Source organism: Schistocerca serialis, chromosome 4, assembly GCF_023864345.2.
Source record: "Schistocerca serialis cubense isolate TAMUIC-IGC-003099 chromosome 4, iqSchSeri2.2, whole genome shotgun sequence".
NCBI lineage: Eukaryota > Metazoa > Arthropoda > Insecta > Orthoptera > Acrididae > Schistocerca > Schistocerca serialis.
In genome coordinates, this window is record NC_064641.1 from 620,259,276 (window position 1) to 620,382,270 (window position 122,995).

General features: G+C 39.5%; 1 protein-coding gene across 1 annotated transcript; it reads right to left on the bottom strand.

Moving 5' to 3' along the window:
• Positions 1-4,397: 4,397 nt before the first annotated feature.
• Positions 4,398-110,147, bottom strand: LOC126475427 (alanine--glyoxylate aminotransferase-like). The gene is made up of 7 exons (XM_050103274.1): positions 109,909-110,147; positions 78,769-78,961; positions 46,337-46,502; positions 27,081-27,236; positions 18,184-18,285; positions 14,641-14,889; positions 4,398-4,911 (listed from the first exon to the last, which is right to left on the bottom strand). Exons 1-7 carry the CDS (start codon positions 110,062-110,064, stop codon positions 4,761-4,763), a joined length of 1,173 nt encoding a protein of 390 aa, XP_049959231.1. The 5' UTR covers positions 110,065-110,147; the 3' UTR covers positions 4,398-4,760.
• Between the last annotated feature and the right edge of the window lie 12,848 nt (positions 110,148-122,995).

Here is a 122,995-nt window from a genome sequence, read left to right on the forward strand (position 1 = left end):
CACGTTTTTGAGACCATAAGGCATGTAACAAAATTCATAGAAGCCAAAGGGTGCGATCAGTGCTGTCTTTGGTATGTCACTTTGTTCCATGGGTATTTGTAAATATGCCTTGAGCAGTCCAAGACACTGAAGATGCATGCTCCACTTAGCACTTGCGCAAAGTCTTGTATATGAGGTACAGGATAATTGTCGTAGACAATACCTGCCCACAGAAATTCCAACCCTATGGCCCTAGCAAGGCATAGTTTATGTGGCAGTAGTCAGCGTGTTTTATGAGGCACTGGTGGCTCATCTTTTGCGACAATTTTGTGTGTCATTCCATTCGTGGTAGTGTTCCATTGGGCTGATGAACTCACTCGGGGGCCATCACAAATGGGAATCAGTAGCACACAAGAGTCACTAACCTGATGTGCAGTTGGAGCTGTCCACATTGGTGACATCAAAGTTCCATGTAGTGTGTCACCAGTGGCAGGGGGCGGTGGCATTGACAGACGATAGTATGGTGCAGTGCGGATCGGCACTGGAAGTGCAAACATCGTCAACTGCAGAGTGCTCAGATGGAAGCTGGGCAATGGAAGCTGTGAGGCTGTCCATCAGTGAAGAGCACTTGATGAGAGCCCTGTTGAAATCATCAGGAATTCGAGGGGGAGGAGGAGTTGATGAGGTGACTGAACACACAATATGAGTAGACGAGGCATGATGCAATAGTGCAGCCGACTGGAGATCTGGAGACAGTTCGAGGAGAAAAAGCAAGTCAGTGCCTAATATCAGGTCTTCTACATCAACCCCATAGATGGACCAAGTGAAAGGTTTGCCAGGTAAGAGTTCAATAGGTAACTCGGCGAAACCAGCAATATGAAGTGATGATTTATTTGCTGCTTGAAGAAACAGTTTGGCTGGTGTCATGTCCATTACAGTAAATGAGTGAGGTATGATGCTAATGTCTGCTCTGGTGTCAATGAGAAAATACTGGTGTGAACCTGAATCCAAGGTGTGCAGATGACCTTGTGAGGTGGAGGATCTGACAGAATGCAATGTCTGTGGGCACCCTTCCATATACCTTCGAGCCGTGGTAAGTACTGCAGCCCATGTGAGGCATTTGGGAATACGCAGGGCAGGCAACAGTTGTGAGCAGCATCCCCATAAGTTGAGTGGAACCAGTATTACATTAGTTAGTAGTACTCGTCCCACCAGCCGAATCACCAGGCAAAGGGAAGGCGGGGAGGGCAGGCACTAGCCTGATTGGGGTGGGGAGAGGCTGGTGCTGAACCGCTCATGATTTCCGGTCTTGGCAACTATGTGGCTGCTGTTCCATGTGCTGTCTGTGACACACATGTGCTCGGCCTCTACCGTCCAATGGCGGAATTATAGTCACAGTGTTACCAACCTTGGCAGTATTAGGCGCTGTGATACGCGAAGAGAAGTGGTGGTGCTGGATAATGGCATATGCCTGGTCTGCCAGCCATGGTTTATCTTTGAGCAAAGCTCCAGTAAGGGGAAGCAAATGTAATTGTAGTTCTTGCAGCTGCTTCACACTGCCCAGAGTGCTAAGTTCAGCAAGATCTCGGTAGTGATCTGCGCATGCAAGTGTCATCACAGCTGGGATGGGGTTCTGTCATCTACATCTACATCTGCATCTACATGGACACTCGGCAAATCACATTTAAGTGTGTGGCAGAGAGTTAATCGAACCACCTTCACAATTCTCTATTATTACAATCTCATATATTGCGCGGAAAGAACGAACACCTATGTCTTTCCGTACGAGCTCTGATTTCCCTTATTTTATTGTGGTTATCATTTCTCCCTATGTAAGTTGCTATCAACAAAATATTTTCGCATTTGGAGGAGAAAGTTGGTGATTGGAATTTCATGAGAAGATTCTATCGCAATGAAAAATGCCTTTCTTTTAATGATGTTCTGTCCAGATCCTGTATCATTTCAGTGACACACTCTCCCATATTTCACGATACTACAAAATGTGCTGCCCTTCTTTTAACTTTTTTGATGTACTCCATCAATCCTATCTGTTAAGGATCCCACACTGTGCAGCAGTAATCTAAAAGAGGATGGAGTAGCATAGTGTAGGCAGTCTACTTAGTAGATCTGTTACATTTTCTGAGTGAGTGTCCTGACAATAAAACATAGTCTTTGGTTAGCCTTCCCCACAACATTTTCTATGCATTCCTTCCAATTTAAGTTGTTTGTAATTGTAATTCCTAGGTATTTAGTTGAATTTACGGCCTTCATATTTGACTGATTTATCGTGTAACCAAAGTTTAACGGATTCCTTTTTGCACTCATGTGGATGACCTCATATTTCTCATTATTTTGGGACAACTGCCAAATTTCGCCCCATTCAGATATCTTTTCTGAATCGTTTTGCAGTTTGTTTTGATCTTCTGGTGACTTTATTAGTCGATAAATGACAGCATAATCTGCAAAAAACCTAAGACAGTTGCTCAGATTGTCTCTCAAATCGTTTATATACATAAGGAACAGCAAAGGGCCTGTAACACTACCTTGGGGAATGCCAGAAATCACTTCTGTTTTACTTGATGACTTTCCGTCAGTTACTATAAGCTGTGACCTCTCAGACAGTGATCTAAAATCTCATCATAACTAATGGTGTAAATAGTATTGGCTGGCAGATGAGAAAGGTGTTTAATGATTAGTGCTCTTGGGTAGGTTCAGCAACAAGTCACTGATAAGATCAGCATGGTCATGCAGGTGTTTCACTGAACACACAAAATGAGTGCCATCTTCCGCAATGCACTGTATGTCCAACATGTTGTCCACCAAGGTGAACCACATCACTGGGTTGTCCTGTTGTAATGGTGGCAGCTTCAGAAAATTACCTGGGGCCAGTGCCTACAGGGGTGCAGGAAAGGCACGAATCATGCGGGGGTTCTGCACAGTGTTCACTGACACAAACTGTCGTTCGGTGTCAGGCGATGTGGTGTGTTGAACATCTGGTAGCTGTGCAGTTGAGACATGGTGTCCAGTCCTTGTAGGAAGGAAATCTGTATGGTCACACCACGAGCATTGCATGGCAGGCACGGAAGGACCAATGGCTGCTGTAGACGAAATCTTGAGCAGAGGTGTGAAATCGTGATTGAGTGCCAAGTGACAGGGCAGAACCGTGGCAGGTGTGTCGCTTGAGGCATGCGTGGAGTGGCCCAGCATAGTTGATGAGAGCATCCCTTTGACCACTTTAAACATTAGATCGCTCTGAGAAAAGGGCAGCCATGCGTGTGGACCCTGAAACCGGACAGCTGTGTGGTCCATGTTGGAGAGCAGTAGAAACTTGGGTGAGGGGAATCCGGAACCTAGTGCTGGAGAAACATCCTGTCAAGCCCAGAATACTGTAGAAGATGTGTGCAACTATATGTACAAGACCCAGTGTGGTGTGGTGGTGTGCTGGCAGAGGCTAGGGTCATCTGGCTTGTCGAAACAAACACTGGAGACACGAACATTCCTGGTGTATTAGTAGCACATGTGGTAAAGCATTGTTCTTCACATTTGAAGGTTACTTATAAATAAATAAAAAACTTTTTTAAAAATTTTAAATTCAGTGCATTAATGTGATCTTAGTAAATGGGTGGGTACATTAGCTTAATTGTTTTAGATATAAATATTTGTCATGTATTATTGTTTTTCTGACATGTCCTACAACCTGGAGGACCTCTGTACTATGGATCAATTGGAATGAAAGTAAATCTAATCTAATCTAATCGAATGTAATCTAATAATGTGCACTGCTGGAAAAACTGGAGTTGTGACATTATCTATTGGCATGAAACCGGTGATATACAGTGAGCGAATGCAATGTATTTTCACAACTCGGGGTCGCCAATGGGGGTTTTCTAGCTATAGTGACTGACTGCACACAAAAATCTCCAACTGATTAGGATCAGGCACTTCTATTATGGCTCATATAATTATGTGAGACACAGGAAAAACATTACAGACTATAACAAATCAAACATCTACACCAGAGTCAAAAACACACAACAACCAAAGAACACTGAGTCCCAAGACAATTTACTTACTTTGCACATGGCAGTCAGCAGTTACTAGTGGTCTGTGGTCACCACAGCCACCATGCAGACATGCACACAAACAAATATTGTATACATAGCCTGATTCATTTCACTTTTTCATATAAATTATACAAATGATCTATAGAACATATAACTAACTAACTTCTGAAACATGTCTCACTCATCTGGCTTGCACAAGTTCTCCAGTCCTACTTTTAAGACAGATAGTATCATTACCAGCCCTTTGTAATTGATGTACCCAGTTCTTCTGAAGTTAGATCATGTCTCGTATGCCACTCTCCAATAATATCATAATTGGGCAATAGAGGATTTTTGCAATTCCAAAGAGATAACTATTTCTCGTATACAGATTTATTTGAATAATTTTTTCCTGTTGTTTTTTACATTTTGGTAATGTAGTGTTACATTGTTGATCTATTTTAACATCGTATCAAAATAAGCGAAGAATAAAGCAGAAAATTAATCCATGACATTATGAAGGAAACCAAATAATTCAAGTGTTTTGGGTAATGTTTCTCCTTTGGTAACAAACAGACTTTTTTTACACATTCTTTGGCATAATCAGCAGGAGAAAAATTTAGTGAACTTTTTTGTGGTTTTGAAAATAATTTATGTAAATAGTCACGTTTTTGCACAGATATTATTTGAAACTGGCTTTGGAAGTTCTTGTGACTAAGAATGCTTCTGTTGCTTGGATCATTCACTTATTTTACAATGTTGTATTGCATCCTTGAGGACTCCCAGAGTGAAATCAGCAGTGTATGGGTTTGCATTGCTTCCCATAAGACCAATTCTGTGTACCTGTTTTGCTGTTTTGCCAAATCCTCCAGGCAGATCCATTTTGTAACTGTAACATAACATAAGAGTGATGTAAGGCTTTTATGTACCTGAAAACAATGACAGTAATAACTAAATTAATGTAAAGCACACACACACACACACACACACACACACACACACACACACACACACACAAAATGAAGGTCTTCAATGTGAGACTGTAGAAAGGTGTGAATTCCAGGTTCAGATACAAGTATATATATGAGATATGTGATATAATACAAATTGGTTTTTGTCTCCTTGTTTGGTTACTATAACAAAATGTTCTTCATTACTTTATAAGAAATATTGTATTGAGCAGGGAAAAGCCAAGCTTGAATCTAGCCTCTTGAAATAGTCTGAACCCTTGATGTATGATAGAGCATGTGACCCATCTTCTCCTACTATAGAAGAGACATCCCAATGTTAATGACTGTGTGATGTAAGTGAGAAATTCATGAAAGCAGTAAGTAAATAAATAAATAGCTTTTACACAATTTAGACCATATGCAGTTTAGCTTCCTTCTCCTGCCTATCAATTGTTTTATGTCCTGGCAAGCAGGTCTTAAAAAAGGATGATACAACAGGTATATTTACAAAGATAGACAGATGCAGTGATCAAATCAGTGTCTCTTTTATACAATAAGTTCCCTTGGACTGGGAAGTTAGAGTGAAAACCAGTACTTCATCACATCAAGAAACCTCTTAACTGCGAAGGTGCAAAAACTATTAAATAGCCTACACTGTCGAAACAAGGCAGCATTTAGTTACCTAGCTATAAGCTAAGTGAGGTTGACCATAATATTTGAAAGTGCCTGGGTCTGTGAGCTTAATTCGGTTAAAACTGTCCTTATGAGGAATGTGAGGTAGTTTCTAAACTGCTTCATTGGTTCACTGACATCAAGTTGGATAATGTTGTGGAAGCTGCACAATATTTCAATGACACAGCTACTCGTCATCTTCAGGTGCAGCACCTGAAGATGACGAGCATCTGTCTTGTCAAAATATTGTGCAACTTCCTCAACATTATCCGATGCAGCACCCATGAACCAATAAAGCAGTTACTACATCGGGAAAGTCTTAAACAGCACAGTTTCTAAACTCCTCTGTAGCAGAATTGCTAAATATCCTTGTTGCCTTAGTAGGTAAAGGCAACAATGTAGCAAATTCCAGGCAAGGAAGGTAAGAAAGTTTTCACAGTATCAGCTTGTAGCATGAACATGGAATATAATTAATGAAGGAGAAAATGACAGTACAATGACCATTTAACAAGATGCACTGCTCCCAAACCCCCTACAGCTTTCCCATGATTACTTGTACTGAAAATTAACTTGTATGTGTATAGCTTTTATTTTTGTGCAGCCTAGGTAGTGATACAGATTGACTTGACCAATCTGTTTCTGCTCAGCTGTGTTCTCCTTCCCAATCCATCCCCTTAACAAATGTGCATGATAGAACATATGTTGAGTAACTGCAAACTCAACTTCGGTCTATAAATGAAAGCAAAATTGCTCATATAACAGCTGAACAGCTGTACTAGCATACATTCTGTAGAGTTTTTCATATGGAATTTCAAGTTTGTGACATCATCAGAAAGGAGAGAGAGATGTTTGAGAATACAATGCTGTATGAGACAAATATGCTCATTGACACAGTATTGCCCTGAGAGAGCAGGGCCTAAATGAAATTGTCCTCATGGATTTGGAAGAAGTATTAAATCTGAAACATACCAAACTTGTTATAAACATGTAAATGTATATACACTGAATTGCATTAGATAATTCTTAGGCTGTTGTAGTCATGCATCATCAATTAGGAAGCAGTTGACAACTTTTCTGACACATTACTACACTTCTGTTGTGCAGAAATGTTATTTTATATATCATTTTGAATTATTAACAAACATATATAGCATTTGGTTCCACCAGGAGATTTGTCATAGAAGTAGTTGGAGTTGTGTACCAACAAATCCCTTAGTAGCCTCTTCAACTGAACTTAATTAGTAGATAAACTTTTTACAGCTGCTGGCAAGTTAAATGTTTCTCAATAATTGACACCTTTCTGAACCAAACTGACTTCAGATCTTTAGGTAGATTGTCCTTATTTCTAGTACTGATTACGGATACTGAGTTGTTTGTTTGAAAAAGAGACATGTATCATAAATTTCATTTAGGAATATATACATTGCCTGACAAAAAAAGGAAGCACCCAGAAAGGGAAGAGGAAACAAAATTAAACTTCATAGGCTGAAGTGTATTATAAAATTGAGCCAAATGTGCGAAGAACTTGGCGGTATGAGCCTGTTTAATGTATGATGCTGCACCCCCTCTGGCCTGGACGCATGCACTGAAGGTTGTCATAAGGCTGTTGTACCCTCTCCTGACACAAGCTGGGCTATAAGTGTTGTAACTGTTCTCGTAGTCCTTTATGTGCTGGGTACTGGCACTGGGCCAAAGCTGACTTCTGAGCTGGCCGCACACGTTCTATTGGAAACAGTTCTGGGGATTTTGCTGGCCATGGGAGTACCTCAACATAATGCTGAAAATTCACCCACACATGTGCCATATGAGGATGGGCATTGTCCTGTTGAAAAGTGGCATTACAATACTGTTCCATGAGGGGTTACACATGAAGATGTAGCATGTCCATGGTGTTCCATTTTTCTGTCAGAGTTCCTCCAGTCATTACCAGCCATGATTTAAAGTGACACCCAATGGCTTCCACACCATAATACCAGGATGAACTCTGCTGTGCCTCTCCAAAACATTGGAAGAATGGGGCCTCTTGCCAGGTCACCACCATACTCACCGACAGTGGTCAACCAGGGTGGTGCACAACTGCAATTCAATGCTGAACACAGTACAACATCATTTGTCAGCAGATCATGCTTCTCGATCATGGCATGGCTCCAAATGCAGCCATTTGTATTGCAGTGTTAGTGGCAGCTAAGCATGAGATGGTAACTGCCTAGTCTGGTTGCTGCCAGTCTCCGACCAATGGTGTGGGATGACACAGAATGTTGTAGAGAGTCCATTACTTGTTCACTCATGTCATCTACATCTACATGGAAGGTGCAGATGTGAAGGGGCTATGATGTGCTTAGTGCACAATACCATAATTCTTTCTTATGGTAGAATAGAACTTGATGATGAGTACACTTGCCCTTGCATTCCTATTCCAGCAATGAGCCAGGGTCATATCTCACTGCCATACAAACCCGAATATTGCACAGTTCAATCGGCCATCAAATGTATACCAGTGCCCTTTCAAACTGTCAGGTATTGATAATGCCAATTCTTACAAGTGTGTGGCATCTCCATGCCCTGCACAGTGACCACTCAATGTCTGACACTGTTAATGTTCCTTATGTGCCCTACCACCCATGATAACAAAACTACCCACGAACAAGACTAATGCAGTCTGGTGGCCACTTTACTCGTCGCAGAGAATTGCATCTCTAATCATTTATAAACCTGCCAGTTGTGTGTGTATGAAGATACACTGACATCTGATTATGTCTTCTGGATGCTTCCCTTTGTTTGTCTGGCAGTGCATATTGGGAAGCAGTAGTTAGTATCCCCAATTTCTTGAACGGGTCTCTGCAGGATGTTCTTGTGTTCACACCACAAATAATTTATATTACATGCTTTTGAACTCAGAAAATCTTAGCTTGCCTTGATTAGTTGGTGGTCAGAACTCAAGGTTTCTGTGTTTCCCAGATCCATAAAACTACTATAGTACAAGTGAGGCATTTCAGGGCATGAATTTGGGTTACTTTAACAGCAATAGCTTTATGTTGTCTGTAACTGAATAGGTAAAAACTACATATTGGTCTAGATCTATACTCCTCACAACACCTTTTGGTGTTGGTGCAGGGTATTCTATGTATCACTAGCATTTTCACCTCTTCCTGTTCCAATAGTGAGTAGGCTGTAGGTAAAATTGTCGTTAGTAAGTCTTTGTGTAAGGTCAAATCTCTCTAATTCTACCTTAACCGTCTTTATGTGGTATGTATGTGGGAGGAAGCAATATATTGGTTGATTCTTCAAGGAGTTTATGCCCTCATAATTTGAACTGTAAACCACACTGTGGTGCACAGTGCCTCTTTTATGGTGTCTGCCTCTAGAGTTGACTCTGCCTCTCCATGATGCTTTCATGTTTGTTAAATATGCCTATAAAAAGGCACAGCTCATCTTTGCATTTTCTCTATTTCCTTTGCCAGTCATATATGGCATGAATTTGAGACTGATGAACAACTTCCAACTGATGGTTAAACAAGGGTTTTGTAAGCTACTTCTATACTTGATTTTTTAATTAAAGAAATGGTTGTAGCACTGTCATAAGTTGCAATATGAAGTCTCTAGCACGTCAGTTGTGAAGTGGTTTACAACTTTATCTTTAATGAAAGAAATGATTGGAATACAGTTGAAATTTGCATTAGGAAGTCTCCTATGTAACTTATGATGGTATTACAACCATTTCTTTCATTAAAGATGAAATTTTGGACCTGTGGCAGGCTTGAGATTGGTAAATATATGTCTGCTTTATTCCTGTGTAGACAAATTATGTTATACCTCATCCTACAAATTTATCATGTGAGGATATCTCTTGTAGTACAAGCGTTTTTTAATTGTGATGTTCTGTACCTGTTTTAGATAAATGAGAATTGATCATTTGCAAAATAATTTGTGTGATACACGTGCAGGCATAAGCTGTTGTCAGCACACTGGTTGGCAAATATGAAGCACAAAGATCGATTAGTAGGCACTGGATCAAGTACACTTATCATTAGAGAGACCAGAGACACACCTACAAGCAACATTCCACCAATGTCCTCTCAATAGCATGTATTTAGGCCACTGCCGCTGACTGGAGGGTCTCACTCAATCATCCAGTTTAGTGTCTGTCAGTTTACTCGCAGAGCGAGTTTAGTTTGTCACCGGCTATGACAGTAGATAGTGAGCAGATTAGTGACTAACGTGGAACTAGTTTACCTCAACCAGAATTGTTGTTTACTAGCAGTGAGAAGCTAAAATTTGTAATAGCAAGACTACCAATATTGACATTACATCAGTCTGTAAGAGGATTATTACTGATGAGCTTGTACCACAAAAAATGGACTGTATTCAACTTAAGTAAATGTTTCCAGCTCATGTAAATAAAGAACCATATCAATCCACGTGTGCGTTTGTGTTGTAGAAAGAGGATACCGGCCACCCATAACAACATTCCCTCCCTTGCTTCCTTGCAGTACAAGTCCCTACAATACACATCTAGTGACTGAATGAACTTGTTTTGTAACAGAACAATATTTCCAGCTCTGTTGTGAAACTGACTGTCCTATACTATTTAGTAGTATGAAAAATTTGCAGTCAGCATGATGTAGAGTTTCAGGTTAGAACCTCTGCATATACTCCACAAGTCACTGTACAATGCATGGTGGATGGTACATTCTACCAATATTATCAGTTTCCTATTTTATTCAGTTCACATATTGAGTAAGGGAAAAATGACACCCAAATTTCTCTTATCTTATTATTTTAGTTCGTATGCAAGACATACATACATACATTGGTGGCAGAATAATGTTTGCACAGGCTATTTTGGATGCAAGTTCTGTTAATGTGCCCAACAGTTTTTGCTACAGCTACATCAGTTTTCTTCCAAGGATTTCTATTTAGGTTCACCAAGCATTCCTGTTACATTTACCTTAGTAGAAAGAAGTGGCTTTCATAGCAGTTTCAGAAACTACTGGATAATTTTTACATGTTGATGTGAATGTTTGTAAAGTAAAGTAAGTGACCACATTGTTAGTTTCTTATCTCCAGTAAGCAATGATAACATCAGAGGTAAATTATTCTTCTAATTGTGAATTGTGTTTTATTCATCTCATGATGTACATTTGCAATCCATTTGGTTTGCGTACAGGAGACATGTCAAAAATTTGTAATTCTGTTACAATAATTCTTACATTAATAAATAATAGCACTACAATAAATAACAACACTATAAGCATATTTCTTGGAATGTGTAACACATTGTATCCAGCTAAAATTTTCAGTTTGTCCTGCATGAATTTATCCACTGAGTAATAACACTCCAATGTCAGTACCTCATATAGCTTTCTTTTAAGTGAAACTAAATTCATCTGCATCAACTTTTTTCCCTTTTAATTTATTACAAAGTTTCATTCCCATGTATTGGGGTCCTTGCGCATACAGTCTGAGGTGGTGGGTGGGGAACATAAAATTATCTGTGTTTCTAGTATCATGTGAATGGACAAAATGGTTTCCCTCAAATAATTCATGTCAGTTGTACAAAAATATAATAATCTAATGTATTTATAAGGATGGCAGAGTTAATATTTTAAGTTTTCTAAATAATGGTCGACATGGTTCTTTGTGATTTGCAGTGCACATATTTCGAGTTACTTTTTTATGTATTTTTAGTATCTTCACTATGTTTGTCAAGTTACTCTGAAAAACAATACTGTACCCAATAATGTATTCGAAGTAGCTTCTATATGCTACTTTTTGTGTGTCCATGTCTGTTGCAGTTGGCAACGCTGCTCAGTTTGTGTGCCTGCCAGTTCAAATTTTTATCTACATTTAAACCTAAGAATTTGAGTGAGTCAACTTCTTCTATGTTTTGGTTGTTGTGTACAATCTTAATCTGCTCACATTTTGACTGTTCGGTTTTGAACTACATCACGTGAGTTGTAAATATGTTTAGATTCAACCCATTTAGCTGAAACCAAGTTTCTAAGGTACTGAGGGTACTGATCACAGATCTGGGAATTTTTTATGAGTCCTGATCTTCAACTAAGACTGAAGTATCATCTGTGAGCAGAACTAATGGGGAGCTGACGTTTAATGGCAAGTCATTAACATAGAAGAGAAATAGGACTGGGCCTGATATGGAGCCTTGCAGAACTCCCTGAGGGGGTGGTTTTTTTTTTTTGCCCCCCCCCCCCCCCCAGTCAGAGAAATAATATGCACCATTTGAAGAGATGCTAACTCTTTGCTTTCTATTGGATAAGTAGGATTTAAGCCATTGTAGGGCACTGCTGCTAAAGCCATACTTTTAAAGTTTGTAAACAAGCAATGCATGGTTTACAGAGTCAGAGGTCACAGAAAATTCCTGCCACCTTATTTCTCTTGTCTAATGATGTACTTATTTTCTCAGTGAAACTGTTTACTGCATGTATGGTGTTTTTCCACTGCTGAAAACCAAATTGATTGTGTAGAATAACAGAATATTTTGCAATGAAGTTTTGGATTTGTGCAACAGCAATTTTTTCAAATATTTTAGATAGGACTGGGAGAATCGAGATAAGACGATAATTTCCCATGATCTCTCTTGATCCCTGCTTGAAGAGTGGTTTGACTTCAGCATATTTCAGGATCTCTGGGAAACAGCCCTCTTAAAAACATTGATTTATAATTTGAGCTAGTGGGTTTGCAATTCTGTTGTGTACAACTTTAATAACTTTGGTGGGTATTCCATCCCAACCTGCCTATTTTTTGTTTCTTGATGCTAGAGAAGCATTTTCTACATCCTCCACAGAAACTTTTAAGTTTTGTAAAGTTTTCAGAGTTTTTACTTAGGCCAAAGGGATTTACTTTTTTGTGATAATATTCTACATCTACATTAGACTTTGCTACATTTATACAGAATCCATTAAAGTACTCTGATATCTGAGTTGTATTTACAATAATATTTCCTTCAATGTCAATTTTTGAACCTAACTCTGATTTAATGACTGACCACACAGCCTTTGTATTATTTTTATGATTTAAAATTAGTCTGTCATTTGCCAGTTTTTTGCTGCCCCGACATCTCTTATAAATATGGTTTTATAGAGTCTAACATATTTAATGAAATCAGTATGTTTATTATATTTTAGTTCTCTGTGCAGTTGCCTTTTCCTTACAATGGAAATTTTTATGCACTGGGTAATCTACTTTACTTTATTTGTTATTTTATTGCTGTAAAGTATAGGTGGAAATGTTTCATTAAAGGCACCAGGAAAACCATGTAGGAATTTCTTAAAGTTCTCATCACTTGAGTTACAATGATCAAAAGGCCATGTTGTCTCTTTTAGCTTCTCACTAAATGTTAGCAAGTTTTCTTTCCTAAAGTTCCAGCTTGTATGGGTTCTAATATGTGAAATGTTCCTGTCTGTCTGTGGCAGCACGATGAACAATGCACAATGATCTGAAATACCTAGATCTAGACAAAATTTATACACATCTTCATATACATAATTAATTAGAACATTGTCAATATATGTTGCTGATTGCCCATTGTCTCTGGTAGATTAAAAAAAATTAAATTTGAAACCATATTTCTTTACTAAGTCAGTGAATCTTGAAGCATGGCTATTATCACATGTGATATCAATATTAAAATCATCAGCTATTACAATTTTTTTCTTTTTTTCTCTACAAGGGTCTTCTACCATAATATGAAGCTTAGATAAGAATAGTTCTGCTGTTAACGTCCCTGGAATTCTGTATATTGAGATTATTATAACATTTGCTAGTGATTCTACTATTTCTACACAACAGCTCTCAAACACACATTCTTCATTTAAATAATTAAAACAGTTTCTGGTCTCATAGTTTATATCACTATGTAGAAGTGTACATGAGCCTCCACGTGACGTGTTTCTCCTGCAAAAGCTACTTGTTAATCTGAAGTTCCCTATTTTGTTTAGAATTTTAATTGTGTCCTCAGTAAACCAGTGCTCATTTAAACAAATAACTCTAATATTTGCACATTCTGTCAGAATGATTTCCAATTAATCTATTTTGGAGCTTTTATTGATTGAAGCATCAGGGTTTAAACCATTTATCTTCCAGTGGATAACATACCTACTTTGACTATTAGTTATGGGCTTTAGCACATTTCTTGCCACATAATGGTTAGGTTTTATCTTTCTTAATGCTACGTAAGTTTTTCACACCCATCACTACATATCAGTTTCCCTTATTTTTTATGACCTGTCAAGTATCTAGGAACATCTTACTGAATATTTTTGAGCCCAACCTATTCAGATGTAGACCATCTTTGGCAAGACACTTTGCCCTTAGAAATTTGTTGGGGTCAATGAAAATGACTCCTAGTTTATTGCAATGTTCCTTAGTATTGCCGTTTATTCTCTGCACATAGCTGTCACTCACCAATCTCCTGTACACAATGCCACTTATTATTACTCTGAAATACGAGTAGAGTCTTCTGGCCATGTGAGCTATAGAAATGTGAACAATGGACTGTTTGCTAATACATTCAGGGCATCAGGACAGAAATGAGGGAGGTCATAAATTCCACTGATGTCAATTTTACATTTGACAATCCTTCATACAGATGTGTAATACAAAGCCATTTCATTGTTCACATTTCAAATGAAATATCAAATGCTTCCTGCTAGTGAATCACTTAAAAAATCTGAGGTAAGAGGGAAACCATCTTCCCTTGTTCGATATTCAGTAAAGCAAGTTTTCTTGTGAATAATCATAAATTCCTTAGGCCTAGTTCCTCAGGAAGTATGTATTATTTAAATAAATTCCAGAGAAAATTATTAGCTATCATTATTATACTGGAATCCTATCATGAAGGAAAATTCCTATAAATGTAATCAAGTATGTGGCTACTGGAAAACATTTGAATATTTTACGTGCCACCTTCAACAGTAAAAATCATGATTACTTTTCACTTTCTGACAATAATTCTGGAACTGAAAATGAATACTTACACATCCATTGCATAATGTCGTAGTTTCCTCCAATCAATTCCTGGCTTTGTACGGACTGTTGTCACACAGTTAAGAGGGGTTTCTCCCTCATGTGGAAACAATTCAAGACCAAGCTTATGAACACCTACACGAACTCTCTCAGCAGTTTCATGATGCCTCTTCCATCGGTTTTCCAGCCCTTCTTCTACAATTTCAGCTAGAGCTTCACGCAGTGCAAAAAGAAGATTCATAGACAAAGTATAGTGATACCTGAAACAAAAACAAGAGTAAATATTTACCAAGTATGCACAGCAAAAGAGTGTACTAAATTAAATTTCAGAAAGGAACATGCAAAATATCAGGTTTCCAAGTACTTAATCTGCCTGAGATCAAATGTCTTATTTCATATTATATGTACCTCTCTTAACAGTCCCAGATCATCAAAATATCTATCTCTCTTAAATCTTTAACTAAAAGCTGATACAGCCCCTGATAATCATATATTCTGATACACATCAAATTATAAACATGCACGCAAAGAAAAGCAGTTCTGACATTGCATTTGTTTATACTGTAACGTTAGAAGCAAATACTTAAAATACAATGTATATTGCCACAAAGTGTATTAATATTGTCATTATAAACTGACTTATATAAATCAAGAAAGACTTACAAAAATACAACTCAGATGACTTCACTTTGTGTAGAATGTGATAAAAATTGGATAAAATATGGCAAAAATAAAACATGGTTTCGAAAAGAGACTTTATTTTAAAATGAAAAATTAATGTATTAGTTTTAAATAGCTCAAGTAATGTGATTACTCTGTAGTGAGGTTTGCTGTTAATGATGGTGACTATGGCCTCCATACAGGTGAATGCCCTTTTTCTAACTGATCTGTTCTTGTAACAACAAGAGAGACTGGCAGAGAACAGCCTCCTGAAAGTATCAAAGAGGTGGTAGGCTGTGTTTCACCTCAGCAGAATAAGCAGGCTGCTTTGTGTCCTGAATTTTTGCAGTTAAAGATGTTCACTGGTGAGAGAAGTACATTTTATTTATGTAGCTTTTCTTTATAAGATTCAATCATCACTAATTACACTAGTGTAAGCATCTGTGCACACATTAAGAATGTCACCTCTACAGATTTATGAAACATTCCCCAAGGAGAAGGCATAGTGATCTATGGTTGCACATCACACACAGATACATGGATATTTCTTTGAGTCTGTACTTCTTAATAAATCAATTCATATCTGCTGTCACTTTGCAAGTTAAACTATGATGCCACCATTCATATTGAGCACAGTACACATTTTGTCTGTCACTGTAAATAGTCCCTCCTATGTTGAGTAATTTGGGTTACACATGTGGCTGGTTATTTTATTTTTCACCACTTCTATGAAACCATCTTTACCCTCAACTTGTTAATATCTCTCTTCTTGTGGTTGTGCAAAGGAAAGTAAGTGGGGGGAAAGGTGTATTTGTACTCCTTTTATTGTAGTATCTTAGCCGCATAATCACTTTAAAATTGCTGTGGTATTTTCCTCAACATAGTTACTATGGTAAACTCACAAGTTTTGAACATAAATTATGGGAAATACCAAGCAGAACTTACTGTGCAGGGTATGTTTTATGGGAACAGAATTTTTGGCAGGCAGCAGCTCATTATTTAACAAGCAGGATTTTTTATATTTGATGGAAGGCTTTACATCTGTAAGGCCATGGACTAAAGCTATTATAGGCAAAGTAACTTTCTCCATTTACAATGTATTATTAGAAACTGGAGAAAGTGCCCACAATTTAGATTTTAAGTAATTATTTTCATGTTGTGGAACAAGTCCTATAATCATTTATTCTAATAGAAAGAGAGAGAGAGAGAGAGAGAGAGAGAGAGAGAGAGAGCAGGGGGAATTTGTCACTTGTGCTGAAAACTTTACATGGAAAATAAGGATTTCATCAACAGTTCTCATAGTTCTAACACTATTGTATTAAACTGTCATTCTGAAATAACTGTCAACAGGGTGTTATGTAGTGTACAGACATGAAATACACTCCTGGAAATGGAAAAAAGAACACATTGACACCGGTGTGTCAGACCCACCATACTTGCTCCGGACACTGTGAGAGGGCTGTACAAGCAATGATCACACGCACGGCACAGCGGACACACCAGGAACCGCGGTGTTGGCCGTCGAATGGCGCTAGCTGTGCAGCATTTGTGCACCGCCGGTGTCAGTGTCAGCCAGTTTGCCGTGACATACGGAGCTCCATCGCAGTCTTTAACACTGGTAGCATGCCGCGACAGCGTGGACGTGAACCGAATGTGCAGTTGCCGGACTTTGAGTGAGGGTGTATAGTGGGCATGCGGGAGGCCGGGTGGACGTACCGCCGAATTGCTCAACACGTGGGGTGTGAGGTCTCCACAGTACATCGATGTTGTCGCCAGTGGTCGGCGGAAGGTGCACGTGCCCGTCGACCAGGGACCGGACCGCAGCGACGCACGGATGCACGCCAAGACCGTAGGATCCTACGCAGTGCCGTAGGGGACCGCACCGCCACTTCCCAGCAAATTAGGGACACTGTTGCTCCTGGGGTATCGGCGAGGACCATTCGCAACCGTCTCCATGAAGCTGGGCTACGGTCCCGCACACCGTTAGGCCGTCTTCTGCTCACGCCCCAACATCGTGCAGCCCGCCTCCAGTGGTGTCGCGACAGGCGTGAATGAAGGGACGAATGGAGACGTGTCGTCTTCAGCGATGAGAGTCGCTTCTGCCTTGGTGCCAATGATGGTCGTATGCGTGTTTGGCGCCGTGCAGGTGAGCGCCACAATCAGGACTGCATACGACCAAGGCACACAGGACCAACACCCGGCATCATGTTGTGGGGAGCGATCTCCTACACTGGCCGTACACCACTGGTGATCGTCGAGGGGACACTGAATAGTGCACGGTACATCCAAACCGTCATCGAACCCATCGTTCTACCATTCCTAGACCGGCAAGGGAACTTGCTGTTCCAACAGGACAATGCACGTCCGCATGTATCCCGTGCCACCCAACGTGCTCTAGAAGGTGTAAGTCAACTACCCTGGCCAGCAAGATCTCCGGATCTGTCCCCCATTGAGCATGTTTGGGACTGGATGAAGCGTCGTCTCACGCGGTCTGCACGTCCAGCACGAATGCTGGTCCAACTGAGGCGCCAGGTGGAAATGGCATGGCAAGCCGTTCCACAGGACTACATCCAGCATCTCTACGATCGTCTCCATGGGAGAATAGCAGCCTGCATTGCTGCGAAAGGTGGATATACACTGTACTAGTGCCGACATTGTGCATGCTCTGTTGCCTGTGTCTATGTGCCTGTGGTTCTGTCAGTGTGATCATGTGATGTATCTGACCCCAGGAATGTGTCAATAAAGTTTCCCCTTCCTGGGACAATGAATTCACGGTGTTCTTATTTCAATTTCCAGGAGTGTAATTGCATTTCATTATTCAAAACATTCATGACTGAAATCTTAATGAGTTGGAATAAGATGGAACTAATTTTTTTTTAAATTAAAGCACATACCCTCTGGGAACTTCAGGTCCCAAGCTCTTCCAGTTCTTAGCAAACTCCAAAGCATCCATATAGAAACTCTGGACTTTGGTCTTACGATTCATCATCTTCTTTCTGAAATAGAAAAAAACATATTCCTTTATGAGTACTCATATAGATCGCCACAGTTAGGTTTGTTTGAGTTATTGTTACAGTACACATTTAAGCTATTAATGCTGTAGGAAAGCTCTGTTAGAATGTAAATACTCTTGGATTAAAGGAGACCATTCACAAAAAGCAGAAATGTTGAGTCCAAAGTGCTGGTTGGCCGAACAATTCCAGTGCTGTGTTTCAGCAGGTGGATTAAATTGTGGTGGGTGTTTTGTCAGTTGGGCTTGGTAGAGGGAGAGAGAGGTGGGAGGCAGGGAGGGATTGGGTTTGGGTGGCTAATAGCTTGGAGGGAGGCAGCCAATTTGCTAGCTATGAACCAGGGAGGGAGGGGTGGCAGGTACACAGGCATGTGATGCACAGTTCCCAGAACTAGTGGGGAGTGCTACATGCTAAAGATGAAATAGAAAATATGTTTTGGGAGGGAGTGAGAGGTTGGAATAACTGGAAACCATTTGGTGGAGGGTGTGAGGACAGTGGTTTGATGGAAACTGAGGCCAGGATGATTATGGGAGTGGAGGATGTGTTGTAAGGATAACTCTCATCTGCATAGTTTATGGAAGTGGGTTGTGGAGAGAAGGGACCGTATGGCCGAGGTTGTGAAGCAGTCATTGAAATTGAACATGTTGTGCTCTTGTGCTCAGCTGCATGTTGTGCCACTGGGTGGTCAACTTTGTTCTTGACAACAGTTTGGCTGTGGCCATTCATCCTGGTGGAAAGCTGGTTGCCAGTCGCACTGACAAAAAGGCTGTGGAGTGTGTGCAGCAGAGCTGGTATATGACATAGCTGCTTTCACAGCAGGCCAGGTCTCTGATGGGGTAGGATAAGGCTGTGACAGGACTGGATCTTGAGGTGTTGGCTAGGTAGATTGGGCAAGTCTTGCACCTTGGTCTACCACAGGGATGTGATCACTGTGGCAAGGGTCCCCCTCATCACCCAGTATCGATATGGACTATAACAGCTGAACCATATCCTTTGTTAGGGCATTGATTATCTCTCATTGTACCTTGAAATGAGGAAAATCCTATCTAAGATCCTTTCCACCTCCCCAAAGTGGTGTTCCATCACCTACCCAACCTACACAACACCCTAGTCCATTTCTATGCTGCTCCCACAACCAACCCCTTGCCACAGGAATCATATCCCTGTGGTTCACCAAGGTGCAAGACCTGCCAAATCCTCCCACTTAACTCCTCCTTCTCTTGTCCTGTCACAGGCTTATCATGCCCCATTAGAGGCCAGGTCATCTGTGAAAGCAGCCATACCATTAGAGACCAGATTATATGCATTTGCAGGTCGCATATGTATCAGCATATTTGGTTCCTTTTCAGTGTTATCGTATATTTTAACTAAAAACTAATAATGATGCATATTTTCTCTCTATGTTTAGAATATTTTAAAAATCTAGCTCAATCTCATTTTGATGTCTCACAGAGTGACTGCGACCTACAACTGCATGCGATTGCCAACTGAGAGGCTACTGGCTAACGATCTCATTACTGAACAGGAACAGGCAGGCAGAGTCAATGCATCTGGTACCTGTGCCTATGCGTCTGGTGCTTGTGCCTCCAGTTGATCCCCTCCCCTGTCATACTGCACACCTTGGCCACAATTCAAGTAAATTACACAAGTTGTTAGTCACATGTACATTGCTTCAGTTTAGTTTTCTTCTTATTTATATGAAGTTTAACATATTTACGTGTAGTGTGTAATGTGTTGTGCACCATCCTGCCTGAAAAAAGAAATGTCATTTTGTGGCTAGCTGACCATCCTGGAACATTAACATATGACGAAAATGTTTGATATTGTTGAGTTAGTGAGAAAAATGTTTTGCTTAAAAAAAGTTTCAAGTAGACCAGCTTGCCAAGACAAGTCTTCATGTCACAGGAATGCAGAAGAAAGGTCCATGACAACAACTTCTGACAGTAGCAAGTAGCAGTAGCAGGAATTTAACCTCCAAAGGTAACAAAAAAAATTGCTTTAATGTGGATCTGTGTGAAGCATTCATTGCAGGCAATATTCCTCTTCACAAACGTACAGACCATATCCTCAAAGGTTTCATGCATGAATATTGCTTAAATCAAAGCATACCAGATGAATCAACATTGCATAAATATTACATACCGGCAATTTGACTACAGGTTCTGGAAGAAATATACAATGAACTCAAGGCAACATTATTTGCATTTCAATTGACAAAACTACTGACGCTTGTGGCCGTTACATTGCAAATTTAATTGTTTATGCATTAAAACAACAGCCTTCCTCCTGCTATTTAGTGGCCTCCAAAGAACTTAAAAAGGCAAATCACCAGATTTGTGAATGTGGGCATTAGAAAAATATTTCCAGAATCTTCTCCAGATGAAAGTGTATTTGTGTTTCTCTCAGATGCTGCTCCCTATATGATCAAAGCGGGAAAAGCCTTCAAAGTATTTTATCCTAATTAGATTCATGTGATGTGTTTTGCCCCTGCAGTAAATCACCTTGCTGAAGAAGCACAATGCACATTTCAGAATGCAAAAAAAAAAAAACTGGTTTTATTTTAAGGCACCTTCTCACATCAAGACCTACAATGGAAAACCACGAAATGTGCCTTTACCTCCTGAACCAGTGGTAACTCATTGGGGTTCATCGATTGAAGCTGAGTTGTTTTACAATGAACATTTCAATGGCATCAAAGGAATAGTAAAAGACTTTGATAGTGCAGAAGCTTTGGTAATATGCCAGTTTGAGGAAGCATTTAATGATTCCAATGTAAAAAAACATAGCTGTGATTATCACTCATTTTTCCCATATACATGTGAGCATTAAAAGGCTTGAAACTCAAGGTTTGGTGCTGAATGAATCTGTTCAGTTAATGAACAAAATATGTCTAGTGAACTCCTCACTGCCAGAGGTATTCCAAGGAAAAAAAAATTTTTTTAAAAAAAGAAAAAAAATTGACAACATTTTGAACAACCCCAGCTTGGAGCTCTTGTCCCAAATGGATAGTTTTATTAATGAGATGTGTGAACTTCTACCAGAAAAGTATGATCCTTTTCTGCTTGAAAAAATATTTTGAGTGATCGAAGACACAGTCTTACTACCGAACACTTAGAGCAGTACCTGACTGTTATTTTACAATAGTAGCAAAATGTAAAATAATTTGTAAATGATATTCAGTTGGTAATATTCATTAAACATTAACATTGTTCAAAAAATTCCTGATTGTATGTTGCTTTTGAAATAAAATATTATGGCGTTCTCATGCATGCCCCTCTGCATGTGATATGTCTCAGAGCTGGACCTGTGTACCGGTATATTGATTGTTTCACAGCCACTAACTTGCATCACATTCACTTGTTACTGAAAACAATAGCAAAGAAAGAACAGTATTTGAAACGCATTGTGCATATTCATTTTGCAATTTTTTAAAAACTGAACTCAAAAAGGACTGTGCCTAACCCCTATCACGAAGTATACAGGTATACAACTATATCTGAAACACAGCGTGCATCTTCTTTTTGCAATCTTTTAAAAACTATTCACAAAAAGGATCTTGCCTAACCTCTGCCACAAATTATACAGATAATATAGATCATGAGATCAGCATTCTAAATGTCCCATTTTTTTTTTTTTTTTTTTGTTTGGCCACTGTTCTTCCACAAAATCGATATGCACAGGTCCAGCATTGAGAGATATCACATGCAGTAACTACTGTGCTTTTTATTACTTTTTCCTGATTGTATTGACAGTTTTTATGGATATTTTAAGCATTTTTCACACATATTTGCATGCATATTTTGAGCTTTTTATCTTGCATGTAATCTGGTCTGTACATAACATATACTAAATATACTGTGGACATTGCACAGCCTTTTATGTTGGTATGACTACCAACCAGCTGCCCACCAGGATGAATGGACACCACCAAACTGTAACCATGAACAAAGTCGACCACTTGGTGGCACAGGATGCAGCTGAGCACAGCATGTTCAGTTTCAAAGGCTGCTTCCAATTCCAGGCTATCTGGAACCTTCCCTTCATCACCAGCTTCTTTGAACTGTGCAGATGGGAGTTATCCTTACAATACAACTTCTCCTTCCATAATCATCTTGGCCTCAATCTCCAGTAACTCACTGTCCCCACACCTTCTACACACCAGTTTTCCATTCCACCATCCTGTCACCCCCTCTTAATTCATGTTGCATGTCATCTTCTGTGCAGCCTGCTCCCACCACCTCCGATAACCATGCATCAAATGCCTAGTCCATATACCTGCCACCCTTCCCTCTTGCATTCCTAGCCGGCAAACTGGCTGCCTCCCTCCAAGCTGTTAGCCACCCACCCCCAATCCCTCTCCATGCCTCCCACCTTTCTCACCCTCTAACCACCCCACCCTACAGTACCCTCACCACAACCCAATGTGCTTGCTGCATACACTACTGGCATTAGATTAGTAAATGCGAGTCACCAGATAATGTGAAATATAGTAGTTACGCTGTCATCAGTGCTATGCATTCTCTATAGAAGGAATTATCAATAAATTCTCAATGAGACTAACAAGTCACCACTATACAGATTACACATAAAATGGACCATCCTTTGTTTGAATACATAACACAATGTAATTCTTGGGACTTTGACACTTCTATACTTTTGCTGACTGAAGCTCTTGAGAACTCTTTTGTGCTCGACATACCACATGTTGTCACAATCTAACACCTGCCTTCTTCATGCATTCATCCAAATTTTAGTATGATTGATTCATACATTTTGTTCAGCAACCTCGTAATGAATGAAAATGCTCAGGCATGTAGAACAAGCTGCTTTATGTATAACTGCAGACTTACAGCTAAGATGAATTTGTCTCTCTTACATACTTTTTGATAAAGATACTTTCAAGTTTATTTCTTCCTTCATACTTTTTCTCTCTTTCCTTTCCTCTGTAAGACATATATCAGTGCTTTCAATTAACAATTAAGTTGTCACTTCACAAAAATGGAGCTGTCTGTCTGCTCATGTGTGTAATATTGTCCCCATTTCTGACCAATTAAAACAACATTTTTTTCTGGTGTATATGTCCCTTCATCACTTGATGCTCATCCATGAAAATAGTAGCAACCCATTATTTCCTGAATTACTTTATTAAATAATCTTCTCCTTTTTCCTGGCCTTATCCCATGTCTTCTCACGGTCAGCCTGTTAATCTCACTTTGGCAATATTAATCTTAGAGGGTGGCCTGTCACCACCTGTGAAACATGTAAAAGAGGGCAGCTGTGGGTACCAGCCTGGTATTGATCTAGTTGGATCTGGGAAACTGACTAAAAACCACATATAGGCTGGCTGGCACACCAATCCTCACTATTAACTTGCCAGGTGGATTTGATGTGGGGCTAGTGTGCTTCCTGAATTCAGGAAGCAGTGTGTTAATACCCACAACTATTCATGCTGATCTACTTAACTAAATAATAATAATAATACTAATAATAATAATAATGATGATGATAAGTGGTCCTGTGTCTACAATTAGATCTATACTACACAAACCACCTTAAGGTACAAGGCAAAGAATACCCTTGATGCTGCTATGATAAACCTCCTTTCCTATAACGTTTGTGAATAGTTCATGGTAAGAGGTGGCGGTAACACTCCATATGAATTTGAGTTCCTCTGATTGTCCCATCATAGTCATTTTTGTGAAATGTATTTGGGAAGAAAGAATATGTTGCCTGGATATTTTCCAAATTTTAACAGCACAGCTCTCTATGATTGACAATGCTTGTCTAGTGACATCTGGATGATCATTTCTGTGATGCTCTAGTGCTTTCTAAGAAAATGTATAGAGAAACATAATACTCTTCATTGGATCATCTCTAATTTTTCTATTGATGTTACATGTTAAAATCTCAGACTAATGAACACTACTCAAGGGTCAGTTGGATAAGGATTTTTCTAAGCTATCTCTTTTGTAGGCATATTGTTTCCTTTGGATTTTTCCAGTGAATCTCAGTCTGAAGTCAGCTTTTCCTCCAACAACTTTTATGCAGTTGTTTCACTTTAGGCCACTCTGGGTTCATCCTACTAGATATTTTACATTTGTTGCTATTTCGAATGTTTTGTTATCAATTGTGTAGTGAAAAAAATAAAGAGTTTGTCTGAGTATTTGTGCAAAATGCATTACATTTACCTATCATGAGCTACAGTTACACAGTCAGTTTCTGTATCAAGTGCCAGTCTTCTGCTGATCTTCCTATTCTGTTATAATTTTCTGGCATTTTGACTTTTCTATAAACAGCAGCAGCACCTGAAGCAGCTTCACAGATGTTACCCAGCAAATTATGTGTATGTTTTGTGAACAGTAATACTCTTTCCTTGAAGTACACCCAAAATTACTTTTATGTGTAATGATTTTGTTCACTTAGGATTGATATATTGAGTTCTATCTATCAGTATGTCTTGAATCCAGTCATGAAGTTGATATGATGTTCTGTAAGCTTGTAATTTGTTCACTAGGTGAAAGTGGATAATTGTCTAAAATGCCTTCTGAAAGCCAAGGAAAATTGAACAACCTGAGCACTGGTATCTATTGACTTCTGAATCTCATGGATGAACATAATTAGCTGAGTTTCATAATGCTGCTGTTTGAAGAACCCATGTTTACTTCTACAGAAGATATTTTTGGTCTCCATAAAAATCATAATGTGGGAGCATAAAACCTCTTTCACAGTGCTACAACTGATTGATTTCTTTGTTATTAACTTACTCTTGTACATATATGTGCAATGTCTCTTCTTGAAAGGAGGAGTATACTGAGTCTTAGACCAATCACTTGGAACAATTTTTTCTCCAGTAGTGTTTGAAAACTGCTGTAAGGAGTGGAGCATTTTTTTTAATAATCTGCATAATATTCTATAGGTTTGCAACAGGTTCAGTGACCTTATTCTGCTGAGTGACTAGTTGATTTTCTATTTCATGATCACTTTTCAATATATATAATTTCAGCATTTGTGCAAGGATTGAAAGGAGGGATTGTATTATGATCTTCACAGTGAAATAACTGTGGAAGATGGCATTCAGAGCCCACCTCTATTCCACCCTCCATTTTGGTGCATGGCCACTGAGTAACTGTATAAATAACTTTGATCAATTTACTGAACTTATGGTAAGGTCAAAACTTCTTAGAACTTTTTGTCACACTGACTGGCAGAATTTGATTTTCAGATCCTTTGAATGTTTTTCACACTGTTATTCTTACATTAATTTTGATTTTCATAGCTACCAGGAGATCTGAGGTGTTACTGTAATGAGTTAAGTTTCTAACTAACTGTCAAGGAAAGTAAAGGGAAGTGCATTGCCATAAAAATACCTGTGCATGGAAGTTGTTCAGTTTATGTAAGTTTCCCAGTCTATAGCTGGCTAGCTTTTCCAACTCCTTAGGCAGGTGACCTATAAAAGCATCAGTCTACCATGTTTCAGCAAGCTTTGAGACTTACCTTAGCCTTGGTTGTTTCTCATTCAGAGCCTGCTGTAACTTCACTAGATAATAGACTTTCTTTATGGCAATAAGTGCACCACCGCCATTGGTATTAGCCTATCCCATCACTGATGTTTTGTGCTCCAATTGTAATCCTGAGATTTCACTATTGCCCATTTCTGGTTCCAACCAGCATTCTATTCCTGTGACTATATGAGCATTACAGTTAGTATTGAGAATATTTCTGGGACTCTACCATGGATTATCCCACAGTTAATTAACATTTCCTCTTTTGATTTTCTGTGAATAATGCTCTTCTCTGTGATTAATGTGCTTTCTGAATACTGTGCTTAATTCAGCACTGAGCTCCTGTAATCACATGTTCATGCCACACATACTCTGCTAGTTGAGTAGCTCCTGTGACTAGTGCACCCTTGACCTATGGAAGATCAAGAAATCCAATCAAAGATAATTGCAAACTCATCTGAGGATTTCGTTTCAGCTCTCAACGTTACAAACAAGAGCACCACAGCTGTTTCAGAGTATGAAGCTTCAAATTACAAGTTAGCTATCTTCATCAGTTCAGCCAGTTATGTACTGGAAATGAAGAAGGCTTTTGGACACAGGCAGCAGATGTTGTAATGCCTAGTGCACATTAGTCTCCCTTTTCAAACTGCCAGCTATTTCCCTCAGTGGCACCATCACTTGCTTAATGATCAACTTTCTGAACTTCTCCAGACTTTGTGTGAAGGTGGTCGAAGGTACAGGAAGGTGGTCAGAAGTCCAGACAAATGAGGAATCCTTTCCTGGCTCAGATGTGCTTTCAACAATGGACAGAACTTTGTATCTATTGGTGAAGTGTAAGGTGACAGCTGTGGAGCCAATACTTACTTTCATCTTTTGTTCAGAGATTCATAGCTCCCACTCAGTGTTTGCAGTGTCCCAGTGTCCACCAGTTAGGCTTGGGTGAAGACAAAATGTCCAAATCATGCTTATCAAAACACACAGTAGTATGAGAGATCAGAGGCAAAGCCAGATGCACCAAAACTGTCACATTCATAACCATAGGTGCTCCCAGTGCTGCTGCAGTTAATACTACAAAGTTGTTGAGTGTGGCCAATGCAACTTTTAACTGTTTCCTCACGGCAGCCTATCACCTTGTATTCTCACACAACAAGAACAGTTTGTGTACAACTCCACAATGCAAAATTTAAGCTTCCAGACAATGTTTCCTGCACTCATTGTACATGCTTATTTGAAATATACAGGAAAATGAAATACAAAGAAAATTTGGTTTCTACTTACACTGCACGAGGACCAAACGTTATTGGTGCAAGACCAGTTGGTCCTCCAAGTGCCTTCTGTGAGCCAGCAAACGCAACATCGATGTCCCATTTGTCAACAAATATTGGAACTCCACCTACTCCTACTACTGTATCCACAATCAGAAGACAATTGTATCTGCAAAATACATCAATATGGAATTTGAGAAATTAGATTACAAAAACATATGTACTAGTTTGTATTAGTTGTACAAGTAAGTTCCAGATACCTATTATTTATAGCAAATGGCTACACAAAATGTCAATTGAAATTCAAGACATTACACAAAAGAACCTAGAAAGTGAATGAACCAAAAGCTCTGACTTCCTTGGTGAGAAAAGAAACAGTGATACTTCACAGTGTTACTAGCATGGAAAAACAATGTAATGACATTAAAAAGGGTGCAGTACAGGCAGCAGAAAAAACACTAGCACTGAAAAAGCAACCATAGATAACAGGTGATATACTGGAATTCATAAAAAACAACAAAAATGTAAAAATGTTGAAAGTGTACAGCAAAAATGTAGCTTTCTCAGAAATGAAGTTAGCCAGAAACATAGAATAGTTGAAGAAGAATTGACACAAAATCAAAACATGGTAATATAAATTCTGCACATAGACTAATAAAAATCACATTTGGGAGTAAAGAACAAGGGGAATGGTGAAGAGATGAGAAAGGTGACTGGGTAATGGAAGCAGAAATTAGGTAAGTAGACAGAAATGAAACTTGAAGAAGCTTTAGAGAAATTGAGCCAATTGAAAATGATGATGAGGAACTCTTATAGGCATCAGACCAAAGAAATGAGTAAGAGAAACTAGGGGAGTTGTATGAGATTATGAAAATAATTTAATTTTTTACTTTCTATGCAAGCAAGAATTGGTACATATGAAAGTTTCTGCACAATTGGCCTACAAAGGTCTCAAAAAATATATAAGTTAATTATTGAAGAATGGAGGGCAAAATTGAAAGTACATTGGGAGAGGATCAGTTCAGTTTTAGCAAAGGTAGGGACGCTGAACGAGCAAATTTAGCATTGTGGCTATTAAATAAAAGGAAGATTTAGAAGAAACATGGGAATATACAGTACCTTCACAGATTTTGTGAAGATTTTCATTAATCTGGATGGAATTTATTTCATTCATATTAACAAAAGCCTTCTAAAAACATTTTGCATTTTTAGGAAGTGGGTGATCAACTACAATGGTAAGTCAGTTATTATCTGCAATTTAGTTATATTTTTGTTTATTTTGGTAGTACTGTCATTTTCCATCGATGACACATGCTTTGTTTATTTGTTGTTAATCTTTGCAATTTTCAAGCTGCTAGGTTAGTTTCATTATTGCTGCCATGCTGTTAATCATGGCTGCTCCACTGTCTAATTGAACCAAAGAAGAGCAACGTTTAGTGATCCATTTTTTGTGGTCGTAAGGCATATCAGGGGCCGAAATTCATTGAAGACTTTCAGTACAGTATGGGAACAGTGTTTTGCCACAATGGACTGTCTATGAATGGATTGAAAAATTCCGAAATGGTCGCACAAGTGTTACGCATGATGAAGGAGCCGGACGACCGTTTACCGCCACAAATGAAGAAACCATTGAGTGTTCACGTGAAATGATTCTCTTGGACAGACGATTAACTATTGACGAAGTGGCACACCATCTGCAAATTAGTCATGGTTCTGCCTACGAAATCATCCACAACAGACTTGAGTTTCATAAAGTTTGTGCAAGATGGGTTCCAAAACAACTCACACAGTTGCATAAACAAATGCACTTGGACATCTGCAAAAAACATTTGGATCACTATGGTAATGAAGGGGACAACTTATTAGACAGGATCATTACTGGTGACAAAATGTGGCTCCATCATTACAAGCTGTAGAATAAATGGCAGAGTATGGAATGGGAACATCCAAATTTGCTGAGCAAGAAAAAGCTCAAGATCCAACCGTCAACAGGAAAACTGATGCTTATGGTTTTTTGGGACACACAAGGTCCAGTACTGGAACATTAAGGGGAAAGGGACACAACAGTAAACAGTGTATGTTACAGTGAGATGCTTACTGCCAGGTTAAAGCCTGCAATTTGAAGCAAATGCTAAGGGTTGCTGTCAAAAGGTGTTGTGTTGTTGCACAACAATGCCTGTCTGCATACTGCTGCCCACACTGCTGAAACACTCCAGAAACTCAAATTGGAAGTATTGGATCATCCTCCATATGGTCTCAATCTTCCCCCTTCTGACTATCACTTGTTTGGTCCACTCAGACAGGCATTAAGAGGCCATCAATTTGCCTCGGATGAAGCAGTGAAAGAAGCTGTGCATTCATGGATTGCAGCTCAACCGAGAACCTTCTTTCATGAGGGCATCAGGAAACTTGTACAATGATCGACCAAGTGTGTTAAAATGCAAGGAGACTATGTTGAAAAATGATGTTAATTTTCTGTTTGATTACAATAAAATTTTATAACTACTTTGCAGATAATAACTGACTTACCCTCGTACAAGGATAGAATAGTGATACATTTTCTTTCTGCATAGCAGACTGGAGTAGTCTGCACAGATGGAATGATGCATGGTGCCAAAACAAGCGAAGATGAAGGGTATGGTTTCTCAGTGTCCCTATTGGTATTTGATTTGCATATTGAAGAGTCAGTGAGGGAAGTAAAGGGTTACCTCGATATAGGTGTTCTTTGTCACAGACAAGAATTTACTGCGACACAGTCTGCTGGTAGTATAGTAAGAGTTTCTGAAAATTGACAGGAATTGAGTGGGGAGCATTATGAAATGAAACATGTGCCACATTATGGGTATAATATGATAATATGTAAAAATTAAACTGAGGTAACAGTGTCTGCTGCAGATGGATTTGTTGGATGGCTGATTGTTGAACTTGGGGAAAGAGACCCTAAAAGAGATTTTTGAATGAAGTCATTACCACCATCTGACTAAATATTTATTATTAATTTATTTTGCTATCATGATTTTTTAACTGTTAAGCCATTTTCAAGTGCAAACATGAAAAAACCAATAAATATGACATATCATTCAGACATGCCCTAAATCAAGGAAAAAACATTAACATAAAAGATGTGTTTCAATACTGCTATCTTGAAAGTTGAATGGACAGAGAAAGAAGATGCAAGAAAAAATGTAGTAGCATGCAGGACTTAAGGAAAAAAGACTTTATGTAAAATGAAACAGCACTTATCACCAAAATTATAAACCCTGAGATCAGAAAAAGATTAATGAAAACTATAAATTGCATATTGCACAATGAATACATTGTAGAAGGTATCAGATTGCGGGCAGTGATTAATAAGGGGATTCACTCATTGTGTTTATGTAAAATAAATATGACTGATCACTCACATTGTTGTGGCCAGGTGCAATGTGATTCACAAGTAACTTCTCTCTCGAAATTTTTAAATGGTCAAAATGAATCCATTGAAGATTGCTTAAAACAGGATTTTCAGAATGCATGAAAATATTCCTCCACATTGAAAAAGTGATAAGTACTTGAAAAAAGAATAAATTCAAAAGAAAGTATTATTTGTAATCATTTCCCTGCTCCTAAAGAAAAGATCCATTCAAAACCTCATGAACCTGTGTTAACATTATTCTCAGCAAATACTAACAACAAGTGCAGGAATCTGTTATCATATAGGCCTACTGAACAACTAAATGTTGTGAATGTGAGGTTTAAGTCTGCCAATGACGAACAAATCAACCTCAAATACGTGAGCTTAACAAGTAACCTACAGTGAAGAATTTTAATGTCAATTCAGTGCCAGATAAAAGCAAAATATGTATATTAGGTGATAGGCATGCCAAAGGAGTAGCCAGTACAACGATAGCTATGCACTCTCGCTACAAAATTACAAGTGTTGGAAATCAGGTTACAGTTACATTCTCAGCAAGTACACCAAGTCCTTTCATCCTTACATGTATTTTTTCATCATTACTAACTTTACAACAGGAGTGGGTATTAAATGTAAAAGGCATGTTTCTATATACATAACTAGGTCTCGATTGGGTCTTAGCATCTATTTCACAATGCCAGGTCTTGTAAGCGATGACATCTCGGTCGGCGAATGATTCGAATCTAGGTAGAGAGGCATTCTCACATCGGACGATAGTGAGAGTAAACCAACCACTTCCAGTACTCCCTGTGGCAACATCGAGACTGAAATTACTTGACATCCGCGGAAAAAAATCGGACCCTTCAATATGACACTTTGTGCACTTCCATTTGTGCCAAGTTTATTCTCCAGGCTTATAATGTGTTTGTAGACAGGCATGCAATGGTGACATTGATTATACACACGTCGATGAGGCATAGTGCTTCAATGCTGTTGCAGATATAGCTCACAGTGGAATGATTCCGCTGGTCTGCATTGGCTGCTTTTATACTGAGCTGTGAGGGCCAGCGCGGGAGTGTTATCCCGTATGCATGCTCTAGTCGTACTAGGAGCACGTGTACCCGCGGCAAGCCGGCCCAGTGGATTGCATCATGCAGGCTCGCAGGTACTCAGTGGCCAATGTGGCACTATGTTTTCAATTTTTTTCCAATTGTTGCATCCTTGAGCCGCCGTTGACCAGATGTATGTCTAGCGAGTGGCGGGTGACACTACAGATCAGACTTTATTAATAATTATAGTACAGGGTTCCATCACCAGTTACAGTTACATTCTCAGCAAGTACACCAAGTCCTTTCATCCATACATGTATTTGTAAAGTTAATAACGATGAAAAAATACATGTATGGATGAAAGGACTTGGTGTACTTGCTAAGAATGTAACTGTAACTGGTGATGTAATCCTGTACTATAATTATTAATAAAGTGTGATATGTAGTGTCAGCTGCCAATTGCTAGATGTACATCTGGTGAACGGGGGCTCAAGGATGCTACAATTGGAAAAAAATCAAAAACATAGTGCCACGTTGGCCGCTGAGTGCCTGAGAGGCTGCATGATGCAATCCGCTTGGGCCGGCTCGCTAGCGGGTATGCATGCTCCTAGTACGACTAGAGCATGTGTACGGGATAATGCTCCCATGCCGTCCCTCTTGGCAAGACTGTGAAAAACTGTGAACAGTTAACAAAGAATTCCTCTGTCTGTGTCATAATAGGTGGGGCAAATGATGTTTATCACAATGAAAGCCATCATGCGACAAGATCACTCGAAGAAACTTTGGAAAAACTCTCACATATAAAAGTTTTCATGCTTAGTGTTCCACATAGGCATGACTTAATATGTAGCTCATGTGTTAACTTAGAAATTAACAAAGTCAACAGGAGAATAAGAAATCTTTGCCGTAGTTTCCAACAGGCTACCTTTATTGATGCATACAGCATGGAGAGAGGTCACTTTAAAAAGCGTCATATGCACAGGAACACACAGGGAAAGGAAGTTATGTGCAAACAAGTTTCAAATGCTATTAACTGCAACACAGTGGAAGGTCATGCTGTAATCCCTCTGCCAGTAAGCTTAATACCAAAAATGAAGGAAATGAATGCATTAGAAGTTTAAGTAGCTAGATGCTCAGATGATTCAGTTTCATCACAAAACAGAGTTAACTCAATGGTTACATGTACTTGAGAAGAAATTGCAATTGAAGAAGAAAAGGCAGCAGTTTCACCCTTTGAACCTACAGCAACACTACTTGAGCACCCACCTACATGCAGTTCATCAAAAATATCATCGTCATCAGAAAGGCCAGCTTCAACAGCAGTAAGACCCCCAGAATCTACAGTAACAGCAATCTTATACCCACCTACAAGCATGTCAATAGCTTCATCATCTTCAAGGGAAATGACATCATCAGCTCAAGGTAAATCAACAAGCAAGTCAACATCTTCATCATCTTCAGTAAAGAAGGCAACATCTACTGAAGAAAAATCAACATCCTCACAGAGAACAGCGGGTAAACGTAAAGTTGTGTGTTGTCCTCATCTGAAGAATTTTTTAACCACAGGCATGAGAAAGAAGAAACCACCAAAATAGGTAACAACCTAAACAACTTCTCCATTTTTTATCAAAACATAAGGGGAATAAGCGACAAACTAGAACAATTAGAAGTTAACATAAATGACAAAAACTTTATGAACAATGCTCAGATCTTATGTTTCTCAGAACACCATATTACAGAAGGAATTGAAATGTTACATATAGACAATAATAGCCTTGCCACCTACTGCTGTAGAGACAGCATGGGAAAAGGTGGAGTAGCTATTTTCATTAAAAATAACTTTTGGGTCTGTAGATGTAAGGAAATATTGCATTGACCAACTGTTTGAAGTTTGTGCAGCAGAATTGACATTAAACAGATCAAAATTAGTAGTGGTTACAGTCTACAGGGCACCAGGAACCAGTCTCACAGTCCTTATGGTGCAGTTAGAATTGTTACTATCAACCTTATTTTTTTTAAAAAATAATGGCATTATCTTACTTGGGGACTTTAATGTCAACTTCACAATCGAATGCAACAACAAAGTAGAGCTCCAGAATTTGCTGATTTCCTACAATCTTACATCAGTGGTTGACTTTCCTACTAGGATCACACCTGACTGTTGATCTCTGGTAGACAATATATTTTTAGATGTAAGTTTATACCAGAACTTCACTGTCACCTCGATCTTAAATGGCATATCAGACCATGATGGACAGCTCCTCACTCTATATGACTTCAGACCTCTCAAGAAAACCGTCCCATTCTGGAAGGCAATGAGACTTATGAACAAAGAGTCCCTGGAAATTTTTAGCTGTAACCTGTAGCATGAAGACTGGAATTCAGTGCACAGAATAGATGATGTTGATACAAAGTTCAACATATTCATAAATGAATTCCTATCCTGCTTTGAAGAAGCTTTTCCTAAAAAGTTTGTTAGGAACAAGATTTCCTCATCCTTAAAGAAGTCATGGATCACAAAGGATATTAGAGTGTCATGTAAATGTAAGAAGGAACTTTATATTGCAACCAGAGGGTCCAGGGTCAGAGAATTAATCAGCCAATATAAAATGTATTGTAAATCCTAAAGAAAGTTATTCAGACATCAAAAGCACTGTATTATGTAAAAGAACTTGATAACTCCAATAATAAAATGAAGACATCTGGCAAATAGTTAGCAAGGAACAGGGAACAATAAAAAAAGGCCTGTAGAAAACTTGAAAATCAAATGTGAAGTGAATCTTCCGCAAAATCCTGAGATCATAGCTGAAATCTTTAATAAACACTTCCTGTCAATGTCTGAGCAAATAGGCTGCAAGGGAGAATGATGCCTTAACCTTTTTGCAAACTGCTGTCCCTAACAATTTCATTCAAGTGCATATTAAGCCTATTACAGTATTATAAAGTGAAAGAACAATTGCCTCCATCAAAACCAAGAACTCCTGTGGAGTAGACAATATTTATAGTAAATTGTTAAAACAGTATTGTACACCTGTAAGCAGTATACTGTGTCATATTTTCAATGCCTCATTGCAACAAGGAATTGTTCCTGATAGACTAAAGTATGCTTTCGTGAAGCCTCTCTTTAAGAAGGGGGAGAAAACTGATTTTACATATTTCAAATATCTCTCCTGACTACGTTTTCAAAGGTACTAGAAAAACTTATGTATTCTACACTATTAGAACACCTACATACATTCAATATTCTTAGCAAACATCAGTTTGGTTTCCAGAAAGGTCTGTCAACTGAACAAGTGATATATGCCTTTATTGATAAGGTTTTGGAATCTCTAAATGAGAAAATGGTAAACCACCAAATACTATTACTAAAGGCAGACCAACTAGGAATAAGTGGTGTAACAAACAACTGGTGTCAATCATACCTGACAGATAGGAAACAGAAAGTAGTCTTAGGTAAGTCAGACAATTTGTGTGGGGGAATAATTTCATGAGAATGGAGTGCCACAGGGCTCTATTCTTGGTCCTTTACTGTTCCTGTTATTTATAAATGATTTATCTTATTCTACCATTATACAGTGTAATTTTATCATCTTTGCAGATGACACAAACATAATGGTTAATGATCATAAATGGGAAATGTTGAAGAGTCTGTTAATATTATTCTTATAGATTTAATGAAATGGTTTCCTTCAAATTGTCTTTCACTAAACCTTAGTAAGACAAATTATATTCAGTCCATCCCAACTGCCAAAACCGAGAAAGAAATGGCTGTTAAATATGCCCCACAGGTCATAGAAAGAGTGGAAGTCATGAAGTTTCTGGGCATGAAGATTGACTGTAGAGTAAAATGGTCCCATCACATTTTAGATCTTTACAAGAGACTCGGCTCTTCAATTTTTGCAATGCGGATCATCTATGACAGGCAAACTTAAGCATTAAAAAAGCAGCATACCATGGTTACTTCCATTCTTTGACGGCATATTGAATTGTTTTCTGGGGAAATCAACCACTTGCAAAGAAAATATTCATTGCTCAGAAGGGTGTTGTAAGAGTGATGTGTGGTGTAGACTCTAGATGTAGTTGCAGAAGTCTATTCTGGAATCGAAATTCTTACAACTGCTTCTCAATATATATATTCACTTATGTGTTTCATAAGTAAAAACACTGATATATACAAATGTGACAATGAATACCATCACTACAACACAAGGAGGAAAGATGATTTCCACAATGAAGATAAAAATTGGAAGGTTATCAGAAGGTTGTACAGTGCTCAGGTATAAAGATATTTAATGCTCTTTCTCCAGAAATCTACATTTAAGGAGCTACTGAGGCAATTTCTTTTAGCCACGTCATTTTACAGTTTGGAAGAGTTTATTAAATGCAGTGAGAAATTGCCTTAAAATAAAATAAGATGTGTTATCATATAAATTGAACATTAAGCTATACAATCTTGTCACACATGTAATTCTATTAGTATTAACTGCTTATACTTAACTCTCTGGGTTATATGACCTTTTCATACTTAATTTACTATGTTTTATACTTTGCAATCTGTAGGTCTATGGTTTTTTATTTCATCATATTATGTTATGGATTGTTGTAGTAGTTATGTAACTTTCTAATCTTTACTTGTAAACATAGTGTATAAGTACTTGTCACTGACAATGTAAAAATTTACACACACTACATCCCTGTGAATTTCTTGCAGTTGGATCCATGGTGTAAGAACTAAATAAAACAAAATAAGCATAGCTTTGTAAGGGTGCATAAAGAAGATAAGTGGGAAGACAGGGATGACACAACTAATAGTCTTCGGAATGTGGTTTTATGAGAGACTATTGATGACCAGGCAGTGATAAATCGTGCCTAACAAATAACATGATATATCAAAGGGAGTGAATGATAGGGCCACATTACAGCATGAATAGTTACTGCAAAATGTACTTATGGGGATGGTGGAAGTTAGAATTACTGTGGCAGAAATAGTTGTAAGTATCTAAAACATATCACTTCTAATGTATGATGCAAAAGTTATGTTAAAATGAAGAGGAACATGAATGGAAAACTGCACTAAAATAACTGTGAGACATAACTGAAACAACAACAACAAAAATGTCAAGTGAAAGTGTATATTGTGCAGTGTATTATGAAAATATTTGCTAAATAGGAACTCAGTAAGAAAAGATTCAAGAAATAAATAAATGGCACAATGTTTTGCTTTATTCATGGCTCAGAAAATTTTAATGAACATCAACAAAATTACAAAAAGGGGCTTAAGAGTCATGTTTATATGCTGAAGTTAGTAGAGGAATGAGTTACAGACTTGTGCAAAAATAAACCAGTTTTATTCATACTCTACTGACAACTAAGAAACTACTTTCCATTGAGAAGTAAGTACATTATGAAGCTATAAGCACACCCCTGCTAATAAATCTACAAAATCTATAACTATAAGACAAAAAAAGATGTTCTGCATATGTCTAAGACTTTCACAAACAATGGACATAAAATTACACCTAATTCTACAAGTTATGCTTTCACTAAGATTCCAATATAGAACTGAAAAATTTAAATAGTATACCACATTTAGATTAAAGTAGAAAATCTTCCCTGTGATATGGTGAATAAGAGCTCTTCACAATAATTTAGGAACTATCACTGTAATGTATTTGTTACTTGTATGTACTGTTGAAAAAAATGTGTTTTAATTTTTTAATTTCAGTTCTTTACAAATTCTTTTACAAGTCTTCAGAAAATTAGGTAGGTACTCATTTCATGATCAAGCAGCTTTGATTCACACAAACTCAAAGAATCTGAGAAATAAATAGATATTTTTGTTTGTAAAATATGGGAAGCGAAATGTAGTTGAATCTGAGAAATACATAGCAATTTTTGTTTCAAAAATATGGGAAGCAAAAGATAGTTGAATAATACAGTCATAATTTAGATGAAAGAACATTAATTAAAACAGTTATAACTGTTTAATTAATGGCCATAATTCTAATTATACAGAATGTGTCAGTGACAGAAATGGAACAAAAATTGGTAGGTGAATATTTCTATGTCTACATGGACACTCTGCAAGACACTGTACAGTGCATAGAATAAGGTCCATTGTACCAGTTTGATTGATTTTACATTGTATTCCATTCATGTATAATGTGGGTGAAAGTTATTGTTTTTTATGCCTCTTTATGTGCCCTAATATCTTTTACCTTATTCTCTAGATCCCTGTGCAAGACATACATTTCAGGACAAAAATATGGAAAGACCACAAGAAATGCATGCTTGCACATAAATTCTGATGCTAACCAAGCCTGGAGGTTGCACTGTTGTATCTTAGCATGAACAACACCTGTGCAATATGCTCAATATGTTAAAATGTCAGTTATGGTCAGAACACTATTCTGTTCAGCTGCAAGGGCATTATGTTGGAGCTAAGTGAATTTGAACCTGCACTAATTCTTGGTGCTCACATGATGGGAGCATTCATAACCAAGGTAACCAACATGTAATGTATTGCGAATACATAGAAAGAAGGATCCTTTATTGTAAGATTATATGATAGCAGAACAAACACTGGTAGCAGTGATTTCTGTAAAATATCTGGGCGTATGCGTACATAATGATTTGAAATGGGATGATCATATAAAATTAATTGTTAGTAAGGCGGGTGCCAGGTTGAGATTCATTGGGAGAGTCCTTAGAAAATGTAGTCCATCAACAAAGGAGGTGGCTTACAAAACACTCGTTTGACCTATTCTTGAGTATTGCTCATCAGTGTGGGATCCATACCAGGTCAGGCTGACAGAGGAGATAGAGAAGATCCAAGAAGAGCGGCGCATTTTGTCACAAGGTTATTTGGTAAGTGTGATAGCTTTATGGAGATGTTTAGCAGACTCAAATGGCAGACTCTGCAAGAGAGGCGCTCTGCATTGCGGTGTAGCTTGCTGTCCAGGTTTTAAGAGGATTCGTTTCTGGATGAGGTATCGAATATATTGCTTCCCCCTACTTATACCTCCAAAGGAGATCATGAATGTAAAATTAGAGAGATTCAAGCATGCACGAAGGCTTTCCCGCAGTCATTCTTCCCGCTAACCATATGCGACTGGAACAGGAAAGGGAGGTAATGACAGTGGCACGTAAAGTGCCTTCCGCCACACACCGTTTGGTGGCTTTTGGAGTATAAATGTAGATGTGGATGTAGATGTATAGTGTTTCAAGAGGGACTTATCAAAGATTTATCCCACATACATGGAAAGCAGAAAATCAGCAACTGCTAAGTTGCAAGAGAGACAAGAGTGTTTGTTGATTGATTGTGACAGACAGTCACTGAAAAGGAAGAGGACTGGACTGAAAATAAGGGGATGACAACTGCAAAAGACACTGCAGAACTGAAACATTTGTGAACCCTGCTAGCACTAAAACAACATGAGGGAGCTCCATAAGCCGGGGATTATAGAGCGAGCTGGAATTTCAAAACCACTCATCAGTGATGCAAATGTCTGTAACAGAAAAACATGGTACCACAACCATAAAACCTGGAGTATGGAGCAATGAAACAAAGTCATTTGGTCAGGTGAGTCATGTTTTACACTGTTTCCAGCTTCTAGCCAAGTTAACATACCAAGAATGAAACATGGTTGAGGTTTGGTGATGGTTTGAGCCCTGACAATTATGTGACAATTTCAGCTGATCAGGCTTATCCTATGGTACTATGTTTGTTCCTCAATGGTGATGTTGTGTTCCAAGATGACAGAACCCTTGTTCACACAGCTCACATCATTCAGGACAGGTTTTGCGCTGAATGTATTGTTGCACCGCCCTTGCCATCACAGTCAATGCACCTCAGTATTATGGTCCCTTTTTGGTGTACTTTGGAGGGAAGGGAGAGTGCTTCAAATACAAGTCTCCTAAAGTCATCCCACAGGATTTTTCAAGAATTATGTCATCATTCTTCCATCGATTCCCAGTTAAGTTCCCCGATCATTTGTGTTGGATTTTCGTATGGGCTAACAAACATGGTATGATCCTAGCAGTTCATCTCTGAGTTTGTTCAATATCTGTCGCCATGCCTACTTCATAAGGACTCCAAAAACAGGAACAATACTCTAGAATTTGTCACACTAAGCCCTTGGCCACACAGGAGTGTTTCTCATGCAGTGGCTGGCACTTGATGTGTATTCCCAGGGCATGTGGCCTGTAGTTGAAGAAGTGTCTTTATGATCTCTCCATTGGGAGATAACCATGAGAAAAAGATTGAATAACAAACGAAAGGATAATGTTCTACAAGTTGCGGCTAATAGTCATGGTGGCTGGAATGCAGTTGTAGGGGAAGAAGCAGAAGAAATAGTTACAGGGGAAAATGGGCTTGGGACAAGGAATGAGAGAGAAGAAACACTAATTGAGTTCTGTAATAAATTTGTGCTAGTAATAGTGAATACCCTGTTCAAGAACCACAAGAAGAGGAGGTATACTTGGAAAAGGCTGGGTGACGTGGGAAGATTTCAATTAGATTATATAAAGTTCAGACAGAGATTCCGAAATCAGATACTGGATAGTAAGGCATACCCAGGAGCAGATACAGACTGAGATCACAATGTAGTAAGGATGAAGAGTGGGCTGAAATTTAAGAGATTAGTCATGAAGAATTACTATGCAAAGAAGTGGGATACAGAAGTACTAAGGAATGACAAGATATGCTTGAAGTTCTCGAAGGCTACAGATACAACAATAAGGAATAGCTCAATAAGGAATAGCTCAATTGGCACCACAATTGAAGAGGAATGGATATCTCTGAAAAGGGCAATCACAAAAGTTGGAAGGGAAAACATAAGTACAAATAAGGTAACTGTGAAGAAACCATGGGTAACAGATGAAATACTTCAGTTGTTCAATAAAAGAAGGAAGTACAAAGATGTTCAGGGAAATTCAGGAGTAAAGAAATGCAAGCCACTGAGTAAAGATATAAATAGGAAATGCAGGGAAGCTAAAGTAAAATGGATGCATGGAAAATGTGAAGAAATTGAAAAAGAAATGAAATGGATATGTGAAAAATGTGAAGAAATCGAAAAAGAAATGACTGATGGAAGGACTGACTCAGCAAAAAGGAAAGTCAAAACAACCGTCAGTGAAATTAAAAGCAAGGGTGATTACATTAATAGTAAAATGGGAATTCTACTGTTAAATGCAGAGGAGAGAGTGGATAGGTGGAAAGAGTACATTGAAGGCTTCTATGAGGGGGAAAACTTGTCTAATGTGATAGAAGAAGAATCAGGAGTCAATTTAGAAGAGATTGGTGATCCAATATTAGAATCAGAATTTAAAGGAGCTTTGGAGAACTTAAGATTGAATAAGGCAGAAGGATAGATAACATTCCATCGGAAATTCTAAAATCGTTGGGGGAAGTGGCAACAAAATGATTATTCACGTTGGTGTGTAGAATGTAAGAGTCTGGCAACATACCACATGACTTAGAAAAAACTATCATCCATACTATTCCCAAGACTGCAAGAACTGCCAAATTTGAGAATTATTGCACAATCAGATTAACAGCTCATGCATCTAAGTTGCTGACGAGAATAATATACAGAAGAATGGAAAAGAAAATTGAGGATGAGTTAGATGACAATCTATTTGACTTTGGGAAAGGTAAATGCACCAGAGAGGAAATTCTGATGTTGCAGTTGATAATGGAAGCAAGACTAAAGAAAAATCAAGACATGTATACAGGATTTATGGATCTGGAAAAAGCATTCACCAATGTAAAATGGTGCAAGATGTTCAGAATTCTGAGAAAAATAGTAATAAGATATAGGGAGAGATGGATAAAATACAATGTGTAAAAGAGCCAAGAGGTAATAGTAAGAGTGGATGAGCAAGAATGAAGTGCTTGGATTAAAAAAGGTGTAAGACAGGGATGTAGTCTTTTGCCCCTATAGTTCAATCTTTGTATTAAAGAAACAATGGTGGAAATAAAAGAAAGGTTCAGGAGTGGGATTAAAGTTTGTGGTGAAAGGATATCAATGATATTATTTTCTGTTGACATTTCCATCCTGAGTGGAAGTGGAGAAGAATTACAGGATGTGCTGAAAGGAATGAACAGTCTGATTAGTACAGAATATGGATTGAGAGTAAATCAAAGAAAGACAAAAGAAATGAAGAGTAGCAGAAATGAGAACAGCAAGAAACTTAACATCACGATTGATGGTCAAGAAGTAGATGAAGTTAAGGGATTCTGCTACCTAGACAGCAAAATAACCAATGATGGATGGAGTAAGGAGGACATCAAAAGCAGACTAGCACCGGCAAAAAGGGCATTCCTGGCCAGGAGAAGTCTATTAATATCAAACATAGACCATAATTTGAGAAAGAAATTTCTGAGAGTGTATGTCTGGAGCACAGCATTGTTTGGTAGTGGGAAAACTGGAACAAAAGAAACTGAAGCATTTGAAATGCCATGCTACAGATGAATGTTGAAAATTAGGTGGACTGATAAGGTAAGAAATGAGGAGGTTCTGCGCACAATCGGAGAGGAAAGGTATATGTGGAAAACACTGATAAGAAGAAGAGACAGGATGATAGGACATTTGTTAAGACACCAGGAAAAGACTTCAATGGTACTAGAGGGAGCAGTAAAGAGCAAAAACTGTAGTGGAAGACAGAGATTGGAATACATCCAACAAATAATTGAGGACATAGGTTGCAAGTGCTACTATGAGATGAAGAGGTTGGCACAGGAAAGGAATTCATGTCAGGCTGCATCAAACCAGCCAGATGACTTAAAAACAAGAGCAGTTAGCCTTTTCACTCCCATACTTTGAGTATACATTTGTGTTGGTCAATAATGTCTAGGATGTTGCAATGCTGTAGGACTTTAAGCTTTGATATCATAGACTAGTTTTGAAGTAATTAAACTATTATATATTGTCACAGAAGGAGCTCAGTAGCACATTTGCTGTAGTGTAGTGGTTATGATACTAGACTGTTGCATGGAGGGTCATGAGTTCAAGACTCACCTGAACTGTAAAATTTTAATTTCTATATTCGCTTCGAGTATATTCTAGAAGTATCCACAAATTGCAAGAATCATTGTACTGGAATGTTCTGTAGCTTTATGTATACCATATGTGTTCTGGCCGAAGGCAGTTCGCTCCATGCTCTTGTATGTGCCAGTGCTGAATAAATCATTGTTAAGTGAAGTTAGTGTTCATCATTAATATACTTACACCTTCTTCTACATGACATTATTCTGGTGGAGATGCTGGGTATTGGAACTTGTGATACCACACATTATCAATGACACAGTGACTTCCATCAGGCCACAACAGAGCTACCGTTTACATGGCAAGAAACCTGAGTTAAAGCTATATTCAACAGATCGCAATCTATCAGAGACAGAGGAAGAAGAGGACATCACGATGATAGCAACTGTGTGCCACCACATGAGACATCCTTCTGGGTTCTCTGGTGACAGTGGCCAAGATCCAACCAAACAAGTGGCTGAAGGTATATGAGCGTATAGCCAAATTTAACAAATGGGATGACACTGTGTGTTTGGCTAATGTATTTTTCTACTTGGAGGGCACTGCCAAGCAATGGTATGAGAATAATGAGGACAAGTTCACAGGCTGGGAAGTATTCCAGGTGGAACTGCACAAGTATTTTGGCGCCACACAATGACAGAAGTGCTAGGCTGAAGATAAATTAAAGTGCAGAGCACAGCGTCCAGGAGAAACAACAGCATCCTACTTTCAAGACCTCTTGGAGCTGTGTAAAATAGTGGATCCTAGTATGAAGGAGGAAGATAAGGTTGCACATTTCATGAAGGGTGTTGCTGAAGACATGTATCAAGCCCTACTCCTGAAGGAGGTTTTGACAGTAGACGACTTCATAAAATGGTGCCAGTATATCGAGAAAATGCATCGAAAAAGAATGACATGCAAGAAGTTTGAATGGCTTTCAAACATCATATCGATGTCTGTGATGGAGGAAGAAAGTGATTTCACAAGTGTTCTTCATCAGATAGTGAGAGAGAAAGTTCAGAAGGCACACCAACACGCCGATCAAGGTCTCTGCCGCTGTTTAGAAGCTCCAGCCGATCACCTAGCCACTGCAACCTGTAAAACTAAATGGTGCAACATTCCTCGGAAGTGAGGCCACCAAAGAGGAATCTCCTCCACCATCAATCACAACAAAAATGATTGGAAACTACGTTGATATCCTCATGGATGGCTGACCAGCTCAAGCTCTTGTGGACTCTGGAGCATCATATTCAGTCATTTCGGAGAAGTACCATCGCCAGTGGCAAAAAACCATATTCGTTGACAGCAAAACATCTCTGCTGAAGAGGGTTAATGGGAAATATGTAAAACCTACAGGAAGGTGTGCCATTTGTGTGGGTATAAATGGCCATACACAGCATTTAGAATTCATCGCCTTACAAGATTGTAGTCATGATGTCATTCTCGGATGGGACTTTTTGAAAGCTTCTCAGGCAATTATAGATTATGGTCACTCAAAGACTATGAAATACGAGATGAGATACTGTGGACAGGAAGATGCGCATTCGAGTATGCTGGATGAAGCTATCATTCCTGCAGTCAGCGCTAGAAAGGTAACTGTCATGTGTCATGCCATACATCAACCCATGGATCATAGTGGAATGTAAGAGAAGCATACCACTGAAGAATAACTTGGTCATCCCAGCCTCTGCCATCTCATTTAAGAATGTATTCAGTGAATTGTGGATAGTTAACTGTCACCAAGAACTGCAGATCCTTCCAAGATCCATGTGCATAGCAAACGCTGAGTCGTTATTTTGCATAACAGCTGAGCCTAATGGAAACCTCTCATGCCAAGTCTGTGGATGAAATCAGTGCTAACACTACGAGACAAGATCTTCTAGCTCAATTATCACCAGATATCAATAAGGAACAACAGAGGAAGCTACTTGCCATTCTTCAAGAGTTCTCTGAATGCTTCAATCCACAGGTGAAGAGCAAATTAGAGAAATTTATGGTGAAGCACCAGATTAGCAGTGGAGACCATCAACCAATAAGCAAGACAGCATACCATGTGTCAGCAACAGAACATCAAATAATTCGTGACAAGGTAGAGAAAATGATGAAGAATGACATCATTCTGCCTTTGCAGAGCCCATGGTCGTCACCAGTGATTCTTGTCAGGAAGAAGGATGGCAGTTGGCACTTTTGTGTTGATTTGAGGAAGCTTAATAAGATAACTAAAAAGTACATTTACCCTTTTCCATGAATTGATGATACATTAGATTGTCTGAAGGGGGCTAAGTTTTTCTCAACCATGGACATGTACTTGGGATACTGGCAAATTGAAGTAGATGAGGCTGATCATTAGAAAACTGAATTCATCACCCCTGAGGGCCTGTATGAGTTTAAGGTAATGCTGTTTGGTTTGTGTAATGCACCAGCAACTTTTGAACGGATGATGGATAATCTTCTAAGGCACCTGAAGTGGACAATGTGTCTTTGTTATTTAGATGACATTATAATATTCTCAGAGACATTTGATGAACACATAAAAAGACTTAGGGCCATTCTTAAATGTCTCCAATAATGCGGACTGAAACTTAATCCAAGAAAATGTCTCTTTGGAGCAAAAGAAATCAAAATACTTCGACACCTTGTGTCAAACGAAGGTGTGCAGCCAGACCCAGGAAAGGTGAGATCTATAACGGAATTTCCTATTCCTAAATGTATTAGAGATGTGAAAGGCTTCCTTGGATTATGTTCTTATTACCATCATTTTATCAAAGACTTTTGTATCAGAGCCAGGCCACTCCAAGAGTTGTTAAAAGCTGATGATAGATTTATCTGGGGTGGTGATCTCTATAATATAGTTTCATATAATACAATGGCTGTTATAATATAGCACCAGGAGAATAATAATGAAAGTGACATGGCAGTTAAGGAACTGAAATTACATTCAGGAAGAAAAATGCTCAAATCCTATCTCACGATCCAGATTTGAGGTTCCTTAATTTTCAGTAATTAGTACATCTATACCAAGAGAAACTGCACTTTTGTCTCCCTTCCACATTCTTTTCCAATTAAAGCTTGTAATCTGTCTCCAATGACTCAGTCATTAACATTGTATTAAACCCTAATTTTCTTTCATAATTTTGAAAAGTTTATTTTGATCCACTCTTTCACAATGAAATTTTAAATTTATTTTTCCATTGGTAAGAAGATCAAAGGTTATGAAGATGAGCCCTATAGTGCCAAATTTAACATCACTTATTGGCTGGGAATGAAACTGAAGCAGCAGTTATATCTGGAAGATACTGCCATGCTCATGGCAGTAATGTCTAGTGCTTGTGCTCAGTCTATTTTTGGACATTAGTTTAAGATATACCAGTAAACTATGAAGTGCCTTTATAGTTTAAGTCAAATAAAATTTCTGTGATACAATTTACACTAACCAAGTGGCAAATAATAATAATGGTTTGCTTCAAAAATAAAACTCACTCTTTGTCAAAACTAAATTGTTTACACTAACCAAGAGGCAAATTATGATAACTGTTTGCTTTGAAATAAAACTCACTCTTTTTCAGAACTAAATTATACATGAACTTCAACTGTTAATGAATCTATTTATCTAATTTTTAAAAATACAAACAAAGAAAAGTCAATGAAATACATTCATAAGAGCTACAGTCAGCAGTGAGAACAATACAGCTATTGTGTAGCAGTAATACTGATAATAAAGTAGTGCTGTACTTTTCTTAATTTCAATCTGATGCATTTCACACATTAGAAGAAAAAAAATTGTTTAGCAAATACATACTTATGACACAGTGGTCCAATTTGCTGCACATCTTGAAAAACTCCAGTTGTACTCTCTGCTTGCACTATGAAAAATATCTGTGGCTTATACTTTTGTAATGCATCTTCAATCTCTTTTAAAGTGAATGTCTTTCCATGAGTTGTTTCTATTGTATGTACATTTGCTCCTGAAAAATATAACCATACAGACTTTTTTTAAATGATGAAACTTAAAATAAGTATAATACTTTTTCAGTTAAAATTGTATTTAAAAACTCTAAATGAAAGAGAAAATTAAAGTCTAGAAACTATGCTGGGAAAGAAGTGATCAACTTCCTCACCAACTGCTGAAGCTATACTCTATTAACTCATTTTTAACTGACTGAATAAGATTGTGGCCAACAGAAACTAATAACAATCATCCAGTAAAGTGTTTAATATACTGCATACAAAATAAAACTTGTCAAGCTATGCATTGTGGCTCAATTGAGTGATAAAGTTTCTACTCAGAATATGGAAGCTAGATTTCAATCTTTAATTAATTTTCATTACTTCATTACTATATTGACTGCCACAAGGCCATGGCCAGCTACAGCAGAACCTTACACTTGACACAATTTGTCCACCGGCAGCCACAGCAAAGCCTCACACCTGGTGCTGTGGCTGCCTTGACCTGGCAGTGAAACATCCACCACTATGTGTTGACAGTCAATGTGTTAATTCATACACTGTGTTCTGTAAATCCCACCATAAAGGAGAGCCATCAAGAAAGAGGAATGAGTCAAGGTTGTAAATCAGCAGTCAGAAGCAGCAGATTACTTCTTTGTGATTTGGGGAACACTTGTAAATTTTGTGCAGCTATGGCTGGAAGGTAGTAGTTAAGGGACTGATTGGCACATTGGGTGGTAGGTGTGGGCAATGTTGATATTTAGCAAATGATTCTGCAAGGCAGGTTTGTGACATCGCTCGCAGGTGGGAAGGCATGGCCCAGCAGGCACTGCATACAAGTGTGAAGTAATCAGGGTAGCACAAGACACTGACATGCTGTGAAGAGCCCATACATTGCTGTTACAACAGTGCCTAGCAACCTGTGTGTAGGAGCTGAAGTGGACCGAGGAAAACTGACATTGTAATTATTAAAGAGCACTCCACATTTCCCCTCCATATAGGAAAAAGGCATATAAATAACTGAGTGTGGAGGCTCAAAGGAGACAGTTGTGTCAACATTCTGTCCATGTCTAAAACTGGACAGAATGATAATTGTTGAAGTTGCAGGCCAACCACAATGAACTTTTGATGATATATTGTTGACCAACCAGTCCACTGAAAGTACCTCCAACCTCTGCTGCATCACCTTGGAGCCACAGCGGCAAGAGGAGCAAGAGAGCTGTTGGCCTCTACTCTCTGGGTGACATCGTCCACTGGACTGCAAGCTACCATTGACAGGGATTAGGCTAGGGAGTGAACTCACGACTTCCTGTATGTCTGCGGTCACTGACTGAGCTGACCTGGGTAGATGGTTTGAGCTTCTAAGGCTCACTACAATGATGGTGGTCACTTTCTTCCCTTTGGCACTCTACATGGGGCCCACAAGTGGCACTTGAGGGAGCAGTCAGCCATCTTAAGGGCAACGGGCACAGCTTAAGGATGTGATGGCCACTTAGCTGTGGAACGAATAGGAGTGTTACATCTACAAGGCTGGATGACCAGAAGGCCAATGCTGCAGATTCTGGCACTGGCATTGGCGCTGACCCACTCATGCACACTGTGCGGCACCATCTCTGAGTTCAGTAGAAGACCCGCTGTGTACCTTCAAAGTAATAAAGTCAGTGACACACTTGCTGGTGTTTCTCTGCATGCTTCGGCATGAGTAACACCTCTCTCCCAAACTATACCTCCTGGTTGTTCTGACATATTACAACCCCTGAGTTTGGGGGGTTGCAATAATTTGGGATCAATAAGTGGTTGTTTTGCTTTCCAATACAAAATGTTGTGTCAGAAAGTGTCCATCCATGCCTAACACTAAGTTCTGGGGGGAGAGTTGGTTTTGGTGAGTGGTGAGTGAGGCAGTGGCACTTGACGTAGGTACCAGCTCAGCACCATGTAGCATGGTGAGTCTAAGTTTTATTTATGTTTTTTCGACGTCTGCAGTCATTGTCAGAGTTAGCTGTGTGAGCTAGGATTCAAGATGTTTGGAATTACTTTTGCGAAACCATAGGAACCTGCAGACTTATCTTTCTTTAGAGGTAATGATGGATGTGGTAATTTAGTGCCATTGAGGTATTCATTTTGCAATTTATCTGGGCACAGATTGCTGTTTACCAGAGCTGTAGCAGATGTTTGTTCTGTATGTAGGCATACTGGTAATCTGTCTGTTAGTTGTACTTAGTGTAGATGGGGGATGATTCACTAGAGAAATTGATTTGTGATTAGGTTGTTTTTTTGTAGGGTTAAATGAGAGTTTGTGTTTTGTCTTTAAAAAATATCAGTTGAATTAACGTGGAAGTAGAGACACAAAATGGTGGAAACATGTGCTACTACCTTGGATGCAGTTGCAGCTTTAACTCAGCAAGTGCAAGCATTAACAGAGAAATTTGAGAGCATGAAAGAGAGATATGTTGAACTTAATTGTGAGTTAGAGGCTCTTAAGGAGGGTCATGATCAGTCACAACAGGAAAGTAAGTCTGGATTAAGGGTGCCTTCTGTTTTATATGACCCGGCAGTGGTCACACTGGTCAATCCCTTCTTGGGCAAGGTAATGGAGAATGTGACAACATTCATTAAGTACATGGATGGTAACCCCATATGTTGCTAACCCATATGTTGCTAACATGCATTTGTCAGAGGATGCCAAAGCGTGTGTTGTCTACCATGAGACATTGAGCAAAGAACATGCATTCCAGGAGTGGGCCACTGGATTGTATCAGAGGTACCACAAGCAGAACAGTGAGCGGTTTTTTGGGGAGAAATTAAGTAAGTTGCCGATGCAGTGCAATGAGTCTGTGGAAGCATTCTTGGATAGAATCCATAAACTAAATGCAAAGATATATGTACAGACCCAGAATGCAGGAGCTAATAGGGTGCTGTTACAGAAGGTGGAAAATAGAGCAATGGCCTTTTTGCTTGGTATACTTCTTGAAATTTCACAGAAGGTATGGATGGAGAACCCAGAAGAGTCAGTTCTTAGGGTCACAACACTTATAAAGGAGGTAGACATGGTGACAAAGCAGAGAGTGGGCCACTGCGTGTTCATTTCTGAAGTCAAATTTTATGAATGTGGTCGGGAGGGGCATGTACAGAAGCACTGTAAGCAACCAGAGTGCTATGCATTTGGCATAGTGGACCACTGGTAATTTGAGTTTAGATGTGGGAAGGGTGGAAAGCACTGACAAGGCAAGCAGCCATTAAATACAAATGGGACTGCTTCAACCATCAAGAGGCAGTCCCAGTAAACCATAATACAGCATAAGTTAATGCACAGACAGAATGTAGCTTAGAGGGATTAGTAGGTGGCAGGAAACAGAGATTTTTAGTGGACAAAGGTGTGAATGTGTCCATTATCAGTCTGGACCTCATGAGAAAATGGAGACCAGAGCCACCAAAGTATATAGGTTACGTGGTGTTGGTGATAAAGGGTGTTGGTGATAAAGGGAGTTCTGGGCTAGACTTCCTCAATAAACATCACGCTAAGATTGATCTTATGCAATGCCCAGTGGAACTCAGTGGGACTCTGTTTCAACTGGGGGAAACAGTTGCAACTGAGACAATGGCACAAGGTTCACCTTTCATGGGGGTGAGACCAACTAAACTGCATACATTTTCAGTAAAGAACAATCAGCAGGATAAAATACCAACAGGTACAGGAAAGATAGTGTGGGTTTCAGTGGAAACCAACTAGCTGAGGGAAACATTATATGTGACTGACCTACTCTTAAACAATGAAGTGTTGGATAGTTCAAATCAAATGGCTCTAAGGACTATGGGACTTAACGTGTGAGGCCATCAGTCCCCGAGACCTAAACTACTTCAACCTAACTAACGTAAGGATATCACACACATTAATGCCCGAGGCAGGATTTGAACCTGCGACCATAGCAGCAGCACGGTTCCAGACTGAAGTGCCTAGAACTGCTTGGCCACAGTGGTCAGCTGTTGGATAGTTCACACTGTTTTATCTCCAAGAGTTTAGTGCATGTGAGTGACATTAATGGGGAATAGACGATTCCCAATAGTATGGATAACTTTGCCGGAGGTTGATAAAGGCCAAAGCTTTGACAAAGGCCAAAGCTTTAATTCTGAGAGTCTTCTTGTTGTGCCTATCTGTGACTCAGCATCTCCGCTATATGGTAAGCAGCAACTTTCCTTTCATAATATTGTAAGCAGATACAGTCATTCACTGACCTCTGTAATTATAATAGATGGTTTGTGAAAGTTTCTGCAGTAATAGCCGTACCCTTCAGCAAGCTACTGAAAAAGGGGACAAAATTCCATTGGTCACAGGAATGTTGGAAAGCATTTAAAAAATTGAAAGAAATTTTAGTTTCAGATCTAGTATTGGTTTTTCCAGATTTTGAGACAGAGTTTATCCTTTCATGTGATGCTTCAAATGAGGCAATTGGTTGTGTTTTGGGACAGTTGGTACATGGTTAGGAACATCTGATCACTTATGCTTCAAGGCAGTTAAACAAAATGGAGTGTAGCTATTCAATAACAGAAAAAGAGATGTTGGTGGTCATATGTGGTATTACATATTTTCAGTGTCATCTGTATGGTAGGAAGTTTAAGGTCATGACAGACCATGCTTCATTTAAGTCATGGCTCACTTTGAAAGATCCAGTTAGTAGATTAACTTGGTGGGCAGGTAAGCTTAGTGAATTTGAGTATGAGGTGATCCTTAAGCGAGGGAGATCACATGCAAATGCAGATTCATTAAGCTGCGGGTTGGTGATGTTAAGTACACCAAAGAAGAGCACTGAAAAGTAGCAGCAGGCATAGGAAAGGGATAAGTTGTGTCAGGCATTTACGCCACAGCCATATTTCTTATGCATGAGGGTTTGTTGTGTAGAAAAATGATGTGTGGACCACATGCGGTTGTTCCAGAGGGTGTTTGGAAGGAAGTTTCGCCTCAAGCTCACAACCTTATGTTGTCAGGTCATGGTGGGCAATGTGCAATTGACAGATATGTAACAGAGCAGTTTTGGTGGAGGAATGGAAGGGTGACATGGAGCAATATGTTAAGGACATTACACATTACAGAGGGTCGACATTACACATCAGAAAGTGCTGCTGCAAAGGTTACCAGGAGTGTCCAGTTCATTTTCTATGGTAAGGTTGGATGTCCTTGGCCCATTCAACAAAGCACCTGCAGGAAATAGGTATTTTCTCATGATCATTTATCATTTTTCTTCATTGAGAGACTGGAACACATGTACAAGACAGTCGCAAAGATGTTGAGATACTAAGTAGGTTCCAGGAGCGATGATTGGGACACTTATTTTACCTTACATACAGTGTGCGTATAATTCAAAAGTTCATATTTGCAACAGGCTTGTTGCCATTTGAGTTGATGTACAGGAGGAAAATGCTATCTCCTTTTAATGTTTTGATTCCTAAATTAGGACAAGATGGTGAGTTGGTGAGGAAGTTTGCCAGGAGAATTAGACAAGTTTGGAGGAATGTACAAAAGACAAACATGGAGGGTTAGAATGCCATGAACAACCGAACAGATGCATGTGTAAATTGACGTAATATTGCATTAGGCAGTGTTTAATGGTCACTGGTCCCTATAAGTCAAAGGGCAAAATGAAGAAATTTTTAACAAAATACCAGGGATCATACCAGGTCATGGAAATGGCTTCACTGGTCAAAAGGAATGATAGAGGGGATACCACAGCCATCAGTAGCTGACCAGGTGGTGAAATTTACAAAGAGTAAAAAGAAGGAACCTGGAATTGGTGAGCAATGTAAGATGCATGATATGCTGTATGGGTTGAGGTAGCATAAGTAAGTTGTATAATAGTAATTTGTTGGGTTTTATTTGGTTTAGTATATCAGGGAATATGAATTTTTTTATTGCCATAGGGATATTTATTGTTTGTGGACTGTGCATTCTCAGAAGGAGGAAGGAGGTGATAGAGCAATTTGTGATCTGTCCAGGTGGCCAAGTACAAACTGATATGTAGACATGTGAGGCAAGTTTGTTTCTGTAGGAATCAAATGGAATGAGTTGTGGGAAGGAACTTCTGCAAGCATGAACATACTTCCAGAAGTTGCGTAAATGCTGATTATACTCCATATTCATGCCAAAAACTGTGTGGTTGAAATGCTATGAATGAGGCAGACTGATGGGCTAAAATAACTTGAGCTTCAGGAAAGCAGAATCATCATTAATAGCACAACTTGTGAGATAGTTGGGATGGATTTTGGTCTTCTGGCTATGCTTACAGGCTTAACTGCTATAATATTGTTGTGGAATATGTTGTATTGGCCAGAAGTATCTCTGAGGGTATTACCCATTCAAAATTTGACATATTTAAATAGCACACTCAATCCAAAGCTTTTGCAGTTGTTGGACATATTAATAATGTCTGAGGTAGAGAGAATTTTGATGGAACAAATGTGACAGCATATCCACCATTTCCTGGAAGAACAGGAGCACAAAGTGTTAGTGGTGAGCATATTGGCCATCAGTTGTGGCATGTTTCTAGAACACTTTTGCATACTGTATTTCAGGGTAAGACATAAGAGGGCACAGGCTGTGGGCATACCAACATACCAATTACCAGTAGAATGTTTGACCAGCATTAGTCAGGGCTGCAATTAGTTTTAAGACCTTGATTAGTGTATAAGGGTATGATACGGGGTACATGATAGAGGTAAAGTGTGAGTGGAAGTCCTGTATCATGAATTAGGGAGACTGACCTCAATAAGTAAATTATTAGAGTTAAGATGGATAAGTGGAGTACAATGTTAAAGATTCAGGATGAATCTTCTCAGAAGGGAGGAGGTATGCTGTGCCATGAATATCTACAGGCATGGATTTGGAGAATTGTTGTAAATATTGTGCAGCTATGGATGGAAGACAGTAGTTAAGGGACTGATTTGGAACACCAGATGGCAGGCATGGGCAATGCTGATATTTAACAAATGACTCTGTGAGACAGGTTTACAACACCACTCGCAGGTGGAGAGGCACGACCCAGCAGCAGTATATAAGTGTGAAGCAATCAGGGCAGCACTGGGCACTGACATGCAGTGAAGAACCCATATGTTGCAGTTGCAACAGTGCATAGTGACTTGTGTGTAGGGGCCAAAGCAGGATGAGAAGAGCTGACGTTCTAACTATTAAAGAGCACTCCACTTGTCCCCTCCAGATGAGATACACCAGAGGTGTAGGGAAAAGACGTATAAATAAGTGAACCCACAGTCTCAGAGTAGGCAGTTGTGTCATCATTCTGTCTGTCTAAAACTGGAGAGAATGATAACTGGTGAAGTTGCAGGCTAACCATGATGACCTTATAGTGCCAACCAGCCCACTGAAACTACCACCAACTTCTGCTGCACAGTTGCATCATAGCTGTGGTGGGGCGCATTGCACCTTGCAGCTGCACTGGTTTGATAACAAGAGGACTGATGGCCTCCACTTTCTGGGTGATAATGTCTGACTGCAAACTGCCATCCGCAGGGGCAGAGCCAGGGCATGAACTCGCAGCCTTCTAAGTGTAGAGCTGTCTGTGATCACTTATCGAGCTGCTCTGGGTGGACAGTCAGAGCTGCTAAGGATCACTAAAATCACAGTGGTCAGTTGCTTCCCTCCAGCACTCTACATGGGATCCATAAGTTGCACTTAAGGAAGCAGTCAGCCATGTTACAGGCTATCGGTGTGTCTAATGCACACAGTGGTCACTTAGGCGTTGCGTGAGCAGGAGTGCTATGTCTGCATTGCTGGGCAACCGGATGCAGATGCTGCATATTCCGGCATTGTCACTGGTGCTGACCCATGCATGCATGCTGTGCATCACCAAGTTCAGTGGAAGGCCCGTTGTGTACATTCAATGTAATAAAGTCAATTACACATTTGCCCACGTTTCTCTGCGTGCTTTTGCATGAGTCACCCCTCTCTCCCAAACCTTAACTCTCAAGCATTCTGACATATTACAACCCCTGAGCTTGGGGGGTTTTAATAGAAGTATACTAACAACAGATTATGGTTGGTGCTAAGAAAATTGACAACTGATTTCAGAAAGTAAGGTACACATGTCATCTCATGCTGAGACCATTGCACAACAAGAGTTATGCATTGAAAGAGTGTACATGTTCTGGGTTTCCTAGAGCCACAGCTATGCCGTGGTATAAATAAAGGTGCATAACAGTGTTGGGAGTGAAATGGCATGCTAACTGGAAACATACTCCAAAGCTGAAGGACATGGGGCAGTACAATTCTTGTGGCCAATACTTATGGAGGACCGGAGTATACCAAATTTCATGCAAATATGGTGTCACATGTTTGGACAAACAGTGCTCACAATAAAAAATCAATGCCAGAAACATCATTGGCACTCTTGATTAATGTATACTAATAAGCACTGGTGCAGTATCATTAGAGTTGCCACTGGAATATGTACCAGGTGCAATATCATCAACCGAGACTGTCACTATAGCCTCAGAGAGGCTTGGGAACCAGGACTGGATCAGATTGAGAAGACACACTGCAAACACTATGAGCTGTTTGGCCATGGTGGAAGGAAATACTTATAAACAGTGATGCAACATGAAATTCTAGTGGTACATGGACAAAATGCATTGTGTTGTCAGGTTGTAGCGAAATAGTGCCAACAATTTGACCAAGGTCACCATACAGTCCAGATCTTGTAGATTAAATTGACTTTTGCATATATAGACTTGTTGACTGTGTTGACAAACAGTGTCATGTATCCACATTGCTGCAATTGGATCACACCACTGCGTCTTGTCAGCCACAGATGCTGACATAGTCATCTCTTCGGTGGCCATCAGCTGCATTGGGTGTGGATAGTGTATGGAGTGGCTCACAGGGGAAGAGGATATAAGTTGGGTATGTGCCCCCAGGAGGTCAGTTCATCAGCACACCTGATGTCGCCACAACTGACTGCTGAAATATTGTGCTTGTTGGACACTATGAATTGACAGTACACACATGGATTGTTAATTCAATGTGTAAATTGCTATATATACATATATATTGGAAGGAACCAGGTATTTTAAAATAAATCACAGCTTCTCCTGTTTCACTATGCAGGTGCTGTTTTCATCAGTTACTCTATACTAAGAATTTATGTAATTTATCTGATGTCATAGACAAGTATCAGTTATCTATAGCCTGGAAAAGTTGGAAATTGACTTAATAAACATGAGCATTAGTGTTAAGGAGTATTCACATCCCTGTGTTCAAAAATTTCAATAAACTAGAGGAGAATAGCAGTTCTGATATGCAGTACGAGTGCTTTCACAAGTGGCCCTGACTCTAGTAGGGCAGGATATGCCTGTGATGGGGTTGGAATTGGATGAGCTGGATGGGTGCGTAGGACATTTCTTGCATTTGAGTCTTCCATAAGGCTGTAGCCCACATAGCAAAGGATTTGGAGGTGCTGGACTATTTTACAAGAGGAAGATCTGTGGACATAATGTTCATCATTTTCAGATTTTCTGTGATTTTTGCTTAGCCGTTTGTATAGGTATGACTACCAACTACCTACCCACATGAAATACCATTGTCAAACTGTGGCCAAGAACACAGTTGCACACCCAGTGGTGGAACACTCTGCTGAGTGCAAAACGCTAAATTGCAATGCCTGAGAGATGGTGCTTATTGTAAACAACTAGCACTACAACACAACCATATACAAACCAAGTTTGAAATCCACACGTATTACAAAAATGGATGTATGTTCGCGTATGTTCCACATACCCTCCTAATCATTTTCAGATTTTCTGTGGTTTTTGCTTAGCCGTTGTATAGGGATGACTACCTACCCACATGAATGACCACTGTCAAACTGTGGCCAAGAACACAATTGCACGCCCAGTGGTGGAACACTCTGCTGAGTGCAAAATGCTAAATTGAAATGCCTGCTTCACAATCAATGCCATCTGGATCCTGCCACTCCCCAACACCAATGTCCCTGAATTACTTAGATGGAAATTATCATTGTCATATGTCATTCAATCCTGCAGTCCCCATGATCTCAATTTCCATGGCCCAGTCCTGCATCTACCCCCACTTCTGTCCCTAAGCACCCACTTCATTCATTCTACTCTTACACTCTCATCTCCAATGTCTCTCCCTTTCTCTGTCTACCTATTCCTCTCCACTCTGCCCCCCCCCCCTGCCCCCAATCCCACTCCCACTCATCCCCTCAATCCCAGTGTGTGCTACATGCAACACCCCTAGCCTGCATTGGGGTGAGTTCACCAGTGCCACATCTCTATCCCATCCACTTGCTGCCTCTCCCTCACAGCCATCAGCTTCTCTTTGTAAAATGCAAAGGGAACAGACAAATAAACTTGAATCATTAAAACTGCTGTTCACAACTGCAGTCATACTATCATGCTATATGGTAGTACACACACAGTGAAGTACAACTATGAAGTAAAAAGAAGACAGCTTGCCAATGCCTTATGAAACAAGCAGGTCCTCATATGCACCTATTCTATAAACATCTAATATATTTGTTTGCCTTCTATGTTTTCCTATACCTTTCATCTGGTTATGATTGGTGAGTTTTTGTGCTCATGCTTGTGAAGGTTTCCTGATGGGTACAAATGTCTTAACATCAGTGGGAGTGGTGTGAAAAGGGGATGACATAAAAGCTTAACTTAGTAATGTCTGGAGCAGTTTCAATCAACTTTTGTCTACAAGGTGAGTAACATCAGACATAACACCTCTTTTGTTATGTGAACAATTCCTGATATCAATATGAGGTTTTCCACAGTTGATAGTATGCTGAGGACTATGTAATGTTTTGTATGGATGATGCTATGAACTCTGGTATCAACTGAGATATGGAAACAAGTATGTTTTTTTAAATGGAATCACGTAATTTTCATAACTGCATTCAGTAACTCTGGTTAATATTAACATTGAAACCTTTCACAAAAGACTCTAAGAAATGTACTAAAATTGGAAAAAAAAATGCAGCCAGAGATGGCAATAGAGGTGTAAAAACTGCCAGGCAGAGCTCTCATGCCAGGCTCTGTTGTTATACGTACCAAGGCAGGCCTGCACTACTAAGTTCAAGCATCATTTCCTGTACAACATACACATTGTGTCCCAATTCCATTAAAATGGTAGCTTTTAAAAACAAAAATCATGGATTATGTTCGCAAATTACAATATTTATTCACAACAGTTACCTCATGAATCAATACACAGCTGAAATCATTTGAAAAGTGTTTTTTTTAAATAGACACTGTAGTCCTTTTTTGGAATTGCATTTAGTGCTGCAGTACAGTTTTCTTGCATCTACAGCTACATTTATACTCTGCAAACCACCATGAGGTGCATGGCACTGGGTATGTCCCATAGTACCAGGTATTAGAGTTTCTTCCTATTCCATTTGCTTATGGAATGTGAGAAGAATGATTGTTTGAATGCCTCTGTGTGTGCAGTAATTATTCTAATCTTATCCTCACCATCCCTTTGTAGTTTATCCCTAGAGTAATCATTTAAATCCAGTTTTTGAAGCTTTGTTAATAGACTTTCTGGGGATAGTTTACATCTGTCTTCAAGAGTCTGACATTTCAGTTCCTTCAGTATCTCTGTGCCAGTCTGCCCTGGATCAAACAAACCTGTGACCATTCATGCTGCTTTTCTCTGTATATGTTCAATAACCCTGTTAGTCCAGATCCACACACTTGAGCAATATTCAAGGATGGGTCGCACAAGTGATTTGTAGGCAATCTCCTTAGTACACTGGTTGCCCTTCCCCAGTATTCTACCAGTTAACCAAAATCTACCACCTGCTTTATCCATGACTGAATCTATGTGATCATTCCATTTCATATCACTACAAAGTGTTACACCCAGATATTTGTATAAGTTGGCCAATTCCAACAGTGACTCACTGATATTATAGTTATAGGAGACTATGTTTTTTCATTTTATGAAGTGCACAATTTTACATTTCTGGACATTTAGAGCAAGTTGCACACAATGTTGAAATCTTATCAAGATCTGACTGAATATTTATGCAGCTCATCTCAAATAGCACTTCATTATAGATATTTACATATATTATAGATAACTGCAAAAAGTCTGATTTTGTTATTATTATTGTCTGCAAGGTCATTAATATACAACATGAACAGCAAGGCTCCCATCACACTTCCCCGGGGCACACCCGAAGTTACTTCTACATCTGACAATGACTCTCCATCCAAAATTACATGCAGTATCGTCCCTACCACAAAGTCTCAATACAGTCACAAATTTCACTTGATACGCCATATGACAGTACTTTTGACAATAAGTGTAGGTGTGGTACTCACTCAAATGCTTTTCAGAAATCAAGAAACACTGCATCTATCTGGTTACGTTGATCCAAAGCTTTCAGTATGTCATGTGAGAAAAGTGTGAGTTGGGTTTTAAATGATGCAACCACATTAGTTGGCATTGAGGAGGTCATTCTCTTCAAGAATATGTTCTTGAGCTCAGAATATGTTCTAAGATTCCACAACAAATCAACCTAAAGGATATTGGACAGTAGTTTTGTGGATCACTTCTACTACCCTTCTTGTAGACTGGTGTGATCTGTGCCTTTTCTCAAGAACTGGGCATGGTTTTTTGTTTGAGGGATCTACAGTAGATTATAGTTAGAAGAGGGGCTAACTCAGCTGCAAATTCAGTATAGAATGTGACAGGGATTCCATTGGGCCATGGAACTTTGTTCAATTTTAATGATTTCAGCTATTTCTCAACACCACCATCACTAATACTTATTTTATTCATCTTTTCAATGGTGCAAGAATTAAATTGGAACAATTCTCCTAGAGTTTTCTTTGTAAACAAACGTTTGAAAATGAAGTTCAGCTTTTCAGCTTTTGCTTTGATATCTTCAATTTCAGTTCCTATCTCATTCACTAGGGACTGGACACTAACTTTGGTCGCACTAACAGCCCTTACATGCAACCAGAATTTCTTTTGATTATATGAAAGATCATTTGACAATATTCTGCTACAGCAGTCATTGAAGGCATCATGCATTGCTCTCTTGATAGCCACATGTGTTTCATTCAGCATCTCTCTATCTATAGCCCTACACTTTGTTTTACACCTATTATGCAGCAATTTCCATTTCTGTAGATGTTCCTATGCTACAAATGTTCCTTCCCATCTTGAACTGTTCAACTGGGTACACATTTTTCTATCCAGTACATGTTAACTATTCTTTTAAATTTCACCCAGAGTTCTTCTACATGCTCCTGACGTATGCTGAGAGTTTCAAGTTCCTCACTGAGATAAGACATTATTGATTTTTTATCTAGTTTACTGAACATATATTTCTTTCTGCTTGTTTTAGTTGTCCTTTGTACTTTGGTACTCATTGTTGCCACAACTGCATTGTGGCCACTGATATCAGTTTCCATGTGGACATCCTCAAAGAGGTCAGGTCTATTTGTTACCATTAGATCCAATATATTTCCATCATGAGTGGGGTTCATAACTATATGTTTTAGGCAGTTTTCAAAGAAAGCATTTAGTAAAGTTTTACAAGATGTCTTATCATGCCCACCACTAACAAAACTGTAATTTTCCCAATTAATTGTTGGATGATTAAAGTCTCCACTGATGATGAAATTAAGTACAAGTGAACTTAGGTTTCCTCTGAAGTTTTCAGTTACATCTGGAGAAGATTCTGGTGGGCAATAGAAGGATTCCATTATCATTTTATGCCCCCCCTTGATACTGAGTTTTGCCCAATCAATCTCACATGCAACTTCAATTTCGATTTTGGTGCATTTATGATTTTGTCTACTGTGACAAATACACCACCTCCATTTCCCATTTGCCTATCCTTTCAATATACACTTAAATTTTCCCCCAAAATCTCACTGTTATCAATTTCAGGTTTCAACCAACTTTCTGTACCTAGTATTATGTGAGCTTCACTTCTTTTCATGAGTGCTTCTAACTCTGGCACTTTGTTACGAATGCTTTGGCAGTTTATGGTTTTAATACTCTCTCCTGGGGGAGGCATTTCTTTTGATCTTTCATTGATAGTTCTGGGTTTCCTACAGTCATCATTATCTGGACTGGATGGAGAGTTGATGAATCTGAAAACCCTTGTGTGCACCCCACACACAGTCAGCTACCTGAGTAGAGCCTCTGATGTTTGGTGCACACCAGACCCATTTAGTGGGACACTGCAGTTCCCAATCCCATGGCACAAGTCCAGGAAGTCACATCCTAGGTTGTCACAGAACTTTCAAAATCTCTGGTTCAGTCCTTCCACTTGACTCAGAACCAAAGGGCCATAATAAGTTCTGGGGAGAATGCTGAAAATTGTGAGCTTTGTTGAAACACTCAAATCTGGTCTTCTCAACTTTCTCTGTCACTCACTGGAATGACCAAGAATGACACTGGAGACCAATGTGTGCCACAATCTGCAGTTGATTGCACCCTTTGGCCTCAGTGGCTGCTGGAATAGCCTCTTCAACATGTTGAATGAGGCCTCCAGATATACACACTGAGTACACCTGGTGTCCTTTCCTGTTCCTTGCTGCCATTTACATAATGGGTACCATCATTCCCCATATGTTTGAACTGCCGATAATTAATAGACCCCTACCCCTTTGCATTTGCCTCCTCCTGACACCAGACAAAATAGGTTTCCCCAAAACATGCTAAGTGATTCCCACTGTCTCAGTTTCAGTTTCAGTGACACAGCATCTCAAACTCATTGGTTAGGGGGATGGGTACAACACCCTGTGTCCTCCCTGGTCCCGTCCATCCGGTACAGGATGCCTAGATCTACCACTGACATGCCACTTGCAGTCAAGTGGATGGGTAATGACAGATCCCATACTTTCTGCAGAGGAGACAGGATCCACAGGAGAGGAGAGTACTTGAGGTACCTCTAGCACAGGTATCACAGGTACGCAGCTCTCAGGAACTGTTCCCACACACCAAATTGCAGCAGCTGTCAATCGTTTGACTGTAGTAAGGGTGATTTACAGCTGCTTATAAATGTCAACCAACTCATCTCATGTTTTGGATCAGCATTCACAGTGAGGCTGCATTTTGGATGGTGCAATGTATTACAAGGCAGTGAACAAAGGACTTTAACTTAAACTGGGTGATTAGCTTTTAATCTATAGAGCTAAAAAGTTCCTAATTCTCTATAGGAATTGAAGCAGATACACAAAACAAGATTTCTATTAAGGCAGCACAAAAACTTGTGGTAGATATTACTAGTGTCCTACAACGTTTTTACGTTAATTATAGGTGTTCGCAAACCCAAAAATCGAGTTAATTTACAATAAACACAGATGATTTATAGCGATACTCTTCTGTAAGGCAAAACTAGATGTAACACAAAATGTCAGTTAGAAAATCTACTACAATAACTAAATTACAAACCCCAGTTGCTCGTAGATTATGCAAAGGACAATGGTAGCTTTCAAAAATTTTAAAAAATGCACATTTGTTTGCACTGATACAATGAAATTCAAGCATAATATATACTTTGGCTGAACTGTGTTCCTCAAATGCTGCTTTGCTATGAATTAAATTATGTATCAAAAAACACTTGTACCATTAACTTACAAAAATATAGTTTTGAAAGTGTCCAAAAATTCTGAAACTAGCTATTTCTCATGAAATTGGACAACAAAATTACAGAAAAATTGTTTTGAACAAGGATACGCCTACTGTCCTTACAATTTTTTAAAGAGCATAATTTATTTTAAGCCTACAATTGACAATAGCAATACTATTTTATCACGGCACTTATGAATGTTCAAAATTTCACGATGTATAACAATACAAATGGGTACTGATACAGTCGGTGAAAGACTATGGAGGATAAGTGATGCAAACAGTAAAATATGTGAATATAGAACTTGAAATTGATACATGACCTAGTTCATGTTCATCGCATAGGTGAACTACTGCTGCCAGTTGAATCCAATGTTGACAAATTGAGATAGGTTTCCTATTGCACTGAATATATGGTCATTTTTAAGACTGGTGGGAATCTTAAATCAAATACTGTACATTTATATATTAATTTTGAGTATAAGACCACCTGAATTTTGGAGGCAATTTTTTGAAGAGAAAAATTTGTCTTGTAGTCTGTAAAATACTGCTATAAAAGCAAACTATTGAGGATTTTTGACCAGATTGGTAGGCAAATTTTTTCTTTTACATTCATTCAGTTCTTTGTACATGCATTCTGGTTTCAGCCAGTTTTTGCTGCCAGTAAGGTCTCCACTTTATTTAAGCATGCGAAGAATCTCCTTTGCTTTGTAATGTGGATGTTGAACTATGGTGCAGCTTCCAACACCTCACAAGCTTGGTGGGCATGGTGCATTCTTGAAACATATGTACTGATACTCCACATCTTTATCTCCTATGTTTACTGCTCAGGTAATTTGAATCCTGTTTCCTATCACATTTGCTAATAAGAAATACTTTTCTGCTTTCCTTAACAGCCCATTTATTACTTTTTTATCATTGATGCTGTAACGGATTTATGATCACAGATTCCATCTGGGTCTTTCAATCACCAGAAGGTCTAAGACATACCCTCATGAGTTGTTTCCTTGGTATGTGTTTTAATCATATGAGGTTTGTGACACAATGTGTCATATCTGAATATCGGTGATCAACTGTGGGCGGACATGGTGTTTGGTTTGTGTGCGCTGTGGCAGGGGACCAGGTGATTGCACCTATGACAGGTCGCTGATAGGTGTGATGGCACACAGAACAGCAAGGTCAGGCTATGTGTTACTGTCATATCTGAATCCCAAGGACTTAGGAGAGTGGCTGTCTTATTCTTTCACATTGTTCAGGGAGTACTGCTACAGGCAAAATATGTGCTAGTCTGAGCAATGATCCAGCTGCATGCTTTTCCATGACAGAAGTTTTCACATTATTGGCTGTGATACTGAAATATTTCATGTCAGTTCAGTGGGGGGATATTCTGCAGTGGTCACGACTCTGTTTTATTTCCATTAGAAATTCAGAGGAACTTGTACTTTTGTGTAAAGTCAATTTGAACTTTGAGTTGTTTGTACTGAGTCTGGTTTTTAACCCAGTTTTCCTCTGGGGACTTCTGATTATTTTTGTCACTATTCAGCATCATGTGTCTCTTACGCTACCATTTATTTGTGTTATCATGGCATCTGACTTTGATTAATTTGAGCTGCAAACACTACATCTGCTTTCCAGCTATTTTATTTATATAGTGTGTATGCTAACAACAATACTGGAGACCAGGCTGAATTTCAGTTAACTTAATTATGTAGAGGTTATCACCTGCCTGCAAAATTTGGTGCCATTTTAAGTCATAAACTTTACTTGTTAACTTAACCACCTGTAGTTGGAATATAATATTTAGCCTTGCTACATCTATGATCAACCTGAAGTAATTTTAAATGTGATTCATACATCAGAGACCATTTTATTATTTTTATTTAAAGCAACAATAACTAGACTCAAATAATCACCCCCTTCGATTAGGAATTATGAAGCAATAACCCTTTAAATTGTTGCAGGTTCCAAGTCTACCACAATGTGATCAGAAAAATTCATATATGCATAATACTGAATTCTTGAATACTAAAATTAGGAATGTTAATTACTAACACTAAACCTACAGAAAGTGGTAATTATGGCTATGGTAAATATGACTACAAGTGTTGAATGTTAGCACTCACCTAACCTAGGAATTGTGGAGGATATAACAGAGAATTCTGAAAAGATTTTTTAATTTCCAAATTCATCAGTAACTTCCCAAAACTATACATGTGCAACAACCTGAACCTTTATGTTTATATCAGTGTGTGATTTGCAGAGGGGGATGGGGGGGATTTTCCCCCCCCCCCCCCCCCCCCCCCCCCCCCCCTCTGCATCAGACCATCCCCTCCTCTGGTTTTAGTTTATCCGTCCCAACCTGGGATGTTTATTTCCCACGCACTGGAATAAAACTTAACATATAATTTAAATTTGTGGAGCCGAACACTGAAAGTTTTTAATAAGTCTTACTATTAATACTGTTAATGTGTTTCAGTTTTCTATCATAAGAATAAGTACAGCTTTTCATAAATGTGCCTCTACTTTTTGTATTCCCCTCGTATACCTGTATGTAGATGATTCTGTAAATAAGCTTTACCTATAATGTACTTTTAAAGATATACCAAGGGATGGCTTTTCTGATAGTGCATACATGTGAATAGTGAGTTTTGGCATTATCTATTTATAAATAGCCGTTTAACCATGCATAACACCACTGTCCAAGCTAGTAACATATATAATTCTAATAACCCCCTAAGACATCCCCCCCCCACTGGTAAAAGCACAAATCGCACCCTGGTTTATATTGAATGAAGACCCCCCCCTCCAAATATGCCTCGCACCCCCCCTCCCACCTCTGCCTTCCCCCCCCCCCCCCCCCCTCCCCCTTCCCCCATGAACCATGGACCTTTCTGTCGGAGGGGAGGCTTGCATGCCTCTGTGATACAGATGGCCGTACTGCAGGTGCAAGCTGTTGAGAGGCCAGAGTAACATGTGGTTCCTGAAGAGGGTCAGCATCCTTTTCAGTAGTTACAGGGGCAACTGTTTGGATGACTGACTGATCTGGCATTGTAACATCAACCAAAACACCATTACTGTGCTGGTATGGTGAATAGCTGAAAGCAAGGGCATGCCGCTGTACTGTATGGTTAAATGATGGTGGCATTCTCTTGCATAAAATATTCAGCAGGTAAAATAGCTCCCTATTCAAATCTCTGGGAGGGGACTACTCAGGATGATGTCATCAGGAGAAACAAAACTGGAATTCTACCAACTGGAGCATGCAATGTCAGATCCTTTAATCAGGCAAGCAGGTTAGAAAATCTGAAAAGGGAAACAGGTATGTTAAAGTCAGATATAGTGGACATTAGTGAAGTTCAGTAGCAGAAGGAACAGGTCTTCTTGTCAGTTGAATACAGGGTTTTAAACAAAAAAACTGAGTGGGGATAGAGCAGAAGTAGGTTTAATAGTGAATAAGAAAATAGGAATGCATGTAAGATACGATGAGCAGCATAGTGAATGCATTATTGCAGACAAGATAGACAAGAGGGCCACACCTAACACAGTAGTGCAAGTTTATATGTCAACCAGCTCCACAGATGATGAAGAGATTGAGGGAAAGTATGATGAAGTAAAATAAATTAATAAGAGAGTTAAGGGAGGTGAAAATTTGATAGTGATGGGGGATGGGGAAGTCAGACTCAATGTAGGAAAATAAGAGATGGAAAAATAGTAGGTAAAAATAGACTGGGGGGAAAGCAGTGACAGAGGAAGTTGCCTGGTACAGCTTTGACAGAGCGTAATTTAATCATTGCTAACACTTGGTTTAAGAATCATGAAAGAAGGTTGTACACATGGAAGAGACCTGGTGACACCAGAAGGTTTGAGACTGATTACATAATGGTAAGGCAGAGATTTTGGAACCAGATTTTAAATTGTAAGACATTTCCAGAGGCAGATGTGGACTATGACCACAATTTATTGGCTATAAACGAGATTAAAACTGAAGAAATTGGATAAAGGTAAGAAAGAAGGAGATGAGACCTAGATAAGTTGAAAGACTGAGATATTGTTGAGAGTTTTAGAGGGAGCACTATGCAATGATTGACAAGAACAGGGGAAAGGAACACAGTAGAAGGCAAATGGATAGCTCTGAGAGATGACATGGTGTAGGTAGCAGAGGATTAAATAGATAAAAAGACAAGGCTGAGTAGAAATTCATGGATAACACAGGAGATATTGGACTTGTGGCATTGGCAAGTACGAACGACATATCTCTGCCATCGCAAGTTTTTTGACTCCGTAACCTAATGGCCAATGCCATATTGCTTGTTCAGTTTGCTGCATGACTTGTTGTAATGTGTATGGAATATACCAAGTCTTACAGAAATGAGTGTGTTTCCTTGGGCTGCAAGCCAACTGAAATCCCACAGTGGTGACCCCAAGTAAGAATTCACGTGCCATTTCCTCACAGTGCAAGTATTTTCATGTCTACGGCACTGGCTTTGTTTATGCCTTCATTCATTCTGCTTGGCCATGCAGCACGTGAATATCGAAGCTGCTGCACCTGCAACGGGACTTTTTGTCACTTCACCACCACCTAGATTTTACAACACATTTCCTGCAGTTTCATGCCTCAATACTGTTGCCACTAAACAATGCAACATGTGACTGCAGACTCAGGATTTGCCTCTCCAGTGAGTGTGCATTTCAAAAATGATAACAAGGAGAGCAAAGTTCCTGCATTTCATCATGCTGACATGGATCCTGCATTTCATGCACAAACTATGTATCAGATGCCAGCCGCCCAGGCGACTGTTACAACAGTGCCGTGTGCAACCTCACCTTTGTTAGGACAGACCATGTGTACCAATCATGCTCCCATGATGTCCGAGTGCTTTACTACTTCATAATTTACAAAGTGAACAATGCCCAGCATATATCATGAACATTTCCAGACCAGTTTCTGCCCCCAGTGACTGTTCAGCCCCTCAGTGCACTTTACAGGCCCCCTCCTGATGTGAACAATGTGCCACATAGTGATACTAATTGTGGTTTCTGCACCTCCAAACATGCCCTGGCTTGTCATGTCAACAGCCTGGTGGGAGCATTTTACTGTGCTGCTCCATGCATGTCTCAATTGTACCTAAATTGATGGTCACATGCCCCTCACATGCACATGCTCTCTCCTGCAACCTGTGAACTCATCTACACTCCGGACCTGTAGCTCCATCAAGCTTCAATGCTGCCTCTCTAATGGCCTCTCCCTCCCCTGGATCTTCCACGTGGTTGACATCGCAGAACCAGTCCTGGGAATCGACTTCTTATCACACCACCAACTGTCTTCAAATGCTGTTCGAGGTTCTCTGTTTCACCACACCTCTAACTCTCACATCCTATGTGACCGAGCTCTGCCACCTGCTCCAAGTGAAAATGCCATTAACTGTTTAGTGCCTCAGTGCAGGGCTCTTGTGAGCAGGACTTGTGCAACCATGAATTGCTTCCTGGTGAAAAAAGCCACTGTGAGAACATTGTTTTGAAATATCACATTGCACGTGCCAAGGATGAGCTTGCTGTGATCACCACCCACATCAATTCACACTGCTTGGCAGCACCAACACCCAAGCCTTCATCCACCTCACCTGACAGCTCCGCCAACAACAGCACACAGGTTAGAAACACCAAACCTATCTCGTGTGACCCCAGTCTCAACCACACAGTGTTATCCCCACCACCCCCGCCCCCATCAAGTGTGTTCTGTTCAATGTCACTCTCACCTGTTTCACAAACTGACACTCACGTGCCTCATGACAATCCAGCCATCTGGGTCTGACCATGCTTCCCGCAGTGCATGCACCCGCCAAGTGTGTTGATAAACATTCTGCCTTCTCGCATGGCTCGTTCCGTAGCTCCACATGTGCCAGCAGCACCAACACCAACGAGTGCACCTCTCTCACACACTACGGACAGCAGATAGCCTCTACCCACAATGCTCACACCCACCTCACACTCAGCACTCACAAACTGCCATCCGTGTCAGCATAAGCATAACAAAAATGTGACTTTTTCGCTGCCATTCCCATCTCAGGCAGATATCTAAGCTGCTTCCAAGCCATGCACCGCTAATAAATCAACTGACACCACACCCCACCCATGCAGTCATTGAGCATTAGGTTTCCACCATCACGAACAGAACTGTTCATCACATCATCACCTATTCGTCAAAAGGATCGCCGCCTTAACTCACTCAAGTTATGCTCTGCTTGCCAGCAAATATAGAAAATTCTTGAGGTGGGAATTTGGCAGCCCTCTGGTAGTAACTGGTCATCAACCATACGCATCACCCCCAAACATGAAGGCTCTTTTCATACGTGTGGTGATTACAGGTGCTTGAGTGCTAGAACTGTTATGGACAATTTTCCTATAGTAAACATTTCTGACTTCACTCACCTTCTCGCAGGTGCTACAATTTTCAGCATACTGAACTGCAAACGTACTTATCACCAAATCCCAGTTTCACCCGAAGACATTCTGAATACGGTGATTATTACCTCCCTTGGGTTGTATTAGTACCATTTCATCCCATTCGTGTTAAAAAACACTGCCCAGATGTGACAACGCTTTATTGACTCTCTCTTGCTCCAGTTTGACTTCTTAAATTGAAGGTGCAATCAGTCTTATCCATGTCACTCTCTACCACATACAAAGAGCTCCGTTGATTCCTGGGAGGGATAAACCACTGCTGTTGACATTTGCCTGCAGCAGCTGACACCTAGGCCACCCTCACTAACGCCCTCACTGGAAAGCAAACTTTAGGGACACATCCTGTTCCCTGTATGGAACCAATGCGCGCAGCCTTCCAGGCCCTGAAAAACTCTCTTGCATGAGCCATCACTCTCGCTCATCCAATCGCGGATGCTGAACTCTTGATCACCTTGGATGCCAGTGACTCTATGGTAGGTGCAGTCCTACAACAATGCCACAACAATGTGGTCATGCCACCTCAGTTCTTTCCGAAGAAACTTTCACGCGCCCAACAAAAATTCTCAGCCTTCAATTGTGAACTTTTAGTGGTTTATGAGGCGGTGAAACACTTCTGCCCCAATGTCGAGGGCCAACCTGACTGACTATAAACTAGTAGTAGATTCCATATGCAACCTGCTTCTCATCCCCCCCCTCATTTTTGCCACTTAGATTTCATCTATCAGTTCTCTACTGCTGTCCACCAAATCAAAGGCGCTGTCAACGTCATTGCAAATTTCCTTTTCTGCATTAGCACCTTCTTAACGATCGTCAACCTTCCCGACCTCGCGTCCCTACAGAACCAGAATGAGGATACACAGCAACTTCTCAACAGCACCTCCACTTTGCTGTTTTTGACCAAAGCAAAATTCGCTGGCGTCCAAGAGGAAGTCAGCTGCGCCTCCACTGGCACCCTCCAATCCCTCATCCCCATCCCCCTCCACCATTCACTGTTTGACACACTATACTCTCTAGCACACCCCAGAATTAAGCCAGTGACATGCCTCATGTCAGAATGATTCATGTGGCGAGACATAAGACGTGATTATCAGATATAGGCTTGGAACTGCATCACTTGCCAGTGCAACAAAGTCACCAGGTACACTGTTCCACATCTCTGCAAATTCGACATTCTATCTGGCTACTTTCACCATGTGCACCTGGACCTCATCGGCCACCTTCCCCCCACAGAGGGCTTTCATTATGTTCTTTCTTGCACTGATCGTTTATCTCATTGGGTAGAGGCCTTACCTCTCACCAACATAACTGCCAAAACCATGGCTAAGGCTTTTGTTTCTTCCTGGACTTCCTGCTCTGGCTGCCCTGCTGCCATCACCACTGACCATGGCTGGCTCTTTGAATCAGCACTCTTTGCCCAACTATGCCAGCAACAAATGTCACACAATTGCCAACCACTTCCAAGACAGCACTGCAGTGTCACAATAATCTTTGGACCAAGGCTCTCCCATGGGTACTCCTTGACCTATGGTCATCATACGAACCAGATATCGAGGGCACCATAAATAAGTTCATCTATGGTGAAACCATGTCCTCTCTGGGGAGCTGTTACAACCATCCTCCCCTAACAATTCCATCTCTCTTCCCAATTTCATAAAACAGATCCGATTTGCAAACATTTTCCTCACCATCATCTAGCCATACTCCCCCCCCCCCCCCCCCCCCCCCCACTCCCACGCACCCTCCGATCTCCTTTCATGCAAGTTCGTTTTTTTCTGCGATGACACTGTCCGGAGTCTGGGCCTCATTTTCCCCACCATATTCAGCCCCATAAACCACACAACTAACATGATAGACCTCTGGGTTAAGGATACGCCATTCACTGTTTGTCTCCACTGCTAGAAACTGGCACACCTCAACCCAGCGTCTTTGACGTCCAATGATGTTATGCAGCCTCCTAGCACTGAGGATTCATCTTCAAGCTATGACCCCTCAGAGCTGCCTCCACAACCTTCACCTGAACATGCATCTGCACCACCATCAATGCCATTCCTCGGGTTCATGCCCTCTCTCTCTCTACCTCATCCCCTGCAAACCGATGTACTGTCCAAACATGTGGAGGATATCACCATCCTTATCGATGACAATCACATCTTCATCCTGCTCCACCTCTCTGGGAGACACCCCTTGACAAAGCACACTGTCCATGTGGGTGGAGAGGCCTGCATATCCGCATGAAGCTGAGGGCTATGCTGAAGGTAGAGGACCTACTGCCAGAAAGGCCTTAGCTGATGGATCAGACTAAGAGTGTCCCACAATGTCCTGTCTTCCTTATCCACTCCTAGTCTTTACCCATTTCCCTTTCCCAACCCAAGGTGTGATGTGATCTGTGCCACGGGGTGTGTGGCACATGGGAAGATGTGTCGCAAATGAAGCCTAGGGATACTGGGCGACCTCCTTGAGTAAGGAGCCTTACACCGTGCAAGGTTTCCGTGGTATGGACCATGTAGATCCCCAAATTTTGTGGGAGCAAGATGAGCCCGACTGATGAAAACGATTTAAAACAAACTGAGGGGCAAACTATGACCTCAGACACCCAGTCATTGGGGTCAGGACTGATGGAATGCACTCCCACTACTGAATCAGGGTGTAGCCCTGAGCAAGAAGTGGGAACTGTAGCTGAGAAGTTGGACCAGATCAAGGTTAAAGCCTTGTCTGGGGCCCAGAGGAGGAAATTTCTCAGGGAACAGAAACAAAAGGAACCCTAGTGGTGGAGGTCAGAGAGAAGTCCCCGAAGGCGATGCAAGAGTAAGACCTGAATTGTTTTTAGGGTTTGCAGGTTGCTGTCAGGGTAATCAAAGACCTCAAAAGCAATTATAGCAGCAAGATGGAGACTTGAGGTGCTGCAGATCAATCTTCAGCAAAGTAAAGGTGCCACTGCTGCCTGAGCCATCACCTGGGGAGACAGGAGGTGGACATGGTCCTGATACAAGAACCCTACTTATATAAAGGGGGTGTATTGGGCCTCAGTGGTACAGGAGGTAAGTTGATTTATGACAGAAATCTAAGAAACTCCAGAACATGCATTTATGTGAGAAATGGAATTTCTTTCATGCCAGTGATGGATTTCTGTTCTAGGGACCAGCTGACCATCAGGATGCAGCAACGTGAGGAAGGTATCATGAGGGAAATTGTTTTGGCCTCAGCAGACCTTCCTTACAAAGACAGCTCTCCTCCTCCTCTTGAGATGAGACGACTGACGGGAGCTTGCCATCGGCAAGGTGACCAGCTGTTGGTTGGATGTGATGCCAATGTCCACAAGCTAGTGTGGGACAGCAAGGACACCAACAGTAGAGGTGAGTACCTCCTTGAATTTCTCTTGTCTAACAACTTGGAGGTCCTGAATAGGGGTGATGAACATACATTCAGAAACAGCAGAAGGGAAGAAGTAATTGACAAAACCTTCGGTTTCATGATGATGGGCAGCTATGTCAAACAAAGGAATGTGGCATTGGAGCCATCCTCATTGGACCACATGTATATTAAATTCAAGGTTGAAATGGGAATCAGACAGACCGTGGCCTATAGGTATCCCAGTAAAACAGACTGGGAGACATATAGGAGGGACCTTGACTTAAGCTTATTGGAAACTAAAACTTCAATAAGGAAGTAGAGTTTGAGGAAGTAGCAGAGTCTGTAACCTCTGCCATAATTATGTCATACCAGGACAACTGCTCAGTCACCAAGAAGTGCACAAATAGGAGTGTGTCTTGGTGGAGCAACAACTTGGAAACACAAAGAGGACGGGAACGGAGACTGTTTAACCTTGTGAAACATGCAGGACAATGGGCAAAATATTGTGAGGCCCTTGTCAACTACAACCTTGCAATTAGACAAGCAAAGCAGGCTTCCTGGAAGGAATTCTCTGAGGAAGTGGAGGGCATGGCTGCTCAAGCCAGGCTTCACAAAATCCTCACAACTAATCCAGGAGGTACATTGAGGAAGGAGGATGGGGAATACACAAAAACAGCAGATGAGATGCTGGAATTGCTCCTCAAAACTCACTTCCCTCATTGTACTCTGGTAGATAACACAGACCAGAATGCAACCCCTGAGAGACAATGAATCTCAGGCATTTGAAGAGAGGACTGGGAATTGGCCAAGGAGTATGTCGACATCATTCCAAATGTTCAAGTCATCTGCCACAAATGGAATCTTTCTAGCTCTCCTGCAACAAGCAGTAGAGAATCTTATAAGAGTCCTACACAAGTTACTCAGGGTTAGCCTAGCTGCAGGAATCATTCCCAATGCCTGGAGGGCAGTGAAGGTTGTCTTTATTCCAAAGCCAGGGAAGACTGATCATACCAAGGCCAAGGATATTAGTCTGTCCTCCTTCATTCTTAAAGCATTGGAAAAACTGGTTAATGTATTTGTCGGGGAGAGGAGGCTATCTAGGGCTCCTCTTCATTCAAACCAACATGCATATCGACCAGGTAAATCATGCAAGATAGCTCTTCACCAACTCATTGTGAAGGTGCAGGAAATTTCAGGAAATAGCCCTCTGCATCTTCCTGGACAGTGAGAGGGCTTTTAGTAGCACAACCTTTGATTCCATGGTTAGGGCAGCAGAGGTGCATGACTAGGGACCACTATATGTAGGTGGACTGGGGCCATACTTAGTGGAAGGAAGGTAGAGGCCACCATCATGATTGAAAAGATGGTAATTAACACCACTAGAGGATGTCCACAAGGAGGAGTTTTGTCACCTTTATTGTGGAATCTAGTGATGAAATAACTCATTGAGGAACTAAATTCCAGACAATGCTTTTGCCAAGGATACGCAGATGACCTTTTCATAGTAATACTTGGCAAATTTACTGGCACAGTCAGGAATATGGCACACAGTGCGCTGAACATTGTGCAAGATTGATGCAGGAAACAGGATCTAAGGGTTAATTCTAAGAAGACTGTTGTGATACCATTCACAAAGCTGTTGTGATACCATTCACAAAGAAGCACATCCAACACTCAAAGTTAGAATCTAAAGCTTTTCAATGAAACTCTACCTGTGAAGGGGACAGTGAAATATCTAGGGGTAACCTTAGATGAGAAACTAACATGGACCCTCACATTAAGAGCATATGCACCAGGGTGAAAGTAGCGTGTAAGAGAAGAGCTTGTGGCTAAAACTGGGGCCTAAGCCCCAGACGTATGCACTGGATATACACCACAGTGGTTAGACCTAGGATCTTCTATGGGGCAGTAGTGTGGTGGAAGAAGTAGAACAGTAGGTTGCAGCTAAGGAGCTTGTTAAAGTGCAGAGACTGGCCTGCTTAGCCATAACAGGTGGAATTAGCAAAACACCAACTGCTGGGATGGAAACCATGCTGGACATCATTACACCTTTGGGTCTAGATGGAGGCAGCAGCTGGTGCATGCAGACTCAAAACTGGTAAAAACTGGATCTCATTGGGTATCTAGAACCACACACTAAAATAGTGAGTGAGGTAAATATAGGAATGGTTGTTGAAATGCTGCCTGACTATATAGTAACTCGCAACTGCTTCAACAAGCCTTACGATATAATAATTGTAAGCAGTGAGCATGCAAAAAAAACAGTTCAACACTGTACGGGGTACATTGTCTGTTTCACTGATGGGTCAAAATCAGACCAAGGCACTGGGGCCAGGGTGTACAGCCAAGACTGGAGGGCATCAGCTCTCTAGGAAAATTGGCCTCGGTACTCCAAGCTGACATCAGGATGTGTGTGCAGGAGAATGTGCATAGGTGCTAAAAGGATTGTAACATCTGCATCTATTCAGACAGCCCTGAAATCATTGGCAGCTCCTGAAACAAGATCTAAGATTGTTGTAGAATGTCACAGCGTTCTGGTGGAGCTAGGGGGAGGCAACAGGGTGAACCTAGTGTGGGTCCCTGGCTACTCAGGGATCAGTGGCAATGAATAAACTAACAGATTGGCCAGGATGGGGGCAAAGACTCCATTCATTGGACTGGAACCTGTCCTGACAATCACCAAGGCTATGACTGAGCTAGAATTACAAAACTGGCTCAGAGGACAGCTTGTAGAATACTGAACCAAGGGCTTACAACACTGCAAGATACTGATGCCTAAGCCATGTTTTAAAAGTAGCTCTGTAATCCTGGGCTTGAACTGGAAAGAGATGAAACTCATGGTTGGACTGATGACCAGCCATTGGAATTTCAAAACACACCTACATGCAATGGGTATAACAGAAGAAGACCCTAAATGTAGGATCTGTGATGAGAGTGAAGAAACTGCAACACACATAATCTTCGAATGCACTGCACTGGAGAGCAAGAGACACAGAATTTTCAGGACAATTAGACCTGAAGAAACTGTGACTAACAAATAACTGGTAAAGGGACTCCTTGCACTATTTAAGGGCATTGGTTGGCTTTACTAGATATACAGGAAGTGATACCGCATAATAAACTTGGTTTCGGTGCAGGCAGTGGCGGGTTAGACCAAAGCTGTTTTAGCTTCCCTATTAAAATCAAATCAAATACAAGACAACTTGCCCCACCTGACCGGGGACCCAGTTCATCAGTTAATCGCTGGTTCTCACCCGCTCCCACCCAGGGTCAACCACATGCTCCTCCAAGCTACAGTCACCCCCATAAGGAGGGTAACTGTCAAATGCTGCCAGTCAATCTCATGGGGGACACGGTCCCTCTCCACACCACTCCATCCTCATGCGGGGGCCGATGCCTCATCTGCCCACACCACCTACAGGAGTTCCATGTCGACGTCCCACCATGGTCCCTGCCATGATAACCTCCAGAGATTGACATCCCCATCACATCACTGCCATCTCCCTCACCGCCTTCACTGCCCGAAATGCCCTCCTTCCACTGTGCTCAAACTGTGCTCCATGCTGCGGGGGGTTGTCTGTGTGGCATCGACAAGTACGAATGACATTTCTCCACCATTGCAAGTTCTTTGACTCTGTAACCTAATGGCCCATGCCATCTTGCTTGTTTGGTTTGCTGTACAGCTTGTAATGTGGACAGCCATGTGTAGAGTCTTACAGAAATGAGTGTGTTTTCTTGGGCTACAAACCAATTGAAATCCCACAGACTTAATTGATGAAAGGAGAAAATATAAAAATGCAGTAAGTGCAGCAAGTAAAAGGGAATACAAATGTGTAAAAAGTGAGATTGACAGAAAGTGCAAAATGTATAAGGAGGAATGTTTGGAAGGCAAATGTAAGGATTTAGATATATATTTTGCTAGGGGAATGACAGAGACTGCCTACAGGAAAACTGAAGAGGCTTTTGGAGAAAAGAGAAGCAGCTGTATGAATATTAAGAGTTCACATGGAAAGAATGAAAGGTGGAAGGAGTAAATAGAGGGTCTATACAAGGGGGATGAACATGAAGGCAATATTATGGAAATGGAAGAGGATATAGATGAAGATGATTTGGGAGATATGATACTGTGAGAAGATTTTAGTAGAGCATTGAAAGACCTACATCAAAACAAGGCTCAGGAGAAGACAATGTTCCACTAGAATTACTGACAGCCTTGGGAGAACCAGCCATGAAGAAGCTCTTCTGTCTGGTGTACGAGATGTATGAGACAGGTGAAATACTCTCAGACTTCATGAAGAATAAAATAATACCAAGTCCAAAGAAAACAAGTGTGGACAGGTGTGAATATTACCTAACTTTCACTTTAATAATTCATGGTTACAAAACACTAACATGAATTTTTAACAGGAGAATGGAAAAGCTGGCAGAAGCCAACCTTGGAGCAGATCAATCTGGATTATGGAGAAATGTAGGAGTACATGAGGCAATACTGATTCTGCAACTTCTCTTAGAGGATGGGTTAAGGAAAGGCAAACCTATGTTTATAGCACTTGTAGGTGCAGAGAAAGCTTTTGGCAATGTTGACTGGAATACTCTGAATTTCTGAAGGCAGCAGAGGTGAAATACAGAAAGTGGAAGGGTATTTACAATTTGTACAGAAACCAGATGGCAGTTATAAGAGTCGAGGGAAAAGAAAGGAAAGCAATATTTGAGGAGGGAGCGAGGCAGGATTCTATCCTGTCCCCAATGTTATTCAGGCTGTACATGGAACAACTGGTGAAGGAAACCAAGTAATTCTATCAGAGACAGCAAAGGACTTGGAAAAGCAACTGCATGGAATGGACCGTGTCTTGAATGGAGGTTATAAGATGAACATCAACAAGAGTAAAACAAGGGTAGTGGAATGTAGCTGAAGTGAATCAGGTGATGCTGAGGGAACTGAATTACACTCCTGGAAATGGAAAGAAGAACACATTGACACCGGTGTGTCAGACCCACCATACTTGCTCTGGACACTGCGAGAGGGCTGTACAAGCAATGATCACATGCACGGCACAGCGGACACACCAGGAATCGCGGTGTTGGCCGTCGAATGGCGCTAGCTGTGCAGCATTTGTGCACCGCCGCCGTCAGTGTCAGCCAGTTTGCCGTGGCATACGGAGCTCCATCGCAGTCTTTAACACTGGTAGCATGCCGCGACAGCGTGGACGTGAACCGTATGTGCAGTTGACGGACTTTGAGCGAGGGCGTATAGTGGGCATGCGGGAGGCCGGGTGGACGTACCGCCGAATTGCTCAACACGTGGGGCGTGAGGTCTCCACAGTACATCGATGTTGTCGCCAGTGGTCGGCGGAAGGTGCACGTGCCCGTCGACCAGGGACCGGACCGCAGCGACGCACGGATGCACGCCAAGACCGTAGGATCCTACGCAGTGCCGTAGGGGACCGCACCGCCACTTTCCAGCAAATTAGGGACACTGTTGCTCCTGGGGTATCGGCGAGGACCATTCGCAACCGTCTCCATGAAGCTGGGCTACGGTCCCGCACACCGTTAGGCCATCTTCCGCTCACGCCCCAACATCGTGCAGCCCGCCTCCAGTGGTGTCACGACAGGCGTGAATGGAGGGACGAATGGAGACGTGTCGTCTTCAGCGATGAGAGTTGCTTCTGCCTTGGTGCCAATGATGGTCGTATGCGTGTTTGGCGCCGTGCAGGTGAGCGCCACAATCTGGACTGCATACGACCGAGGCACACAGGGCCAACACCCGGCATCATGGTGTGGGGAGCGATCTCCTACACTGGCCGTACACCACTGGTGATCGTCGAGGGGACACTGAATAGTGCACGGTACATCCAAACCGTCATCGAACCCATCGTTCTACCATTCCTAGACCGGCAAGGGAACTTGCTGTTCCAACAGGATAATGCACGTCCGCATGTATCCCGTGCCACCCAACGTACTCTAGAAGGTGTAAGTCAACTACCCTGGCCAGCAAGATCTCCGGATCTGTCCCCCATTGAGCATGTTTGGGACAGGATGAAGCGTCGTCTCATGCGGTCTGCACGTCCAGCACGAACGCTGGTCCAACTGAGGCGCCAGGTGGAAATGGCATGGCAAGCCGTTCCACAGGACTACATCCAGCATCTCTACGATCGTCTCCATGGGAGAATAGCAGCCTGCATTGCTGCGAAAGGTGGATATGCACTGTACTAGTGCCGACATTGTGCATGCTCTGTTGCCTATGTCTATGTGCTTGTGGATCTGTCAGTGTGATCATGTGATGTATCTGACCCCAGGAATGTGTCAATAAAGTTTCCCCTTCCTGGGACAATGAATTCACGGTGTTCTTATTTCAATTTCCAGGAGTGTAGTAAACAAGACACTTAAAGTAGTAGACAAGTTTTGCTATTTGGGTAGCAAAATAACTGATGGTGACAGAGAGGACATAAAATGTGAACTGGCAATGGCAAAAAAAGTGTTTATGAAGAAAAGTAATTTGTTAACATCAAAATAGATTTAAAAGTCAGGAAGTATTTTCTGAAAGAAAAGATCAAGAAAGGAATACAGTAAACAGATTCAGAAGGGTATAGGTTGCTGTAGTTATTTGGAGATGAAGAGGCTTGCACAGGATAGAATAGTATAGAAAGCTGCACCAAAGCAATCTTCAGACTGGAGACTACAACAACAACAACAACATTATTGAATGATGCAGTTAGAAGTAATTTAATTTAGCAGTGATGATTTAATATCAGAAAAGCTATGAAATACATTTTCTACAGAAATAATGAGCAGACTGCAAGAAAACATTGAGAATTATTTTATAAGCTAGGAATAATTATTATTCTTACCAAGTCTTTCAGCAATATCTGCTGCTCTTTCACTCCATATTCCATTACAGGCAACAAGAACTGTATCTCCTGGTTCGTACAGATTCACTATAGATGCCTCCATTCCTAGAGTACCTGATCCACACATTGCAAAAGTCATCTCATTTTTTGTCTGGAAGACGTACTGCAAACCAGCTTTTATATCATCCAGCACCTAAATTAGAATATCAACAGATCTGTTAAATTACCTGTCATGCTCAGTTATTTAAATAGCGCTATACTTACAAGATTTTCTAGATGACACAATGAAAATTTTTATTGTATGAGTCAAACAATGGAAAATTCAGGAAGGAATGTAACAATATTAGAGCGGAGATGCTGAGTTGCAGCTGGGCACATCAAAAAGATTCTCACAATTATAGCTTTCGGCAACTAAGGTCTTTGTCAATAATACACACACACACACACACACACACACACACATTCAGACAATCACACAAACACACACGACTGCAGTTGCGTTTGTGTGTGTGTGTGTGTGTGTGTGTGTGTGTGTGTGTGTGTGTGTGTGTGTATTATTGACAAAGACCTTAATGGCTGAAAGCTATAATTGTGAGAATATTTTTGTTGTGCCTATCTGTGACTCAGCATCTCCACTATATGGTTTATAGTTTAAGTGCTATTCATACTACACTGGGGTGACAAAATCCTGGGATATGTCCTAATATTGAATCAGACTTCCTTTTGCCAGCATAGTGTAGCAACTCGATATGGTATGGTCTCAACAAGTTGTTAGAAATCCCCTGCAGAAATACAGGGCCAAACTGCCTCTTTAACCTTCCATAATTTGTGAAAGTGTTGCTGGTGCAGGATCTTGTGCATGAAGTGACCTCTTGATTATGTCCATGTTGGGTGATCTGGGTGGCCAGCTCATATGCTCAAATTGTCCAGAATGTTCTTCAAATCAATCATGAACAACTGTGGCTCATGGATATCACACATTGTCATCCATAAAAATTCAATTGTCATTTGCAAGCATGAAGTCCATGAATGGCTGCAAATAGCCAAACAAAACCATTTCCACTTTATGATCAGTCCTCTGGACCAGAAGACCCAGCCCATCCGATATAACAGAACACACACCACTACAGAGTCACCACCAACATGCACAGTCCTTTACTGACTACTTGGGTCCATAAATTCATGGGGTCTGTACCACAGTCAAAACCTACCATCAGTGCATATTAATTGAAATCAAGATTCATCTGACTAGGCCACGGTTTCCCAGTTATCTAGCGTACAACCAATATGGTCACAAGCTCAGGAGGGGTGCTGCAGGCAAGGTCGTGCTGATAGCAAAGGCACTCATGTCAGTTGTCTGCTGCCATAGCTCATTAGCACCAAATTTCTTCATTCATTAGCACCATATTTCTCCACACTGTCTTAATTGATATGTTTATCATACAATAGACATTGATTTCAGTGGTTATTTCACAAAGTGTTGCTTTTTATTAGCAATAACAACCCTACACAAACAAGGATGTTCTCAGTTGTTAAGTGAAGGCTGTCAACCACTGCATTGTCCATGGTGAGAAGAACTCCTAAAATTTGGTATTCTCAGCACACTCTTGACACTGTGGATCTCGAAATATTGAATTCCCTAACGATTACCAAAATGGAAAGTCCCTTGTGTCTAGCTGCAACTAAAATTCCGCATTCAAAGTCTGATAATTCCCATTGTGCAGCCATAATCACATTGGACATCTTTCCAAATGAATCACCTGAGTATAAATGATAGCTCCACCAGTGCACTGCCCTTTTATATGTTGTGCATATCTATCCCAGGACTTCTGTCACCTCAGTGTAAAATGAAAATAAACTACAGTAATTATGTTGTCTGCATATTCTTTCTCACATTTTTGCTAAAACATCTATGCAGAAATGAGTACTAAAATGAAATAAATTGCTATTTGTAAAGTCATAGGAAGTTGAATAACATGCAAAAGTTGATACAGCCATAAACTTTTAGAATGTTTTATGTACCAGACAAAAGAGAGAAAAGATGTGAAGTAAATGAGTCTGTTCAGAAATTAAGTAGGGAATTCACCCATGATGTTATGTCAAGGAAGATCCAACAGATAATCAGGGGGAAAAAAAAAATTGAAGAGAAGAGAAATAAGAAATTATGAAGAGCATGGTCAAAAGCTGAAATAGATAACTGAAGAACAATTATTGGGAAATAGAAGTGCTAATGAGGGAAAAAGGGCAGCACTAGAGAAAAGTTATACCTACATCTTTACACCCCACAAGCCACCTAATGGTGTGTGATGGAGGGTACTCCTGGTACCACTAACTGACCAGCTCCCCATCCACCCCCACCACTCCACCCACCCTGTTCGACTTGCAAATGCTGCGTGGGAAGAATGATTGTCTGTAGCTTGTGTATTGGCTCTAATTTCTTGAATTGTCTCATCATTCTTGTTAATGTTTGTGGGAGGATGCAGTATGTTCTACAACTCTTCCCGAAAAGTGCTGTCTCAAAATTTCAATAGTAAACCTATCTGTGACTCACAATGCCTCTCTTGTATTGTCTGTCAATGGAATTTGTTGAGCATCCAGGTAATGTTCTTGTGCTGATTAAATGATCCCACGATGAAATGTGCCTCTCTTCATTGGATCTTCTCTACCTCTTCTATCAGTCCTATCTAGTAAGGATCCCATATTGACCAAGAATACTCTGAAGTATCAGCCAAACAAGTGCCTTATAAGCCACTTCCTTCATGGATGAGTTACTTTTCCTTAATGTTCTTCCTTTGAATCTCAGTCTGGCATCTTCTTTTCCTACTATTTGTTTTATGTGATCATTCCACTTAGGGTTGCTCTGCATAGTTACCCCTAAATATTTTACAGTAGATATTGTTTCCAGCACTTTCCCATCAGTAATATAGTTGTACAGTAGTGGCTTTCTTTTCCTAGGTATGCATCGTATATTACATTTATTTACATTCAGTGTCAACTGCCACAGCCTGCACCATTCATCAATCCTCTGCAAGTCATTCAGCAAATTGATACTGTCATCAGGCACTGCTTCTTTGTTATAGACAACCCCATCATCTGTGAACAGTCTTAAAGAGCATCTGAGGCTTTCTACTAGATCATTTATATACATTGAAAACGAAAACAGTTGATTTACTTCCAGTATGATGGACGTAGAGGAATTATGGGCAAAGTTTTTAATGGATCATAAATCGTACTACAGAGAAGTATGTGCTAAGTAAGTGAATTAAGGACAGAAAAGACCCATCATGTTTTAACAACGAAATTAAAAAAATGGTGGGGAAGCAAAGGCTTCGGCATTCCTGATTCAAAAGAGAATGTGGAAATGATGACAGGCAAAAGTTAATAGAAACTCATGCATCAGTAAAAAGATCAATGCTTGAAGCTTACAATAGCTGCTACTATCATACCTTAGCAATAGATCTTGCATGAGTCTGAGAAAATTCTGGTCCAACATAAAATTGCTAAGTGGGTCTAAGGCTATTATACAGGGTGTTACAAAAAGGTATGGCCAAACTTTCAGGAAACATTCCTCACACACAAATAAAGAAAAGATGTTATTTGGACATGTGTCCAGAATTGCTTAATTTCCATGTTAGAGCTCATTTTAGTTTCGTCAGTATGTACTGTACTTCCTCGATTCACCGCCAGTTGGCCCAATTGAAGGAAGGTAATGTTGACTTTGGTGCTTGTGTTGACATGTGTCTCATTGCTCTACAGTACTAGCATCAAGCACATTAGTACGTAGCATCAACAGGTTAGTGTTCATCATGAACGTGGTTGTGCAGTCAGTGCAATGTTTACAAATGCAGAGTTGGCAGATGCCCATTTGATGTATGGATTAGCACAGGGCAATAGCCGTGGCATGGTACATTTATATCGAGACAGATTTGCAGAACGAGGGTGTCCTGACAGGAAGACATTCAAAGCAATTGATTGGCATCTTAGGAAGCATGGAACATTCCAGCCTATGACTCGCAACTGGGGAAGACCTAGAATGACAAGGACACCTGCAATGGATGAGGCAATTCTTCGTACAGTTGACGGTAACCCTAATGTCAGCGTCAGAGAAGTTTCGGCTGTACAAGGTAACGTCGACCACGTCACTGTATGGAGAGTGCTACGGGAGAACCAGTTGTTTCCGTACCATGTACAGTGTGTGCAGGCATATCAGCAGCTGATTGGCCTCCACGGGTACACTTCGGTGAATGGTTCATCCAACAATGTGTCAATCCTTATTTCAGTGCAAATGTTCTCTTTACAGATGAGGCATCATTCCAACGTGATCAAATTGTAAATTTTCACAATCAACATGTGTGGGCTGACGAGAATCCGCACGCAATTGTGCAATCACGTCATCAACACAGATTTTCTGTGAATGTTTGGGCAGGCATTGTTGGTGATGTCTTGATTGGGCCCCATGTTCTTCCACCTATGCTCAATGGAGCAGGTTATCATGATTTCATATGGGATACTCTACCTGTGCTGCTAGAACATGTGCCTTTACAAGTACGACACAACATGTGGTTCACGCATGATGGAGCTCCTGTACATTTCAGTCGAAGTGTTCATATGCTTCTCAACAACAGATTTGGTGACCTATGGATTGGTAGAGGCGGACCATTTCCATGGTCTCCATGCTGTCCTGACCTCAACCCTCTTGACTTTCATTTATGGGGGCATTTGAAAGCTCTTGTCTATGCAACCCCAGTAGCAAATGTAGAGACTCTTCGTGCTCATATTGTGGATGGCTGTGATACAATATGCCATTCTCCAGGGCTGCATCAGCGCATCAGGGATTCCATGCGACGGAGGGTGGATGCATGTATCTTCGCTAATGGAGGACATTTTGAACATTTCCTGTAACAAAGTGTTTGAAGTCATGCTGGTACATTCTGTTGCTGTGTGTTTCCATTCCATGATTAATGTGATTTGAAGGGAAGTAATAAAACGAGCCCTAACATGGAAAGTAAGCGTTTCCGGACACATGTCCACATAACATATTTTCTTTCTTTGAGTGTGAGGAATGTTTCCAGAAAGTTTGGCCATACCTTTTTGTAACACCCTTTATAGTTACTCATTGACCAGTCTGGTGTGGCAGTAGACAACAGCAAAAGTAAAGTCAAAGTTTTAAATTTCTCATTTAAGAAATCATTCATTTAGGAGATCATACAAACATACCAGCATTTGAACGTTGCACAGGCCACCATATGGAGGACACAGTAATAAGCATCACTGATATAGAGAAACAACTGAAAGAGTTGAAACCAAGTAAGTCCCAGCTCCTGGTGGAATCCCAGTTTGGTTTTTACAAAGAGTACTCTACATAATTGGCTGTGTTTATTGCAAATATTTCATTCAGTGCAAAGTCCCAAGCAACTGGAAAAAAGTGCAGATGGCTCCTGTATATAAAAAAGGTAAAAGAACACACATGCAAAATTACAGACCAATATCTTTAATTTTGGTTTTCTACAGAATTATTGACTATATTACTGGTTTGAATATAAAAAATTTCTTTGAGAGGGAAAAGCTCCTATCCATGTATCAGTGTGGTTTTAAAAAGTGTCACTCAGGCAAAACTCAGCTTGCTCTTTTCTCACATGAGACCCTTCTAACTATGGATGAAGGGCAACCGGCAGATCCCATATTCCCAGATATTCATGAAGTGTTTGACATGGTGTCACACTGCTAACTGTTAACAAAGGTACAAGCATGTGGAACAGCTTCTCAGGTATGTGAGTGGTCCAGAGACTTCTTAAGTAACAGAACCCAGTATGGGAGAGGCAAAGGTATCATCAGGAGTACCCCAGGGAAGGGTGATACGATCACTGTTATTTTCTATATACATAAATGTTCTGGTGGACAAAGATAAACAGCAATCTGCAGTTGTTTGCTGGAGATGCTGTGGTGTAAGGGAAGGTGTCATTGTTGAGTGACTGTAGGAGCATACAAGATGACAGACAAAATTTCTGGTTGGTGTGATGAATGGCAGCTAGCTCTAAATGTAGAAAAATGTAAATGAATGCAGATGAGTAGGGAAAACAAATTCATAATATTCAAATACAGTATTAGTAATGTTCTGTTTGACACAGTTACATTGGTTAAATTTCTAGACATAACATTGCAAAGCAATATGAAATTGAATGAGCATGTAAGGATTGTAATAGGGGAGGTGAGTGGTCTACTTCAGTTTGTTGGGAGAATTTTAGGAAAGTATGGTTCTTCTGTAAAGGAGACCACTTATAAGACACTAGTACTAACCATCGCTAATACTAATAGAGTGTTTGCGATCTGCACAAGGTCAGATTAAAGGAAGACATCAAAGCAATTCAGAGGTGGCCTGCTAGATTTGTTACTGGTGGTTTTGAACAACACACAAGTATTACAGAGATACTTCAGGAACTCAAATAGGAATCATTGGAGGGAAGGCAATGTTCTTTTTGAGGAGCACTATTGAGAAAATTTAGAGAACTGGGATTTGGGGCTGACTGCAGAACAATTGTACTACTAACAATGTAAATTTCACATAAGGACCATGAAGATAAGATCATAGAGATTAGGGCTTATATGGAGGCATACAGACAATTGTTTTTCTCTTGATCTATTTGCAAGTGGAAAAGAAAAGGAAATGACTGGTAGTGTACAAGGTACCTTCCACCATGCACCATACAGTGGCTTGAGTATGTATGCAGATGTTGATGCATGATATTTCCCTTGGGTACTCGAGAAATTATTCAATTCAGGGCAACATGAATTTTATTTGCAAGGAAGTCTTGAATCCAGTCACAAATATGGCCCAATACTTGATAAGCTCATATTTTTTTCTCTAAACAGTAGCATGGGAGGGTGTCAAATGCCTTTCTGAAGTCAAAGGACATGGGATCAACCTGAGCACTGTTGTCTACAGTGCTATGTATCTCATGGAGGAACAGAGCAAGCTGAGTTTCACAAGAAGGAATAATGTTCTGGTGAAAATGCTTCCATAGAAAGAAAAGACAAGGGAGGCAACTAAATATAAGCAGGAGCTGGAAATAGGAAACAGTACAAAGTGAAGTTATGGAAGAAATGAAATGTGGGAATGAGAATGGAAAGGAAGTAAATAAAAACAGGACTGATAAATGTAAGTCATGACCATGTGAGTGGTGACAACAAATCACATATTCCTCACCTATGAGGATGAGGCCACATACCCATGTATGGAAACAGGCATGGCAATTACTTTTGTGCTGTAGAGAATGATCAGCAAGGAGAGATGCTCCCTTCATGGCAGTGACTCTAAGCTCTGTTGAACATGTATACAATAACTACATATCAGACTCTCACAACGAATTTTCACTCATTTATGACCATGGAAACAACACGAAAAATAAATAAGCAAGATAGCCACATTAATGTTATACTTCTGGGTGTACAGCTGAATTGTTGTTTCCATAAAATGGAACACCCAGAAGTACACCATTCATTGGTCATGCCAAGAAAGTCAGAGAGACACAAGATGGCAACATGTTGCTGCCAGTTTTCTTCTGTGTGCTGCTGTAATGTCTCCTCTTGATTTATTCTATATTTCATGGGCTGAGGGAACCTAATTTAGGGTATATACTTTTACAGGACTTTGACGTGTTTCAGTGCTATCATTATAGCACAATCTTAATGTGTTGACAGTACTGACTCACACACTCACTTATTCATCCTGTTCCATAGATCCCACCATAAGGGAGAACTTTCAGGGGTACTGAACAAGCCATGCACTACATTAACAAAGAGAAACAGTTTGAAAATTTTATTGATAATTAACTGTACTTAAACTGCTATAAGCTAATTTCACTTAATCAAGTTGAATATTACATAGCACATTTTTCCTCACTTGAAAAAAATCTAGTGCATCGACAGTTATAGTAAATAGCTGCTGTTTATTAGTCATGACCACCTAAATACTGTCATGACTACATGGATGTTTCTACATCTGATTCCATACTCTGCAAATCACTGTGCAGAGCATGGCAGAGGGTACTTTCAATGTATCATAAATTATGGGTTCTTCCAATTTTATTTGCAAATGGAGTGCAGGAAGAATGATTACAGCCCTGCTTGTCTACTTTTCAGTATTCTTAATGCTCACTTAACTACATGACTGGTTTTTATTTATTTTAGTTACATTGCTGCAGAAGATAACTTCATAACATAACAGACAGCAAAATGTAGTGGCCTTCATGCCACTAGAATTATGGAGAATTATAAAAGCAAAACATGCCTTGCTGTGTGTGTGTGTGTGTGTGTGTGTGTGTGTGTGTGTGTGTGTGTGGATTACATTCTCCTTGAGTTGACTACATTTAAATTTGTAATCCAGTTGGACCCATTGGTTTGGTTAGAGTATGGCAGTTAGGGCATATACCATAGGGGCTGTTTCTGTGGGTGCAGCTTTGTGACGAGGAGAGGGGGAGGGGGGAGATAGGAAATATGAAATGTGTGTATGGCATCTTTGGCCATGAGCTCCTTCTTGGAAGTTTGGTCTGGTTCAAGTGATTTTAGTTGCTGCAGATTTGGTGATTTGTGCACCAATGATGATGATGACAACACACACATCCATCTAGTCCTGAATAGAGAAAATTCCCAACTCAGTCAGGAATTGAACCCAGGGCTCTGTGATAGAGAGTCAGCAATGTTAATCAAGAAGAAAAAGGAAAAGAGAAAGAGGAAGGATAAAGCAGATGAGGGAGGGCAGAGAGGGTGGGGGTTGGAGGAGAAGAGGAAGATTTATGAAAGGAAATCACGAGGAGATTCTGACTAGTTGTTCAATCAAACTATATGGTTTCAGAGAACTTTCCAAGCCTCAAACATTTATAATATATATTTGCAGACTGAAACGATGAATGAAAATTTATACCAAGGCCAGGATTTGTATCGCAGTCTTGGTACAAATTTTTACCCGTTGCTTCAGTCTGTAGATATACATCATAGGTGTTTGAGACTTGAAAATGTCTCTGGGACCACATAGTTTTATTTGGTTCAAGCATCTATGCCTGGGTTTTAGGTAGGGTTCCCTGTTACATTTGATGCTGAGGTGCTATACCAGTACAGTTGGAGAGCCTCTGCAATGTTGTTTGAGGTTACAGGGAATACCAAGTGGGCTGAGGTGTGAATGAGAATTTGGACTGAGGAGGGAGGAGGCATGACAGGGTATTTCCTTCAGTTGTGCAAAGCTACTGCACCAGAGTGGTGTAGTGTTTAGCACATCTGCCTAATAAGCAGGAGAACCAGTTTCAAATCCCGGTCTTGGTATAAATTTACCTCTTGCTTCAGTCTACATATATATTGACTATATTGTATTGCGCAGCAGCTCCTTATGACTTACTTCAATACACACAGCCATGATTGCATTTAAGTTGTTTATTTTTATTTTTAAATGATCAGTTTCAATCTTCTATGAGATCAACTTCAAATCTTACATTCCTTGTTGACTGTAGGAACTGTTAGAATGGAGCAGATCCATCTGTGCAGGCATGGAGAACACTCTTCAAGTAGTGCCTGCACAGATGGACCTCCTCCATGCCAATGGTTCCTACAGTCATTAAGGAATGTATGATCTGAAGATTCTCTCTTAGAAGATCAAAATCAGTCATCTAAAAATAAAAATAAACAACTTAAATGTGATCATGACTTACGGTATTGAAATAAGCTATAATATTAATAGATCACTGTTTTTTCTGGAACAATGTTCCAAAAAATTTTAACAGTTTCTTAAGCCCTATCTCACCCTGGTGTGGAGACACTTGTGACTTGTTTTCAGCTACTAGATGGAACCACTCTTGTTATGCAAAGTGAAGAAATTCAATGGAAGTGTAAAGGGTATGCTCTGCACACATTTTTAAATGGATATTTGTCATTAATGGAAGGAGAGGGGTCAGGAGGACAGTACAAATTTGAAGTTTACCCTGTTGCCAGTTACCTAAGTCATTCCACTGGTTGTACCCCATGGAATTTTTCACAAAGTATTCATTTAATATGTCTGAAACAGTATAAATTTAGATTTTACTTCATTTATATTATAGATGAGGTGTTCATGTCATCCTTTCTACTAGTCATTTTTTTTTGCTCAGTATTTCAGCTTTGAAGGTACTTTCATCTGAATTTTCTACTTACCCAAGAGTCTTTGTTTTCCTTTCTTATCTTCTTTATTTCATACTAGCAATGTGGGACCCAGGGTGTGCATAAGATGAATTCGGTATTCATATTTCCATTATCATTGAGCATTAACTGCTCCAACCTAAAGAGTCCAGGAACAGTCCAACAACATGGGGGAAAAGTGCAAATTTGAGATAATAACTCTCAGAGGACTAAAAGAATGTCCTTTTGTTGGTAAGTAGTCAAGGCAGGGGAAAGCCAGAGTTAGTGCAGATCTCAGAACTTGGTAGGTGAATACCAAGTTACTAGTAGTTTGAAGGTGAACTGTAGGGCTCAGGGACATCACCTGTCATTTAGGTTCCCTGGTGCAAGATCTTGGTGAAGAAAATCATGTAGTGATTACTTTGGGGGGAGGGAGAGGGGAGGGGGTAAATGAACTGTGGTTTCAATGATCTCAACTATGATTCCGAGGGTGACATCAGGCACGCAATTAAGAAAGCTCATCACATTAAGGTGAAGATTATATCATTCTTTGAGTGATACAATAAGTCCTGAATGAAATGTTTTAGGAAACCCATAACTGCAGATCTTCAGGAGTTGCTCAACAGAATGGGAGTGATCACATGTGGGCATGACTGATGTTTCATCCCTCACACAGTCTACAACAAAGTGTGTTTCTGCATCTGAATGTTTCCAGTATCCAGTTATTTGCACAACATATTTCTCAGAGCATTCAGAGTAATGTGAGTACTGTCTGTCAAAACCTTGTAATTCCAATAGTTTCACAGAATACATATTTCAAAAGACATGATTTCCAATAACTGTAGATACAGTTGTAGCAATTATTGAAGAAGCAATTAAACTACAGATTTTGCAGCTTTAAAAATACAAAACAAAATACACTTAGACTTTTTCATCAAAACATAAGAAGACTAGTTAGGAAACTGAAAATGTGAACACATTTCCGCAGATGTGTTATTCATAACAGATCATCATTTGGCAGTGATAAAAAGTGGATAAATCTACCTAGATTGATATGAGTTAGTATCACATTACTATAGGCATAAAATAAGAGAAAAGGATTGGCTGTGTACATATAAAGTAGAGCAACATATAATTAAGCACTGCACTGAACAACTTTTCAAAATGGTTCAAATGGCTCTGAGCACTATGTTACTTAACACCTGAAGTCCTTAGCTAGTCCTAGCTAACCTAAGGACAGCACACACATCCATGCCTGAGGCAGGATTCGAACCTGCGACCATAGCAGTTACGTGGTTCCGGACTGAAGCACCTAGAACCACTCGGCCACAGTGGCCAGCAACAAATTTTCAAGTGCTCCACATAAGTAATAGACTTGAAAGCATAAATGACATGGCATCTGAGAGTGTACCACCCCCAATAGTAAATGTCACCTTCATCAGGCAACCAGAGACAGTACTAATTAGATTTAGTAGAAATTATTGGAAAGATATTACAAGCAGATACTTCATATCAAATAATACTGATTCAGGGCATGCAAAGATACTGATGCCTAACTCTGATTTATAATCCACAGTAACATCCCAAAAAAGAATGGAAATAGTCAGCAGCAATTTATAATTTATTCCAAATCCAATTATCTTTCATCAAATAGATATGAACCCCATATACAATAGGTGTCTGTCCATAATAGTCAAAAGGCAGCAATAAAGCATCCTCATCAGTCAAATTCAGCTGCAAAGGGAAAAGCACTCACACACACTATTCAGAGAGAAATTATTGGCTGAACAATGGAAAAAAGTTAAAAAAAAGAAGACGTAAATGAGACTCAATTCCAAGATGACACTGCCTGTGAGACAATGTTAGATGCAAATAATTAGCCATTAATTCAATTAATTCTTCCAAAAGCTAGCTGGATACACAGCGACAAAAAAAATCAGCCATAAAAAGCAGATCCATTAGATTTACATAGACACTCCACTACCATACAGCAGCTATACCAAGTCAACTGTCAGAAAGACCACAAAAGCCATCAGGTCACTTTAAAGTAGTAAACTCTTCTGGCTACAAAGCTGTTTCAACCAAAGTACTGAAAATTAGCCCTGACTTTGTAGTACCACTCTGAGTTAATTTTGGAATCAGGTATATTTCCTGAAATACTGAAGTCTTCGGTGGTATCATTCATTTACCAAAGTGCAAATAAGCAAGTGAATGAAGGCCAATCTCTTTCATTCCAATGTTCTCATTATCTTAGGAGACAGTAGCTTATAACAAAATATTGAACCAATTTTCTGTCAATAATAATAACAAGTATTCAATTTGGCTTCTGTAAAGGATTGTCTACAGAAATTCAGTTTGGGTCAGGGACACTAAACGATACAGTCAGCATTCAGAGAAGTCAGTATGTGATCCCATGAGCTCAACACTGATAAAACTAAAGAAGAAGAAAATTACGCTGTTGGCATTTTATGTGAGTTGTCACGGCTTTCATTTGTGCAGATTATACATTTCTACACGGGAAATGAAAATATGATATTAAAATAACCGCCTCCCCCCTACATGGATGGTGGCATATCTCACCAACAGGAAACAGAGATTCACATTTACCAATGTTACCAGATGAATAAAAATAAATTCAAAATGTGTAAGCATTAAGTATGTTGGCCCACAATCTTTGGCAATTCACGCATTCGTTTTTGAGCTAGCCAAATGATTTACCACAGGAACTGGAGGGTTCTTCAAAAACTGATGCTAGAAATAGAATGGTAAATGACCTAAACAAATTCGTACCAGATACAGCCATAAACAGAGTTACAACTTGTTCATATCAAACGGCTAAAAGCTTGTTCTTAAAGATGGCTAATACTGTGCAGCTCCAAATAAATAAAAATGACTTAAAGGTATAAGAAGTAGAGGTCAATGAGTACACATTTTATGAGGTTCCATATGTGAAATTACTAATCACCCAGATAGGTGGACAACAGAGATAACACAAAATGTACATAAGTTAACAAAACAGCTCTTTTTGCCTGCTTTGCACTCACATTAGATATCTCTTTCATTATATTGACTTGAAAACAGAATTGTTGGCATATTTTGCATAGTTCCACTCAGTACAGTCCTATGGCATAATTTTCTGGTACAGTGCAGTTAAGGTGTATTAAGTTAATAACTGAACATTTTGTAGAAGCTTCCTGGGACACTGGGGTTCTTATGTTTACATACTAACACATTTACTCCCTTATAGTATTTGTACTTACTACTGCAAGAGTGAATTATGTTTACATACTAACACATTTACTCCCTTATAGTATTTGTACTTACTACTGCAAGAGTGAATTTAGGATGAACTGTGAAATTTACAGACACACAATACCAGAAATAAAAAATATAATTTCCATATGGACTGTGGGTTCCCACTTTGGTTTCAGATTCTATGCTGTGGCTGTAGGAGTGTGCATTTCGGTGTGTGTGAATGTGTGTACTTCTGCTAGAAATAGAGCAAGAGCTCGAAAGCTAGTGTGAATACTGTTTTCTGTTGCATGTTTCTATGTGGCGCACATCAGTTTGCTATAGGTGAATGGTTGCTCTTATCTTATTTCATGTGTCTTCCTATCCAGGAATTTCCATTATTGTTAAATAGATTTTATCTTTACCAGTATGTAGCCAGCTGGTCTTCTTGTATGTAAAATTACAAAAAAAATTGAAGTAACTTACAAGAGGCTGGACAAAAATATGGAAACACCAAAAACCTAATATAGTACAGGAAACACATTGACATTTAAAACAGCTTCCAACTGTCTCAGATTGGATAAATACAGGTCATGTTTGGTTTTCAAGGGTTTCTTAGCCATTAATCAAACACAATAGTGGCAAGTTCAAGCAACCACAAGGACAGTGGATAGCAGTCATGAACCTTTCTCTCCAAAGTATACCACGAAGTCTCAACAATTTTGAGATCTGGTGATTATGGTGGCTATGGGACATGAAAATTCATCCTTGTGCTCACAAAGGCAGCCCTCAACAATGCGAGGTGTGTCAACAGATGCACTGTTGTCTTGGAATGCAGCACCACCATTGGGAGCAAATATTGTACCATGGGATGTACATGATCAGCCAAAATGGTCACATAATCCTTATAGAGTAATCATGGGGCCCATGAAATACCATGATACAATTGTCCAAATCATCACCAAACCCTGTCTTTGTTTCATTCTTGAGATGTAAATTTGTCTAGAAGTTGATAACAGCATAAAACAGGGCTCATCTGACCAAATGACTTTCTTACATTGCTCCACAGTACATGTTTTATGGCTGCAGGGCCAAGTTTATCTGTTATGGACATTTGCATCACTTCTTAGTGATTTTGGAATGCTTGCTCACCCTGCATTCCCAGCAAAGAGAGCTCCCTTCATATTATTTTGATGCTGACAGAGTTCCAGAGTGTGACATTCAGTTCTGCAATGACTTTTGCAGTTGTCGTTCTCTTATTTTGGATTGCAATCCTCTTCAATGCTTAAATGTCATGATCCCTCAACATACAGTTGTCTGCTTTGCAACTTAGCAGATGATGTTTTTCTGCTTTCCCTGTATATACACTCCTGGAAATTGAAATAAGAACACCGTGAATTCATTGTCCCAGGAAGGGGAAACTTTATTGACACATTCCTGGGGTCAGATACATCACATGATCACACTGACAGAACCATAGGCACATAGACACAGGCAACAGAGCATGCACGATGTCGGCACTAGTACAGTGTATATCCACCTTTCGCAGCAATGCAGGCTGCTATTCTCCCATGGAGACGATCGTAGAGATGCTGGATGTAGTCCTGTGGAACGGCTTGCCATGTCATTTCCACCTGGCGCCTCAGTTGGACCAGCGTTCGTGCTGGACGTGCAGACCGCGTGAGACGACGCTTCATCCAGTCCCAAACATGCTCAATGGGGGACAGATCCGGAGATCTTGCTGGCCAGGGTAGTTGACTTACACCTTCTAGAGCACGTTGGGTGGCACGGACGTGCATTGTCCTGTTGGAACAGCAAGTTCCCTTGCCGGTCTAGGAATGGTAGAACGATGGGTTCGATGACGGTTTGGATGTACCGTGCACTATTCAGTGTCCCCTCGACGATCACCAGTGCTGTACGGCCAGTGTAGGAGATCGCTCCCCACACCATGATGCCAGGTGTTGGCCCTGTGTGCCTCGGTCGTATGCAGTCCTGATTGTGGCGCTCACCTGCACGGCGCTAAACACGCATACGACCATCATTGGCACCAAGGCAGAAGCGGCTCTCATCGCTGAAGACGACACGTCTCCATTCGTCCCTCCATTCACGCCTGTCGCGACACCACTGGAGGCGTGCTGCACGATGTTTGGGCGTGAGCGGAAGACGGCCTAACGGTGTGCGGGACCGTAGCCCAGCTTCATGGAGACGGTTGCGAATGGTCCTCGCCGATACCCCAGGAGCAACAGTGTCCCTAATTTGCTGGGAAATGGCGGTGCGGTCCCCTACGGCACTGCGTAGGATCCTATGGTCTTGGCGTGCATCCGTGCGTCGCTGCGGTCCGGTCCCAGGTCGACGGGCACATGCACCTTCCGCCGACCACTGGCGACAACATCGATGTACTGTGGAGACCTCACGCCCCACGTGTTGAGCAATTCGGCGGTACGTCCACCCGGCCTCCCGCATGCCCACTATACGCCCTCGCTCAAAGTCCGTCAACTGCACATACGGTTCACGTCCACGCTGTCGCGGCATGCTACCAGTGTTAAAGACTGCGATGGAGCTCCGTATGCCACGGCAAACTGGCTGACACTGACGGCGGCGGTGCACAAATGCTGCGCAGCTAGCGCCATTCGACGGCCAACACCGCGGTTCCTGGTGTGTCCGCTGTGCTGTGCGTGTGATCATTGCTTGTACAGCCCTCTCGCAGTGTCCGGAGCAAGTATGGTGGGTCTGACACACCGGTGTCAATGTGTTCTTTTTTCCATTTCCGGGAGTGTAGTATAAATCTTTAGTATCTTGGTTATGGCAGCACCCACCATAGGAGCACCAACAATGTGCCCACACTGGATTCACTTATCTCTGACATAATGCATCACAACTGCATAGAACACTGATCTGACTACAAATGACACATGCAATGCAAAGAGGACATTGCATAGGTGCAATTCATGGTCAAATATGACAGCAAAACCTGCAAGTTTGGCTAGATTCTGCATTTATGGTCAAGCATGCATTTCTTGCAGTGTTTCCATATTTTTGTCCAATGTCTGTGTATGTCGATAAAGTAATTTGGAAGAAATCCATATAATTACCAATATCAGTAGAGTACCACTATTTGTGATTCATTATTAGCATACCTTAAACAAACAGGTAGCAGTGTCTGCATTTAGTAGTTAATGTAGTTGTATACTGTGGTGCAAAAGTCTGTTACAGGTAATTAGCAGACAGGCAGGAAACAGAAAATCCACAGAAATTCAAAACCAAAGTACAAGGGAATACACCATTAGCATATCTTCCTCCAATTTATTAGAATATTTGGACTCAGGGATGAAAATTCAGCATAGCTCTGATTATGCTAAACAGGTTTCGATTTCGCCAGTTTGTAAACAGCTAATAGTGTTTCGTGTAAAGTTACATAAATACTTCATCTGGAGAATTTGAGGGAAACAGCAGCTGAGTAGCTGAGTATTAGATGGGGAGGAACAGTGTCCCCTTTTCTTCCTAAAGTATTTGTTTTTCACCTAATATACATAACCATGTGTTAAGTAATTCTCATTTATCAGTATTGCTAAATTAGCAATACGCATAATTTGTTGTCAGTATGCTTTACAGCAGTAGCCTGCAGTGGCTTCTTCTGTTTCATAATGTATAACTTGACTTGTTTCACCTCCCAGCTAGTGCTTCTTCATGACAGGATTTATTAGACACACTGTGAATCGATGGATGCATAAAACACTTACAGAGAAATATGGATGAATCAACACCAACAAAAACTCTCAACCAGTTCAGTTCATTTCTCCTGATGAGTTTTATAAAATGTAATTCCACAAAAATTATTCCAAAGTTAAAAAAAATCTAATCACTGGTAAATAGATTTCTTAATGAATAATATGAGAATGGAGTAATAAAATCAGTAACATGTTTACAGTTCAATTGACTAGACAACATTTGCTGGCCTATCAAAAATTACTGACCTATGACCAGTGTATAAATAGAGAGAAACAACTGACACAAAGAATTATACATCAATTTTGCTCTTGTCAGTATTTGGCAAGTTATTTTAAAGACTAATTCTTGATCAAATATAATCTTTTTTCTGTAAGTACAGTCTGGTGAACAACTTGCAATATAGATTCCAAAAAGGCCAATTCCCAATATAATATTGCCACACTGCCTCATAGGCATGATATAATTTATAGTTCATGTGTAAACAAAGAAATACAGAAAACAAACTTTAAAATAAGGAAACTGTGTTAACAATACGCCAAGTGCAATATACAGGATGTAAGCAAGCTGCATCAAAATCTGTGCATGAAACATGGAATGCATAAAACTATGAAGTGAAAAGGTTTGTTTGTGATCATGTCCCTGAAATAATTAATGGAAGACTTTTAAGGAACAGAACAATCTATCAGCTTCCTGTACATGCCACTGGCAAAAGTGAGGAAAGTAAACTGAGCAAGAAAGGAGAATGAAAAGACAACACAGCTGGTGATCCTAATTTAAACTAAAGGTATGTGATGCTGTAACTATGACTCCCAACTATCAAGTTGTGAATACACCCACTCTAAAAATTTATCACCATAATGTGCAATCCCTGTGTAATAATATCGATGAAATTAACATACTATTAACTGATGAAATAAAAGATATCTCATTGTTATGCATTTCTGAACACTGGCTTACCCCAGAATTAATTTAGAATATGAAAATAAATAGAGTCATTTTGTCATTCTACTACTGCAGGAAAAACAGCAAGAAGGGTGGGGTGGCAATGTACATAAAGGAAAATATAGATTTTACTACCCTATCTGACTTAACTAGAACAAATTTTGAAAAGGATTGTGAAATCCCAGCTATAAAAATTATTCATTTCAACCTGTTTATTGCTACAGTCTACTGATCACCATCTGTACATTTTGAACTTTTCTTAAACAGAATGGAGTCATTGCTAAACAAGGCAAATAAAATGGATTGTGAGTTGATGATCTGTGGTGACTTCAATATTTATTTCCTCACAAACAGTAGAAATGGAGAGGCCCTTGTGAATCTTGCATCAGCCTATAAGGAAGCAAAGGAGCTGTTTAGATCAATTTTTAGCTGAGAAAAGTTTACACAATACTTCACTAAAAATTTTCAGTGCCCATTTTAGTGATCATCTGGCTCAAATTTTAGGCTTAAAAATGAAAGGCAATATTATTAACAACGTGTCTTTAAGAACCACAACCAGAAGGTACACTCATGATAATGTAAATTACATTAACAGCTTATTACAGAAAGAAAAATGGTCACAGGCTTACATAATTAATGATATCAATGAAAAATCCAACACTTTCAGTGATACGTTAACCCATTTCTTTCAAACTACCTTCTCACTGAATACTATAACAATAAGGGGGAATTCTAGAACAAATAGCTGGATCACAAGAGGAATAAGGTTTTCATGCTAGAAAAAAGACAACTTCATGAAATGTGTAAATCAAAAAATTCCTCACTTGAAAGACACATTTACTATAAAAATTACTCGAAAATACTACTAAAATAAATAAGAGTGGCAAAAATAATGCATAATGACAAATGCATTTATAGGTTAGATAATAAAGTGTGGAGTGTTATAAAAAAAGAATCTAGAGAACACAGATCATCTTGCAGAAATATAACACTATCACAAAAAATAAAAAAAGTAACAAAATTCTTAAAAGTATCCAGTACTTTAACAATTTTTTCACAAGTGTTACTGATCATATGAAACAATCAAAGTTACACAGGAGTACCCAAGGCAATGAATACAAAACAAGTGCTTGTAGGGGGCCAATGTACATCAATTCTGTTTCACAAGATGAAGTAGCTACTGCAATACAAGGACAAAAAAATTCCAACTCTGCAGACATTCATGGTGTCCCTTCAACAATCTTAAAGAAGAGTTCATCAAACCTAATTGCATTACTTACACAGTTATGTGAATGCTCACTTCAGAGAGGCATTTTCCCTGATTTATTGAAAACATTTAAAGTCATTCTAGTATATATAAACAGCGAGAAAGATACCATAAATAACTAGAGTCCATCACAATTTCCTCTTGCATTTCAAAAGTATTAGAAAATGTTATGTACGACAAACTTATGAAATTTGTAAATAAAACCAATATACTATGCAATGAACAACATGGATTCAGAAATAAGAGGTCGGCAACAAATGCTATTTATTAGTGTATTAGTTTATTAGTGGTCCAAACAAGGGTGTGTTTATCCCACTGGTCTCTATCAATGATGAACTAGTTAGCAACAGCACTGAAATTAAACTAGTAGGACTTTGCCTGCAGAGGAATGTAAAAGGGACTCATAGTGAAGTATTAGAAAATGTTATGTAGGATGAACTTATGAAATTTGTAAATAAAACCAATATACTATGCAATGGACAACTTGGATTCAGAAATAAGAGGTCAACAACAACTGCTATTTATTAGTGTATCAGCTCCATATTAAGCCTGAGGGACAAGAAACAAGGATCAATAACAGTCTTTATTGACCTGTCAAAAGCTTTTGGCATGGTGGACCATGCAATTATGCTGTCAAATCTTGAAAAATATGGTATTCAAGTCTGTCCAACAACTGGATCAACTGCTTTCTGAGCTACCATAAGCAGGAAGTGTGCATCAAGCACACAAATATCCACCTAAAACTATATCTTTTTTTTGTCTACTGACTGGTTTGATGCAGCCCACCACGAAGTCCTTTCCTGTGCTAACCTCTTCATCTCAGAGTAGCACTTGCAACCTATGTCCTCAATTATTTGTTTGACGTATTCCAATCTCTGTCTTCCTCTACAGTTTTTGCCCTCTACAGCTCCCTCTAGTACCATGGAAGTCATTCCCTCATGTCTTAGCAGATGTCCTATCATGCTGTCCCTTCTCCTTATCAGTGTTTTCCACATATTCCTTTCCTCTCCAATTCTGCGCAGAACCTCCTCATTCCTTACCTTATCAGTCCACCCAATTTTCAACATTCGTCTATAGCACCACATCTCAAATGCTTCGATTCTCTTCTGTTCCGGTTTTCCCACAGTCCATGTTTCACTACCATACAATGCTGTACTCCAGATGTACATCCTCAGAAATTTCTTCCTCAAATTAAGGCTGGTATTTGATATTAGTAGACTTCTCTTGGCCAGAAATGCCTTTTTTGCCATAGCAAGTCTGCTTTTGATGTCCTCCTTGCTCCATCCGACACTGGTTATTTTACTGCCTAGGTAGCAGAATTCCTTAACTTCATTGACTTCGTGACCATCAATCCTGATGTTAAGTTTCTCGCTGTTCTCATTTCTACTACTTCTCATTACCTTCGTCTTTCTCCGATTTACTCTCAAACCATACTGTGTACTCATTAGACTGTTCATTCCATTCAGCAGATCATTTAATTCTTCTTCACTTTCACTCAGGATAGCAATGTCATCAGCGAATCATATCATTGAATCGTATCATTGAATCGTATCATTGAATCGTATCATTGGTATTTTAATTCCACTCCTGAACCTTTCTTTTATTTCCATCATTGCTTCCTCGATGTACAGATTGAAGAGCAGGGGCGAAAGGCTACAGCCTTGTCTTACACCCTTCTTAATACGAGCACTTCATCCTTGATCGTCCACTCTTATTATTCCCTCTTGGTTGTTGTACATATTGTATATGACCCGTCTCTCCCTATAGCTTATCCCTACTTTTTTCAGAATCTCGAAGAGCTTGCACCATTTTATATTGTCGAACGCTTTTTCCAGGTTGACAAATCCTATGAAAGTGTCTTGATTTTTCTTTAGTCTTGCTTCCATTATTAGCCGTAACATCAGAATTGCCTCTCTCGTCCCTTTACTTTTCCTAAAACCAAACTGATCGTCACCTAGCGCATTCTCAATTTTCTTTTCCATTCTTCTGTATATTTTTTTTTGTAAGCAGCTTCGATGCATGAGCTGTTAAGCTGATTGTGTGATAATTCTCGCACTTGTCAGCTCTTGCCATCTTCGGAATTGTGTGGATGATGCTTTTCCGAAAGTCAGATGGTATATCGCCAGACTCATATATTCTACACACCAAAGTGAATAGTCGTTTTGTTGCCACTTCCCCCAATGATTTTAGAAATTCTGATGGAATGTTATCTATCCCTTCTGCCTTATTTGACCATAAGTCCTCCAAAGCTCTTTTAAATTCCGATTCTAATACTGGATCCCCTATCTCTTCTAAATCGACTCCTGTTTCTTCTTCTATCACATCAGACAAATCTTCACCCTCATAGAGGCTTTCAATGTTTTCTTTCCACCTGTCTGCTCTCTCCTCTGCATTTAACAGTGGAATTCCCATTGCACTCTTAATGTTACCACCGTTGCTTTTAATGTCACCAAAGGTTGTTTTGACCTTTCTGTATGCTGAGTCTGTCCTTCCGACAATCATATCTTTTTCGATGTCTTCACATTTTTCCTGCAGCCATTTCGTCTTAGCTTCCCTGCACTTCCTATTTATTTCATTCCTCAGCAACTTGTATTTCTGTATTCCTGATTTTCCCGGAACATGTTTGTACTTCCTCCTTCCATCAATCAACTGAAGTATTTCTTCTGTTACCCATGGTTTCTTCGCAGCTACCTTCTTTGTACCTATGTTTTCCTTCCCAACTTCTGTGATGGCCCTTTTTAGAGATGTCCATTCCTCTTCAACTGTACTGCCTACTGAGCTATTCCTTATTGCTGTATCTATAGCGTTAGAGAACTTCAAACGTATCTCGTCATTCCTTAGTACTTCCGTATCCCACTTCTTTGCATATTGATTCTTCCTGACCAATGTCTTGAACTTCAGCCTACTCTTCATCACTACTATATTGTGATCTGAGTCTATATCTGCTCCTGGGTACGCCTTACAATCCAGTATCTGATTTCGGAATCTCTGTCTGACCATGATGTAATCTAATTGAAATCTTCCTGTATCTCCCAGCCTTTTCCAAGTATACCTCCTCCTCTTGTGATTCTTGAACAGGGTATTCACTATTACTAGCTGAAACTTGTTACAGAACTCAATTAGTCTTTCTCCTCTTTCATTCCTTGTCCCAAGCCCATATTCTCCTGTAACCTTTTCTTCTACTCCTTCCCCTACAACTGCATTCCAGTCGCCCATGACTATTAGATTTTCGTCCCCCTTTAAATACTGCATTACCCTTTCAATATCCTCATACACTTTCTCTATCTGTTCATCTTCAGCTTGTGACGTCGGCATGTATACCTGAACTATCGTTGTTGGTGTTGGTCTGCTGTTGATTCTGATTAGAACAACCCGGTCACTGAACTGTTCACAGTAACACACCCTCTGCCCTACCTTCCTATTCATAACTAATCCTACACCTGTTATACCATTTCCTGCTGCTGTTGATATTACCCGATACTCATCTGACCAGAAATCCTTGTCTTCCTTCCACTTCACTTCACTGACCCCTACTATATCTAGACTGAGCCTTTGCGTTTCCCTTTTCAGATTTTCTAGTTTCCCTACCACGTTCAAGATTCTGACATTCCACACGCCGATTCATAGAACGTTATCCTTTCGTTGATTATTCAATCTTTTTCTCATGGTAACCTCCCCCTTGGCAGTCCCCTCCCAGAGATCCGAATGGGGGACTATTCCGGAATCTTTTGCCAATGGAGAGATCATCATGACACTTCTTAAAATACAGGCCACATGTCCTGTGGATACACGTTACGTGTCTTTAATGCAGTGGTTTCCATTGCCTTCTGCATCCTCATGTCGTTGATCATTGCTGATTCTTCCGCCTTTAGGGGCAATTTCCCACCCCTAGGACAAGAGAGTGCCCTGAACCTCTATCTGCTCCTCCGCCCTCTTTGACAAGTCCGTTGGCAGAATGAGGCTGACTTCTTATGCCAGAAGTCTTCGGCCGCCAATGCTGATTATTTATAAAAATTTAGGCAGTGGTGGGGATCGAACCCGGGACTGAAGACGTTTTTGATTATGAATCAAAGACACTACCCCTAGACCACGGGTCTACCAGTTATCAGACTATAAACAAATTAAATATGGTGTACCCCAAGGATCAGTTATGGGACAACTTAGCAGTGGCGCACAGAATAATCAGCTTGGAATAAATAGAAAAAAAACCATTGCAGTAAAATTTCACAGTGATCCAAACAAGGGCATGTTTATCCCATTGGTCTCTAACAATGATGAACTAGTTTGCAACAGTACTGAAACTAAATCTGTAGGACTTTGGCTGCAGAGGAATGTAAAATGGAATCATAGTGAATACCTTATTGCAGAACTGAGCAAGACACTAAAATCATTCTGGAGCGAGAAAACAGTAACGAATTCATTTTCACCTTAAATATGGAGTCACCTTCTGGGGAAACTCTAAAATGGCTAACAGCATTTTCAGACTACAAAAAAGGCCCATTAGAATCATATTTGGGAACAAATCTAGAGTCTCTTGCACACTTCTGTTTAAGATATCTGGTATTCCCCCATTATCATTTGTATACATTATGGAAACCCTTATATTCTTTAAAATAAATGTAATAGGAAAGGAATGCAGCCTGAAAGAAAACTGTATATACATGATCACTTTACAGAAAAAAAACAAAAATTTACATATAACTAAATCAACACATCTCTGTGTCAAAAAGGTACTTCCAACATGGGAGTTAAACTTTATAACACACTATTTCTGAGGTCAAAACCTTTGGAAAATCTCCAAAGTCATATTTACAACACCACTGCTTTTACTTTATTGAAGAATATTTAAATTTATAAAGTGTGTTATATAGATACTTAATGCATGAAGTGTTTTACTGTAACCTTAAATAAGTATGCCTAGAAATCACTTTCAGAACTGTACTTATAACTTGAATTGTCTAATGTCTTATGCAAAAGATGTTTTTGTAGACAACAGGACCAATAAATACTATACCAAAACCAATACCAATACAATGACCAAGTTGGCCAGCTGCTGTGGTGGGTGGTGGACTACCTGGATTTTGGGAATTGTCCACCCAGGTGTGGATTGCAGTGGCATAGTGAATGGGTGCCTGTTAGATGAATGAGAATGAATGGAGAACTAATCATTTATTATTCCGAGTACATGTGTCGTGTTGCTCTACGATGCCAACACTCATGGGACACGAACCGCACATGCCCTGGCAGTCAAGGCACTGCAACTTGCCATTGCAGATGCCAATGGTACAGTAAGGCCTCTGACCCATCAGGGGAGAATCTATGAATCAGCTGTGCCTGTTAGAAGCCATTAGCAGCCCCAGGTGAGGACAGCCAAGGCAGGCATGATCACATTAATGAACCCGTGCAGAAGTGGCAGCTCCCAACAGCAGAGTCCACCCATACAGCTGATGATGGATGAATGGCTGTGTGGCCCCAGATGGGAACCAGAGGCCTCCAGGGTGGAAGATGGCAGCAGTTGAAGTAACCTACCAGCTGGAGGACATAAGTCTACAGCATTGGATATGACACCATCAGCAGTGTCACAGCAAGAAATTGTGGAGTCTGAAGAGGGTTATTTACACTGGTTTGGGTGTACTTGTTTTGCTACTGCATTAGTTCTGATCACACAAGCCATAACAAGTCCATGGCTTGGATGTGAAGTGACTGGATCCTTATAGCTGCAATGGCTCTGCTTCCCTGTTGCATCAGTGATATTTCAATTCCGGCTGTGTCTTGCGATGTATAAGTGGCCGCCAAATGAAAATGAGACACATGGAAAGAAACTAAGGAAGAAGTTTATTATTTCAAAAGTAACTGCCATATGTGTTACTATATTTACCCCACTGTGAGACTAGCTAGTCTATGTCTTCACACAAAAACTTTTGCAGTTATGTATATAACCAAAATTGCACCCAGGCATCCACTTCTATGTCCAAAGTAAATAAATGGCCATGAATGTCTTTCTTCAGGGCTTCAAAAAGGACTACTGAATGGAGAGAGTGGGACTGTATGGAGGGCTTTTAAGGGCTTCCCACAAAACCTTTGCATTGAAGTCAAAACAGCCTTGGCAGACCCACATGTTCCCAAAATTGTTTCAGATACAATACTGAAGTTTCACTTGGAAACCAATGTACATCCTCCATTAAGCCTACTCTCTCACCATGTGATTTACATTTTTGGAGTCCTGAAGAAAGGCATTTGTGGCAATTGATTTGCTTCAGATGAAGAGGTGCACATCTGGGTACAATCATGGTTTTGTAGGCAAGTGCAAACATTTTTTATGGTGGCATTGACCATCTTGTTTCACAGTGGGATAAATATATTAACAGTTATGGTGATAGCTTTTGGAATAATAAACAGTTTACTTAACTTTTAGAGTTCCATATCTCAATCAGTAAAAACAGAACCACTGTCAGATTACTTTGTTTTCCGTCCATCTGTCTGTCTGTCCAACTGTTATGAACCCTTTTTCTTAGGAATGGGCAGATGTATCAAGTTAAAATTTATGTCAGATATTGAAGCCAGTGTAAAACATTGAGACTCTTAAGTCAGTGGAATGAAAAGACATGGCCATTTGTGTTACATATTTTAATACTCGTAAACTCATTCATGAAAACGTATAGGATACTTTCCGTTGACCTAGAATCATGAAATTTGTCAAGAAGCAAATTTTCACACTACAAGTAAAGGAAAAAATCCGAAAATTGATAATTTTTAATTATATATCACAAAAACTATTTTTGTCATTTTTCATCCATCTGTCTGTTCATGTTTTAAAACCACTTTTCCTCTGGAACAGGTTGGTGTATCAAGTTCAGATTTATGTCACTTACTAAAGTCTATGGCCCCTTTATGGTGTAAATAATTTAAGATTCTAAATGAATGCAATCAAAAGATGTGGTCATTATGTCACATATTTTGATACTTGCAAACTCACTCATCAAAACATATAGAGTATTTTTTTGCAGAAAGTAAGGTGTCACAGTACAAGTAACAAATCTGAAACTTGTTAAATTGTAATTATATCACATAAGGAAATATCAGTTTGTTATATGAATGTACACTGCATTCATCATCCATCAGGTGAACATTACTGCCTGCAAACATAAAATGTAAGTCATAGTTAGGTTTTAGTCTAAATAAAAAACATTTTATTAAATCTTCTCTCTCTCTATAGATAAACTGAAGTCCACTGCTCGCTTCTTCTTGTATGTCTGAGCTAGCCTGAGATAGAGATGTGTAGTTTATGAACTATTCTGGGAGAGGAACTGTTCAGAGTGGTCTTTGTTTTAGTGAACTACAGGTCATGTACTCCTCACTTCCCCTATCTATTGAAAGTTGGAATGCATACAAATGAATCTCACTTCTCTTGATACTGAATACACCTCACTCCTAGGATCAGTTCTGTACTGTACTGTGAACAGTGAATTGTGCAAACAGTGCCAGATTGGAAGACTGAAACAATTCTGTTAGTTCACTTAGCTCAGTTCAGTCTCCAGTATCTGTACCTAAATATTTCTTTCCTGTCTTAAGAATTAATTTTTGTGAACTATTAAATTAATTTTTTGAAAAAGAGCTACGAAACAGATACACATTCTTGGTGACAGTGAGAATACTTTAATATTCAGTGCTTCAGACTTCCCGAGTCAAGATTTTAATTGGAACTGAAAGCTCTCAGCCCATTTTGACAAAAAAAAATTCAATGTAAAAGAAAAAAATAAAATAAAAAAAAAATCTGTAAAAATACGCACACTGGTTTGTTCATGAAGGTTATTCAATTTTTGTAGGCAATAAAATTATAAAATTTTGTTTTTCATTTTATTAGTTTAAGAATTTTTCTAATTGTTCTTCTTTATTGATACTTTAACAGTAAAAATGAACTGTGCAGTTCTTTTGAACTAGCTCTGTGAACTAGTAACTACCTCAAAAGGTATAGTTCCATAGAAAGAGCTATTTTGCCCATCTCTAGTCTGAGGAACTACTGTAGAGATGTTGATATGGTCTTGGAATTCCTGGGACCAATATCTTGCCAGTATCAATATAGATTTGGGTGACCAAACATCCTGTTTTTAACGGGACTGTCCTTTTAATTGTTCCATTTCCCAGTGTCATGCAAAAGCCTTGTTTCTTCATAATCAGCAGTAAACTTCAATTTTTTGCTTAATTTTGTGTTTTTATTTATTTATGTGTCAATTTAGTGTCACAGACATAGTTTTTTTAAATTTATTGAGTCTTGTGTTTTCTTGAATGCTACGATCAAATAGAGAAGTATTATTTTGGTCATGGGATGAGGAGAGATATGAACAGATGAGTTTTCATCATAATGTTCAGTGTCAGTGACTTACGCATGAGCTTTGCAATTCATATCAACTATTTGCTAATGCAAAAATGGTGGACAGATGTAACAAGTTTTCATTAAATAACTTTATAGGGCTATCAATACTCAATTGTATTTGTAGTTACGAGTTAGCTGTTAACTGTTAGATGACATGAATTTGTAGTAGATGCACCTGGCACAGTGTCTTTGGACTGTTACAGACAACAATGAGAAGAAGGCAATAGTTTCAACACTGGCTTTGGCGAGCCTGCTTTAGTGCGCTCCATTGTCTGTTGTTTCCTGTGGGTGAAACTAACTTATGACCATTAATATGGGAAAAGGAAGTGATTTTCTCAAAAACTTTGAGAGAAGAGTTCCCTTTTCTGAAGGAAACCATGACTATGAAGTTAGAATGTACAGTGTGTCATTCACTTTTTTCCACTGAACGTGGAGGACATGCTGATATAATGCAGCACATTAAGAAAGAGAAGCACCTGTTTGCAGTTTCTAGCAGCATAAATTTCTTTGTAAGTACAAATAAACTGGAAACAGAGGAACGTAGACTTATCACTGTGAAACAAGGGCTGTTTGTGCTCTGCACTGCAAAACACAATCATTCTTTCCTTTCAATGGACTGCACAGCTCTTCTCATCTGAGACCCATTTGAGAACAAATTCATATGATCTGGGACAAAATGTGAGTCAATTTTAGTGAACGTTTTATCACCATATGCAATGCATGAAGTTCAGTCAGAACTTAAAGATACTAAGTATGTGCTGGTCAGACCTGAAATTATGGGGAAAATTTAAGTGTGTATGGAAAGGATAGGGAAATGGGAAAGGGAGGTGATGTATTTGTCTCAGTAGGCAAGAAACTCAGATCCACCAAGGTAGAAACTGAAACTGCATGTGAGGTTGTTTGAGCAAGACAAAGCATCGGGGTGGACATAAAATGAAAATGGGATCCATCTAACGCCCACCAGACTCACCTCCTGATGCAACTGAAAACTTTAGGGAAAACCTCAGTTCACTTGTACGTAAGTTCCCCAGTCATACTATAATCATTGGTGGAGACTTTAATCATTCAACAATTAATTGGGAAAATTACAGTTTTGTTAGTGGTGGGCATGATAAGACATCTTCTAAAACTTTACTAAATGCTTTCTCTGAAAACTACCTAAAACAGTTATGAACCCCACTCATGATGGAAATATATTGGATCTAATGGTAACAAACAGACCTGAACTCTTTGAGGATGTCCACATAGAAACTGGTATCAGTGACCACAACGCAGTTGTGGCACCAATGAGTGCCAAAGTACAAAGGACAACTAAAACAAGCAGAAAAATATATACGTTCAGTAAACTAGATAAAAAATCAATACTGTCTTACCTCAGTGAGGAACTTGAAATGCTCAGCACATGTCAGGAGCATGTAGAAGAACTCTGGGTGAAGTTTAAAAGAATAGTTAACATGTACTGGATAGAAAAAATGTGTACCCAGTTGAATAGTTCAAGATGGGAAGGAACGTTCATAGCATAGAAATATCTACAGAAATGGAGATTACTGCATAATAGGTGTAAAATAAAGTTTAGGGCTATAGATAGAGAGATTCTGAGTGAAACGTATTTGCCTGTCAAGAAAGCAATGCATGATGTCTTCAATGACTACTATTGCAGAATACAGTGAATTGATCATTCACAGAACCCAAAGAAATTCTGGTCATATGTAAAGGCTGTTAGTGGTACCAAAGTTAGTGTCCAGTCCCTAGTGAATGAGACAGGAACAAACTGAGGGATGCAAAGCAAAAGCTGAAATGCTTAACTTCATTTTCAAATGTTCCTTTACAAAGGAAACCCCCAGGAAAATTGCCCCAATTTAATCCTTGTACCACTGAAAAGAGGAATGAAATAAGTATTTGAGTCAGTGAAGTTGAGAAACAGCAGATAAAATGGAACAAAGCTCCAGGCCTCGATGGAATCCCTGTCAGATTCTATACTGAACTTGTGGCTGAGTTTGCCTTATTTTGACTATAATCTATTGCAGATCCCTCAAACAAAAAACCATGCCCAGTTCTTGGAAAAAGGCACAGGCCACACTAGTCTACAAGAAGGGTACTAGAATTGATACACAAAACTGCAGTCCAATATCCTTAAGATCAATTTATTACAGAATCTTATCACATATTCTGAGCTCAAACATAATGAGGTACTTGAACAGAATAGCCTGCTCAATGCCAACCAGCATGGATTTCAAAAATGTTGATCACATGAAACCCAACTCTTACTTTTCTCACATGACACAGTGAAAGCCTTGGATCAAGGCAGTCAAGCAGATACTGTATTTCTTGATGTCTGAAAATCATCTGACGCAGTGCCACACCTACTCCACGAAATGTCCACCCACATTTTGCTAGACTGACAGAAAACACTAATGAGGAGTTGGGTTGAGAACTCATTCCTCACCCACCTTATTCACCTCATCTTGCACCATCAGATTTTCACCCTTTCCGCTCTCTATCGAACAATCTTCAAGGAACTTCCTTACTGGATGAAAATATGTTCTGAACATGGTTTGACAACTTCCTAATCTCAAAAGCACATGGTTTCCACAGTCGCAGAATCAAAAAGTTACCCCAGCTTAGCAGACTGTTGTAAATAGTGAAGGAGAATATATTATTGATGACTAAAGTCTCTGTTATGTGTATTTGTTGTGATTATTAAATTTATGGAAAAATGCTATGAGCTTATTATACTCCAACCTAATATATTCATTTCTTGGCCTCCCTCCATAATTTTACCCTCCACACTACTCCTAAATACTAAACTACATTGGTGATCCTTTGATTTCTCTTAATGCTGTGCCACAAACTTCTTTCCTCCCCAATTATATTAAGTACTTCCTCATTAGTTACACGATCTACTCTTATAGTCTTCATCATTTTTCTGTAGCATTACATTTCAAAAGTTTCTATCCTCATCTGAACAGTTTATTATCCACATTTAATTTCCATACAAGGCTACACTCCAGACAAATATCTTCAGAATATACTTCCTAATGCTTAAATCTATATTCAATGTTAACAAATTTCTTTTTACCAGGAACATTTTTCTTGTCACTGCCAGTCTACATTTTGTATCCTCTCCACTTCAGTTGTCTTCAGTTATTTTCTGCCCAAATAACGAAATTCATCTACTACTTTTACTACTCATTTCCTAATGTAAATGTACAAAAATGACGATGTTCAAGACTGTAAGTGTTATTACAGGAAACTAAAGATTATTATTATTATTATTATTATTATTATTATTATTATTGTTGTTGTTGTTGTTATTATTATTCTTCTTATTATCATTTTAAAAATGTACTGAGGACAAGTGATGCAGTTTAACTTGCAAATAAGCCACATATTTCAAAGTGCTACAATGTACCATTTGTATGCTTATTAATTCTACTGTCTTGTAAATTAGACTCACCTCATATGCTTCCTTATGTAGTGGACCAATAATAGGGTTGGAAAGAGCATGAAGAACACGTGCAGAGGCATTTGAAGGGCCGGCACTCATCATGTACTTGTATGGGATAACCAGGGGTCTGCGGAGTCTGTCAGGTGGTGGTACTGTACACTCCATGGTGGAAACAAGTGGGACACTGTGTGCTAGCTACAGGACTGAGTGCTCTACACGACAGCTGGGCAACTACTGCCCAGTTGTAGAAATACTGCCTGCTTATAGGCCAGCAACATCATTGTCCTTGAGATAAGACCTGTTGTTTTCTGCCAAAGACATCCTTGCATGCTACAACATTAAGATAAGGAACTTGTGAAATTTAATGCTGACATAGTGTTGATGTGTTCTCAATTATCTTAGGTACATGCACATCATCTACTCAGTTTTTATTAAGTGCCATCTCATCACAAAAGCCAACTCTATTTAAAAAGTGTAATATCATCAAATAGTCTGAATCTTTAGTATCTGCTATTCATTGCTAGCATCAGTTAGTGATCCTGGTAGAAACTTACCTCCAGTATAGCAGAAAAATAACAATACATACAGTAATAAAATGAAAAAAAAAGAAATGAATTAATTCACAGGACTACTATAAGGTGTGTGCATGTGATGCATGCCTATGAGCTTAAACTACGATCAACATCAGCAGCACTTTAAAGTAAAAATATTTTGTTGTGAAAAATGTGAAGTATTTTCTAAAAGTAGTAATTATTTATACAGAATCAACAGTTCTGGATTGTTAGCTACACTAACCAATGTAAATAAAATTGAATGGCTAAGAATAAATGGACCTTTTTAACATTTCTACAAAACAACTCTTTCCACTGTATGCAGCTGATTTTGAAAAGATAAAATCTGTGTGCATATGTTACAACTGAATCTGCTAAAAGTTTTTAAAAAAATTACCTTCAGGAGGAGCAATTTTCAATACTATGGATAGAAACACTTCAGTTGAATAACTATTCTAAAAATTTTAGAACAATATGTTCTTTCTTCACAGACAACAAAAAGATGTTAATTGTGGGAGGCTGAAAAGGTGAACAGGAGCAGATGCCTCAGGTGCTGAGTTGTGAGGGAGCAGGGAGGCAAAGATGAATGAAAAGGTGTCAGAAACAGATAGAGAGAGAGAGAGAGAGAGAGAGAGAGGGGGGGGGGGGGGAGAGGGAGAGAGAGAGAAAGGTTAGAGGTGGGGAGGGGGATGAAGTCACAAAGTTCCATGCTGGCTTCATGTAAGAGGTGAAGGGACAGAGTGAGAAACAGAACAGTATTTAAAGAAGTAGAACAAATAAAAAGAGTAATTCAGTTGAGGAACAGAAAGAGAAGGGAAAGAGAAATGAGAAAAAGATAGAGAAAAAAGTATGCAAACAAGTAATTATTAGAATTTCACAAGTGCCACATATGAAAATTGGGTACAAGAGATACAAATAGAAGCTGGGGATGGAGGAGAGCAGTGCAGAATGAGAGGATATGCTGGAAACAAAGTTCGCGTCTTAGTATGAGAGACTAATACTGTATATGTAAAGTGAGATGAAAGTCTAGTATCTTAGGGGATTTTTTGCTGTTGCAGAGGAAGGAATAAAAAGAAGAGTTATGAAAGAAAATAAGCTCAGCAACAGGAATGAGAGAGGAATAAGATTCCTTGAGTTCTACAATGAATAGCAGTGAGAAATATAAATACCCTATTTGAATATTTTGATTAGACAAATACTTAGAAAAAGGCAGCAGACACTGCAAGATAGCAGCATCATAGTAAGGCAGAGATTAAAAAAATCAGATATTGGATTGTAAGGCTTATCCAAGAGCAGACTACAATTTAGTAATGATGAAAAGCAGGGTGAAGTTTAAGAGAATCATTATGAACAGCAAACATATGAGGGATTGGTATATGAAAGTACTGAGGAATGATGGTGTGTATCCAAAACTCTCTGAGGTTATAGATATTGTGACACTGAATACCACAGTAGATTATTCAGTTGAGGATGGTTGGTTGGTTGGTTTGGGGAAGGAGACCAGACAGTGTGGTCATCGGTCTCATCGGATTAGGGAAGGATGGGGAAGGAAGTCGGCCGTGCCCTTTCAGAGGAACCATCCCGGCATTTGCCTGGAGTGATTTAGGGAAATCACAGAAAACCTAAATCAGGATGGCCGGACACGGGATTGAACCGTCGTCCTTCCGAATGCGAGTCCAGTGTCTAACAACTGCGCCACCTCGCTCGGTCAGTTGAGGAGGAATAGACATCTATAAAGACGATAGGGTAAAGTACATTAAATGAGCCAATGTTTTATTTTTTTTTGTATTTATGTTTTTCATAGTACATAAAGGTTAAATGTGTCTTTGTATTGTGCAATAAAACATGAAAGTTTGAAAATATATATTTGAAAAAATCAACAGTCCACACAAGCTGTGAACTTGAAAAACCACAGCAAATTGTGTGGAAGATTTTGTGACAGCATTTACATTTCAATTCCTACTCTCTGCAACCCACACAACAGTTAAAATCAGAAGATTATGGCCAGTGCCTTCAGTTTTACCTCACAATGCAGGAAGCACTTGAGGATCATAATTTTGCCTCCAAGCTGATATTCAACAATAAAACAACCTTCCACTTATCTGGGAAGGTTAATCGTCACAATGTCAGAATACAGGGCACTGAAAATCCAAATGAAATTGTGATGCATGAATGAGATTTCCTGGAGGTTAATGCCTTCTGTGCAGTGTCACAGATAAAGATGTATGGGCCACTTTTCTTCTGAGAGAAGACTGATGGGTACCTCTTAACTTGATAGCACTCCCTCATTGGAGCATCATTGTTCATTGCTATCCAAACAATGAATTTCTGCGTTGCTGGATTGGACATAGTGGTGAGGATGATGTGGCTCTTTCTCCTCGCTTGCCCCCTTGGTCACCTGACATACTATCTTGTGACATCTTACTTTGGGGGTACATTAAGTACTGTGTTCACATACACTTTCTTAAGTTTATATTAAGTTAACTTAAATATTTATTAGTTAAATAATCTAATTATAGATAACTATCTTAAGTTTATATTAAGTTAACTTAAATATTTATTAGTTAAATAATCTAATTATAGATAATTATGTTAAGAATACTGCTAAGAATACTGGAACAGTTCAGAGAATGCATTAATGCTGCAGCAAAATGACCACTGACAGGATGTTGCTACATAATATCTTGAATGAACTTGATGTCACTTGGATATATGTCATGTAAGCAAAGGAGCACTCTTAGAATATTGTTAGAACACAAAATGTAAACTTGTTGAGTTTACAGTTCTACTCATATGTCAGTCATAATGTATATGTAATACTTTTGAAAATATAGAGCTCTGAAAATGAATTAATCATTTATAATGGCCCTATATATTACAAGAACATGCTCTGTACATAATATAATCAACAACAACCACATAAGAATTAATAAGTAAATCTTAACTGAACTGGTTTAGGAAATTCCAGTACAGCATTAGTCTCACAGGTATCAGATCTTCAGGTGTCCTTGTGTTATTCCAAGTCCAATAGCTCTTGCTTTAAGTTGTTGATCCTCTTATCCCTTGAATTTTTCCTACATAAATTTGCTTCTTTTAATCAACCTTCTTCTTCATGACTGCTTTTGATGGAGTGCTTGTCAGAATCATTAATATTGTTTTCTTCTTGGAAACAAAATCTCAGAAACATCAGCAGTGTAAGTAGAAGCAAATAAATACTTTACTTAGATTTCAGTCGGAAAATTTGGCCAGCCAAATAGGCTAACAGGCACTCTTTACATCCAAATCAATTCCCTGGTCAGAGAAAAAAAATCACATGTCTAAAAATCACTGCATGCATTTTGTTTGGAGAAGATGAGGAAGAGTGCTCTGCCAACCAATCCAGCAACATTGTAGGTTGAAGCTGATCTTCCTAAACTTGCAATAAGATTAGATGTTGTAATATAGAGTTCTAAGGCACATTTTTTGTGGCTTTAACTGAACCACTGACAGTTAACCCTACTTCACTCAAAATGCATGCTTGGTTAATTAACCCCTCATGCACCAGTGAAATAAATTTTGTAACAGCATAACGTAAACCATAAGAACATATGAAATGAAACCTAGTAAAGCATACTTTCAGTTAACCCCCCCCCCCCCCCCCCCCCCCTTTTCCTTCTCTCTCTCTCTCTAACACACACACACACAAAACTGATAAAATGAAATCAGCAAAACATCCACTTCCATACTTACTAATTCAATAAGAATTAATAACACAGGAGTCAACTGTTTTAACTGCATAAACATTGTCTCAAGAAATGAAAGGCTACTAGTGTAAAATAGCTAAATTTCCTAATAACTAAAATTTTTCTACTGGTTCATTTTTCATTGAGTGTTACAGTCGGAGATGTTAAAACAAAGGGGAGAAAGCATTATCTTCACTGAGCAAGACATCAGTTGAATCCTGTCCATCATCTTGGGAAGTCTTAAATTCCTATTTCTCCGTTAAAGCCCTGCATTAAACGTAGCCCCTTAGCATTAATGTGTTGAACTGACAGTCGGTTCTGAGCATGTAGTTTGAAATCACATACTTTTGTACCTAAATATTCATCATCGTACAGTCGAAAACTTAATTTTTTGATGCCAATTCTCACTCACTGAGCATAGTGTACATCATGGCAAAGCAGCTGAATGTTTTATTCCTGTTTTAAGTAAAATGAAAGAGCAGCACTGGAATACAAACACTTCACGAAGACTCAGGAATATAGTGGAGACAGGCCTCACCTTTCTGGAATAAGGGTGTCTCCCTCTATTCTCACCTCCTTGGGTTCAGCTAATGTCTATTGCCAATTTACTTCACTTTATTCTAATCACAAAAACATTAGACAGACAAATACTGGAATATGAGTGGTAACAGTGAAGAAATTATCAGTAATGAAAGAAATTTTGCAACTGATCATTAAAAGAAGGAATTCAAAAAATTTGCAGGAAAAGAAGCAAATACAGCAATATACATTGCTTAGGAAATAAAAGAAAAAGAATAAGAAGTACAAGGCAGTCAAAGTGAAATAGCTGCAGAAAAGTTGTTAAGCTAAAAGGAAATGGTAGTCAGAAGAACAGATCCAGCTTATAGGAAAACCAAACAAACTTTCAGAGAATTTAAAGAAAAGTTGTCAACACTAAAAGTGCAGAGCAAATTCCACTGTTCAACAGAAAGGAAAGTGAGGACAGGTGGAAAGAGAACACATAGAAGGTGAAAAATTATGAGAGGGCATGACAGAAGAGGAAATGAGTGTCAATTTGGAGGACATAAGGGATCCAGTATTTGAAGGACATAGGGGATTCAGTGTTAAGAGTCAGACTGGAAGAGCTTTGGAAGACTTCTGATCAAATCAGACAGAAGACACAGTTAATATTCTTTAAAAATTTCTACAATCATTATGAAAAGTGGCAACTAAATGATTATTCAACCTCGTGTGTAGTTTCTATATTATTGGAGACATGCCGTTAGACTTTAAGAAAATATAATCCATCCAATTACAAAAATAGCAACAGCATATAAATGTGAGAACTACTGCACAATCTGCATGACAGCTCATGATTTCAAATTGCTAATGAGAACACTATACAAATGACTGTAAAATAAAATCAAGATGCTAATAAGTGACAATTAATTTAGCATTGACAAACACAAAATCATTAAGAGATATGATTTTGATGTTACACTTGATAATGGAAGTGAGGCTCATGAATAATCAACATACTTTTGAAGAATATAATGTCCTACACAAAGGGTTCGACAATGTCAAGTAGTGCAAGATGTTCAAAACTCCCTCAAAATAAATGTGCACTATAGAAAAGAGTGGATAATATACAATACATACAAGACACAAGATGGAATAAAGAACATGTAAGACTAAGAGAGAATGCTTGGTTACCAACTGTAAAAGGAAGAGCCATATGGAGTTCATCCTTGCCCCTGGCCAAACTGACAAAGCTATGCCCCTCCCTCCCAACCATTTTCCCCCATGAAACTATCTTCCTGCAATTTTTTCTCCATAAGATTAAGAGATGTTATAATTTTGCATGTTAAGGAAAAATGAAGCATTACTCCATTGAAAAGTACTGGCTACATTAATTATATTGATAAAAAATATTATCTACAGCAAATTCAATGTATTGTTGTAATACATAAATTACAAATTGGCTGAAATTTCTATTAAAAGTAAAATAAAGTCTACATCTTATTGTTTGTGGCAGCTACTGTATATAGTATATACAACAAATAACAGATTATATTTCTCATCAAAATTTATTAATACTGAATAAACTGTTAATTACAAATAAAAGAAGAAGTGCTGTAAAAATGAAATGAGAAAGTATGTGTTTCCAGAAATGGCATTTTACTGATGTTTTACTTTGCATTTCTTTGCTCTGAGTGAAGCAAACTTATTGGTTATGTTACTGAAGTCAATTTTAACAGCTTGAGCATAGCAACCATTGGCAGATCATATGTTTGTTTACATGATTGCTCAACTTACATTGACAGAGTATAGCTGCCTATAGGCACAATGACTAACAACTCCCAGAATATTACTAATCAGCCACAAAGGGCTTACACTTGAATTATTTTTATTCATACTACAGATCGTGCCAACCAATACTTGGAAGCAGCAAAAATTCCCAGAGGGGAATGAAAATTATATATCTCCTCAACCTTTTTTTGTTTACTTTCTCCATCATTGTGTTTTGTTCCACTTCTCTGTCAGAGTGCAAAAATTGGAAGCATTCAGTCAAATAACATATGTGCTTCTACACACGCACATAGATCTTTGCAATCCTACAATAGTATTTCCTGGTGGAAGATTGTAAATGTTCTCTATAAGCTTTCCCAAATGTGTTCAAGCAGCATTAACAACCTCTCCAGTTCCTGTAGTTCAACTTTCTCTCCAGTTCCTGTAGTTCAACTTTTGCGCACTAGAGGATGTAATTCTCCACTGTCTTGGATCACTGTCCACATCTATTATTTTTACAATTTTATTAATTATAAAAAACTATTATTAGCCTTTAATTTGTAAAATATGCAATTTGAAATTTTTGAATATATCAAGGCATAAATCCTCTTAAAGCAAAAGAGTAATTATAATGTACTAAATTATGTAGTCATTATGAAATTTATGTGGTATCATGGGGTGCGAAACATTTTAATTCCACCTGACTTACACTTTTATCATATGGACATTGTTTCTTTACAGCAGAATCTAAGTTTTATACTCTGTCTGCAGTTAAATTATACATATGTAAAACTTGTTTCTTCATCTTCTAATATATGCAATGTTTATATACCTAAGGGATAGTCAAATGCAAACAGAACAGAGGGGAAAAAAGCAAGTACACTGTTTATTATTTCAAAAGTAATCACCATAAGAGTTAATACATTTATACCACTCAGACACAAGATTGTCAATACTTTCATGGAAAAATGATTGCCATTGTCTACAGAACCTTGATTGTACTCAGATGCACACCTCTTCATCTGAAGCAAATCGATAACCATGAGTGTCTTTCTAAAAATATGAAAATCACATGGAGAGAGATCAGGACTGTATGGATATGTGTAAAGGCTTCCCAGCAAAACTTCTGCTGCAAAATTGAAACAACTTTTGCAGCACATGGGCCCACAGATGCAAAAGAATTCCACTTAGAGAATGGCCACCACTAACCAAACACATTCCGTATTTATAGACATTTTTGAAAAAAGTCCCCTTTTCTTTTGCACGATTGTTATTTGTTTATTTCGCCTGAGCAGATCAAGGTCTTCTGGTGTTCTCTTACATTATTTCAGGCACAATGCAAAACAGCATTCATAATAGTGATAAACTGCTCATTTACTGCTATTGAGGTGATTGATTTTAATGAAACTTGTTGAAGAAGGAGGACATGGTCCAGGTTAAAAAAGCAGTCATGCACCATACCCCATGACTGATAGATAGTTCCTTAGTACTACTAGCAGTCTCAGTTCTTTTATGTTGAAGTTAAATATGTTGTTTGTTGTGGTCTTCAGTCCTGAGACTGGTTTGATGCAGCTCTCCATGCTACTCTATCCTGTACAAGTTTCTTCATCTCCCAGTACTTACTGCAACCTACATCCTTCTCAATCTGCTTAGTGTATTCATCTCTTGGTCTCCCTCTACGATTTTTACCCTCCACGCTGCCCTCCAATGCTAAATTTGTGATCCCCTGATGCCTCAGAACATGTCCTACCAAAATATAGAGATATCAAAACCTTTGCCAATTCCTTCAGCAAGTGCCCTCTTGCATGATTTCTCGAAATTCTTGGTTTCAATGGAATCCTGGAAGATCCTACATCTCAATTTTTTCAAACTCTTGCTTAATTTGATGCTAACTTCAGTTATGATTTTTAAATTTTCATGCATGGAGTCTATGGATTTCTCTACTGCCAACATCACAACATCTTTCCTGGTAAAGATTTTTACAGATGATGTTTTTTTTCCCTGTGATATTGTTTCTGATATTAGACTACAATTAACAATTCTATTATATGAAGATTTTTGCGTGATAAATAGCACACAGATATCTGTTAGGGTCTCTGTTTTATTCCCCTCTGAAAATGATGATCTATAGTGCACCTTTAGAAGACACATGTCTCAGGCAGTAGAAGTGGGACCCATTTGCTTTGTTTGTGAGATCCACATCAGTCAGTGACACAACTACTGTGGAGCAGCTGAGTAAATGACAACAACATCCACTTCTGCATGATGCTACTTTAGGCTGCCCAGTGCTGCTCTTGCGGATACAGCCCTGGCACTCCTATTTGGGACCACAGGAGTCCAATCCCATTTTCACCCAGGTGCACCATACCACATTCACAGTTGACACATTTATTCATTGCCTGTGGGGCTCAGGGGAATCTGCTGCATTTGGGACCAACATTGTTCTGAGTTGCTACCATAGTTTAAACATACAGTCACAACACTCTCTGGTCTGAAAGTGGAGCTACACTAGCACTCCAAGTGGTGAGAAAGCTGATAGTCACAAGTGTCGTGAGTGTAGTGTTTGTGTTTAACTATTTTCTACTTAACTAATGAAATCGTTACTATGTTTTTACATTCCATGCATTAGCAAATTACCAAGATACATGAATTCTCATGAAATACATTTAAAAACAGCTGAGTCACTCTGATTCAACAGCATAAGCTACAATTTGTTCATGAAGAAATACTTTCTAACATGTGTATATCTGCAGCTTACTCCACTGAAAGCAAGAGAATATAAACACATATTTCATGCATGGGAAGCATGTATTTCTGTTTTTGTCTGTTGTTATTATCATAGGCACTTTCCTTGACATTTAAAAGTTTTTTATGGAGTCTAATAATTCACTCATTCTTAAACTTCAGTTGGCTTTCTAATACATTAACATTTTTCTGAACATAATTACTTTTTCTTCAGAAGCAAATGTTTTGATCATTCTCACCATTTGTAGCTCTAATTTAGCAATAACTGTAGAATTGCTTTCATCTGTGTTGGGAAACAATTTTACTGCTTTTGATGATTTATTATCATATCTGTGTGATTTTTCATTAAGCTACAAGTGTGGATGCTTATTCATTTCATCACTATAATTTATGTTATTTCCTTTATTTGTACTCAAAATGATGCCTTATTACTGTAAAAATTAGTTAATTTTGTAATTGTTCTCTGAGGAATGTTTTTAGTTTCCTTTTTAATACCTGAATGTTATCAATTTTCTTTTTTATACTAATGGGAAGCTTTTTATTAACTTTTATTCCTGACTGAATTACTCCCCTATGGAATTTTGACAGAGTTGTAGGGCTGTGGTGGAAATTGTTCCCTGGTCTTGTGTTATGCTTGTGAATGTCACAGTTTTTCTGGAATAATTCCATGTTGCTGGCTACAAACATCATATACACTGATTTATAACAGTAAATATTCTTAGAGTCTTAAAGATACCTCTGCATGATGTTCAGTTAGAGACCCCACTTATCAACCTCACTGTTTGTTTTTGTAGTTTGAAGAATCTTTCAACCCCTGTAGCATTTCCCAAGAAGATAGTACCATAGGAGAGTACAGAATGTAAATATGCAAACTATGGCAAAAGCAATATTTCTCTGCTGACAAGGTGAGAAATAGCTCTCAGGACAAGACATGCTGTGCTAAGTTTTTTAATCAGCTGATCTATTTGCTCTGGTTTAGCTATTTGCTGTGAACCATTTGTGTACCTGATTAGTGACTGTCAGGGCTATATTCGGCATCGTGGAGTTGACCCTTGATCAGAATACTTGTATCATCTGCAAACATGACTTTTTTTGCTCTGTTACGAATTGTAACTGGTAGATTATCAGTGGCCCAAGTATTGAGCCCTGAGGGCTCCATGTTTTACATTTCCCCAGTCAGAGTTTACTTTTGCAATTGCCTCCACTGACATAAATCTTTGCTTATTGTTGTATAGATAAGATTCTAGCCACATCGAAGGTTTGTGTTTGATGCCAGAGTGTGGGAGCTTTTTTAGCAGTGGGTTACAATTTACACAGTCAAAAGCTTAAGCAAGGTCACAAAAGATGCCACTGGATATCTTCTGAGATCTAATTCACTTCGAGTTTCATCTAGTTAAGCTAAATATAGCTCTCTCTGTGGAGAATGCAGACCGTGTACATGTCAATAAGCCATTTCGTGTCATATGGCCATAAATCCTATCATAAACTACTCTCTCAAACACCTTTGAGAAGACCGGCAGCAAAGAGATGGGCCGATAATTCTTGCCCAAACTTTTCTGGATGGGCAACACTACTGCATGTTTCACTCTGTCATGAAAAGTTATGTAAATAGCATAATATGTGACTGATTAAGTCTGCACTTGATTTTAGAATCCTATTTGATATTCCATCATATCCAGAGCTTTTAAGTAATTTTATGATTTTTTCAAATTCCTTAGGAGTTGTGCTTTTGAAATGAAGTGCTGTATTGGGTGTGATTTGCAATGTGATATAGTAGCTCTATGGTTTCTGTGAGAGACTGTTTATTATGATTCCCTGTTTTTTCAGCTGCAGTGAGAAAAAAGTTATTAAAATCTGAGGCTGCAACTTTTTGATTATTCTTGCCTGAACGTCCACCAGAGGACAGTAGAGTCCCTGCCCGTTCAGATTATGTTCCTATTTGTCTCACTTTTATGGTGTTCCATATGGTTTTTATGTTATTGTTTGACTTGCTGATTTTTTTTCTGCATAACGCATTTGTTTGCCCTTCTTTTACAGTATTTTTTGTAACGTGGTTTCATTGTTAGGTTTATAAAAGCTTTTTGTTCTATATATAGGTCTCTATTTTTAGAACGATATTATGATGCCAGCTGTTATCCGCTCTTTCCTCCCACAACAGATTGATTTCATTTTAATCTGTCTTTGGGGGATGCAGGCTTCAAAATTTTTGAGAAATAAATGCAGGAATGAATTGAATTTCTCATTCATTGTAACTGTGTGACACACTTCCTCCCATTGGTCATGGTGTACACTGTTTCTAAACAAGCTAGTAGATTCCATATTTATTAATGTACCGTTTTGTATCTCCCAGGGTCCTTAGGAAAGGTAAGAAGGACAAAAGTGATATTATTTTTCAGTTTCTGTCGATTTTTATGACACTAAATGCACTCCCTATTATAAAAACTATGTTGCAAATCAGTTTACGCGTTAGTACTCGTACACATCCGATATCGTATTTAGCAGTGTCGCTTGCTGGCCGCTTAGGGCGCTGCTATCGCTATAGGTAACCAAAACAAGACAGAGGGTCGCAACTGTTATGTTAGACTGTGATTGTTACGGTCAGATCGGGAGAACACAAGGACGAATCTACCTACTTGCTGCCCCTGGACAGAGAAAAATACTTCACCCCCTCTCCCCCCTTTTCAACATAGTCGTACCCCCTAATGACTCACACTTGTTCGTAACTGAATACCTTGACTACTGCTGCTAATAATAATAACAATAGGAAATACATGCGTATCGAACTCTGCACACTCAAATTAGGCAAAGCTGTTTACAGCGTACTTCCTTTGTAACAAATTCGCCGATTGTCTTTCCAACTTGCTACATGCTCCTAAGCTTGTACCGTAATTATCCTTTAATTGCGATGACTATGAGGAGAGCTTCTGCCGGTAGTGGCATAAGTTTAACGATGCCTTGCAGCATCTGAATGAACACTGTTTACCTTTACTGCTCATTAACATCTGATTACCTTTTGGCACGATCTAAATTTACCCAGAATATTATTATTTTTATTTTATTGCTCGATTCGTCGATACTGATAATTCTTTGTTTCTAAAGACTGGTCTAAAGGTATCGTGAATGACAGTCTAATTTTGTGCCAGCATTAAAATTCAAATTTTGCTCTAATAGGGCATAGTTAGTACCATTTTCACTTTCCAAGCACTCTGTAACTATACATGTAAAACGTTACAGTGTATGTTGGGATGTGTAATTCATTTTGTGTCCAGTGCCGGTGTTTAAAAAATGCTAAAAGTGGTACAAAGTTATCCAAATTGACCTTAGTGTATCAACAATTTATTTGCAGTATTATTCTCTTGCATGTCGCTGTCCAAAAAGTTGTTAGTATCGGTCTCCAGACTCTGCAGACTCTTCAGTATTCCAGTCGCCACGTATTTTAGTGAAGCCTTTCGAGTTTTATCATCCTGAACATCTTCCAAAGCTAATATTTCTACCCAGCTCCGGATCTAGGATGTTTCCGAACCGGAGCAAAAACTTGGTAGTGCCCCCCCTCCCCCCCCCCCCCCCCAATTTGAAGAGAATCGATTTTTCAAATATATGTTAATTTAGTAGCACACATCCTTCTGAAGAGTTTGATATACACTCCTGGAAATGGAAAAAAGAACACATTGACACCGGTGTGTCAGACCCACCATACTTGCTCCGGACACTGCGAGAGGGCTGTACAAGCAATGATCACACGCACGGCACAGCGGACACACCAGGAACCGCGGTGTTGGCCGTCGAATGGCACTAGCTGCGCAGCATTTG

Excerpts from the sequence above, each read along its gene's own strand:
- LOC126475427 (XM_050103274.1), bottom strand. The coding sequence starts at position 110,064 with ATGGAGTGTACAGTACCACCACCTGACAGACTCCGCAGACCCCTGGTT. Across the intron at positions 46,503-78,768 it reads AGATATTGCTGAAAGACTTG|GAGCAAATGTACATACAATA; the intron begins GTAAGAATAATA and ends TATATTTTTCAG. Across the intron at positions 14,890-18,183 it reads GGACCTGAAGTTCCCAGAGG|GTATCACTATACTTTGTCTA; the intron begins GTATGTGCTTTA and ends TTTTTGTTTCAG.